Below are 141,761 nucleotides of genomic sequence, written 5' to 3' on the forward strand. Positions count from 1 at the left end.
GGCCTGGTACCTTTTCTAGGCTCCAGGCGCTTCTCCAACTCACAAAGCACAACAGTAGCAGAAACCTGCAGGTGAAAGGTACAACAGAGGGCCATTCTTTGTTTATTTCATTTTGTTTTGTTTTCCTGTAAGGAAACTATTTCTTGGAGAAAAAACTGGGTTATTTGATTGCTTCCTCCGAAAACAAATTGTAAAACCACCCATTCTTCATATTGCTCCCTCTGGGTCATTCTGTACTCCCCAGTTCCGTCTAAAGAAAACAAGATTTAAAAATAGAAAGAAAAATTGTCCAAAACTTAAGTAGAAAAAATGACAAAAGATCTTTGTTTTATACACTCTGCACATTTATACCAACATGAAAGGTATACATACTTTAAACATTTTTAATTTTGTTTTTATTGCATAAATAAGACAATCACATGTTTAAAAAAGGAGAAACTAAAAATAGATACATTGGAAAGTTTCACTTCCATTCTTATCCTCCACCAGCCCTCTTTTCTCCATCACTTCGCATAGGTAAAGTCTGTCCTTAATTTTTCGTTTATCCTTATTGGTTTTCTTTATGCATATACAAGTAAACATGTATATTGATTGTTATTTTTTCTTGTTTTTCCACACGAAAGATAGCATAATTATTTATTCACTGTTTTGCATTTGCATTTTTCTCTTAGTATATATTGGATGTCCCAAATTGCACTTTCAACTTTGTACACTGTCAAATCAGAGTTTATTTTAAAATGAGTTGGTCCTGCCAGCCAGAAGTTGACTGACTCTACAAACTTCTTAACCATTGTACAAAGTGTAGGCTTTTCCAACCCAAGGAAGGAGGTGGTGGAGATGATATCCATAATTTTCTCTTATAATGTGAAATAAAGCACTTTCTTAAGCCATATAATGTTCAAAGAGGTTTGAATATGGGCTCCCAAGCTGCTCAATAATCAAATAAAATTAGGTATAATTTCAACAAATATTTATTGATCTCTCTCACTTTTCAGCATGGCAATTATTGTCCTTCATGAAAAGATATGAAGGAAATATAGCTAATCGACAAATTAGAGTACAAAAAACTGTGTGCGCGTGAATATGATCTCTTAAAAAAAATACACTGCAACTAACTCTCAAATGATTCAGGGGGGAAAAAATGAGTACATATGAAGAGAGAACAAAAAACCAAACAAATGTAGAAAATGTGTTAACAATTACTGAAAATGGGTATAGAGTATATAGGAGTTCTTTGTATTATTTTTGCACTTCTTCTGTAAGTCTGACATTTTATATATATATATATATATATATATATATATATATGTATATGACCTTAAAAGTGTAAACTCAACGAGAATGTGTACACACATATATTAAAGGACATTCAACAAATGTGCTGACCAGTAATTCCCTCCAGATGGTGGAATTTATGGACCATATTTATTTTTTTCTTTTTGTTTAGCCACACCTTCTAAATTTTCTACAATGAACCTTTATAAATAATTGTATAATATAAAAAGAAAAAAACTTCAGAGTAAAACAAAGAGGGAGAAAAAAAATCAATCAATCTCTAGGGTGTTTGCTGTCAATGTACCTCCTTTCCTTATTGGGGAACCAAGAAGAGAAAGTGAATTACTAAATAATAGAGTAAAATTCCTAGAAGGAATTACCCTGCCATAATAATGCAGTGCACATGGCTGATGCTCAGAGTTCCTTATCTGGGATAGGAGTTTTCAGGTCTATGTTACATATTCAATATTAGTGGTGAGATTAATATTAATTGAAAATTGAACCAATTAATACCCTGGGGTATAAATCAAGATGCTATGAATTTGGTTATTTGAATAGGAGGGTCCTCAGAATATAGTAATCCAGCAACAAAATGATGAACATGATTTTAAGAAGCAGTTTAGTGACTTAGTTAAAAGGAAGTTCTCTAGAGCTAAATGATGAGAATGCTGATTCTAAATTCTGTCATTGGTTATTTGTAAAATGAGCATGGTTATAATACCCACCTCATAAGTTAGTTGTTATGTTTAAATATGTTAATTCATTTAAAACACATAAATAGTGTGTTTTATTTAGACATATGGTACATATGTCTAAATAGTAAATGTTGAAAAACCAGAACTGCAGTATAGCATAGCAATTCTGGGATCAACCTTAAAAAGCAGGTCTATTTTATTCTCACAACACTACATTCATTCCCAAATTCAATGTATATTCTTTTCCACCTGTCCTAAGAATCAGCTGACTTTTCTCACCTCAGATCTAGTTCCTCTTTTGTTCATGCAAAGTTTTGTTCATTACTATTTCCTGGGTTCATTTTAGAGCTTTTTCACGATGAGTTTTTTCCTAGCTCAGCCTCATTATCAAGGTCATATGCATTACATTTCCATTATTTCCTTGTGGAAGGAAGCTTTTAATTTTTGCTCAGGGATGGATGGATGGATTGCTTTAAATTAGTTGTTCTTTAAAAATACTGCTCTTATTCCTTCCAACCACGCATTCTTCTCATTCCCAAAGAGTCTGCAGGTTGGAAGACTCTTTTCCCATCTCTTATCATCCTTTACTGTGGTCTCAAAGATGCAAATACATCAAAGTCCTTACAATCGAATGTTTCAATTTGCCATTTTCATTACAAGTGGTTTTTGTACTTGTTACAAAAGAATTTGCATTGGTTCCAAGAAAGGATGTCCTGAAAGACAAGGTTCATTCTTTACCAACACAGAGCTTTCTTCTTTACTTTCTCTTTTAACGAAAAGTGGGCCCGGTGGAAATACGACTGATGAAATTCCTGTTAACGGTAAAGAAATTCCACGAAGTCAACGCTGTTAAAAATATTAACGAAGAGCCATAATGGGCATGCAGGCCTGTTAGCTCAGCCGGTTAGAGCGTGGTGCTAATAACGCCAAGGTCGTGGGTTCGATCCCCATACGGGCCATGCCTTTGATGCCCCCGCGGCAACCTTGGACAGTTTTCTTTGCTCATGATTCAAAAGGAAATCATAACTTCTTACAATCATGAAAGCTTGATTATGACCATTTAGATCCCTTCCCTACCTCTGAACTGATAATAGCCAGCAAGGGAACGCCTTTGCTCACTGGTTTAAACCTAAATTTGTAAATTAATCGCCTATAAAGGCTCAGGACATAGATATTTATCATAGACTAATCATGAATTGCCCCTGGAACTTAAAAGGGGGGTAGAATCTCCTGAGTTATCCAGTTTATGTGCATGAGTAGTGCATATCTGAACAAAATCAGAATTATATTAAGAAGGAAAAAGGGTGAAATGGATACGAGGTAGCAACTGTGACCAGTAGTATAGACTGGCTTCCTCTACACCTCTGCCACCCCGTTGTAGTGTGCCTTCAATACACTGGGCCTGCAGCACTAAAAGCTACATTTCTCAGACCTCCTTGTCACTAGGATTCCCTGTGTCACGTAGCTTTGGCTGAGCAGACGTACTCGTGCGAGACTTTGGAGAAATGAATATTGTGAGATAAAGCCTGGATAGCTCTTCTGGCATATGTCAGTCTAAATAAAGAGGTAAACTGAGGCAAGTTAAAAGGACCAGAAATTGAGTTTATTTGGGAATAGCAGAGGAATTGCAATTCAAGAAACGCAACATGTAGCAAGCCACGGGTGGGTCTGTTGAGGGCTTGGGGTGGCTGTATTTACGGGCAAGGAGTGTAAAGGGGGGGAAGTCTAGCCAGATTAGCGGCTATCCATGGATCAGGAGATAAGTCTCTGTCTTCTGTAAATCAGGCATTTAGGGGAAATCAGTCCCTCAGTTCTTATCTTCCATTCTTCTGAGGGTGCATGTGTGAGATTCTCTATTTCATATCCTCTGGTTCAATTTTAGATTGAAATCCTTTCACACGTGTGTGGTTGTTGGGATATTTTAGTTTACCTGCAACTACAGTCTAGGATTTTGTGGAACCAGAAGTGGCAGCAGTAAGCTTTCTACCGAAGCATTTTCATGGCTGGGTGCTTCTGACAGTGTAGTATCCACACTTGATTCTGGTCTCCAAGAAACTCTGTAAACTCATAAGAAATCCCTTTTAATTTTACTTAATTAGAGTGGATTCTATTTTCTGAAACTGAGAACACTGATTAGCTATCAACATTGTCTGCTGCAGTTGTGGTAAAGATAAATGGTGGGAAATAAAGGCCAAAAAAATCCAGTTAAAAAAGCTGTGGTCCATATTTGAGGTAAAGTAAAACTTAAAGGAGTTTAGGCAATTGATGGAGTATAAGAGAAGGCCTTGACACTGGGAACACTGTGAATGACTTCTGACTTTTTAGCTGGCTTTTGCACAGTGAGGCTTACCCATTATAGATCAGCCTACAGATCCTACTCCTTCATGGACCTTGATCGTTTTACTCATCTATCTGATTGACAGACACCAGATTTCTCTCTTTTCTTTCCTGTGCTGTCCCACAGCCATGATAATCTTTTCTCTTTACCCATTCCACTGATTATGATCCTTATTTCTCTTTTTATATCTCTATGCTTGTCCAAATTCCTTGATTTTCTTTTTGCCCCACTACTCCATCCTAGTATCATTACCCACCATTACCACTATCTGAGATACCTTCGCATTCCTACCTCTTTCCTACTGTCTTACTCTTTCATTCACATAAACTTCATACTCAGGTATCAGCTTTCCCAAGACAGCTTTCCCAGACCAGGCCTGTTGGAAGTTTGTCGCCAAACCTTTGATGATAACATAATGCTTCAGATGATCTATGTCTATGGAATTGGTAACAAATGGACCTTAGATACTTTTATCTAAGAGATATCTAAGAGATATCTTTTATCTAAGAGATATCTTTTAGCTAAGAGAGTTCTCCCTCAAGCCCCTCCTTGTTACTCACCTGTGACCTCAACAGGTTTCCAATCTGTGCACAAAATAGGCAAAGAGTTTGCTTTTATGGAGCTTTCATTCTAGTGGGAGAGACAAACAAGTAAACAAATGAAGGATCAAGATAATTCTGAGTAGTGGTAGGTGTATTATACTTATGAGAAAATAAGACAGGGTGGTATGATGGAGAAGACTGGGTGGAAAACTATTTTAGATGGGGTGGCCAGGGAAGGGCATTCTGCAGAGGTCACTTTCAAGCTGATAAGGGAATGTGGAAAAAGTCAGCCATGAATGATTTGAGGCAAAGCACTGGAAGAGAAGGCACAGCAACTCCAAAGGCCCTAAAACCAAGTGACCTTGCAATGCTGTAGGGACAGATGGCCAGTGTGGCTGAAGAAAGCTGGTAAGGGAAAGGATCTAGTACTCTAGCTTTCCCTGCTCATATAAGTCTTGGAACAATCTCTAGTGTCAGGTGGTCCAGCTGCAAAGTCTGCTGTTGTGAGGTAGGTTTGCTGATCTGTGGGCTTTGCCATTAGGAAATAGACTGAAGCTGGTGAAGGGTGGAAGAGTGCCCCAAATATGCCATTTTGGCATAAGGATTATTTTGAGCTAAAGGCAGTTGAAAAATAGCAGCTATAAGAAGAACACTCTAATTTTCCTTCTTTTTCTTTAAAGTAGGAGATAAAATTTCCATGTGAAAGATGTCTTCCTTATACTCTGAGAAAAGTAACATTCCTATTATTAAGGATGGAAAGCTGAGGCTGAGGGAAATCTTTACAAATTAACCCTTATATCTCCCTAGTCAGTTCACCTAGCCCAAGTCCCTTTGCCTTGTCATGGTTTCATAATGTTACTACTCTTTTTCTGATTCAGTATATATGCATCAACTCTTAACTGCTTCTTTGGGTCTTCATTTCCTTATGAGGGCTCCCATATCACAAAAACTTAAATACATTTGTATATTTTTCTCCTCTTAATCTGTCTTTTGTTACAGGGGACCTAGCTGAGAATTTCGAAGGGTAGAGGGAAAGATTATTTTCCCTCCCCTACACTGGAGCGAGTGACTTGAGTTTTCTGATGTGTGCATTCTTAAAAGTCCCTGGGAAACAAAATCTCAGGTTTCTTCTACAAACACATGAAAAGGAGAAAGAGAGAAACTATAGTTTCAAAAAACTTGAGATATATATGTCCAATGAATTGTTTGTAAAACACATAGATATGATATATATATCTTGTATATATGTATGATTTTTATAATATATATTATAGAATATATTTACAAAATATATAAAACTGGTGAAATTTGAACAATGATTCGACACTTGATCTTATTTTTGTTATTATTTTTAGATGTGATAAGGATATTGTGATTATGTTTTTCAAAAGCATCCTTATCTTTTAGAGATACTTTAGTTTCAGTATTGTGTCAGTCATATAGGAGCTAAGCAGAAGGAAAAATCAGTAATACTGATTTTCTATTTAACATACTGTACTCATTACGGATTTTTTGCATTAATTTTCATTTAAAAATATTGCTTTAAAATATTATTTGTGTCTATTGCTAAGCTTTTTGGCAGCCTCTTAAATTTTGTGCCCGAGGCAAGTGTCTAACTCGTTTCATCTTAGTCTAGGCTGTGTTAAATTTACCAATGACACGTGTCTGGAGGAATGAGGGTTGGGTTATATGTTAATAAGATTGCCGTGAGTTGATAATTGTTGAAGGTGTGAGATATGAACATCGAATTCATTGTACTATTCTTTTTTTTTTTTTTTTTTTTTTTTTTTTGCTGTTCGCGGGCCTCTCACTGTTGTGGTCTCTCCCGTTGCGGAGCACAGGCTCCGGACGCGCAGGCTCAGCGGCCATGGCTCACGGGCCCAGCCGCTCCGCGGCATGTGGGATCTTCCCGGACCAGGGCACGAACCTATGTCCCCTGCATCGGCAGGCGGACTACTCAACCACTGCGCCACCAGGAAAACCCTGCATATATACTTTTGAAGTTTTTCCCAAATAATTTCTCTGTGAAACCTTCCCAGCACATTTAGAAGGCAAGGCCTAGGACCGAGTTAAAGGCACGTGAAGCTTTAACAGCTAGAAATAACCACAGAGACGCAGAAACCTCCCAGGTTCCTAGAGCGGACCTGGAAATGACGTCAGTGGAGGTAAACCATCCTTTATTCAACCCCCAGGGCGGAAGAGTTCGTCGTTTTGTGTTCCGGTCAGTGGGCCTCTGCGGACTGTGGAGCAAACACCGTGAATCTCGTGCCCAGGCAGCACCGCCTGGTTCTTCCAGGCGGCTTGAGAAGGGCTAGGCTTCGGAGCCTCCAACCTGACAAAGGTGGGACTTGGGCAAATGTCGAGAGGCCTAAGTCTGGGACTAAAGTTGGCCCCCATGGCGCACATTCTTGGTCAGAAGCAGCAGATTTCAAAAATCAGGAGGTGTCGGGGCGGGCGGGGGATGAAGGCAAGTAAGCTCCGGCGCTTCGCCTCCGGACCCCAACACAGCCTCCGCGGATTTGGGAGCGGAACGGAGTCGACGACTCTGCAGAGACGCCTCTGGCCAGAGAGCAGATGGCGCAGGCCTGCACACTCGCCGTCAATACGGTCCATCTGGAAGTGGCCTGGCCTAGCGGATGGTAATAGGTAACGAGTCACTATTTATGGGTGTGGTTATGAGGGACGGACGCATGCAGGGAGGCATTCAGGCTCTTGAGCGACAGGTGCTGGAGAGTCCGCATGCTCTGGGTAATAATACTTGGTGGAAAACTGTTACCCGCAAGGCAGAAATGTTGCGACTGTGTTGAGTGCAGTTTGATGATTCTGGGTATCAAGTAAATATGAGCTGTGTAATGGTAAAGGGGGGGGGTGTTCGTCATCAGACAGTACGTCTCCACAGCCAGCCTGCCTTCACTTTAGAACCATCTAGAGAGCTTTTAAATTTCCTAGGTAGTGCTAGTGTGCAGCGGGTGATAATAACCACTCAGGTGCTGTCAGATTGAAGAAGTGCATCTCACTCTTTACTCTTCTGGGCAGAAACCATTCTTCTGACACTGTCTAGTCGAAGCATTGGGGCCTAACTAGCACTTAATTTGTGTGTAGAGGTTCTCCGAATGAAATTTATCAGCAGGGTCCAACACTTGGATAATACAGAGTAGAAGACTGTTCTCATTTTATGCTGTCTAATCTGAGGCACTCAGCAATATTTTTCTATGTTTAAGCAGATATTTCTTCAACAGAAAGAAAGAAAAGCAAGATCATTGTTTAGTATAAGAATCCGGGATGTTTGAAGATATGGTTGAGGATGTATTTGCCCTCAGGTTTCACCCTTGTGGTGGCATGTGTCAGAATTTCTTTTCTTTTTAAGACTATTATTCTATTGTATGTATATACCACATTTTGTATATCCATTTGTTCACTGATGGGCACTTGGATTGCTTCCACCTTTTGGATTGTGAATAATTCTGCTATTGCACATGGGTGTACAAATATTTCTACGAGACCCTGCTTTCAATTCTTTGGGGTATGTACCCACAAGTGGAATGGCTAGATCATATAATTCTATTTTTAATTTTTTGAGAAACCTTCATACTGTTTTCCATAGCGGCTGCTCCATTTTACAATTCCACCAACAGTATGTAAGGATTCCAGTTTCTTCTCCTCCTTGCCGACACTTGTTATTTTCTGAGTTTTTTGATAGTAGCCATCCTCATGGGTGTGAGGTGGTAGTATCATTGTGGGTTTGATTTGCATATGCGTAATGATTAGCGATGTTAAGCATCTTTTCCTGTGCTTATTGGCCATTTGTATATCTTCCTTGGTGAAATGTTCAAGTTCTTTTTCCATTTTCTAATCAAGTTGTTTTTTTTGTTGTGATTTCTTTTTTTTTTAATTGAAGAACCTCCTTCATCTGCTATTCTTTGCAGGGATGGTAGATAAAAGAGAAGATACGCTCAGAAATAAGTCTTGAATCATGTTCAATTCTTCTGGCTTTTTTTTTTTTTAGTATATGTGTGTAGAGAAGGTAACACTTAAAAAATGAATTCTTGTTTTCCAGATGGGCAAGGTGAAGATAGAATTCCCAGGCAGCAGGATGGTAAACAGTGCAGATCTGAGAAACAGCCTGCTGACCTCTGGTAACGTGTATAGCAACAGCAGGTAAGTCTGGAGAGAAAGAACTTTATAGGAGACTTAGACATGCATCTTGTAGCCCAGTGCTGTCCAGTAGAACTTTGCATAATGGTGGAAATGTCCTACATTGGTGTTGTCCACCATGGTAGTCACTGGCTACCTGTGGCTATTGGATGCTTGAAATGTGGCTAGTACTATTGAATTTATTTTATTGAATGTTTATTAATTTTTTTAGCTCCATATGGCTAGTGGCCACCATATTGGACAGTACAACTCTAGGCAGTGGTTTTAAATGAGAAGTAGCATAACCAGATTTATATCTTAGAAAGATTACTTTATAGTCAGAATGTGGAGAATGTGTTGGACAGGCACAAGACCCCAAGCAGTAAAATCAGTTAAGAGACTCTTGAAATAATCTAGGGAAGTGTGTATAAACTTTAGCCACCTCCTCAGTTAACAGCCCTTTATTCTCTTTTTTTTTCATGTATTTGTTAGATTGTTTATATGATTAGAACCCCAAAGAACAAGTAACAGTGGTTTAAGTAGGATAGAAAATTTATTTATCATGTGAATGTCCTGCTGAAAGGCAAGTCAGAAATTTCTGGAAGCTCTTCTCCAAAAAGTTCTCCAGTGGCCTGTGCTTTTCTTGCTGCTCTGCGATCTCCAGAGTACTATCCTTGTCCACATGGGCAAAACCAAATCACAGCCTATAGGAAAGGGAAGGAAAATATTGTGACCAAGCAACTTCCTTTTAAGCAACATGACAGAATGAAAGTTGCCCACAACACTTTTGCTCACACTCTGTGTTAAGCTAAAACTTGGGATATTCTTTCTGACATCAGAGGGGCCATATATTTAGGAAAGTGTTTGTAAGTATGAAAAGCATGGGCAAATTTTCGGCCACAGCTCAGCCTTTATATAATCGTGTCCTTGCATGGAGAAAGAAGGAAGTGGTCTTTGAATGTGAGGAATAAGAGAAAACTTTTGTACAACATCAGAGAATCCTTGCTGTACTAGTCTGCTAGGGCTGTGGTAACAAAGTACCACACCTGGATGGCTTAACCAACAGAAATATATTGTCTCATAATTCTGGAGTCTGGAAGTCCAAAATCAAAGTGTCAGCAGGGTTGATTCCCTCTGAAGGGCAGTGAGGGAAAGATCTGTTTCAGGCCTTTCTACGCTTGTAGATGGCCATCCTTTCTCTATGTCTCTTCACATTGTCTTCCCTCTGTGTCACTGTGTTCATCTTTCCTCTTTTTATAAAGACACCAGTCATATTAGATTAGGGCCCACCCTAATGACCTCACTTTAACTTTTCCTCATTTTATTTCTTTAAAGACCCTGTCTCCAAATAAGGGTCACATTCTGAGGTACTGAGGGCTAGAACCTAAATGTTTGAATTTGGGGGGAATACAACTCAACCCATAATACCTAATAAATATCCGACCAGAGTTCATATCTCATTTGACACCAGGAATCCATATTCCTTAAGGAAACCATTCATAATAACATTTAACATGGTTTTATGGCAACCCCAAATAAGTTTGTCAACTGCTGCTCTGTTTTGATAGTTAAAGCAGAGGTGCCCGAAGTACAGACTTCAGTGTTTTAAACAGTTAGAAAAGAAATAAATCCAGTCCTGCCTGTCTTCTTTAAATAGTCATCCAGTTTCTTCTGTCAGGGAACCTAAATCTCCAGTTATTAATGCCAGCCTGAAATTCAGGACAGAAGAACTTAATTCTTAAGTTAATGCTCCTTGTTCCGCAACTTTATATAAATGAAACAGGAAGAAAATATACGAGGAAGCCTTTTTTAAAGAAGTATATGATCTATTTGGGAAGTCACATTAAAACACAGGCACACCGCAAGAACCCAAGGCACACCCTGTAGGACTACTTATAAACAGGTATTTAAATAACATAAGCGGCATTTACAAGTTCAGTAGAATCTTTTAAAAAAGGAAGAGAGAGAGCAATTAAGAGGCTTCCATGCTCTCAGGTTTTTCGATTTCATGTGATGGCTGAGAGATGGAGCATGCAGAGGAGTAGACATCCTTTTAAAATATTTGGATGCTTGAGTCAAGAAATTTGGGCTTGAGAGCCATATTTTTTTGATCTTTAAATATCTAATGAAAGCTGTGGACTGACTCCTCAAAAAAATACACATACATTTGATATTTTGCATGAGTTTCTGTGTGTTCGTGGATACCCTTTAGGCAGATGCTGTATATTATTTATCCTAAACTCCTTTCTCCTTTGATTTCCTCCACCATGGTAGCTAGAAAGCCAAAATCCTTCCCTTTCTTGTCTCTTGTAGTTGGGGTGGGATGTGAGCTGGGTCTGACCACTGAGATTCAAGTGAAAGTCGCTCGTGGGGGACTTCTGGAAACATTTTTAAAATGCAAGTGACTTCTCTAAAAAATAAAGGGAGGGGCTGTGACTTGGCTGGCGTGCTCCATCAACTCTTTACCCTGTATCCTTTGCTCTTCTCTCTCCCTGTCTGGAATTCAGACAAGATTCCTGGAGGAACAGCAACTATTATAAGTGTGATGATAAAAGCCACAGAACAAAGACAATTGAGCAAAGAAGATAGAGGGAGCCTCGGAACTTCATGACATTCTTGAACAGTGGCGCCAGCCCTGGACGACTGACCTCAGGACCTCTTGCTAAATGACATATACTAACTCCTTTCTGTTTAACCCACTGGAGTAGAATTTTCGTTTGCAGTGAATCCAATCCTGACTGATAGGCTAATATGTATTAGCACCTGTTGTGGGCCAGTGGAGTTCTAAGAATGTTTATGTACTAACGTTTTTAATCCTCACAATGAATGACTTTATGAGATAGACCAAAGGTTCTCAAAGTGTGGTCCCTGAGCCAGCAGCATTAGCATCACCTGGAAACTTGTTAGAAATGCAGATTTGGGGGCCTGACCCCAGACCTCCTGAAGCAGAATCTCTGGGAGTGGGGCCCAGCAGTCTGTTTTAGCAAACCCTCCAGGCGATTCTGATGTATGCTGAAGTTTGACAACTTTATCTCTGTAGATAGGGTATTGTTATTGTCCCCATTTTACAGATAAGTAGACTGAGCTGAATTTAAGTCACTTGCCCAATGTCACACAACCAGCAAGACTTGACTCCTAAGTCTGTTTGTGGCCACTGTGTTACACATGTTAAGAACTCCTGCTCTAAAGTAGTAGTCTTCAAACTTTGAAAGCATGCTCCTCTGAAAAATTATGTACCCCCCTGTACAATTTTAGATCAACATCTAAAAATTTCACATAAGTTCAGACAGTTGTAAAGAATCTGATTTCCAGTACATTGTAAATTGTGCCATTTCAAAATGTGTTCCATCACTCTTCTAAATGAATCTAAATACCATAGTGATTATTTTTTAAATGGACTATCATCTATTTAAAAAAATAAATTTTCTCTAACATTTGAAATTCTACATCTTCTCTTTTGTATTTGAATTCGTATTTTCATTCCCCTACCCCACAAAAATACATTCTATTGTAACATGGCTGTTTTTGATCTACTCTGTTGTGCTCTACCCCAGGCTAACTGGTTCATATGTCAGTTCATCTCAATTTGTTCTCAATTCTTTACCAGGAGCTTGAAATGACAAACTGAAACATTATTTAAATCTCCAACCTCCTGCTCTTTATCTTCTTATTCCCCTGCAGCTGAAAATGTCAAATAGCCTAGGGGAAGAATGCTCTATGGGCAGTAAAATGTATTAAAAGAAAATCTAATCAGAAGATCCTAGCACTGTCATAAGTATATACATAGAGGGAAACAGATAAATTTAAAAATGGATACAAGGATATGTAGAAATTAGTAAATGACAAAGTTGATACTTCAATTTAGTAGGTAGGCAAAATTGATTTTAAAATAATTGTGACGCTATAACTAACTTTGCCTATTGGAGAAAACAAAGATGGACATTTACCTCTCAGCCAGTAATAAATCAAGTTCCAGATAGATTAGTGACTTAAATACAAAATATAAAATAATAAAACATGTAGTTGCAAATAATAAAAGAACTCAGAAGAAAAATATTTACTTGGAAACTATTGCATAGGAAAAGTTTGAGCAACAAAGGCTTAATAAAAATATGCTTTGATGAAAGCCTACAAAATCATAATAAGCTATCTTAAATCAGATGTACACAAATGGGAAATTCACAGAAGAAAAAAATCCACCTGAAAATTAGAAATGAATGAGTCTGAGAATGAGATGATGGTGAGGGGGCTGCTTTGGTCTATCACTTCATTGTTTTAACCAAGGACAGTGTCTTCATGCTATCTTAATTCCTTAGTCTATGAATTGCCAAATATTTTGATGCTCTTACACACTGCTTTCCAGTGGTCTTCTAAAATGTTTCTTAATAAATTTAAATCATTCTAAAGAATGTAATTGCCAGTATATGGTAAGATTTGAACATTAAAAGAGTCCAATCCATCATTGATTTTTTTCCATTGGAACCTAAGAGCAATTTGATATACCCTAGCATCCTTTAAAAATGTACTTGGTATACTTTTATCTAACAGTCGAAAAATGTTCATGAGTTATTTTTCTCTTTCAAAGGCATTTCTGTTCTATAGCTGTCATGGAATTTTATCCCCATATATTGCATTTTTTATGCTTAAAGGCTGTGACTGATTATTATACTACTCCGAAACAGAAAAATATATTAAAAATGAGATATGATATTTAGTTATTTCCAATGAGTGTCTTCGAATTTTAAGAATCTCCCCCCGCCTCGCCCCCAGTTTGAGTTGTTTTCAAGTTTAATAGTAACATGTGATCAATAAAAAGTATCTCAAAGTATTTTTGAGAAGTATTTAGTATATGAAGAGTAAAATTGTATTTGAACCTAATGAAAGGGACAGGACTTTTTCCCCCAAGTTAGCTCATGTGTCTGCGGATGAAAATTTCTAGGAGCTGGAATGGGAAAGCTTCCGTAGAAATAGCAGAATTATCAGAAATTTGCAGAGAGATGGATAACCAGGTAAACCTCAGGTCCACAGCGAGATTTGAACTTGGATCGCTGGATTTAGAGTCCAGAGTGCTAACCATTACACCGTGGGGCCTGTTTTCACTTAGTGTTTGCTAAATTCTTTGATGATATAGTTCTTCCTCCCTAAGTCCCTTTATCTGGTTATCTGAAAGGTATAAGCACATTTTGCTTTTCTTCCTCTAGGATTAATTCATGGACGCTTACCTGTCACATGCCTGCATCCATCCCACAGAGTGCTCGGTTTTGTGACTGTACTATTACTTCACCCAAGGCTCACAATCGCCCTGTGAGATGGGAGGCATTATCGCTTTACAGGTGAAGAAACTGAGGCAGAGACCTGGTGTCTTTCACCCTACTTTATTGGATCCTGTTGCTTTTACGAAAATTCGTCTTTTTTTAGGATGATAATCTTTTACGGACGCGTTATGGAAAGATTTACCAAAGTAGCAGAGGAGACATTGGTGTTTAAGAAAAAACTGAAATAAACATGCTTGGAAGACGCGGCTGGAGGAGGGATCCCTGCAGTCCTGGGAACACAACTCAGAGTTGGGGGGCGATGCGGGGGAAGCAGAAAGGAGAAGCGCTCGGGAGTTTTCCTAGGACCGAGTCCAGCCCCACGGCCCTCCTGCTCCCCTTCCACCAACGGGAAATATGAGCAGAGGAGACTCCCAAAAGGGCACAAAGAAAATTCCCGCCCCGCCTGTCACATCTATTTCCCGCACACACATAGGCGCCCACACTTTGTGAAAACCCACAAGACAAATCAGTTTCTGTGATGGGTCTTGGTGAATGTTCTGAGTCGCATCCTAATCCAGTATCTTCACAAGTTTCCTGCGCTGGCTTTTCGCTGGCTCAGAGCGCGACGATATCCTGCGCAAGTTTAGGAGTGAGTGCCTAGCAAATTCTTTAGTGGTGTAGGGGAGTCCAGTTTTGCTCCAAATATATTTCCAGGATTTCAGATTTTAAGCGAAGATACGCTGGAGGCGGGCTTCGAGGACGGCGCGCCCTCTTGTGGACACAGACTATAAAGCGCAAGCCCTCCCTCCCCGCCCCAAACAAAACCCCACCAAATACCCCAAACAAACCAACAAAAAACTCCACAACCCTGTAAGTATCCCTGTAAACACCAGGCTTCTTGCAGGATTCCCTTGCAGAAGGATTTTTTCAGGGTGGCTTTTACTGGAAAAATCTTAAATTGGTTCTTTTCTGGAAAGCTGGGTTGGAGTTTTCCTCAAGCTTAGAAGAGGTGGAGAATGGCCAAGGACGGTTCATTTTTTGCATAGAGTGGGTAGGAAACCCTCAGGAGAGAGGGTAAACATCCTCCACTGGAGATTCTAAACTGTCGAAACCTGGCAGATTCAAGAAAAATGACCTTACAAAGGAGATGCTTTTAAACCTGTGCGGGGAAAGCAGTAGATTCCTCTTTCCTCGACATAACCGGTCAGCGACGAATACACCAGTTCAATTACATTTTCCAACGCCACAGGGAAGAATAGTCCCAATGGCCTTGACCCTGCGCGGTTCCCGATATGTTAACAAAAGTGCACCACGTGCAGGAAGGTGCCTGTGACTTGTGCAGCAGTGGCTCCCCGTCTAGCAGAGAAAAGCATCTGTGCTTCTCCAGGGCCACATCCTACAGCTTTCCCAGACTCTTGCCCCCAGGCAAACTGTGATGAGAGCAGCAAGTGAAACCCTTCTGAGTAGGGGACAAACCCTTCTGAGTAGGGGACAAACAAGTGCAGCGTTCAGAGGTTAAGGTCTGTCTCTTTCCTGCACCCTCAGAAACCTCAGAACACCTTCAGCCTAAATCCTAGCTTTCGGTGCAGCGCTCAAAAATCTTCAGCTGAAGGACAAATGTGTAATTAGTGCTTTCCAGAGGCTAAGCCCATGGCAGGCACTGGCCTCCCTACAGCCAATAGGTAACCGAAACTAGGCACATACAGACTTCAGGAAGACAGGGCACGAATGTAGTCAAAGGAGACTTTCTTTTCAAACTCTCATTCAAAAGTGCAAAATTCAGTGCTCAAATTACACATCCCCCCACCCAACTTTAGCTACCGCTGTGGTCTCATTAAGACAGAGTCATGGTTGACATTCACCTTCAGGGAGGCTTCTGCTCCAGTCTTGGGCAAAGACTTGTTCTTAGAGTCACTGTAGACTTGGGATCATTGAAGGAAAAGAGTGAGAAGAAATCTGGGAAGAAGTGGAGCAGACAGATTTGGAACCAAGCGTGGACATGAACTGTCCTGGGTTCTGGGATGATCAAACCAGATTAGGTAAAAACTTTATGCACTCAGCAACTTGTTTTTTGTTTGTTTGTTTTGTTTTGTTGGCCATGCATCTTGTGGGATCTCAGTTCCCCGAACAGGGAAAGCCCGGAATCCTAACCACTAGGAACCAGAGAACTCCCTGCACTCAGCAAGTATTTTTGAACTCCTAACAGGAAACAGGGACTGTGGGACTGAGAACTGAAAGGTGAACAAGGCCACAGTACTGGTCTCTCCCCTAGGAGACCTTGCTGTCTAGAGCAGGAGGGAGGGCTTATCAAACAAGCAATTAAAACGTGAGGTGGTAGGAGAAGGGGACATTCCGGTGCTGAGGAAACAGATGGGGCACGAAAGCCTAGAGGAAGGGAGTCAATGAAGTCCTCAGTAAGAAGGGCTGAAAGGACTAAGTTAATATTTGAGGAATGAGTAGAGAATCAGACCTCATAACATGAGGGGAAATGGGAGGGCAAAAAAGTTTTGCTGGTAGAAAATGTGGAGAGGAAAAAAAAAGGAAGAATAGAAATAATTTTATCGTGGCTTGTGGCTAGAAGCTAATTTGGAGGTAAGTGTGTGACAGGAACGGTGACAAATGAGGTTGGAGATGTGGGCAGGTTAGGTCAGCAATCATTAAAATGTGGAAAACTGCCCGAGCAAAGTGAAAAGAACTTGTCCTGTCTTAGGATTCTCAAAGGTGACAACAAGGGCTGCTCATTCATGGGTTGCTACCTGCAGTTTGAAGAACTGTACCACACGGATCAACGTAATCGAAGTGCAGAAGTATTACTAACATAAGTCTAAGAAAGAATCTAAGGAATTTGCAGCTAAGATGGGTCGAGGTGGCGTGAAAGTGGTTAAGGCCCGGGACTGCTAATGCATCGTGCTCTGCCTGTGTGGGCTCGGATGCCACCCTCTGAGAAAGCTCAGTGAAGAGCAAAGCCGCGAGGGAAAGCAGCTGCTAATCAGATATTTATCACGTCTCGGTTTAGACTTCCTTTTCCAGTTTTAGGGTAATGTGGCCATTCTTTTAAAAACAGAAAGTCCGTTTGCATGCGTACATAGATTCCTTTCTAGGAATAAAGCGAGGGGAGACAGTCGAGAGACAGCCCCTCCGCGCCCGGACCTGGGCACAGGTAACAGGATTGGCGGCTGCTCCCCGCGGCGCTGGTTTCTGCATACAGCTTCGCTCCAGCAGCCGGTGGGCTCCGATTTCCGAAGCTTGACCAAGATACTATTGCTCATTATAACTGACGTGTGGTGGGCTGGATTACAGGGGGAAATGCTGGTTTTAAGGGACGAGATTGCAAAAATAAAAATGAAAACGAGAACATTCAGTAAGGTCCCACCGAGATTTGAACTCGGATCGCTGGATTCAAAGTCCAGAGTGCTAACCATTACACCATGGGGCCCACAAGGAATAATTTTGGAAAGGTATCTCTTGTGACAAATATCCATCTTTTAGGCACCGGATCCCAACTAGTAAATTTTAAACAACGTGTTCCCCCCACCCCACCAACAAAACTGTACCGCCTCCTGGAGGGGCATTTTGAAAACGTGTGGGTGTTTTGGTTGTCTCAATGGCTCAGGGCACAACTGGCGTTGACAGAACAGGGCCAGAGATGCTGGAAGTCCAGCTGTGCTCAGGACAGTCCTATACCCAAGAATTATCGTTAGGACTCCTCAACTTTTGTAAAAAAAAAACATTTTCATCTGGGTTTTCAGGGACCTTTTCTAAGGGTGAAATCCCTGCTTCCAGCTTTGTACCTCCCACTTAATCATCTTATATACAACTGACAATGCTGTGTGGGACCTGGTTAGGATTTTGACTTTTATCCTAAGATGGGAAGTCACAGCTTCTGGTTAAGTGTCCTGGGAGACTCACTTCTGGAATATATGAGAAGTCTGAACATTCTGGGCCACCACACAGTTAGGAAGCCAGACCACATAAAAGTGCTCTCGCAGACAGTCCCAGCCCACAGCCAGTGTCAGTTGCCAGACATGTGGGTGAAGATGCTTCCAGACGATTCCAGCCCTCAGCGGCTGTCCCAAGAATCACAAGTCAGTGACCCTCCACCTGGAGCCCCGGACATTTTGGAGCAGACAGCCATTCCTGCTGTGCTCTGCCCTAATTCCTGATCACAGAATCCATGCACATAATACAATGTTTTGTGCCACCGAGCTTGGGCTGCTTACTATGCAGTAACAGTAACCTGAACAACTCTAGAAACAGGAATTTTCCTGATCTACTCCCTTAGTTTTACTCAGTAGGAGTGTCCCCGATTTTTTGCCACTATAAGTAATGCTTTAGTGAACGTCAGTGTCTTCTTATGGGGCTATTTAAGTTTGTCATATGTTTTCAAAAATGATGATTGTTTACAAAATTGTTGGGCTTGTGTGGAGTTTTGTGAGAGTGGGATGATTAGAGATAAGAAAACTCCCCTAAAGACACCATCTAAGTGCTATGTATGGTTATTATATTAAGCTGTAAAAAAACATTTGTTGGGGTGTCATTCACTGAGTCTACATTCCAGGCTCTGCACTTGGTGCTGGGGTATGGCTGAGAACAAGACTCCTTTGTTGGAATTCACCTCTTTCGGTATGGTTTTGCAATAATACTGTTTGCTTTCCTGGATCTAGAGCCTTGCAGAGGTGGCACCATCTCGTCTTGCTTTGCAGGGCATTTTTTTCAGCAGCTATTTAGAGAACATGCAGGCTGCCAAGGCTCTGTGCAGAAATTAAGTTGGACTAGGAGAAAAAGACACAAGAAGCTCAAAACTGCTCACCCCATAGCTCCCTTTCCCCAGCCACAACGGCCTCTTGCAGTTCCCAGAACACACTAAGTACCTGACTTGGTTACTTGTTCCTTTTGCCTGGAACAGATTTCCCCAGGTAGTGACTCAGCACTTTATGCCAATGACTCCTCCACGACGCCTTGTCTGCATACCCTCCTTAAAATTGAGATCCCCAACTTCCTATCCCCTTTCCTGCTTTAGTTTTATCCAAATCACTTACTAAGGAGCTGATATATTAAGAATTTTATTAATTTATTTTTTTATTGCCTAGCTTACCCCTCCCCTCAAAGTGTCACATGAGCAGGAACTTTCACAGGCTTTTTTTTTCCCCTTTCACAGGCTTTTTTTTCCCAAGAAACTTTCACAGGCTTTTTTTCACTGTGTATCCTCCATACTAGCATAGTGCTTGTCACATAATCATAGGTGCTTAACAAATACTTGACAATGAAATAAATTAATTTACCTTTTGCTGGCTGATTGGGTCACATAAAATCATTGGCTCTACAATGATATGCCTGATTTATAACTGGAATTGGCAATACTTTCTATATAATTCTTCTTCCCTTATTGTATGATGCTTAATTATTTCCCTGATACATATATTGTTTTATTCGATCCAAACAACTTTTTGATGAAACTGGGCTGGCTTTCTACCCCTGTTTTGCGGATAAGGAAACTGGTACGAGCTTCACTGACTTGTCTGTGATCCGCACAGTGACCAGAATGGCATTTGCCTCTTTGTGGTAGTGAAGTCACCCCTCGGTGACCTCAGATCATCCATTTTCTGGTATTTTGTTTTGTTTTGTCTTGTTTTGCCAAGGAAACATGGTCTTGGTATCTAAGAGTTCTAACTCCTACCTTCATTGCATGGAGAGGGAGAGGAATACCTGGGGGCCACTAAATGAGAGGTTGGTTGGACCTCTGCTTGGTTAAGCTTGCAGGTCTCCTTCTCACCCCCCTTTCCCTTTCTTCCTGCAGCACAGTTTTATAAATGACAAAGTTTTGTTTTAAAATTCTAAGTCTGTAATCTTTTTTTGTACACACAGATATTGAGTTTCTAAATCAACACATTTGAGAGCCTGAAGGGTGCTAACCTCTCCCATATGTAAGTGCATCTTTGGGGGCTCTCATCTGGGAATTCAGTTTTATAAACCCTACGTGGGGTTCTTTCCCAGAAGTTGAAGAAAGGGTACAGAAATAGAACCTGGTCATAACAGGAGCAGGAATAGATGGATGAGGTTCTTTGAAAGCACTTCCAAATCTCTAATGTTTCTCAGATATTAAGAAATCATGCAGTCAAATGTAAAATGATATAAAAGTGAAACTCCAACAATTTAATGACAGATATGTGCACGGGAGTTGAGATGGAATGCTAGGATCTGAGCAAAGGAAAGGTGAGGTGTGAGGATTGTTGGTGACCTCTACCTCAAAATCCTCCAGGGAGACAATCAATTCATGCTAAATTGCAAGTGTGACTGTTTAAGATACAATTATACCAAGAATAAAGAGAGAGAAGTTATAGTACTGTTAAAGATTTATGAAAATGTTCCTTAGGAATCAGGCTACTTCATTTACTTTCTTGACTTACTCAAGCAATTTGTGACCAATAAATTGGTCAGTCAGGCCAGGCATACTTCTCATTACAACTAATATAGTGAATTCTAGTTTGATGAGCATCTCTTGTGAGTTTTGTTATCGTGAATATATTCCTCAGATGTAAGAATCCTAATAAAGTCCCAGCTTGAAGCATTGCATTGTTACTTCCAGTTTATAACAACTAAGGCTCATAGAAACACTGGAAAGGAAAGCAGGCCCTCCTTACGCTCTATGGATTCTCGCATCTCTGTTACAACTTCTGTCTTATAAACCTGCTGAGACAGACTAAATAGTAGGTTCTCATAGAAGAATATGAGGTTATAGAAAACAAATTTATTAAAAAACTTGCACGAACGAAGGTGAGGAATGTACCTACTAAACATATGAAAATAACAAAAAACAAAGAATACCCTTATTATTGACAATAAGCCAATCTGTACAGTAGAGAGGACTTCCTGGATGGTGGAAGATAAAGCCCTTTTGAAGGATAAAATCCTCTGCAGTCTTTTTTCTGTTTTTCATGTAAAATATGAACTCAGGCCTGCTCTTTCTTATAATATTAACTACTTAAATTTCAGAACCTAACCTTAAAAATGAAAGTCTATAATCAATGATTCTCAAAAAAGTAAGATGTTCCTCTACCCTGAAATTACAGTTCCAATCCTCCTTCATAAAAGTAGTCAAAAGAATGTGATCTAAAGAGTTGTCAGATTCTCTTTCTCCTGCCTAATATGGAATTCTCTGCCGGTGTTCAAAACTACTACCGAGTTGTCTGTTCTCAGTTAATAAAAATGTGGGAGTCTCATTTGATTTGTAAGAGATCTCCTAGGAAGTCCAAACATTAGACATTGTTGCATATTCCTTAGATATAGATCTATGCAGCCTTGAGTACACCTTTTTTCCACTGTTGTCTTTAGAGTTTCGATTTATCTGTACTCTCAACATGGCAAGGCCACGGCAAGGCGGGGAGGGGCTAGGGTTAATGGTGGTGCTAAGAGCCACGGTAAGGTCCTGTGTGCCAACATCCAGGGTATCACCAGGCCCGCCATCCGGCGCCCGGCCTGCCGCGGTGGAGTCAAGTGCATCTCCGGTCTCATCTACAGACACGCGGTGTGCTGAAGGTCTTACTATGAAATGTGACCATGACGCCATAACCAGCGTGCCAAGCGCAAGACGGTCACCGCTGTAGACTTTGTTCTCTCAAGCTCCAGGGACACACCCACTATGGCTTTGGCGGCTGATTGCAGTATTGCTGTTTTCAATTGTAAAAGCTTTTTTCAGGGGTACCTATCTTTTCTTTTAAGGAGTTATCTGTTCAGATCACGTATTGCAGCTGAAGTCTTGTTCCTTTGTTCCTGCACTAGTGTACGGCATCGTGGTCTGCTGCAAAGTGATACGAGAAAAAAGGCTATGCAGTGAATGGGTGTGGAGTTCCTGTACACGTAAAAATGGCTTCCATTCACAATGCTTACAGGCTCCCAGGCGCACTTATAGAATGGGCTAAACTGCAAACATTTTAACCTGGGGCTTCCTAACTGTGAAATTAAACTAGTATCTAAAGGGAACCAGTCCAGTGACTTCCTGGATTTCCCTGGCGTTGTCATTGTTGTTCTCGAGGTTTTCAGGTATTGTCTGTCCAGTCAAAACCTGGGGAGACGGGCTAGATGAATCAAAGAACATAGTGTTGACACCAGAAGTGCTCGCCAAAATGCACTTCCTTGTCTGAACATTTGTCAGATTAACACCAAATTTGGGTTAAACGTCACCTCTTCAAATATTACCCAAATCCAGCAAAGACACCTCCTCCTTCTCTCTCCCCGCCACCTTCCCCCACCCCCCGCACGGAAATGACAGGCAAGGCGCCCCAGCTTTCTTGAGAAGTGTTAAGTAGCTCTGAAAAGAGCCTTTGGGTTTGGTAACGCCTATAAACACATTTACTTGGAGCTGGTATACTTGGTGACAGCCTTGGTGCCCTCAGACACTGCATGCTTGGCCAGCTTTCCAGGCAGCAGCAGGCGAACGGCCGTCTGGATCTCCCTGGATGTAATGGTCGAGCGCAATGCGCCAGGCGCGACGCCTCGCCCGCGATGCGCTCGAAGATGTCGTTAACGAACGAATTCATGATGCCCATGTCCTTGGACGAGATGCCATTGTCCGGATGGACCTGCTTCAGCACCTTGTACACGTACACGGAGTAGCTGTCCTTGCGGCTGCGTTTGCGCTTCTTGCCATCCTTCTGCGCCTTAGTCACCGCCTTCTTGGAGCCCTTCTTTGGGGCAGGAGTGGACGTCGCAGGCTAAGGCATGCTAAAGTACTGCGATCGAAATGAAACAAAGGACCAGGAAAGTAAAAGGCGCTTCTTTAACAACAAGGGTTTATGCAAATGAGGTGGGATAAAGGTGGCTGGTGATTGGTGATTTTCTCCAGTGACGTCATAGCTCAATTTTTGCCCAGTCAAGGTAGGCATCCTGCATAGTGGCGTTTCCATTGGCCTAAATGAAAGTAAAATGTTAGCCAATCGTACCGCTTCCTTTTCGCGCCTAGCAGGGCCTATAAAATATGCGTTTTTAAGTTTTTGCTTCTTATCTTTGATAGCCGTTGTTGATCCCGAGCCATGTCCGGACGAGGCAAACAAGGGGGCAAGGCTCGCGCCAAGGCTAAGACTCGCTCTTCGCGGGCCGGGCTCCAGTTTCCCGTGGGCCGAGTGCACCGCCTGCTCCGTAAGGGCAACTACGCCGAGCGGGTCGGGGCCGGCGCGCCGGTGTACCTGGCGGCGGTGCTGGAGTACCTGACGGCCGAGATCCTGGAGCTGGCGGGTAACGCGGCCCGCGACAACAAGAAGACGCGCATCATCCCGCGCCACCTGCAGCTGGCCATCCGCAACGACGAGGAGCTCAACAAGCTGCTAGGCAAAGTCACCATCGCGCAGGGTGGGGTCCTGCCCAACATCCAGGCCGTGCTGCTGCCCAAGAAGACTGAGAGCCACCACAAGGCCAAAGGCAAATAGAAGTCTGGATTAGTTTAATGCAGCTCAAGTTTCGCAATCAAACCAAAGGCTCTTTTCAGAGCCACCTACAGTTTTCTGGGAAGAACTGAGCACTAGGTTTATAAAGCTTATACTCTAGATAATACTTAGGACCATTATAGGTGAATTATACCAACCTCAAAACTTGTGTTAGGAAGTGATTTCCACTCCATGTTAAAGTGTGTGAAATAACCTACAAACTTTGATTCAACACCATTGGCAGATTTGAGGGGTTATGTGGAGTGAGTCATTCTTAAGTATTGTCACCTTCACCTCTACGCATCATGAACCTCTGGAAAGCACAAACTTCTGGTGGAAGGTCAATGTGCCTTTTTGTGGCAGTTTTAAGACATCTTTGTTTTCTGGGTTCTAGACATCCTGAATGTTCAGGGATCAAACCAAACCTGTATCTTAGGTCAAAGGCCATTTTTGGAGCCGTAAGATATCTGAGAAAGACCTAATTTCACATCAGTGTACATTACCTTTTATATTGCTGATTAAGGAATATTTAAATACTCAGGCTTCTTATTGGAAAAGTTAGCTGAGGTGCCTGACAATTATACTCATTGTTTATTATTGGGTTCTCAAGTATTTTCCAAGCTCCCTCGCACCCATCCATACAAACAGATGTCTATATAAGTCGATGATCATTCGTTTCAGGATAAAAATGCTAAGTTCTAGTTTAAAATACCGTTTTCTTAGTCTTTTTATTGTTAAAAGACCTTGTACTGATGGGATTAGATCATTTTTTCCTTAAAAAAAAAAAGCTTGCCTTGGTAATTTCTAGGCCCTGGGGGGAGGGGGAGGATCAGATGTATCAGATGCCAGGCAAGGAGGCGCTCCTAAGGTTCTGCCAGTTGCTAAGGAACTATTGGATGTAGATGCAAACCCAAGGGGTGTGTAGCTTGCGGTAAACATAGGTTACTGGTGGGGAATTAGATTCTTTGAAAACAAAGGAATTACATTCCTAAAATAGAAAAATAAATTGTGCTGCAATGGAATTGTTTTATATTAACTAACAATGAAAAGAAGTTCATGTAAGGATGAGTTTCCCTATGAAGTTATTAACCCTTTAATTCCTCACATGCAAATCAGATTGTACTTACTGAAAAAAATTTTTAAGTTCTTAAAATTCGTGTTTGAAGGAAAGCTGAGGGGTGATGGTACAGTGCTACTATTAACCAATTGTGGCCACTGATCACTGGATATGTGGCTCGTTTGAACAAAGCAGTAGACATGTAATATACACACTGGATTTCAAACTGCAAAATAAAAAAAATTAATGTGAAATATCTAACAATTATATTGATTACATGTTGAAATGAATATTTTAGATATATGAGGTTAAACAGAATACTATTAAAAACAATTTCTTCTGTTTTTATTTTGTTCTAATGTTGCTAGAAAAGTTTCTGTTTCTTATGTAGCTTGTATTTATTTCTACTGGAAATTGCTGTTACAGAGCAAACAACTTTACAGGAAAAATGAAAAAAAATTGAGGTCACAGATAACTGACACTGTCGGAGGATTGGGGGAACAACAAATAAAATTTTCGAGTCCTAACCAGTCCGGTTACCGGTTGGATAGTCCTGGTCTCCTTTTGTCCAATCAGCTTGTGACTCTCGCTATAAATAGGTGGCTAGGGCGCGCCTTTATGCTAGCTGAACCATCTAGTCATGGCTCGCACTAAGCAGACCGCTCGCAAGTCCACCGGCGGCAAGGCGCCACGTAAGCAGCTGGCCACCAAGGCGGCCCGCAAGAGCGCGCCGGCCACGGGCGGCGTGAAGAAGCCGCACCGCTACCGGCCCGGCACGGTGGCCCTGCGCGAGATCCGCCGCTACCAGAAGTCCACGGAGCTGCTGATCCGCAAGCTGCCGTTCCAGCGCCTGGTGCGCGAGATCGCGCAGGACTTCAAGACCGACCTGCGCTTCCAGAGTTCTGCCGTGATGGCGCTGCAGGAGGCGTGCGAGGCCTATCTGGTGGGACTCTTCGAGGACACCAACCTGTGTGCCATCCACGCCAAGCGCGTCACCATCATGCCTAAGGACATCCAGCTTGCCCGCCGCATCCGCGGGGAGAGGGCGTGAGCGTGAAGGTCTCCCATCCACCCCAAAAGGCTCTTTTCAGAGCCGCCTACATGCACACTGAAAAAGGACTGTTTCCCTGCTAATTACTGCTACTAGCTTTGCTTGTGGGAGACAGGTGAACTTTATACATTGTGATTTTCTAAGTACCAGGTGTATGTATTATTTCCGTCTCCCAATGTAGTAAAACAAGTGGTTAGATCTTTCTTACATTCCTAATTTCTCTTTTAGTTAGAAAACACTACTGCTACGATTAGACTGGCAGATGTAATCATGCCCATTCCTTTTCTGAGGGGGCTTGTGAAATGTAGGACCTATGATTTCCACATGGGATTTAGGGTGATGCTAATATTTTACCAAGTTAAAATGATCTAATGCTTTCTACTTGGATTAACACCTTAAGCAAAAAATAGAGTGTCCCCTCCCAGGAATCAGCCTTCCTATGGGAAAAAAGATTTCATGGGAAGCAGTCGTCCCCCACCCCCTCCCCGGGCACATCTAAGGCCAATTTCTAATCAGATTGGTATTCTTGAGTGTGTAAACAGGGCCTTCTAGCTTGGGGAACTGAGATATTAAGTCAAGAGGGGCCCACAACAGAGATGGCCCTTTCTGCTGGCTGGGTAGGGCACCCTCCCCTGAATATATGCAGTCAGTATATTGCTTCCCCAAGTAATCTTTCAGTCCTCATTATTTGAAGATTTATTCAGGGGAAATGAGCAGTCCTAGTTATGTGTACATTTCTAATTATGTGGATACAAATATTCCATGTCTCTAAACTAAGTGCTGAACTCCGGTAGTGTTATCCTTCTACCTAAGCTTTTCTGGAATTTCAACATAATTTCATCATTCCATACAAGGAACTTGGATTTTTGCTATAGTAATGGCTCACAAAAATGAATACTCAAGACGCCAGACCATTTTGGCTCATGCTAATGGGTAGATGGTGATGCCAAGTACTAAGATAAGATTCACTGGGAAAGTAGTGATGATGTTCAGTCTGGGATATACATTTTGAATTCGCCGGAGATCTACAAGAATATCAGAAAGTAGATGTATGTGTATGTCTGAACTTGAGATAAGTCTGGGATGGACATAAGATTTGGAAGTCATTAGTATATATAAAGCATTGAAACCAAAGGACTGGCCTAGAAATCCCTCTGGCTCTTCCTCTCTTGCGATCACTCTGCCTTATTTGCCAGTATCGAACTTTTTCTCATTTGCCTGCACACACCACAAGCCATGAATTTGGTGACGCTCATTTTCTGCTGGAATCCCTACACTTTCCTCTATTTCCCGACTTCCTTTCATCCTCAGACCAAGTGTTACCTCTCACAGATCTTATTCCTCTATGCTCCCCTTATATTCTGAGCTTACTTATCTTGCTAAATTGTTCTTTATTTACTTTTGTTTCTCCCCATTAGACTTTCTTTAGGACCGGCGGCGTCTCGTTAACATTGTATCCTTAATGCCTGGTATCCAAGCGTGTGATATTTGTTGAAAATAAGCCTAAGTAACGACTGCGTATCGTGTTTTAAAACAACTCTCTAAAAGCAAATTTTAAGATGCAGGATTTACTATCTGACACCCCAAATGAGTTTGTGTATCATTCACAAAAAAACCACCTCAGGGCCCCTCCAACAGATACTTTGGCTTCATAAAAACTCACTTATGCCACTTGCCTAACTCCCACATGTGGACCTAGATAGATATGAGCCAATAACCTTGTAGCTTCAGTGACTTTGAAATTAGTCTAACACAAATGTCAATTTTGTTGACTTCTAAATAACAACTGTGAAATATGAACAGGAAAGATGAGGATATCCTAGGACTGAAGCCTAATTAGAGAGTATCAGTACTGTACTTCACAGAACAAATTAAAAATGTACCAAGTCGTGTCACCTTTTTTATGATGATAGAAGTGGCTCTGAAAAGAGCCTTTTGTTGCTTCCAAACTTGATCCCTACTTGGCCTTGTGGTGGCTCTCGGTCTTCTTGGGCAGCAGCACGGCCTGGATGTTGGGCAGGACGCCGCCCTGAGCGATAGTGACTTTACCCAACAGCTTGTTAAGCTCCTCGTCGTTGCGGATAGCCAGCTGTAGGTGACGCGGGATGATACGCGTCTTCTTGTTGTCGCGGGCCGCGTTACCCGCCAGCTCCAGGATCTCGGCCGTCAGGTACTCCAGCACCGCCGCCAAGTACACCGGAGCGCCAGCCCCGACCCGCTCAGCGTAATTGCCTTTGCGGAGCAGACGGTGCACTCGGCCCACGGGGAACTGAAGCCCAGCCCGCGAAGACCGGGTCTTAGCCTTGGCACGAGCCTTGCCGCCTTGTTTGCCTCGCCCAGACATAACTCGACACCAACCGACGCTTCCAAAGATAACTGACGCAAAAGCTTTAAAGCGCACCTTTTATAGCCCCTGCTGGGCGCGAAAAGGAAGCTATACGATTGGCTAACATTTTACTTTCACTTAGACCAATGGAAACGCGACTATGCAGAATGCTTACCTTGATTGGGCAAAACTGAGCTATGACTTCACTGGAGAAGAATCACCAATCACTAGAAACCTTTACTGCACCTCATTTGCATAAAGCCTTGTTGTTAAAGAGGTACCTGTTGGTGTCCTGATCTTCGTTTATCCCTTGTATCGCAGTTTTTCGCCATGCCTGAGTTTGCCAAGTCCACTCCTGCCCCGAAGTAAGGGTTCCAAGAAGGCGGTGACCAAGGCCCAGAAAAAAGATGGTAAGAAGCGCAAGCGCAGCCGCAAGGAAAGTTACTCGGTGTACGTCTACAAGGTGCTGAAGCAGGTCCACCCGGACACCGGTATCTCGTCTAAAGCCATGGGCATCATGAATTCGTTCGTTAACGACATTTTCGAGCGCATCGCGGGCGAGGCGTCGCGCTTGGCGCATTACAACAAGCGCTCGACCATCACCTCCAGGGAGATCCAGACGGCCGTGCGCCTGCTGCTGCCCGGCGAGCTGGCCAAGCACGCCGTGTCTGAGGGCACCAAGGCTGTCACCAAGTACACCAGCTCCAAGTGAGTCACTGATTGCAGAGCGATTGATCAGACTTTCTCACACCCAATGGCTCTTTTCAGAGCCACCTACACTTTCCGAAAAAGAGCTTGTCCGTTGTTAGGTCTGTTTTGAAATGTTTCATGTTTTCTTGAATGTGTAAGTATAGCTTTAGATTAAAAGTTTGTACGTTTTTTGGGGAGCCTTGATTCTCATGCATTTTTGCATGTTCGTTACAGTTACCTTTCACTATTATAAGTAGATTTCGTGTACTTAGTGAAGAACTAATAATGCATGTATCCTTCAGTTTGCAGAAGTATTTGAAGATAACTCATTGCACTGCAAGTAGCCAGAGCATCGCAATACTCCTGGGGTTTTCTTTATCCTATCCTAGGTTTTCTGGATCCTATCCCGATAAGCTACCTAGTTTCTGGGTCCTATCCAATAAGCTACTTAGCTACTTACTGCCTATGAAATTGAAGTAAGGAATTACTTACTCCTGGAGGATTCAGAAGTCGAAGGTATTAGTTGACAAGGAGGCCGAATTCGCAGCCACTGTGTCTGAGTGCTTCCTCCCTAAGCTGCAACGGGCCCACAACCTTATGCATTATTAAAATCTCAACCTTAATAGTTGGAAGCTGGGGTAATTTTAAGATCGAGTGCTGACAGGACTTGATGACTTAAGAGTTACGAGACAGCATAATGTAGATTGTTTCATTTTCTAGTTTCTCACCTAGTTCCCTCTCCTTTCAATGTACCCCACCTTGCTCCACCACCTCCCATACGTAACTGTAAAATGATAAGCATTGCTAAAGGGATTAGATGGCTTTTAGTCATGGAGTAAACAAGAGCAGTTTGAAATATAAACCTGAGTCCTTTCTCTTGTAAGAGAAAAGTTTGGAAATTTAAAATTTTTTCCTTCACCTCTTCAGTTCTCTTTGAAATTATACCTTTCCTATGTTGGTAGGAAAGCCTGGTGCCTCTGAAAAACCCAAAGGCGTTTTCTTTTTTTCTTGAAACAAGTTACAATGTTTAAAACATTTTAATGGAAACACAATAGGAAGAACTAGTGTCCCCAGTACATTACAGAAATTAAAAAGGGTACTTTATCACTGGCAAATAAATCCATAAATCTTGCTTGCTGACCACTTGATCAACCAGACCAAAAAAAAATCATCTATCCCCAAATTAATTCTGAATGTAACAAATAGATTTGGGAAACCATAGTATATAGAACAGAATAGAATTTTAGTAATAGCTCCAAGTATGATGTTAAAGGCATTTCATTGGTGGAGAAAATAATTATTTTAAAAATCTGGCTGATTAAGGAATTGCTAGGGAATTGTTTAAAACTGTGCTATGGAGAATTAATGGGAAGGAATAATAAGCAGACATTAATAACTTGTTATTAAAAACTCAAGGGAAATTGAGTTAAATACACCAGTGTAAAGAGGTTTTAAAAGGGCATATGCAGCATTGCATACATTTTCTTTGAAAGAATATGTGCTTTTATCTATTCAACAAAATACCAAATTAGCTACCAGCAGTGATCTCTGTGTGGTGAGATAACGAGTTTTGCCCTTTTCCACAACACTAATGTTTTGCGTGCGCATTCAAAAGCAATTGTTAAAGCCTTAAAACATGGTAACAAAATAAGTTACCACAGCGTGAAACAGTACAAAGGAACAGAGAAGGCCTCTTTTTCTTTTTTTTTTTTTTTTTGGTCAAATTCCCCTCCCCCGCTTAGGGAGGGACTTCCCGCCTTCAGGTTCTCAGTTCGGTCCGCTACCGGACGTATAAAAGCTTGCATCCGCCATCCGTGGAAGCAAAGGTTTAGTTGAGCTTCAGTAAGTGTTCGTTATGTCGGGTCGTGGGAAGGGCGGGAAGGGTCTCGGAAAGGGGGGTGCCAAGCGCCACCGCAAGGTGCTGCGCGATAATATTCAGGGCATCACTAAGCCCGCTATTCGGCGTTTGGCTAGGCGTGGTGGCGTCAAGCGCATCTCTGGCCTCATCTACGAGGAGACTCGCGGGGTGCTGAAGGTGTTCCTGGAGAACGTGATTCGGGACGCTGTCACTTACACTGAGCACGCCAAGCGCAAGACCGTCACCGCCATGGACGTGGTCTACGCGCTCAAGCGCCAGGGACGCACCCTTTACGGCTTTGGCGGCTAGAGTGTTCAGTTTTGTGTCTGTTCTGTTAACAAAAGGCCCTTTTCAGGGCTTCCTACTTTTCGCTTGTAAGGAGCTGTGATTCTCTAATTTTTTCATTGCTTGCAGATGTTAAAAAGAGTATTTAATTATTGTACTTTAGCTTGCGAAATTTTGTGCTCATTCTGGGACGCGTGTGTTCCCAATCCCGCCTAGGTACAGCAGGGGTCGTTAGGATCGCTGTCCAGTCAATTCTTTACCTAAGGATATATCCACGCTGAGTTGGTATGGAATCTTTAGTTGTGTAATTTGCTAAAGGAGTTAGTGGGGAAAGTCCTTGCAGATGCCTACGTTCGCTACTATGTAACTTTTTCTTTTACAAAGTAACTTATAGTTGAACCACCTATTAAAAGTGGGGTAACTTTGTATCAGTTAATACACTGTACCACTGGCAAGAAGTCACACACAATCTGGAGTCTGGCAGTGTTACTTGGAAAAAGTGTATTCAGATCCCAAAGTGGGAAAGTTTTATAGAAAAAGAATTCGTCTTTAAGATTAGTTAGTGACATCTCTGCCTCTCTAAAGGTAATAACTATCTTGTCAAATCAAGCTCGCAGGCATGTTCTATGTCCCTGGAGGGATAGTCAGTAGCCTATTACTGGTCTGGATCACTTATTTACCACAAAGGATAGGGAGAACATTTTAAACTTAAATTAGTCCATTCATAGAGTCAAGTGAGTAAAGGGTTTTTTGGTTGATTTTAAAAGGCGAGGCTCATAATTAGCGCTCATTAAGTCTTAATTTATGTATTTGGTGAAGTGAATGTCACTGGTGACAAGAACTGGGGAGGGACAGTTATAGTAATGGATTCAGATAAAGCAAAAGTACAAAATTCCTGGTCCACGTATGGAGAGGACATATGTTTTCTTTAGAATATTTTTCTTAATTTTTTGTCATTAATGTAAGCATGTTAATGAAAAATGTACTTGTTTTCTACTTGTGAAAAATCGTCCGACTTGGCACCGCTAAGCAGACCCACATATATTTTGGACATAAAAAATAATCTCTCTGTTTAGGATGTAAAAGATAAAAATAAATATTTTAGGAGATGTAAATGTCCTGTTTTGTGACTTCACTACCAAAGGAATGCAAGATGGTGAAACGTTTAAGCATAATCATTAGAAGCAGATGGCTTGGGATTAAACCTATACCACCATTCTCTTGTGGTGAGAACGGGTTAAGTTACACATCTTTTCTGGGCCTTAGTTTCTCCATTTATACAACTGTGTGATAATGATATTGATACCTCGCTCAAAGGATTGTTTTGAGGATTCATGAGTTGATAAATGAAAAGTGCTTAAGTACCAGTGCCTGATAAATAGTAAGTGCAAAGTGTAGCCGTTATTACTCATCTATGCCTCATCCCTAATTGCATCACAACCACATTCCAGCTGAGATTCTCTAGTCTGTTATGGGGCCATGGGAAATACCCTAAAGTCAATATGTTTTTTGAACCAGTTTTTGCACTTGGAGATATTATCTTGATTATTCCTAAGTGTCACACCTGTTCGTTTGTACTCACATTCTGGGTGGTAAATAAAAGGCAGGAGGAGCCTTCCTTAGCCTTCTGAGGACGGTCACAGCATAACTGGGTAGGTTTGCTGTGATTTTTGTCTTTCTCTTTCTCACTTTCTATCAACCTCATCTCATTTTTTCTGAATAGCCATAGAATTTAACTTCCAAAGAGAAACCCAGACATCATGTGGACAAAAGATCTGTCTCTCATGTGAAGGCACATAAGAATTACTATGAAAAAGTTGTTTGTTTAAATAATAACTGGTCTTTCCCTAGACCAGTTAATCAGAATCTGTAGGATTGGGTCACCTCAAATACAACTCATTAGCACTTCCCACTTCTACTGGTCCCACAGGCCTTTTCAAATCTAAGGGGAAATCTCGGTGTTTTAATACCATCTTTTCATCAATTTCAACTTTAAGAGAATGCTCTCAAAGGCTGTGGAACTCTCAGACCCAAAGCTCAGACCCAAATTAATGGACAAAGGATCAATCATTCTTTCTTGCAATGAGAGGGCCTGTCCAGGAGTTCAAGTCCTTACCTTTCTCCCAAGAGAGGATTTAGTTCAAAATTCATGGGTTTATTTTATCTGTGGTTAATGGATTAAAGTTTGTTGCATAAAAAGTTCTTGCTATAAACATCTGCTAGGTTCAGTGGTTATAGAATCGAGACATCAGAAACCAAGGACAACTTCTTGGCTTTCCTTTCCAGCTGTACTGGGGAAATTACCCTTAAAAAAGAAACCGTAGGAGTTCCCTGGTGGCGCAGTAGTTGGTGATCTGCCTGCCAATGCAGCGGACATGCGTTCCATCCCTGGCCAGGGAGGATCCCACATACTGCAGAGCGGCTAAGCCCGTGTGCCACAGCTGCTGACCCTGCACTCTGGAGCCCGAGAGCCACAACCGCTGAGCCTGTGCACCACAACTACTGAAGCCCACACGCTCTAGGGCCCACGTGCTGCAACTACTGAACCCGCATGCTGCAACTACTGAGGCCCATGCTCCTGGAACCCATACTCCACAACAGGAGGTGCCGCAATGGGAGGCCCACTTACTGCAACAGAGAGTAGCCCCCGCTCCCCTGCTTGCCACAACTGAAGAAACCCCACGCGCAGCAACAAAGACCCAATGCAGACAAAACAAAAAACAAAAAACACAACATAGTCTACACTAAAACCTTAACAAATAGAAAAAAGTATCGTGACTAAATACCCTGAGAATCAGCATGTATTACTTAACACAGTTTCATTGCTTGTTCAGGACTCTAACCTAGTGAGTATACAGGAAAGCTCTCAGTCGATAGCATCAGGAATGTTAGTTCATTAATTCATTTATTCATTAATATTACTGAATGACTGCTGTGCTTCAGGCATTGTACTTGGCACTAGTGATACAGCAAGGAAAACAAAGTCTCTTTTTACTAGGGAAAGACAGAAAATAAACTAATATACAATCATTTTTCTACATCCAATGACCAATTATTAGTCTTCATTTTTTTTTGACCTATTGGAAACACTGACATAATTGACCCTACAATTTCTCTTTGATATACTTTCTTCACTTGGTTCTCTCTTACCAGAGGCTCTGTATCTATTGTTAGCTCATCTCTTCTCCCCAGACCCTTAATGTTGGGGGATACAGGGCTAAGTTTTTACTACTTCTTTTTCTGTACTCGCTTGAAGATCTCACCAAGTTCAGACTTTCAATGCCATCTGTACATTAATGACCTCCAATTTTATATTGCCAACCCAGGCTTCTCTCCTAAACTCCAGACAGACATACACCCAATTTCTTTCTCTTTTTCTTTTCTTTTCTTTTCTTTTTTTTTTTTTTTTTTTGCGTGGAGGTTGGGGGCGAGTGGATTGCAGTACCTTAGTTCCCCCACTAGGGATTGAACCCACGCCTCAGCAGTGAAAGCACCGAGTCTGAACAACTGGACAGCCAGAGAATTCCCCACGGTTCCCTATATTTTTTCTTCACGTGGATGTTTGACATCTTAAAGTTAACATGTCCAAAATAGAATCCTTAGTATTCCCCCCTCCCAATCTTTCATTAAAACACTCCCCCATTTAGTTGATAATTACTTCATTCTTGTCCATTCAATTCTTCTAGAAATTCTCTTGATTTTGCCTTCAAAATATATATGGAAACATCAATTCTCTGTACCACTATGCTACCACCCTGGCTTGAGGACCGTCTTCTCTCCCCTAGGTTACTGGCTTCAGTTTCCTTAATATTTTTCCTACTTCCACATCTGACTCCCCACTGTCCTGTGGGAAGGTACCTTGATGCCCTGGTAGCCTCCAAACACACTACCAGGCAAGGTCTCCCATGGCATAAAAAGACTCAAATTAAATCAAAATGTCGGGGATGCATGATTTTTTAAATTAATTTAAACACATAACCTGAGACAAGGGGAAAGATTGAGGTAAGTTAAGACTTAAAATAAGGTTTCAAGGAGATGGGCCACAGTAGCTGAATCATGGGTTACACAATGTTCAGATATCTTTCTGCTGCATCAAACTTCCTTACTGATGGTTTGGTTATGAAGCCCAGAGTCCAGGTTTGGGCAAGAAGGTCCACAGATAGACCCTGGCCAGTACCTATCAAAGAGAGATTATTACCCCTGACCACATCTGTTGCTTGCTCACCAATTTGCCTGCCAAATAGCCATGGGTTTTATTTGTGTTATCTTGGGCAAAGGACGCTTGGGGGCCAGAATGGATAACCCATATCCCAAATATATTTAGTGTATCAGGAATATTTTGTGCCTCATGTATCCCAGGCATATTTAGTGTCCAGGTGTATCAGGTATAACTAGTGCCTCAAGGATCGTGCAGATCTCCTGGTCCTTTCTCCTTATACTTAACACACATGTGCTCTACTTTCTAACTACTTATCTATACAGTACTTAATACATCTTATGAGTTTCATCCATCACTTTGTTTCTCTGTAGCAGAATTAAATCTCTGCAAATAGTATAAGAAATACATATTTCATAATATTTAGGAAGCCAAGAATTTGATTAAGTATGCTCAGACCTTTAGATAGGTATTTTATAATAGAGTATTTAAATTTTTATCTTTTGTTTAACTTGGTCTGTTTTTTACTAATATGACATAGTTGTGAAAAAGGGATGAAGGCTTACTTGTTTAAGAGGAGTGGTTAGTTCTAAGCCTATATTAATAACCACATTCCTATGAAAAAGGATTCTGTATAAAATCCAATCACTCTTCTGTATTGTTTTGTAGACAGGGCCAATCAATCTATATTTTATATTTTCAAAAGTCATTGTTAAGTATTACTGTTTATCAAAAGTTCTTTTAATGGAATATTTTTCTAAAATTTGAGGAGTCAGTTTGAAAAATATAGCAACTGAAAGTATAAAAAGGTTTTAGTAAAGGACCTTTAGCCACAATCAAATCAGTTCATTCAGTCCAAAGTGATTAATTCTTGGGAATTCCCTGGCGGTCCAGTGGTTAGGGCTCCGCACTTCCACTGAAGGAGACACAGGTTCGATCCCTGGTGGGGGAACTAAAATTCCCTCATGCCACGTGGCCAAAAAAAAAAGAAAAGTGATTAATCATTGCTTTGTTGATCTTGGGTTAAGCAGCCTGCTTCTAATATGGCTTGCAAAATCTTAGATCAGACCTGTGGTAGAGCCTGACAGTATCAGGTACAGTTATTTATTAAAGTTCTTTTGATGTTTCTTCTGGAAAACTCAATTTCAGATCTGTTTTGTAGCAGGGGCCTTTAGAGATAACTGTATGGAAAACCAGCAACTATCTGTTGATGATAAAAGAGAAAACGTCTGGTCAATGTATTATATTAATCAACGTTATCAGTATGGAGTAGGATAGAATCCCCGATTTAGATATGTATTATGAATAGTGAGGACACTGACATACCTCCGAGTGCCCTTTGATATATGTCATAAAGTATTTGCTATTATTGTCACCAAATGAGAAGGTATTTATACCTAGGAACAAAATCTGTTGGCAGTTTCTTGTGTCTTTTATATGCATATAATTATGGTCTACCCAACTTAAAAAGTATAACCGTTAAACATTTATATCAATAGCATTTTATCTGGTTAACTTAGGGATGTATAGTTTCCTCTTTTGATTTGCCCTCTTTTTTCAAATATTGCACAATATATAGAGAATAATTCTCACAACTGTATATGCTTCATTACAAATATAAATGAGAGAACAAACCTTACCTGTGGTCTAGTGGTCACAACTACAAAAATAACTTAGATATAAATAGATAATACCTTAATGGCTTCATTATTCAAAATTTGGGGGTCTGGATTTAGAAAAAGTAATATCAAAAAGAAATCAGGCTATGAATGTAATAAGAGATTTCTACAGCCAAATACTAAAATATTGGGTATAAGATAGCATTTAAACTATACACAGAATGCTTAGGGATTTTTTTTGACTGTTGGGTTTTTTTTTCTTTTTCAAAGAACTGAGAGACTTTTGTCAAAATTATTCGAGAAATCAGTGGAAAGCCACAAATAGTAATAGACGCTCAGAAAATGTTGGGGAAATATAATTAAAAGCAAAATCTCCCAATTCAGAAAAGCTCTCCAAAAAGGGAGTAGGAACAGAAAAGTTTTACTATTGCATAAGCATTAAACCAGAACGTGAAGCACATCACAGGCAATTTGCCAAAGGGATTGCAAAGCAGAGAGAAATCTCTTTTATACAGCTAAATGGGTACAACCCATTCAAACATTATGTAGGCTTAGCAGTTTGGAATCTTGTGATAAGGGAAGTTAGGCCTCTTTCCGGAACAGATGTGTTATCTTCCTTGATTGTATTTCAAAGAGGAAACATTCCTGAGTTGGGAGACTGGCTAGATGAGTATTTAGCACTTGACATTATGAAGATTTACTGGTGAGGCAAGGGAATTTTTAACTTCAGCTATAAAATATGTAAATCTGGTCATTGTTTTCTCATTTTTTGTACATGTGGGCAATTGTCCTTTAGTCTGTGTCTCTGCATTAGTCAAGCTTTCACCTTTGGCTTTGGGTTTTTTCCTATAGCTTCTAAGACCTGTGGGAAGATACTAAGGCCTCCTTTGAGATTAGGCCTGGATTTCCTAATCTGTTAGGAAAAACTCTACCAAGGATCTTATTTTAATTAGTTCTCCTAGCTTAGAGGGCTGCCTGTATTTTTTCACCGTAGAGAACATTTCTGTAATGCGACCTTGTTTCTTTTATAATTTAGTTGAAATGTCTTTTAATCACATCCCACCCTCACCAACTATTCTGAGATTTTACAGTGAGCCTGTCCTTTATCAGCCTTCCATACTGGAGTGTTAAAGCCTATTTAACAGCCACGGGTTTGTTTCTTGAGCAGAGGACACATGGAGCTAGAATAGGTTATTGTGATCGAATCATTTATGTATACTAAATATGCTACGAATTAGTGAGGAGCCAGGTGCACTTCTTTTCCATCCCTTTCTAAACAATCGCTTGCACTCCATCTACAAAGAGAAATGCCACTCTGGTAAAACTCTCAAGTCATATGTATTTGGGTGGCCCGTTTGCTTCCAGCTTATGACCATCTAAGCTTTCTGTGCTCGAGCAAAGAAACTTTCACAGTAAAGGATGTAAGTAGTGCTTCTAAACAGTTAAGGGTAAAGAGCAAAGCTAAGAGCTTAAGGGTGTAGAGAATGTGAAGCGTGAAAAAGCAAGCTCAAAACAAACCAGCATCACGGCTCCTCAGATGAAAAGATGGGGGCCCTGAAAAGGGCCTTTTGTTGAACAAAGAGCGCGAACACTCAGCCGCCGAAGCCGTAGAGAGTGCGTCCCTGGCGCTTGAGCGCGTAGACCACGTCCATGGCGGTAACAGTCTTGCGCTTGGCGTGCTCTGTGTAGGTGACTGCGTCCCGGATTACGTTTTCCAGAAACACCTTCAGCACCCCGCGCGTCTCCTCGTAGATGAGACCAGAAATGCGCTTCACACCTCCACGCCGGGCCAGACGGCGAATAGCGGGCTTCGTGATGCCCTGGATGTTATCGCGCAGAACTTTGCGATGACGCTTAGCGCCCCCTTTTCCAAGGCCCTTACCACCTTTGCCGCGACCAGACATACCGAAAACCTGGAAGATTAACAAAGGTTAACTTCCAGGCCTCCCAGATGCAGGCCTTTATACGTCCGTTGGCGGACCAAACTGAGAACCTGAAGAAAGGTAGCGGGAAGTCCCGCCCCGGGAGGGGGGAGGGGAATTTGACCAAAAAAAAAAAAAAAAAGCCTTTTTTGTTCCTTTGTACTGTGTTTCATACGGTGGTAACTATTTTGTTACCGTGTTTAGGGCTTTAACAATTGCTTTTGAATGCGAACGCAAAACATAAATATTGTGGAAAAGGGTAAAACTCGTTATCTCACCACACATAGATCATTGCTGGTAGCTAATTTCGTATCAATATTTTGGTGAACAGATAAAAGCACATAGTCTTTCAAAGAAAATGTATGCAATGCCGCAAATGGCATTTTGGAACCTCTTTGATTACATTTTAACCAATTTCCCTTATTTAAAGAGAAAATACATTTTTTATGTCTGCTTGTTATTCTTATGAATGCTCTTTAATACAGTTTTAACCAACTCCCTAGCAGCCCGATTTTTTTTTAATAAATCATTTTTTTTTTTCCATTTAAGAAAAATTTACTTCTTCACTCTACTTGGGTATATACTATACTGACATTTCTAATGAAGGATAGCAGAATACGCCACTCCCAAATATCTTTAGCATAAGTATTATTTTGAGCGGATTGTTTCTGAGAAAAAGCAGATACAGAAGCTCTAAAAACAGAATAGAATTTACTCCTTTTTAAGGGAAATTTACATTTATATGAGAAATCTCCATTTGTAAGGGTATCTCACTCAATGTGCCAGGAAGAGAAAGATAACTCACAAGAAACTTACCAATGGAGAAGGTGCAGGATTTAATCGGCCTCCCTTTGTTTACTGTGCTCTTCTGGGTCACCTCCAACAGCCCCCCCCCACACACACACACACAGCCATGTCTTTTGTCTTTAGCTGAAGATGATATTTAAAGTGGCGGTTCGGGCCACTTCTGGGAGTTTTACTCAGTTCCTCTCTGTTTATTCCATGTATACATGAGACGTACACAGTATTACAATTTGTTTTTCTCTTGTTAGTCTGGTTTTGTTTTGTTTTGTTTTTAATTACAGCAGGGTGTCAGCCACAGAACCAGTGAAACTAATGTTTTCGTATAAACAATTGAAATAGTAAGCATAGATAAAGGTCTGGAAGAGGAGAAATTTATAAAAGCCACAAAAAACAACCTTAGGGGAAAGGCATTGTTTGGGAGCCTCACAGATTCGTATTGTTGAAGGCTCCCTAATTCTCTGTACTTACTGTCTGCCCCTTGTCCAGAGTCCCTGCCTTCTTCCAAGTTACTGGTCCCCAAAATCATTCAGTGTCTTCATTATTCCACCAGGTAATTAATATTCATTAACATCAGTAGCATTTATTTAAATGTGAGACTGTTGCTAGACTGGAGAAGGAAGTAGGAGGTACACCAAATTAATAAGGTCATGCAGATCAATTTTTTTACAGATAAATTAATATCATGAAGTGAAAAGGCAGTGTAACTCTTTACAACTGGTCTTTGCTCGTTGGACCCCTCTGATCTTTAGGCTCCTTCCTCCAGTTTAGCTACTTTGAAGTTATTCATTTGAAAATCCCTACATTTTCCTCCATGTGATCTCATCCTTGTTTAACTTTCAACTTCTTTTTTGCCTTTATTTATATCACTTATTTAGTTTATAAGGATTTTTATTATTATAGAATTAACAGAATTTTTGGACTATATTTTATGAGCTTGTCATTGAAATAGGGTCTGGGGATATGCAAATATGAATAAAACCCAGTCTCCACTCTAAAGGAATTTGTACACTAATGGATAAGATACCAAAAGTGTTCAGAATGAGCTCCCCAAAATGTGCCACATTTGCACATTGATTATTTTGAGGTAAAGGCAATTGAGATCCTGCAATCTCAAGATAAACTTCTGCCCCTCCCTTAACTACTTAGAAGGATTTGAATTGGGGGTCTTTCCCACTATGAGAATTATTACCGGAGAAAAATTTTATCTGAGTGAGCCAGCTGCATGGCAGGGCAAACTAATTACCCAATATTTAATTTTCCTCTTATTGTCCATGTGAATTATCCTCTTGTGCTTGGAAGCCACTAAGCCATTCCTTAGCTCAGGAAGGCATATTTACCTTTCTGTTTTTGAACTTCTCATGTATGTGGGGTTTCCGTATGTATGAAATTAAACTTGACTTTCTCCTGTTAATCTATCTCATGTCAATTTGATGATTAGACCAGCTAAAAGAACCTTAGAAGGGTAGAGGAAAATCCTTGCTCCCCGACAATATAAAACAAATCTAATATGGGAAGATACTGTTAGGTTCTTTCATGGTAGTCCAGAGTCTGCAGAAAGGGAAATTAATGGGAAGACCAACTCCGGGAATAAAGTTTAAATAATACTTTCATAAATCTTGTGCTACTAAAATTGAACTGTACCTCTTATGAAAACAACTTTACAGTATAAACTATGGAGTCCTAAAAAGTTCTTCAGGATCTAATTGAAATTAGAAATATCTAAATTATTTTGGCAAGATTTTTTGAAAGTTTTGTTATCTCCATTTTTAAATACAAGTTTTACTTTTTTTCTGATTATGTAGATAGTAAAGAACAGTAAGTGCTTTATCCAATGAAATTGGGTTAATACTCCATTAATTTAAAAAACTCAGTTAACACGTGGAATTATAAGCAATGACATATCACACTTGAATATTTTATTTTATTTAAAACAAAAATTTATAGTCATTTATCAACTATTTGATTATAGGTTCATTGATTTTATCAATCAAAAACCACATCAATAATTGTAAAGGCGTTATTTTAACAATGTGGTGGTTCTTGCCATGGGGAATAGAATGATGCAATAAGCAAGTGTTAGTAATTGCATGATCAATATCAATAACGATAACAACAGCATATTTTATTATTAAAAATTGAAAGAACTCATAGGCCTTCCTTGGAGCTGTATCACTTACTCTACTTGACCGTTCTACTTCTGAGATATAGTTGTTTAAAATATACAAGCTCAAGTAATGCAGATGACTTTCTTTTCTTAATTTATTTTTATTTTTTGGCTGCGTCGGGTCTTAGTTGCGGTGCTCGGGATCTTTCGTTGCGGCGCGTGGGCTTCTCTCTAGTTGTGGCGTGCCGGTTTTCTCTCTCTAGTTGCAGAGCGCGGGCTTAGTTGTCCAGCAGCATGTGGCATGTAGGATCTTATTTCCCTGACCAGGGATCGAACCCGCGTCCCCTGAATCGGAAGGCGGATTGTTTACAACTGGACCACCTGGGAAGTCCCGCAGATGAGTTTTTAAGAGGGAAAAATTGAATAATTAGATTCACTGAAATCAGGATTCGGGTCTTCCAACATCAAATAATGAAGCCAAAAAGAAAAGGGAAAAAAGGTAACATTTACATCCTGTTTGTGATTGCTGAGGTCCCTTTTATTCCAATGAATATTATTTACATGTGACTGAGGTTCAGATTTAAATATAGGATATACTGGGAATTCCCCGGCAGTCCAGTGGTTAGAACTAGGCGCTTCCACTGCAGAGGGCCTGTGTGTGTGTGTGTGTGTGTGTGTGTGTGTGTGTGTGTACAAGACAAATATTTCAGGAGACTCAGAAAACCTATTCTAATGGACTAGGAATGCCATAAATTCATTTTCATTAAAATGTATTCATAAGAAATTGTATGTATTCATAAGAAAATGTATTCATAAGAAATTCATTTTCATTAAAATGTATTCAAAATGTATTCATGAGCTGATGTGGAGAGGAATTGAAGGCCCTCTCTAGCTAGGGTGACTTGGTGATCTGAGAGAAGGTGAGAGGGATGATGGTGGGGTAAAGGGGAAGCAAAAATCATTGACAGCACTAGGACTATAAGAACCTGATAAGTGATTTACAATGTCGACCTTTCCTATTTGTTAACACACACTCTTCCTAATGCAGTTCCAAACCGCCTTTACTTCACCATCATTGATGTAAACAGTCCATTATGAAATGTGTCCTCTGCCTGAAGTTACTTTTAAACAAGTAGTTTACCTGTCTGGATTACTACCCCATTCCCATTTAGCAGGGTGTGTGGTGCGCAGTAAGACTGAATTGAATTAGAAGGGAAGGTAGGCCAAAGTCGGATGGTGCTAAGTTTTATCTCAGATAGATGGACACTTGCCCCTGTAGAGGAATCACAGGGATGTTAATTTTGCTCATAAATTTAACCTAAATTATGTAAGCAGATGTTTTGCTTTTTGGAAGGCATTTAAGGTTATTAAGGAAAATAACCTAGATGCAAATGACTTAGCCAAACTTTGTTCTAGGATTAATTTCCAACAGCATCTTGCTTTCCAAAACAATGCGACTTTGAAAGCACAGCTCCTTTTGTTGATAAGGTGGGTGGCTCTGAAAAGAGCCTTTTGGTTTGGAAAGATTTGAGTTGCAAAGAACGACGTACTTCTACTTGCCCTTGGCCTTGTGGTGGCTCTCGGTCTTTTTGGGCAGCAGCACCGCCTGGATGTTGGGCAGAACGCCGCCCTGAGCAATAGTGACTTTACCCAGCAACTTGTTGAGCTCCTCGTCGTTGCGGATGGCCAGCTGCAGGTGGCGCGGGATGATGCGCGTCTTCTTGTTGTCGCGGGCCGCGTTACCCGCCAGCTCCAGGATCTCGGCCGTCAGGTACTCCAGCACCGCCGCAAGGTACACCGGCGCGCCGGCCCCGACCCGCTCGGAGTAGTTGCCCTTGCGGAGCAAGCGGTGCACTCGGCCCACGGGGAACTGGAGCCCGGCCCGCGAGGAGCGAGTCTTGGCCTTGGCGCGAGCTTTGCCTCCTTGCTTGCCACGTCCAGACATACTGAAAGTAGAAACCCACCAGTATGAGTTAGGTCTGAATAGATACAGAGAGAGCTACTCTACTTATAGTTTTCACTGGGCGCGAAAATGAAGGTGTACCATTGGCTAAAACTAGTTTTATTTAACCCAATGAAATCGGATTTTGAAATACACTTATTTTGATTGGACAAAACTGTTACGTGCTGTTTCCAGGATTCACCACCAATCAGACGCTCGACTTTACTCACTGCCTCCTTTGTTTAAGAAGCTGTGAAGGAAGAGGGCTCAGCCTGGTTCTTGTTCTTCCTGTTATTTTTGAACTGCTTGGCAGTTAACTCCGCGCCATGCCTGAACCGTCCAAGTCTGCTCCGGCCCCGAAGAAAGGCTCCAAGAAGGCGGTGACCAAGGCTCAGAAGAAGGACGGCAAGAAGCGCAAGCGCAGCCGCAAGGAGAGCTACTCCGTGTACGTGTACAAGGTGCTAAAGCAGGTCCACCCGGACACCGGCATCTCGTCCAAGGCCATGGGCATCATGAACTCGTTCGTTAACGACATCTTCGAGCGCATCGCGGGCGAGGCGTCGCGCCTGGCGCATTACAACAAGCGCTCGACTATCACCTCCAGGGAGATCCAGACGGCCGTGCGCTTGCTGCTGCCCGGCGAACTGGCCAAGCACGCCGTGTCCGAGGGCACCAAGGCCGTCACCAAGTACACCAGCTCCAAATGAGCCAGGCCGCAGCGGAGCGAGCGGTAAGGCTAGGCCCACACCCCAAAGGCTCTTTTCAGAGCCACTCAATCTTCTGAAGAGAAGTGGCACTCACTTTATGCAGCAGGTGTTTGTTATTTGGTTCAAAGTATAACAAGTTCCGCGATTCCTTTTTTTTTTTTTTGGTCTTTAAACAGATTTATTTTCTCGCAGTTCTGCAAGCTAGAGGGCCAAGATTTGCTGTCAGCAGGGGTGGTTTATTCTGAGGCTTCTCTCTTTGGTTTGCAGATGGTCATCTTTTCTGTCTTCATTTGGTCTTCCTTCTGTTCGCGTTTCCTCATTTTCATCTTGTTAGAAATTACTTCCACTACAATGTAGGTGGTGCTGCAGCAATACTCGAGATATTTTTATATGTTTTATGTCGAGAAGGGGGAGGTTCATTATCAGACACACACGTAGTGAAGAAGGCAAAATGCACTTTGTCCCAAAGGAAAATCCGCTCGCCTTTAAGTTTGAACCCGGCAGAAGTTTTTGCTAACAATGGCTTGAGCGCTCCATCCTTAACTTTATTTATTTATTTATTTATTTAGTGGTACGCGGGCCTCTCACTGTTGCGGCCTCTCCCGTTGCGGAGCACAGGCTCCGGACGCGCAGGCTCAGCGGCCATGGCTCACGGACTCAGCCGCTCCGCGTCATGTGGGATCTTCCCGGACCGGGGCACGAACCCGTGTCCCCTGCGTCGGCAGGCGGACTCTCAACCACTGCGTCACCAGGGAAGTCTTCCATCCTTAATTTTAACGTGTACATACCTGGCTAATGAATTGCTTGGCACACAGTAAGAAAGGTACCAATCGTTTTATTCACTTATGTTTTCTTTGGGGAGAGGTGCTGGCTCTCCTCCCCTTTCCCTGGGTTTGGGTTTGCCAAATATTAAGTTAGAAAGGCAGAAGAAAAACAAACGGAAGTGAGAATCCAATTCAAATTATCGCACACATCAACCAGGTGCCACGTTTATCGATAGCCAATCCAGACGCTGCGCGCGCAGTTTGAAGTTTACCAACGGTGTCCCTCATGAGTCTATCCTAATTGGGAGATTTCTGGGCCACGCGGCTTTGTTGGAAGAACTCTGCCATTTTCTCCACTCCCTAATTTCTCTGAGTGAAATTTCTCTGTATGGGAGGGATTAGGTCCTACTCCTGCCTTTACTGTGAGGATCCTCTCCATGTTTTCTTTCTTTCTGCATGTCACTTGCATTTACTGTTTCTCTATTAATCGGAATAAATTTTTTTTAAATAGAGAAGGGCTGTTTCCCTATCCTCAGTTCGGGAAACCAAAATCCATCTCTTCATTTTAGGCCCTTAGGAATGAATGGCATATTTAAAACTATTTTAGTCTTTACAGGGAATCAGCATGGAAATGCTTCCCCAAAAAAGTATGTTATTCTACAAAATGACCACTTGATGCAAAAATTACCATTTGTTCATATTGCATATGAAAATACATAAGTGACCTAATATGTTTAATTTGCAGTATGCCAAGACAAATGAGTGACTAGCCATGAAAAGTCTCTTAAGGACTAAAGTCTTACGATGGAGAAACTACTTTGAATCTTTGCTTAAGGGCTTACATTCAGAATTAATAAGTATGACCTACATCTTTGCAAAGTGTATTATATTATTTTTTCTAGGTGATTTATAATTTCAAATTTCTGACTTTTTATATTAGGCATATTAAAAAGAATAATTTTAATGTAGGTTATAATAAAGCATAGAGACAAAATATTTCCCAGAGGATTTCCTCATGTGCTTAGAATAAAGAAAAATATCCATTAATAAATTAAGGGTTTTTTTAAATATGTTGTAATTCTTTAAAAAATGACTTTTTATATCGTGTCTGCTTTAATTTCTAACGTCCTTGCACATGTCCAAGAAAAAAGAAAAGAAAACTATAAAGTTACACCTCATTTAATACTAGGAATATGTATATGTGATGTGACTCTGGAGTTGCACCTAAAATATAGCTCAAATATATCAGTGTCTTTTACTAGTTGGTTCTTATGGAACAGTGTTTTGAGAATATGAACTGTATAAAAATATCCCACTCAAATTTGGTACGTGACATTGTATAAATGTAACACTGGACTTTTAAAAAATAATTTTTTTAAAGAAATGTGCATAACATTGCTAAGTTTATTTTATTTTTTGCCTTATTTTCCTCATGTGTGGAATGAGACCAACAAATACTACCTCAGATGCTCATTGTATTTATTTATTTTTGGCTCTTTTGGGTCTTTGTTGCTGCGCGTGGTCTTTCTCTAGATGCGGCCAGAGGGGGCCACTCCTTGCTGCGGTGCACCGTCCTATCACTGCGGTGGCCTCTTCTGCGGAGCATGGGCTCTAGGCGCGCGGGCTTCAGTAGTTGTGGTACGCGGGCTCAGTAGTTGTGGCTCGCAGGCTCTAGAGCGCAGGCTCAGTAGTAGTGGTGCATGGGATTAGTTGCTCCGCAGCGTGTGGGATCTTCCCGCACCAGGGCTGGACCCCCTGTGCCCTGCACTGGCAGGCGGATAATCACTGCGCCACCAGGGAAGCCCCTAAAAAATAATTATTGATATTAATTTGATTGTATTAATTTGATTGTAGCTTCGTTTTAATTTACTCTTTCTTCCCCAACATTTTAAACTGATATCTTGAAAATAAACTAGTGAAATATTAAGATAACTCTGTATGTTTTAATGTATTTGTATTTGGCCAAATAGCTGTATTTGACCAAAAATCTTAAGAAATTGAAATTCAGTGCTGCCTGCAATTAAAATAATTATACCATAATATGAGTGTGTGCATGTATGTATATGTACATATATTTATGCATATACATATAATATACACATAAAATATGTTTTATTTATACACACATTACTAAAATATGTTATATTTTAATTTTTCCAACACTCTTACTCCAAGAGGATGACAAAAAATATAAAAGCATTGACTGTCTAGTGTCTGATTATTTTAGGCTCTTGGTACAGAACAGCAGTGAGATGGAGAGTATAGAGCCAAACCTTTGAGATTTTTAGCTATACCATTCCATTAGCCAGGATACACTTTATACATGCATACATATATATTAAGTTTTAATTTCTATTATACTTTAATTATATTTAATGCAATTAATAGAATAATCAGAAAGTGGAAAGTGTTGGAAAAATTAAAATTTCATTTTCTTTTAAAATAACTGGTGTACAGATGATAATGACTGGGAGAATCATTTGGGACAATGCATTGCAAAAAGAAAACATAGTAAGAGCATCCTCATGTTTATGAGCTGTGGACTATATTAATTCTTCCAAAAGCTCAAAGTGAAATATTAAAATTACTAATGTATTATGTGTATCTTAGAAATATATATCTGGATAAAAGTCCATTGTATGTTTTATAAAATTTTTAATAATACTGTTTTATAAACACATTGTTTAGATAAGCAGCCCAAACTCTAGTAAATTAACCTTGGTGAGGTGACGTTTTATATGGCAGAGAAGAGTGAAGCTGTCAGCTCAAGAAGAAAAGTGAGTTTGATTGAAAAAAAAATTTATTTGGGGACAAGATAAAGCGCTTTCTGTGAAAAGAGTAACAAGCACTTAGCCTTTAAAAACAGGGTTTTTAATCTGTCATCATAGTGTTCTCAAAGTCATCTGATGCAGCCAGGTGCATGACGCAAAACCCTGGTATGGAGATTTCCACCTCTATTCAAGAAACTAAATTCCTTGAAGAGGAACTGATTACAAGTTTTGAGACAAGGGAAATTCTGATGGGTCTAGAACACCATGCTCACTGAAAGCAAGGATGATCTCCCATGTTTGAAGTAACAATAAAGAGAGTTAAGATGAGAGTGGCAAGAAAGCCTGAAAGAATCCCCACGGTGTAAGTAGTGCTAACTTGAGAATTAAAACTAAACAAACAGAACAGTTGTAGTTTACTGGAATAGCTTCAGCATGTAAAAACCATGAATCCATAATAAGCAATTGGAACAAATACTATGATGAGCTGAATAAGAAGTTTACCTGGTGCGTCTCACTATTCATCTTTTCCAAAGTCTTTGTGCCCTATGTCACTGAGATGAGCATCTTCTTCTCCAGAAAGTGCCTGGCTTTACAGTCTTAAGGTTCTGTTGTACTTATATTAGGGGGAAACTCCACCTCCTGCAATGCTATAGGATCAAGTCTCAAAAAAGAGCTCCCTGAGAAACTCGCTGATGCTTTGTTCAATAAAATTTCAGGAGAGCAAATTGCATTTTAATGATTGCCATTGTTAGAAATCAATCCAAACGCTAATAACCAAGGCATTCTGAAATTGTCCTGTGTACCAGCTTCTGCCACAGCCATCCCCAACACTACGACCAACAATGTGGTTACTAAATAAATAAATAAAATGTTAGCTTTCTCTTTGTCCTAAAGGCAGTGATTCTCAAAATGTGGTCTGGGGACCCCTGGGGGTCCCTGAGATCCTTTTAATGGGTCTATGAAGCTAAAATTATTTTCACAATTATCCTGAAACTTATTTAAAAGATACTTGCAAAATATAGAACAGTGCTAATCTTCTTACTATTTTTTAATTTTGAAAAATATAGCTATCTTCATAAAATATGTATGTTGAAAAGGGTTTATTGTAATTTTTAAATGAATTAATAAAACAAATATTCTTTCAGTTTTAACTTCTAGTAAGGTAAATATCAATAGTAGTAACCTACAGAAACACAAATTCTTCAGATCCTCAATACTTTTAAAACGTGCATGGGTCGAAAACTTTGAGAACTGCTGCCTTAATAAATTATGTCACACTAGAACTGTTTGATTTACTGTTTTTCAAATTATTTGGAAATAATTTCCTGTGTGCTTATGCTACTATCTGAATACACAGATCCATTTGCTTCATTTTGCTGTTATGTTTAGGGATTTGGCTTTTTAAAATTTAACCTTATCCTTACATAAAATATTTTTACATAGTTCCAAGGTCAACTCAAGCTATGTTCAAAGAGGTCTTTCTCTTTTAGCCTATAGCCTCTCTCATAAGTAACAATTTTTAATGTTGTGATTTAACTTCCAATTATTTGTTTGTTAATTATAAGCATGCATTTGTGTATTCTTAGTTCCCCTCTATTATATTTTTTAATATTTATTTTATATTTATTTTATATTTATTTATTTATTTGGCCGCCTCCAGTTTTAGTTGTGGCATGCGGGATCGTCGTTGAGGCATGCGGGATCTTTCATTGTGGCGTGCAGGCTTCTATCTAGTTGTGGCGTGCGGGTTTTCTCTCTCTAGTTGTGGCGCACAGGCTCCAGGGTGCGTGGGCTCTGTAGTTGTGGTGCGGGTTCCAGAGTGCGTGGGCTCTGTAGTTTGCGGCACGCAGGCTCTCTAGTTGAAGCGTGCGAGCTCAGTAGTTGTGGCGTGCCAGCTTAGTTGCCCCTTGGCATGTGGGATCTTTAGTTCCTTGACCAGGGACGGAACCAGCTTCCTCTGCATTAGAAGGCAGATTCTTTACCACTAGAACACCAGGGAAGTCCCAGTACCCCTCTACTAGATAAACAGTAACATCTTACACATAATTTTCTCTACCTTGGGTTTGTTTTTGTTTTTTTCCTTTAAAATATATATCCTGAAGATCATTCCACAATAGTATATGGAGATTTTCTTCCTTTCTTATTTTCTAGCTGCCTAGTACTCTGGGCTTTCTTCTTTTTCTGATTCTTGGCTCTGTAATTCATTTTCTTGCTAGCTGCCTGACCCTTCAATCAGATGTTTTCTAGTTGTTCTAAGCATCAGGGTTTATCTGAGTTGCCTAGTCTACTATTACTGGACATAGGATCAAGGTATAGTATTTGTTAAAATGTTTTTTTAAATGTCAACCCATAAATTACTCTAGGACTTCCAATCCTTAAAATCTTTAAAATGCAGTTGTGTAAAATTGATATGGGTCACTGCAGGCATACACTCTGGTCCAGCGATAACTCAAGTTCTTGCTAACGATGCTCAAGTTAGCACATCAGTTGCCATAGTGGGTTAGTTGTTCATGATCAAAGAAGTGAGATGGTAAATTGAATGTAAATAAATACTAGTCACAGGACTAGAGGAAGAGACTAAACACTGTATTGTTGGTTCAAGAAATCAGGTTTATAAATTTGAAGAAATCAATAACTTTTATGAAGTGTCTGTGAAGCCCAAAATTTAAACACACAGAGATTAACTGCAATACCTTATCAGTAAATGGTAATAGGATATACCTTAAAAAATATAGGTTATATTTGAGTCAAATCTCTTGAAGTTTAGACATTTCATTCTGGCTCCATTTTTTTGCAGTGTCCATACCAAAGAGCTTAACATTCAAACACCTTCACCTCACTGTCAAGGACATTTTTATCAAAGCTACCATCTCTTCAGTCACATCTTTTTTTCCTTGAACTTTCGCTTATGCCTTGTTTTCCAGAGCTACATCCATCACTTCGTGCTTGAGAAGGGATCCTTCTGAAGTCATCAGAACAATTAACCTCATCAGAGCGCTCAGAATGACATCTACTATGGATTCTCCGCTTCTGCCATCCTGACAATCCTCTGATATATTTTTGTTGGAACCAAAATCTTGGTGGAGGGAAATCCCTGAACAACATCCTGACTTCTTAAGGTGGGATGCTTATCTCCTTAGGCTACATCAGACTGTAGTTGTTGCTTACTTCAAGCCTAGCGTTAAATTTTCACAGTGGCCACACCATGGAACATAGACCTCTACAAACCACAAACCATGACTTTCAATAATTTTTCAGTTGTAATTTGATGGAGTTAAGAAATATAGAAGAATATATACCATTAATCTGCACCGTGCCCTGCTGCTCCAGTGTCCCGGACCTCAGTCCTTCCTATGTAGGAAGATGATAGCCTGCAATAGAACTTTAAGGCCACTCTCATTCCATACCTATTTGCTAGATGAACAAACTGATGCACAGAGAAGGGGAGTATTTTGTCTAAATAGCTAGAGGATCAATGACAGAATCAGTTTATAAGCCTCGTGGTAGTGGCCATCAGTATACAAATGATAGATTTTGTGGTCTTTTGTTATCATCAAACTAAATTCTTTCAAAACAAATGGAGATGACTCATTCATATTTGTTTTAATAGTGAAAAAGATGCCATTCTTTATTTGAAAAAAAAAAAGATTCTCCCTCTTGTTCCCAAGAACAGGAAAGAAAAAAAATGTCATTTTTTTTTTTTTTTTCTTGGAGAATACTGGTCAGATTCTCTTTGGAGGGTCCTATAGCTCTACCCTATCATCATCGTACAATTAATAACTTTTGCCTTTCCTGTGGGAAACAAGCATGTATAGCAAAGTCTGCCTGTTGATTATAGTACTGAAATTAAGAAGAACTAAGCTCTGTCTGTAACTTTTCCAGAAGACAGTGTTTGAAAATTGCAACTTATACTCACAATGCTTGCAGACACCCTGTATTTCAATTGTTGGAAATATGTACCACCAAGGAGCAGAGAGAAACCTGCCCCCTGAAATCGCACCACGTGAGACATGGACTTGTTGTTATATCTCTTATCTGACCATTATTTCTGCCTTGAAAGCAGTAATGAAATAGACAAGAAGAGGCCTCTCCCTGAAGCAGCAGCCCCCCCTGGGAAGACCCTTTATACTCATTCTCCCAGAGGGTCAGCAATCCAGGTTTGCCCAAGTAAAAGGCAAGTATCACTGTGGATGAGACCTGAATGCTGCTTAATTATTTGCAATAGATACAATGTAGTTATTTTTAAAGTAGACATTTAAACATTAACCTATCCTTATTCTTAGTTTCTTTTGTCCTCCTCATTCCAAAGAACCAAAACTAGGCCTAGTCCGGGGAAGGTAGTCATACACCCCTGATTTCTATTGGCTGTTCTATTTAAAGTAAGGCAGCTATTAATGGGGAGAATTTTATCTGCCTCCCCCCGCCTCGCTAAACCCTCAGAATGTAACCATATTTAGGGATAGAGTCTTTAAAGAGGTAATTAAATTAAAATGAGGTCCTTGGAAAGTGGTTAGGTCCTACTCCAATATGACTAGTGTCCTTTTAAGAAGAGGAAATTTGGACATAGGCAAGTACAGAGGGAACACATGTGAAGATAGAGGGGGAAAGATGGCCGTCTACAAGCTAAGGAGAGAGGCCTAGAACCCATCCTTCTCTCACAGCCCTCAGAAGTAAACAGCCCTGCTGGCACCTTGATCTCAGACTTCTAGACTCCAGAACAGTGAGAAAACAAATTTCTGTTTTTTCAGCCACTCAGACTGAGGTACCTTATTATGACAGCTTTAGCAAACTAATAAAGCAGCCAATATGTTACGATGTTACAATCCCAATCCTCTATCTCTTTAGCTGTAGACCAAAGATACCACTAGCACTTACCTCATTAGATTGGAAAAATAAATTAGATAATGCACAGTATCCAAAGATAGTACACACTTAATAAATGACAGCCAATAACTACTGGGATTTTTTCCCCATATGCCAAAAGCAAGATGTAAGTGCCATACAGTTTACTGCTTAAGGGCAGATCCTTGAGTGAAGAGCCATGACGTAAACTCTGACATTCAATAATCCCTCAAATGACAAAATATTAGAGCAAACGAAATGAAGAACTTCCAGATGTACTGGAGATAAGCAAGAGAAATACATGAACGGGAATAAAATGCTGAAAATAGCAAAACCAAATAGAGCACCAAAGGAAGGTCATTCTGATAATCTGAATTAATAAAGAACCTACTCTAAAGCAGCCTAAACAGGTGGAAGGAACATAGGCCCTGGAAAACCTTTTGTGACTGAAGTTCTGCCCAATGCTTGTTAGCTGGTTATCTTGGATACTACTTCAGTGAGCCTGTGTGTATGATCAGGCCACACAAGATGGCTGTTCTCTTGCTCTCTGTACATCCCCTGATCGAACAGTCCCTGCTTCACCTCACCCTACTCACAGGACTGACCTTTCCTCTTAATCATAGAGCTTATCAGTATCTGCTTAAGTGCTTGCCCCTGCTCCAACCACAAATTTTTCTGATTCTTAGAACAGAACAGCTCCAGCATGCTGGGTTATTAAAGGGAAATATCTGCCCCCTTGATGGCTGTTAACCAAAGGGACGGTGAGGGATGTCCTCCTCTGCTGGTTTCCCCGGTTAATGATGAGCCCACCTGACATCAGTTCCCCCTATAATTGGTACACTGGTACACCCCCCACCCAACCCCCACCATGAAGACTGCTGCCATGTCCTGTCTGCTGTTGGTACGGAGTGGGGAGTCACTCTAGAACTTTGCTTCAGACGTGTAAGATCCCCTGTTCAATAAACCATTGATGTCTCTGTTGCTGTCTCCAGGCATTTTTTTTGGTCTCAAGGCTGGGCAATTACAGGACTTGCAGGCCTACAGGGTGCAGCCTAACACTGATTCTTCTGATTACCTGTAAAATGGAGATAATAATAAGGCCCCAGTTTTCTTAGAAGGATTTTATGAGATGATGTACCCTGCTTCCAAGTGTGTTCTTGAGACCCAGGTGAGGTGCACAAATAAAAGTTACTATGAAAAAGACATTACATAGATTTTTTTTCTTTCAACAAAATAATGATTAAATAATATGAGAAACAAAAATAAGTATAACTTAATAAATGTTCCACCACAAAGTGAGCTTCCCTGGGTCATATAACTTTATATTTCCTGAGTTAGACATATAATAGTGGCTCAATTAAATAGTACATTAATTAACCAGTATTTTCTCAGATCTGTACTAAGTATTACTGGGGGCATGGAAAATTATCATAAGTAGTATGTGGACTTTGGTGTTTAAAATGTTGAAACAGAGAGTGAAAATATCATTCTCTTTTCTTCTCTCTCTAAATCTTTCTGATTAAGTAACTGGGAAAGCATTAATTTGGTGCTAGCAGATCTTTAAGGCCTTGCAAACACTTGTTAGTCCTTGCCCCCTTCCCCAGTCTTTCAACTTTATAACAAAGAACAAGTTTCAGACTCAAAGTAGTAGACAGCAAATAGCATATAAATGAAATTGAATAATATATACATATATTTACATATTTACATATTGTTTTATAGTTGTATTCTGTTCATGGTCAGAGGCAGGAATTTTCCACTATGGTTGTCTTTTAAAATACATAGATTTCATTTTTTTTTTTTTTCTTTTTAGGCTGAGCAGCCCTGCTTGCAGGATCTTAGTTCCCCGACCTGGGATCGAACCTGGGCCCACAGCAGTGAAAGTGCAGAGTCCTAACCACTGGACTGCCAGGGAATTCCCCTAAAGAATATATATTTTTTAAATATTAAGTAAACAATAGTATAGATTGCACCCTGATACAGAAAAAATCATAAAAGTGGAACTCAAATAACTAACTGAAGTTTGAACAATACTGAATAAAATAAGCAATGTCATAAACCAGTAAATGGCAAAATGGCACTATTGTTATATTTTATACTTCTATATAAATTATAGATCTATATATGTTATATAAATATATAAATTATATATTGTAGCATTAATATAACACTACTTATATATAATTGTATATATAAAATGTAATATAATTAATATTTATTATTATTACATCAAACTGTATTTAATATTAACTGCTGTAGGAATTTGGAGGGAGTAATATTATTCTGGAATGTGGCAATCTGGGAAAGTTTCTTGGAAGAGGTATAACAAGATTTGACCTTGAAAAAAAGGATCGCTAAGGTTTCAGTTGGTATATTATCAACTAAATATGTTGGGTAACACATTGTTCCAAAATTGAACAGCTTAAAACAGCAAACATTTATTACCTCATAGATTTTCTTAGGGTCAGGAACCTGGGAGCAGCTTAGGTGGTAGTCCGATTCAAGATCTCTCACAAAGCTGCAGTCAGGTCATCTAAACTTTAGATTCTAAAGACTTGACTGGGACTGGAGCTTCTAAAGTCCAAGAAAAAGCTTGTTTATAATGCTGTTGGCTGGAGGCCTCAGTACGTCACCATGTGGATATCTCTATAAGGTTACTCATGACAAGGGCTGGCTTCCTTCCTCTGGAACAAGTGATCCAAGAGAGTGGGAGTTATCAAGATGGAAGTCTCTTATCGAATCTTGAAAGTGACATACCATTACTTCTGTCATATCCTGTTGACCATAATGCTGGAGCAATGTGGGAAGGGCACAAGTATTAGAAGGTAGGGGTCACTGGGTGCCATCTTAGGGGCTACTTCCCACAGTGGGCACGGAAGAGTGTGCCTCTCAATCCTCACAGCCATCAGCATTAGCTGGGGAATTTCAAATACCCCAGATGTCCAGGCCCCCCCTCTGATAAATTGAATCAGAATCTCTAGGGGCAAAGCTCTGCAGTAATATATTTTTTCAAAGTTCTACCAGCAAGTTTGATGCATGATTAAAATTGGGAACCACTGGACACAAGAGGAGTGAGAAACTAGGAACGTAAAAGTGAGAGTGGCCCTTTGATTATTACCTAGTTACATGGATAATGTACCATGAGAAGAAATATGCGAGATTTCGCTCTCGTGGCTTGAGACAAGGGTGGAAATAAGGCCAGAAAAAACAAAAGAAGTTGGAGAAAGGTTAAGATTCAGGAGTGGACACATGTATTAAAAGGTGGGTATGGGTTTGATGTTTGAAAGAACATTATTTGTCAGTGGCTCTTGTTTGTGTGGTCCCTGGTGACCCCCAACTGGAAACAGATTCAAAATCAGTGATTCTTCCACAGGAATTTGCTCAGTTCAGGAGGCTTTGGAGAAGAGGACTATTCTGGAACAAAAAGTAACTGTTGGCAGTAAAAGGCCTGGAGTTCCTATATCTGTAAGGAAGGGCCTGATGCCCTGACTTGGCCTGGTAGTCCTTCTCTCTGACCTCTCTGAGAGGTTTCAGCAAAGAAGTAAAATGACACTTCCACACAGAGCACCATGCCCGTTGTCCTTTTGAAGTCCAGGATCAGGGGTCAAAATGAGTCACAGCTGGGCTTCCCTGGTGGCGCAGTGGTTGAGAGTCCGCCTGCCGATGCAGGGGACACGGGTTCGTGCCCCGGTCTGGGAAGATCCCACATGCCGCGGAGCGGCTGGGCCCGTGAGCCATGGCCGCTGAGCCTGTGCGTCCGGAGCCTGTGCTCCGCAACGGGAGAGGCCACAACAGTGAGAGGCCCGCGTACCGCAAAAAAAAAAAAAAAAAAAAGAGTCACAGCTGATCACCCAAAACCTACAGCTTTCTGCAGCTACTAAGAATTTGAAACATATAAGAATGAAACCAAAGCCATTGTACTGTCATATAAGGTCCTACACATTCTGGAAGGCCCCATTCCCGGCACCGTTTCCCACCTCCAGCTATTTTGCCACTTCAGTCCCAGTCACATTGGCCACCTGCTGTCCCTTGTCTAACACCAGGTATTTCCCCCTTACCCCACATATACGTTCGGGGTCTCTTGTTCCTGCTTCCTTCTGCCTAGAAGAATCTTCCCCAGTGGCCCACTCCCTCGTCTCTTCATCTTTGTTAAAATTTCACCTTCTTGATCAGCATTCTGTGATTATGTTATTTAAAATGGAAGATAACAAAACCATTCTTTATCTTCCTTTTCTGCTTTGTTTTCCTCCCAAATGTTTAATGTTCATTATCTTCTGACACTCTTTTTTTGTTGTTGTTTTTGTTATGTGCGTGTCTGTTCCCACATTAGAAAATAAACTGTATCTGTGCGTGACTTCCTTTCTGTTTAGTTCATTGATACATTTCTGGCACCTAGAAGAGTTTATGGGACATAATATGTGCTCAACAAATATTTATTGAAAGAAAAAATGAACTAGAAAACACTGTACGGGCTGAACTTTGAGATTCAGTTTGATAAATGAAGATGACCTTAAGCCTTTCAAATGCCAAATACATGTATAAGATTCCTTTTTAATATATACAAAATATGTGCATAATAATTCTTAGACATTCACAAAGCAGTCTCACTGATCTTCACAATAGTCATGTGACTAGGAATTGCTGTTATGCCCAGTTTACAGATAGGGAAACTGTGTTTCAGAGAAGCCAAAATCTTGGCCTCTTAAAGTAAGTGGCAAACGTTTTAGGAATTGGTCTCCTAATTTCAAGTGTAGGTCCCATAGGCCAATCATAACAGTGGACACAGGTAATGTTGATTAAAAATGAATTATAAGGGAATTCTCTGGTGGTCCAGTGGTTAAGACTCTGTGCTTCCAATGCAGTGGTCGGATATCTAGATCCCACAGGCCATGGCACGCACCGCCCCAAAAAAATTGTAAAATAAAATGCTAAATACCTAGAGAATACTCTAGAAATAAATCACACTTCCTAGGTCTAATGGAGATAAAGGCATAAAGATATAGGAAAGACTGGGAGGTCCTGGTTTGCATATAGACAGGGTGTATGTGTGTTGGAGAGGTTGAAATAAAAAGGAAAAAAACTGGAGAAACTTCAAGAAGGTAAAACAATGCAAGTTGGAATAATCAGAGAGGCGATTAGATTTGAAATTGGCTTTGCAGGACAGACAGGATTTAGATGGTAGAGGAACTGGGGCTTAACAGAAACAGAATGGAGAACGGCTATATGGTACCTTTCAGGAAATAACTATCTTTCTAGGCCTGATATTAGTCATGTCTTCACTACATCAATAACAATTCTAATTTCATATTCACTGTTAATTGATGTAGTAAAGAAATGAACTAATATTAAACTCCATAAATATTCTGCATATTTCTAGTGACCTTTTTGAGGCTACAGGGAAGGCAATCACTGGTTTTTGTCTACAGTTTTGGCTTAACTCTCCTTTGTTCCTGAGCTCATAAGTTCAGCCCCAATTTTGTGCTTTCTATCCCAGAAGCCCAAGGCCTCCTGTCCTTTAATGGGAAAAGATTGAATAATATCTAGAAAAACAGTAAAGATGTTGGGTTTTACCATCTTAATATCTGATAGTCTGTAGCATGCTTGGGACTTACATTTCCACACTGATTTTTGAGAATGCCTAATTAGCTCTGAAATATGGGCCTAAACACCGGGAGATTGCGCTTCCCCCTTGGAGAAAAATGCCATCCTTCAGGTCTCAAAGATTGCCTTTTCATTTAGAGTTTCTCCCTTATTACAAGGGGAAAAAAGGTAAAGAGGAAACAGAGTGAGATGAAATGTGGAACTGACTCAGTAAAGAAACTGATACTCTAAATTCTTTTTCCCAATTAAAAAATTTGACCATGTAAAAATAATAATGAACAGAAATGCCATTCCCCAAAACTTAAGAATGCAGCAGGATCAAATTACATGAAAAATCTAAAGGGGACACTACCTGCTTGTTTTCCTTTAATCCATTTTTTGGGGTGATATTTATAAAGCATGGTGAGGGTCAGGGCATGGAATGGCAAGTGTACAACTGCTGAAAAATGACGTAAGATAAGTAAACGTTCAGTTAAAGAGCATTTGAAATTTGCTAGCCACTAGCTTAAAGATTGATCCTCAGAGTAAAGCTGAGCTGGACAGTAAGTGAAATAAGCACAATAAAATTCGTTTTGGGTGATGGCTGTAACATGTACAACTTGTTATCAAGATCATCTTATTTGAAATGCCACAAACCCAAAATCTAATTTGTTGCACAAATTAAGCAGCATTTACTAAAGGCTTCAGATTAATATTGCTTTTGTCTACCTCTAAAGCTGTTTAAACTAAGTGCCAGTTCTCTTTGGAAAGCGTGGATGGCTCTGAAAAGAGCCTTTGGATATGACGGAACCTGATCAACTGCTTTGCAGCCAGTGGCTCACTTGGAGCTGGTGTACTTGGTGACAGCCTTGGTGCCCTCAGACACGGCGTGCTTGGCCAGCTCGCCGGGCAGCAGCAAGCGCACGGCCGTCTGGATCTCCCTGGAGGTGATAGTCGAGCGCTTGTTGTAATGCGCCAGGCGCGACGCCTCGCCCGCGATGCGCTCGAAGATGTCGTTAACGAACGAGTTCATGATGCCCATGGCCTTGGACGAGATGCCGGTGTCCGGGTGGACCTGCTTCAGCACTTTGTACACGTATACGGAGTAGCTCTCCTTGCGGCTGCGCTTGCGCTTCTTGCCGTCTTTCTTCTGAGCCTTGGTCACCGCCTTCTTGGAGCCTTTCTTCGGGGCAGGAGCGGACTTGGCAAGCTCAGGCATGGTGAAGTGGCGTTAACAAAAATCCTCGAGAAACAAAGAGTGAGCAATGGGCGAGGCGAGTCCGTTTCACTTACAACTGCATATTCAAATGACACTTAGTAAAGTTCTATGTCTGATTGGCGAACACTGCTAATGACGTCATTATCAACTTTGTCCAATCAGAACGCGCATTTAAAGGACCGACACGTCTCTTTTAAAACGGAATTACTACTTTACCCAATGGAATAGCTTCTTTTTCGCGCCCAGCTGCAGCTATAAAATGTGCGATTTTCTTCTTTCACCTTAGTTGCTTCTGGTGTAGGCTTTAAAATACTGCATTATGTCTGGACGTGGCAAGCAAGGCGGCAAAGTTCGCGCCAAGGCCAAGACTCGCTCTTCTCGCGCCGGTCTCCAGTTTCCCGTGGGCCGAGTGCACCGCCTGCTCCGCAAGGGCAACTACGCTGAGCGTGTCGGGGCCGGCGCACCGGTGTACTTGGCGGCGGTGTTGGAGTACCTGACGGCCGAGATCCTGGAGCTGGCGGGCAATGCGGCCCGCGACAACAAGAAGACTCGCATCATCCCGCGCCACCTGCAGCTGGCCATCCGCAACGACGAGGAGCTCAACAAGCTGCTAGGCAAAGTCACCATCGCTCAGGGCGGCGTCCTGCCCAACATCCAGGCGGTGCTGCTACCCAAGAAGACCGAGAGCCACCACAAGGCCAAGGGCAAGTAAGGCCTCAAGAGCAACGCCTTCGAAACCAAAGGCTCTTTTCAGAGCCACCTACTTTTTCTGCGGAGGAGCTGGGACAGTAGTTTCATTTAATTCCATTGTCATTATTGCCTGGGGAAAAGAAATTACTTCATGTAATTAATTTGGCAAGCAGTTTGAGCCACTTTTCGGACTCCTAGTCATGTCTTCGGAATGTCAGGAAGGTATCAAGAGCTTTGGTAAGGAATTGAGTGCAGTGTCAAGACGCAAAATCAAAGTATCTTTAAGGGCCCCCGAGGACAATCAAAACACTTTCTCGGCTTATTTGCGGTATAACTCGACCTCTGCCAGTGCTAAAGTTATGCTCTGTGCCTTGATTCCTGCAATAACAAAAATAGATGTGTGCAGTGAATTAGGTGGTGCATAAACCGGAATAAAAACGTCTACCATTTGAACAGAAACAGTTGACCTATCTGAACGTGACGCGGGCTTTTTAACTTTAAAAAGTTCTTTGTAGCTAAACACCCAGGAACCAAAATGTCTTAAAATGGTCAACTCACATTTAACATGTTTGTGGACAATTTTGCAGGTTCCTGGATGCAGGTCAAATTTTCTAACTTTGTTGTGTTTTAAAAAGAGTATGTTTTTCGCTTTGAGTTCCAAGCAGGAGGAAAGGTGAAAACGTTTAGTGGAAGTAGAGGGCAAGCAACTTTTTCTTGGCGGGCGGCTGAGAATTGTTACTCAGTGCACAGCTGTTTTCAGAGATCTCTGGGTGGCTCTGAAAAGAGCCTTTGGGGTTTGCGTCTTAAGCGCCAACTTCCTACTTCTTTTTGGGAGCCGCCTTCTTTGCCTTTGCAGCTTTGGGTTTTGCTGCCTTAGGCTTGGCAGCTTTGGGTTTCGCCGCTTTTGGCTTCACTGCCTTAGGCTTAGCGGGGCTTTTGGCAGCCTTCTTCGGCTTTGCCGCGGCTTTGGTTTTCTTGGGACTCTTGGCCACCTTTTTGACGCCAGCGGCTGCGGGCTTCTTCGCCTTCTTGGGAGTCTTCTTCACTGCTTTCTTTGCTCCCGCAGCCTTCTTGGGCTTCTTAGGGGTGGCCCCTGCGGGTTTTTTCGCTTTAGCAGCCCCCGCCTTCTTGGCCTTCGGCTTGGCTTCCCCAGTGGGCGCCTTCCTATTGAGCTTAAAGGAGCCGGAAGCACCCGTGCCCTTGGTCTGCACAAGGGTACCCTTGCTCACCAGGCTCTTGAGACCCAGCTTGATTCGACTGTTGTTCTTCTCCACGTCGTAGCCGCCAGCTGCCAGGGTCTTCTTGAGCGCTGCCAAAGAAAGGCCATTGCGCTCTTTGGAGGCGGCCACAGCCTTAGTGATCAGCTCAGAAACTGGGGGCCCGGTCGCCTTGCGCTTAGCCGCGCCACCGCTCGCGGACTTCTTAGTAGACTTCTTCTTGGCAGGAGATTTCTCCACCGGCGCCGGGGCAGCCGTCTCAGCAGGAGCGGTTTCCGACATGGCGACGGAAGAAACTGCTAGAAGAAGAGAGATTCAAAACCCAAAGAGCAAGTTTTGCAATGCTACCTTGCTCGGGCCCGGGGCTTATATAAGCCGGTGCTGCCCTGTGATTGGTGGAGCGTCCGATCCACCGCCCTCAGGCAGCCGGCTCTCGTGGTTGGACTCCCAAATTGTGTTTGTTAGTCCCAAAATTTGATTAAATGCTAAAAACAGTGGTACAGAATTTGACTCTTTGAAGCTCCAAAGGAGGAAAACAGCCTCCATGTTCACATACTTGTTTGTGTTTTTATGAATCACGCGCAATTAATGAAAGATATTTTTAAAAATCCCTTCAGCTTTTCATATGTGTCCATCAGGCGTAAGGCATCGAGCTAGTTAGTTGCATTGTTGCAATAAATTTTTACTAAGTACCAAGTGAACGTTTTTTAAAAGGTTTTGTCCCTAAGTTCGGCCTTTGATTTTTGCAAGAGGAAAGACACTAGGTTCCGTGGTTTTGCCATAAACTTTGTTTCAAACTGCGGCAAGTAACACAGGCGCAGGACAGCTGGTTGCCTACAGCCCCAAATTAACCATATAGATCTTACTTTAAAAACCGGTTCTGCCTCCCAAGGAGTTTCCACGTGCCATTGTCTTTAGAGAATGGGATTTTGCCGCTAGGAAAAGTTCTGTTGCCAAAGGGACTTCTTCCAGGAGGAATAGAAATTGCTTTGGCTACAGGATCCAATGACCTTCATTCAAACAAATTTGGTTTGTTTTTGATTGAGATGCTTTCTCTCTTTAATTCCTAAGCGAATCCAATAAAATAAGAACAAAGAAAAATGCTTAACCCCAATAATGTATTTTAGAAAAAACCCTGAAACCTGCTAAAAATTATTCAAGGGCTTCCAGTAGCCCTCGAAAGCGCAAACTGTTTAGATGGCATGGGACTTTGTCCCTCTTTCACGGTGCTTTTCCCAATGCTCTCAAACTCCTTACTTCCAACAACATTTAACAAATTACACGGTCAAAACACCCTCTTTTGTAGGACATCAGTGTGGATATTTTTGTGTGTTTAAGTGAAGATAGACCTGTATCTTCCAGTGAAATAATTGGCCACTGACTGTAAGTGTGGACTGGCTCTTAAGGGACTGGAGGTTATAGAAGTTTAAGAGAATTCAGGAAAACATTAACATCCAAGGGAACTGAGGCAATGACCAGGAAGTGGAATGGAGGATGAAGTTTGCTATTTATTGGGAGGTGGGAGGGGGAGGCATGGACAGGATTTTGTGCCTGGATGGGGTGATGATTAGGATCTCTCATGCAATCAACAGTTCTCCCCTGTGAAAAACGGTAGGCCAATACACTTCATCTCTTCAGGAGCTCCTGGAGTTGAAACTATAGCCTACTATGGCCAAATCTAGACAGTGGCCTATTTTTGAATGGTCGTCGAGCTGAGTTTTTCTATTTTTAAATTGTATTTTTAAAAAACTGTGACAGACTATATGTTGCCTGCAAAACCTAAAATATTTACTATTTGGCTCTTTTGCTGTTTTGTATTCCTTCTCACAGACACAGTTCATGGTGTGTTGCTACAGGCCTGCCTTTCAGAACTATGCAAATCGAGACCTAAAAAGGAGATCTTAACAAGAAAATGTTCCAACCAAGTATTTCCCACTTTTTCAATCACAAAACTTTCAGAAAATTTGGGAAGAGGTTGGGGGAAGTCATGCTTTACAGGAGAGAAGCATAATAAAGAGAGCTAACATTCATTGAGCATGTAACTGCCAGGAACGAATCTAAGCATGCCGTACAAACCAATTCGTCTGCTACATTTTACAGCTGTTCTAGGTGAGTCCCAGAGAGATGAGTAATTTGGCAGATTATACAGCTAGTAGTAAATGGCAGCTGTGAGGCTTGAACCTCGACCAGTATTTCTTTCTGCAACAGGAAGGCAAGAGGCACATTTTCTGAAGTCAAGGAGCTAGGGTACTGGGCAAAAACAAACAAAAAAACCCTTCATTTGCCATTTACACAATTATCCACAGAAACCAATAAACTTTCGCAAGGTATGGGCCAGTTTTCCTTCAGTCCCTTCGTGTAGCCAAAGGCTTAATGGTTGTATCACTTTAAGTATGCTTCCCCAGAAACAGCTCAATAGGCTAAGATCACAGAATACAGTAACCTCCGTCTGCAGCTTAATCTCCAAATATGCAGCACTGAAGTGACACAGCAACAATTGAGCCCACAACAGCTATTTCATCAAAACTCTCCTGTCATTTTTCTTTTGGGGATAACGTGTATCCTCTAGAATGAACAGTTCCTTTTTGGTGACAGTTGAGGGGCTCTGAAAAGAGCCTTTTCAGATGAGGTATATATAATAGGAGGCGGTGTAAGATTTAAGCCCTTTCCCCGCGGATGCGACGGGCGAGCTGGATGTCCTTGGGCATGATGGTGACGCGCTTGGCGTGGATGGCACACAAGTTGGTGTCCTCGAAGAGACCCACCAGGTAGGCCTCGCACGCCTCCTGCAGCGCCATCACGGCCGAGCTCTGGAAGCGCAGGTCGGTCTTGAAGTCCTGCGCGATCTCGCGCACCAGGCGCTGGAACGGTAGCTTACGGATCAGCAGCTCCGTGGACTTCTGATAGCGGCGGATCTCGCGCAGGGCCACCGTGCCGGGCCGGTAGCGGTGCGGCTTCTTCACGCCGCCCGTGGCCGGCGCGCTCTTGCGAGCCGCCTTAGTGGCCAGCTGCTTGCGCGGCGCCTTGCCGCCTGTGGACTTGCGAGCGGTCTGCTTTGTGCGAGCCATGCACAAGCAGCGCCAATTACTTTAACGGTAGTAAGAGGACCCAGTCGTCCCAATATATATAGGGACCCTCGCGTCTTGATTGGACAATAGACTGCTGCCTCCCTCGCCTGCCCCGCCCTTCCCCGCCCACAGAATTGGTTCTAGGCTTATTTCTCAAAGAAAAGGAAGCGTTTTCCCGCTTCTACTTCGGTCATTAGGATAATGTACAGAGGAGGTATCTTATTGGCTTTAAAAGACTGCGAGATGGGCTTCCCTGATGGCGCGGTGGTTGGGGGTCCGCCTGCCGATGCGGGGGGCGCGGGTTCGTGCCCCGGTCCGGGAGGGTCCCGCGGGCCGTGGCCGCTGGGCCTGCGCTTCCTGAGCCTGTGCTCCGCGGTGGGAGAGGCCGCGGCGTTGAGAGGCCCGCTGTACCGCCAAAAAAAAAAAAAAAAAAAGATTGCAGGATGCATCAAAATTCTTAAGGTGCTATCTAGAGAATCTCAAAGTGCCTTGCACTATTTTAAATACAGTACAAGATGTCATGATTGGGTTCTTGACAAAAATAGTTTACTGAATAACATAAAAGGGAACCAACCAGCTTATGATAAACGGAGGCATTGAAAGTCGAAATCCAGCCATGTTCTATGTCAGTGGTCTCAAACTTCAGCGTGCTTAAGAACCTCTCAGCTTATTAAAACGAGGGTCGGCCAACTTTTTCTGCAAAAAAGGTATGATAGTATTTTAGGCATTACTCGCTATACTGTATTATTACTTTGCCCTTGACGTGGGAGTGCGAGCGCAGTCGACATAGGTTAGATGAGCCCGAGCTTACACTAAACCTCTGTAAAAACTGGCAACGCAGCTGAGTTTTCAGAGAATTTGCCACTGTAGGTGGAAAGGCTGACGAGGGCTTGGGGACTGCGACAACGCGCAACTTAAGCTCAACTTCAAATTTTTAGCCCCCCCAACCCAACTACTCCCAAATACTTAGAGTGCACATTAATGCCTACAGCTCTTTAACAGATTTCGTGGGTGGCCCTAAAAAGGGCCTTTAAGCGACGTTATGATGCCTTTGGAACTCTAACCGCCAAAGCCGTACAGAGTGCGTCCCTGGCGCTTGAGCGCGTAGACCACGTCCATAGCAGTGACAGTCTTGCGCTTGGCGTGCTCAGTGTACGTAACAGCATCCCGGATCACATTCTCCAGAAACACCTTTAGCACCCCACGGGTCTCCTCATAGATGAGGCCGGAGATGCGCTTCACCCCGCCACGCCGAGCTAGGCGTCGGATAGCCGGCTTGGTAATGCCCTGGATGTTATCACGCAGAACCTTGCGGTGGCGCTTAGCACCTCCTTTCCCGAGGCCCTTCCCACCCTTACCGCGACCAGACATCTCACCAATTCTAATCAAACACGATGCTCCAATTCGCAAAGGCGGTGTTTTATATAGTGGTATATCGGACCTGGTTGGGAACCGCTCAAGCCAGCTGCGTCTCTTCAGGGAGGTTCCAGACCCGAAGCCCCGCCCACGTTTTCAGCAAACTGGAAAGGGCGGTGCTTAAACTACTTGGTTAGAACCGGCGCCTAATGAAAATCCCTCAGCCTAATTTCTACATTGTGTTGCGCTCGCCCGCCCCTGGAAGACCTTTCTTTTGGTTTGGTCAGGGCTTGCTGTCCGTTTTGTTTTGTTTTGTTTTGTTTTCTGCCATCTCTTAGCGACTTGTGGCTGCTGGAATGAATGGCGCATCTCAAGAGCGATGATTGTAGGCATTTGGGAGCTTTTGTGAAACCTCGTGGCTGGCCGCCTGATTATAGATAGCGTCCAGGTGGGGTTTTTTGTCGTTCTCAGCGTCGGTGCTCTCCCCTTTTCCTTACTCATCCTATCACCTTACTTTCCCTTCCCTCACTGGCTGCCACATTTTGCGGGGTAGTACTGGCTTTTTCAAATTTTCTTCATCTCACTTAGAAACACTTCAGGAAGCTGTTTGAGGAAGGTAATCTTTTACCTGTAGTTTCCTTTGATGAGTCCATGAACAAGTAAAAATGCCTCTCAGGGATTACCGCCCTGCCCCCTCCCCCCCTCGCTTCTCTCCTTTGTTGAACTGAGAAATCAAGTGCACCCAAAAACTCCATGCCTTTAATTGACAAATACAGTTGCCTTGCCAATGCTTTGCCCTGGAAATATTTATATTCACATCTATGTGTCCCAAAGGTGTGATTCTCTTTGTTAAAATAATTTGTTAAGTCTCTTCTCCGACCTTCATGGAGGAAACAAACTGCAGATTTCTCAGCTTAAAAAGTTTGAGTCTTTTAATAACCTATAATGGAAAAGAATCTGAAAAAGATAGATATCTGTATGTACATAGATATATAGGTATATTTGAATCACCTTGTTGTACACCTGAAACTTACATAAAATTGTAAATCAAATATAATTCAATTAAAAAATAGAGTTTGAGAATGTTATTTAAATTAAGTACTGTTCAAATGCTTCCTTTTTGTCTTTCTCAGCAAATAATAATGATATTGCCTGATAAATTCTTGTTGAATAATTGGGATAAATATTTAGGAGTTGTTTGTTTGTTTCTCACATTAGGAGAGCTATTCTTTTCTGAGAGAAATGTTGGCAATGCTTTACAGTCCATAGAATTCCTTTCCCCTTCAATCAGATGAATAAATGAGGTAGGTATACTTGCCTTTCCAATGTTCTGAGGGTTGCTACTGATTCACACTTGTCTGGTTGACAATTCTTAATGTTCTTAGTTCCAAGTGTTGGGCTCAATCCTTTTCATTATTACTGTATTTTCAATTTGATGTGCCACACGTTTATTTTCTTGACACTTGATTTTGTTTTCTCTGTTTTGATTAAACCTTTGGAATTAGCTGGTAGATTGTGTTTATATCTCTTACTTTTCTTTTTGTTTTTAATTTTTTTCTCTTTTATTGTTCTTTAGTTGTTCTTCGTTCAAAATTAGTTTACTGACTAGTAACTAGTACCTTTCCTAATTCTCATTTCTCCTGTCCCCAAACACACACACACACTAATCCAAAACACCACTAGCCATTTGGAGTCTTTTCAACTCCATGAACTTAACCTCTCAAATCTTTCCTTCCATTCCATACAGTCTTATTTCTCCACATAGATTGGCCTTTTACCAAGTCAGAACCTTAATTTGCAAAAACCTTTAAGAAACCCCTTACTTTCTCCTGAAACTCTCTCAAAACCTAAATGTATTCTCTAATATACACAGCTTTTCATGCCTAACACTCCCTCCTTGTTTTGTATAATGTCCCACCTTGTTTCCAAAATTTTATAATACCATGGTCTTTATAGTTCCTTCTAAGTGTCTCCTAATGTAGCTAGTTATCATGCCTGAAATATATCAGACAATAGCTGCCAGAAACTCTGATTCCCTTTCATTCACTTCAACTTACTAGCATCTGCAGGGTTGGATACTGAGAAGACAAGAATCAAAATGAAGGTGTGGGTCCTTTGGGGTAGGGGTCCTCTACTGCCTCGCCCTCTTGGGTTTACAACAGGGACAGAAGCTAAGAACACAGTTCCTAAGCTTCTAATCTTTAAAAACAGACTGGTTTCAATAGACTGAATGTTTCTGTTCCCCCAGAATTCATATATTGAAACCTAATCTCTAATGTGAGGGTATTGGGTATTTGGAGGTAGGGTTATTGGGAGGTGCTTAGGTCATAAGTGGAGGGCCCTCATGAATGCGATTAGTGCCTCTATAAAAGAGACCCCATTGTCTCTTCCACACTGAGAAAATAGCCATCTATGAATTAGGAAGTAGGCTCTTACCAGACACTGAATCTGACAGTACCTTGATCTTGGACTTCCCAGTCTCCGGAACTGTGAGAAATACATTTCTATTGTTTATAAGACACCTAGTCTATGGTATTCTGTTACAGCAGCCTGAGCAGACTAAGACACTGGTACTCTGCAAGTCATGCTTTAAAATAGTACTCAGATTTTTTGCCTTTGGTTTTGGTGGTTATTCTGGATTTGCTTGTTTGTTTGTTGTTGTTGTTGTTTGTTTTTTAAAATAAAGCTAGAAAATGCTGTTGGAGATCCTGGCACAGGTGTGCCCAGGTATGGACTGATTCTTGGGTTCAGCTTTTATTTTTGCCATTTATTTGTTTCTTGATCTCAGAAGAAAGAGAGAATTTCTTTTTATGTGCCCACTATATTTTATTTATTCCCTTGTATTAGACCAGTGAAGTCTGTCAGATAACTCCTAACTCTTCTTGTTTTTTCCCTTGCATCTGTTATTTATTATTGTGTAGTGAATTACCAGAAAAGTTAGTAGCTTAAAACAACAAATGTATTATCTCACACAGTTTCTGAAGGTCAGGAATCAGAGAGTAGTTTAGTTGGGTGGTTCAGGTTCAGGGTCTCCCAAGAAGTGAAAAATCAAGCTGTCAGCAGAGGCTGCAGTTACATGAGGTTTGACTGGGCCTGAGATGGCTCACTCACACGGCTGTTGGTAGTTGCCCACTGACTGTTGGAGAATGCATCAGCTTCTTATCGTGCCGGCGTCTCCACAGGGCTGCCTGAATATCTTCTCAACATGGCGGCTGGGGCTCCCCCACCCCATCCCCAGCAAGTGACCTGAGAGAGAGCAAGCAGGAAACAAGCACCTTTTATGACTTAGTCTCCAAAGTACTTATTGTCACTTTGGCTTTATGCCACACCAGTCTCTAAATCCAGCTCACATTCAAGGGGAGAAGAATTAGATGCCTTTTTTTTTTTTCTTGGCCGCGCTGGGCGGCTTGCGGGATCTTATTTCCCCAACCAGGGATCGAACCCACACCCTCATCAGTGAAAGTGTGGACTCCTAATCGCTGGACCGCCAGGGAATTCCCTAGTTTCCATTTTTTGAAGGGAAGATTATCAAAGAATTTTTGGATATTTCCTAAAACCACCTTTTCTACAATCAAATTTAGGCGTCAAATAGAACATGTCCTCATTGACCCATAGTACACTTCTGAGATCTTAAGTTCAGATCTCAAAAGACTCCCAAATCCCAGCAGATGTCCTTGCTGAGGAGAACTTCTGCTTTTCCACTTAAAAGAAATCAGGCTTTTCTGCCCAGTTCTTTCTTTCTTTTTTTTTTTTTAAACGATTTCTCCTCCTTTATTTTCCTAGTCATTGGAGGCTTACCCAGATCTCATCCCCTTTCAGGGTTTGTTGAAAGAATCCCAAACAGATTTCCTGGCTTTGTCCTCCCAATACTTGGCTACCTTTAGAAAAGACAGACTTTTCTAGAGCTAGTGAAGGATTAATATGTGCCTCATCTAAACCTGGGGAGCTATTACCAAGTTCACATATGAAAAGACATGTGAAAATACTTTGGAAACTATAAAGCTTTATATAATTGTTGTCATCAGTATTATATCTACTCCCCATAGAATTCAAAAAGAATCTGTGATGAAATGTGTAATGCAGAAGGTGGGAAGCACTCAGCGACTGAGGCTATCTTGTGTCTACAAGGTTGCTTATCAGCAATACATTCATTCAACTAGAGTTTAATGAGCACCTGCCCGTGTCAGGCTTTTTCTATTCTGGAGAAACAACAGTGAACACGAAAAAATCTTTGGCCTTATATGTATATGGTGAGAAAAAAGGGGCAAAATTCGACTTTTAAAACAGGTTCACACAGAGTTGGGAGACTACGCTCCTGGAGCTAGTATTTCATACTTGTAAGTGTGACCTCATTTAAGGGATAAGGAGACACGGGGAAGTCCACACGTGGTGTGGGGGGTATTACTGTCCCAAACGGGCTCACTGTGGCTTCTGCCTCAGGGAAGTCACCAGATGTTGATGGCATGCACGGTACCTGTGGATTGCTCCTCGTGCACATCTGCATTAGGAGGCTCCTGAAAGCTATCAAATAAAAAAGTTAATTTGTTAATTTTACAGTATCAAATCTTGGAATGGGTGTGAAGGAGAGTAAACAGTTCAGAGCTTTATCCCGTAGGGTTACCAGGTGGTACTACTAAACAGCTAGAAATGCAATTCTCATGAGAACAAAAATGCTTAGTTTGAACACCCTGTAGCTTCAGCCAGATTCATTCTTTCCTTTTGGAGTTGTATAAAAGAAACTAAATTAGCACATTAGAAGTCTGCCCCCTATTGTTAGATCCCGGGCAAACCACCAACATTGTCTGGCTTAATCGAGGTGTACTCTGCCCCTCCTGGGACCCTGAATAGTTCAAATCAATAATTGATTAGGGCATGCAAAGTGCTTGTCCTTCCATGCACTGCCAATACATCACAGAACAGTCAGCCAGAACTCCGCACCCCGACTATATCCGAAGTGGGGGAGGGACTGGCTAGTATTTATGCTCTGAATCCCAGTTTACTTGGTTGAGTTCTTTTGTTGACTGATTCCTTCTAGTGAAATCTTTTTTTACTCAGGGTCCAGGTGACCTTATTGCTGGAGACACTGTTGCCCTTATAAGCTGCTGTTCAGCAAGTCCTTTTAGATAGCTAACAAAACGAACACGGCATGTGTAGCCTTGCCAAGTATTCTGTATACCCATTTTGCATGACAAGCATGTAGTTCCTGAAAGAAACCCTTCTCCCCCATTTTCTAAATACCCACCCTAGTATAACAGCTACTCTCAATGAGAACAGAAGTGGCTCTTAAAAGAGCCTTTGGAAAAAAAGCAAATGCGCCCAGGGCGGATTAGAAAGGACCGTTTATGCCCTCTCCCCACGGATGCGGCGCGCAAGCTGGATGTCCTTGGGCATAATAGTGACACGCTTAGCATGGATAGCACACAAGTTGGTGTCCTCGAAGAGACCCACCAGGTAGGCCTCGCACGCCTCCTGCAGCGCCATCACAGCCGAGCTCTGGAAGCGCAGGTCAGTCTTGAAGTCCTGCGCGATCTCGCGCACCAGGCGCTGGAACGGCAGCTTGCGGATCAGCAGCTCCGTGGACTTCTGGTAGCGGCGGATCTCGCGCAGGGCCACCGTGCCGGGCCGGTAGCGGTGCGGCTTCTTCACGCCGCCCGTGGCCGGCGCGCTCTTGCGGGCCGCCTTGGTAGCCAGCTGCTTACGTGGCGCCTTGCCGCCGGTGGACTTGCGAGCTGTCTGCTTGGTCCTAGCCATGCTTCTGTCCTAATGCCGCGAGAGAAGCAACTGAGCGCTTCCAGGACCAGACTTTATACAGATGATCCGATCCTGATTGGCCAGAACTTTGCGGGAGTAACCTGATTGGCTTTTAATTCAATCCTCATTTGGTTTTTACCGCCTCTGAAAAGTTTTGTTGTCCATACTATTTTGTGATTTCTATTTTCGCAGGAAAGAATTATGGTCGTACTCCATCCTGAGTTTATGGTTTTCGACCAAAATGTTAAGACTCCAGTAAAAAAGGAGTCTGGTTCAGAATTTGTGGAAGTCAGCGCCTAAACTGTCCTAAAAGAAATGCATTTTTTCATTGGAGACTTTTTTCCTTTTCAGATAATGTAGGGAGAAATTACAGCAAAATAATGTATTTGTTAGTCTCTCTAAATAGTAGTTACATTTCATAATTGCATCAGGATCTATTTTTAATGAGTGTACCAAGACCTAAAATAAAGTTTCAGAATAGACTCTGGCACACCGGCCTCCTGAACACAGAACTTTGCCTAGCGTGGTGTGGGGAAGGGGGAGCTTGATGTGTGCTTGACTAAATACTAGTAAATGACTGTGACTTCATTAATTGATTTTGATGCAATCAAATGGCTGATTGGACTTTAATATGTAAACTGTGTACTTAAGCAGGCCTGGAGTAATGATACATTTACATTGATCAGTGATTAGGTGTTTTCCTGTAAATAGGGGTAGCTCTGAAAGGAGCTTTCGAGTAGGGGCAGTTTTAGTTAACTAATGGACCATCGGGTTTTAACGATAAAGACCCAGAAACAAGACAAAATTGGTTTAATATTTAACATTTGCTGGAACAAATAATCACCGGAAATGTGTTCCTGGGGAGGGGACAATAAATGCGGCCGCTTTCATGGTTTTACAAGAGTAAACTGTAAACTAGTTTTTACCAGATGAGTTAACGCATGCTCGGTCAAATCAATAGGACTACATATTTCAACGTACAGTACTGTCAACTTAGCCAGGGATTCGTGATAGGTTTCAGGACAGTGTTCAGTTCTTCCACATAAGTTGTGGGTGGCTCTGAAAAGAGCCTTTGTTCTTAGAGATTGGAGTATTAATTCAGATCTTACTTGCCCTTGGCCTTGTGGTGGCTCTCAGTCTTCTTGGGCAGCAGCACGGCCTGGATATTGGGCAGGACGCCGCCCTGAGCGATGGTGACTTTGCCCAGCAGCTTGTTGAGCTCCTCGTCGTTACGGATGGCCAGCTGCAGGTGGCGCGGGATGATGCGCGTCTTCTTATTGTCGCGGGCCGCGTTGCCCGCCAGCTCCAGGATCTCGGCCGTCAGGTACTCCAGCACCGCGGCCAGATACACCGGCGCGCCGGCCCCGACCCGCTCGGCGTAGTTGCCTTTGCGGAGCAGGCGGTGCACTCGGCCTACGGGAAACTGGAGCCCGGCCCGCGAGGAGCGAGTCTTGGCCTTGGCGCGAGCTTTGCCGCCTTGCTTGCCACGTCCAGACATAGTGCAAAGCTTATGCACCTACACCAAAAAAGACTAAAGAGAAAGAAAAACCCACAACTTATAACCGCAGCTGCGCGCGAAAAAGAAGCTATTCCATTGGCCAGAGTTGCTGTCCCATTTTAAACAAGACAAATGCAGTTCCTAATAATGCGTGTTCTGATTGGACAATATTGAAATCACGTCATCACTAATATTCGCCAATCCGACGAAGAACTTTACTAAACCTTATTTGCATATGGATTTGTAAATAAAAAGGACTCGCCCGATTCACTATTCTCTCTTTACTTCTCGGGAATCTTGTCATTTTTTTCATCATGCCTGAGTCGGCTAAATCCGCCCCGGCTCCGAAGAAGGGGTCCAAGAAAGCGGTGACCAAGGCCCAGAAGAAAGATGGCAAGAAGCGCAAGCGCAGCCGCAAGGAGAGCTACTCTATCTACGTGTACAAAGTGCTGAAGCAGGTCCACCCGGACACCGGCATCTCGTCCAAGGCCATGGGCATCATGAACTCGTTTGTCAACGACATTTTCGAGCGCATCGCGGGTGAGTCGTCGCGCCTGGCGCATTACAACAAGCGTTCGACTATCACCTCCAGGGAGATCCAGACGGCCGTGCGCCTGCTGCTGCCCGGCGAGCTGGCCAAGCACGCCGTGTCCGAGGGCACTAAGGCCGTCACCAAGTACACCAGCTCCAAGTGAGCCAGCCCGCTGCCACACATGACCCAAAGGCTCTTTTCAGAGCCACCTACACTTTCAGAGAAATAGCTGGTGCACTTGCCTGTAGTCTAGTTTCTCTCGGGAGAGTAGGGGGTTGGTTTGGGAGCGGAAAACGGGGTAAAAACTTAAAAAGCCCTCCGTAAACATTCTAGTATACGCATTTATGCAGTGTCATGCAAATTTAGTGTGGATTCTTTGGCGTCCTTTGAAAAAGATTTTCAGTTTTGCCCTCAGCTGCAATAGCCAAAATTTCGCTTTTGTTTACACTTTTTCAACGCAAGGAACGCTCCCCGTCTCTGATTGGGCAGAAGCACTATTTGAAAAGCCCGCCGTGGGCTGCAATTGGCCAAATAGTCTGCCATCAGGGTTGTGCGTTTTGAAGAGATTTTCTCCAAAGTAAAAGGATGACTTGCTTTATCTGCGGAAATGCACCGGGCTCTGGAGCCAAGAGCCATAAAGCTGACAATTAACGGTACTGTGTTCTGCAGTCGGATCCTGGGCGAAATTAACCTCTCGGTGTCTATCTCTCATCCACTACAGAATGGGTACGGTAACATTAGACCTGCCTATCCTACGGAGATCTTAGGGTGAGTTGAAGTGATTTATGTGAAAGTGCAACGGGAATATTAAAGGTCAGGGACGTTCCTTAAGGAGAAAAGTTTGAACAAGGAACCCAGCAATTCGGGAAAGCCGCGTTCTTCCAATGTTTAATCGATGTGCCGGAAGGAGATATGCCAGGACTCGCTAGGCTGGGGGAGTAGTTATCTGGCAGTGACTTTAGAGTCCGCGATTTAAAATCCCGCGATAGAAGTCAGAGAACTCAGTATTTAAGAGAAGGGCGTACTTACTTAACGCATGGGCTAACTAGGAATATTAGGGAATGGAGTCTCAAGGCATGATCGAAAGTCCTTCAATTCCCCCCTCCCCTGCACCTTTCAACAATGCCTAAATTCTTTTTTTTTGCAGTTGGAAGCATTAACATTTTCCTCTACCCTGTCATCCCCTCTCACCAGTAAATGACTGCTATTGTAAATCTTTTTTTCCCCCATTAACAGCAAAATAAGCCCCTACTACCACATCCCCCCTCCAGGCTGTAACATTTCCTCTCTTTCCCTATTGTCACTTTCCTTAAAGTTGTAGGTATAGATCCTATGTCAGACGAACAGTCTTGTCCCTGTCACAGACAACAAGCCTCCAGCAATTCATGCCGACAGGTCAATGGGTCTGCAAAATATACGGGTTTGTCATTCACTCCTCTAAGATGAGATTCTTTTTCCAGTCCCTGCGCCCCTGTCATTAGGTCTTGGGAGTTGGCGACAAAACCCACCGACAAGCTACCCTACTTGGTGGAGAGCAGTCCCCTAATTTCATCCTGAACTCATCAGCATCATATTCATCCCCTCTTTCTATTATTTGCTTTTTCCGAGATTTTTTTCTTCCACTGTTAAGAGATCAGAGGGATAATTACCTTCAGAGTGGGTGAAATAAGAAGTATTGCCCTCTTCTGCCATCTTGTGGCAAGAAAACAGAAGGACCGATCCAAGGCGTCGTGTTTTCCAGATCCAGCTGAAATGCTTCCTAACTTCAACTTTTTACTAACAGTGAGTTAGGATGAGTAGAGTGATCATTTCTGTCTCCCTTTAACCGCCGGATTTGTTAGTCACTTCAAGAGTCACTTGTGCGCATGTGAGAGAGGGAGAGAGGTATTGTTTTGTGCTCTGGTCAGAGCTGTGGAAATAAAAAGGAATAAAATTTTAAAAAAGAAATCAAAATATTATGCACCCTAAAATAAATAAAAAATAATAGGGTCCTGCTCACCCTAGTTCTGGTCCTCAAAGTAATAAATACTTGAATGTTTTCTGTAAACCTAAACACCTGACAGAACAATGATACCCTGATTTTTGCTAGACTGCTCTTTGAAGATGTGTCAGGACTTGTCAGGATAATAATTACCATGTGAGTTGCAATTTTTCCACCATGAACAGGCCAACGTGCACGTGGTTACCTCAGTCATTTTGCAGCTCCCCCCTCCAACACACACCATTTTAAATACTTGTGTGTGTGTGTGTTTTCCTCAAAGTCTGACTCTTGACCTCTTTGCAGGTAGACTTTTTTTTTCCTTTCCAAACGTTTCTGTCTCTTAGTCCTGCTTTGACAGTTTCTACTGCCTAAGTCCAAACAAACATCCTATTAAAATGCTTGTATTAGTTTGCTAGCACTGCCACAACAAAATACCACACACTGGGTGTCTTAAACAACAAAAATTTATTTTCTCACAGTTCTAGAGGCTAGAAGTCCAAGGTTAAGGTGTCGGCAGGACTGGTTTCCCTCCTTGGCTTGCAGCTGGCTGTCTTGCTGTGTCCTCACATACTCTTTTTTCTGTGTGTCTGCACCCCTGGAGTCTTTTCCTTTTCTTATAAAGATACCAGGGCTTTCGGATTAGGACCCTACCCTAATGATCTCATTTAACTTTAATTACCTCTTTAAAGGCCCTATCTCCAAATATAGTTACTTTGGGGTTAGGGCTCAAAACAAAGGAATTTTGAGGGAACACGATTGAGTCCATTTTGGCATTTAGGCCATTTTTTCCATGCTTTGATCCCAACTTTCTATTCCAAATTGTCTTTCATAAAATGTTTACATTTAGCTTTAACTGCAGCTAAAGAGACAGTTGTGATATACCCTAAACCAGAGGTTAAAAGTCAAATGCTCATGGGGGCCTAGCAGATAAAAGCAAAACTGGCTACAAGGTGCTCTTTGCTATTTTTCTTGAAGTACAAAGACTTCTGACACTGTATTTCACCTTCCCAGTTTTAGTAGCATATTTCACTGTTCTCTTAATACTACCCTACGAACAACCACAGCACAAGGATGTTGATAAATGCCAACTCACACTTGGAAACTAAGGGGACCAGTGGGAACTGCAGAAAACTGAAGGCTGCAGAGCCTATACACTATGATTTCACTTGACTGTTGCCTCGTGGGGCTGCAGGCTCAGGGTCAGTGAGTCTTTCAATTTTTTCAAGAGGATTTGCATTTTAATAAGGAATACTTCAAATTTTCCAAATTGGCAATTGTCAACAAAAAAATTAATCGGTCAATCTAAGAAAGAAATGGAAACTTTTATTCAAGCCAAATTGCGGCTGATAACCCAGGAACAGTCTCTCAGAAAGTTCTGAGAGACTGTTCCACCCGTTAAAGATCAAAGCACAGTTAAGTTTTTGAGACTGAGACCTGTACATACAATGACGTGTTATTGACAGTTTACACAATCCAGATCTATGCCTACAAATCAAGTAGTGGGTCAGGGCCATCATGGCCCCTTATGAGATTACGACGGAAGGTTATCTCCTAAGGAATAGTGACCCTGATGAGATTAATAAGGAATGTTATCTCCTAGCGAGATCTGGTTAATACAGATGTACAACACACACTAAAGGGGAGGGAGGAGGCCCAAATAGGCAAAGAAAAATTTTATGTTTAAAATTTTCTTGTCTTGCCATAAAATATGAATTTTATTTCATCACAACTAATAAAAAATGTATAATAGTGTGGACTAAACAAAAAATACCTGAAAGCTTCCTGAAAACCTTAATCCCACAGCTGGAGAACTCTGGACATTAACAGAGATTTCTGTGTCCATGTCAAGCTGTCCAGAATACTGTCCATACCACCAAAACCCAGATCAAATGCCTGGATCTCCCTATCCTCCTAAATCCTCAACTGAAAAGAATCTGTTTCGCACCTGGCAGCTCTAGACAGAGCAGGTCACACACACAGCAGGCATTCAACAGCTTTTTTTTTTTTTTTTTTTGGCAATTTAAGTAAATGGATAAAAAAGTGAACTAAACAAATAATAAAAAATTTTCAGCTCCCTACCAACAATGAGGTAAAAGTGGTGAAAGTTGTTTGGAGTAGTTTATTGTAGACTAAATAGTTAATAAATAAACTTATTCTTTTCTAATTATGTTATATTTGTCTTACTGTGATGTATTCTCCTCTACCTACTTTTCTTTGTTCCTTTCAAATTTTTCTCCTTTTTTTAATTTTTTTATTTTTTTTAGTAACTGTTCTTATTTCTCCTGTCTTACAATGAATAAAATGAAAGGGGAAGGTAGAGGCGGTAAGGATCTTAACGGAAGCTCCACCTCTTCCCTTCCTGGTTCCACTGCCTTCTGCAAATGGCCCACCCTTGTTCCCTGAACCCAGCTTGCCCCTCTCTCTCCTTTAGCTCCTTGTTTCCTCTATTTACATGAGGCACAGACTCAAATTCTGTTGAAATCAGCTCTCTAGTGAATCACTGATTTCTTTTAATATTTTTTTACTTTATTTCCACGCATATGGGAGAAGTAGGAAAAACCAATTGTCTTCTTCTGATTAACAAATATCACAAAGATAAAGATCTTGAGGAAAAAAGGAGCTGCCAATTAGCAGCTTATTACTAGGGCAAGACATTTTCTTTGCGAAAGACAATCACTTACAGACTTACAATTTAAATGTTACTTCGTAGTAACATGGGTCATAGTAACAATCTCTGAGGTCAATGTCTTTGAACATCATCAGAAATAGCCATTTTAGGAAGCCCTACAGGATCTGTTCCTCTCTCCAGCACTAAAAACTGTCTGTGTTTTAAAGGCTAGATCCTGGAATTCCACTGGTCAGTATAGCAATAAAAGCAGGCCTGAGAATGAAAACTTGGCATCGGAGAAGTAAAAGGGGAAAGGAAGATTATTAACAGAATGTGTATGAGTTGTCAGAATAAGTTACCAAACTTGGAAGTGTGTGAATGGGATCTGTGGACAAAAATTGTCACCTGCCATATCAGTAAACGAAGGATTTTACCGCAGCCATCAAGCCATCAGCCACTGCCACGCACTGACTGTGCACCCTGAGGGGCTTCAGGATGGAGAAAAGCAGGATACTGGCCCTAGGTAGTTAAGATACATATCAAAGGAACGATTTCAATGAGCCCAGACTCTTGCATCTTCCCACACATAAAAACGCGCTAAATTCATTAACTTGTGATGTCTGGTTTTCTTTAATTAGCAGTGATATTTTGATGCTAGACCACCCGTGTTTGTTTGAACTCCTATATATCTTGGCTACTCCCTTACCTGTTCACAGCAGTCCCTCAAAGCTATCTGAGAGGCTGCAACCTGGGCTTAAGTCCTCAGCAGGTCCACGGAATAAAACATAATTCTCAACGTTTAGGTTGTGCATTTTTTTTCAGTCGACAGCTCCCAGGGAGTCCTTTCAGTGGTGCCCGGTGGGGTGGGGCCACGTGGCTGAGCCTCCAGGATTATATGATCTATGGAGGTGTGCATCTTTGATTGCCTTTGAGTGATTAGGCTATTTTACAACTCAGAGATAGAATGTAAGTTGTAGATAATTAATAAAATGCAAATGATTCCAGGTATGGGTGTGGACAGGAAGGAGGGGGACAAAGGTAAACTGGTCCCAGTCCCATTTTCTTCCTCCAAACCTTACTGAATAGACACTCAACTCTCAGCCAGCAGATTATTGCCTCACACAAGCAGTTTCTAGGCCTCTCTAGGAAATTCTGAGATTTGGAAATCTCTATAGTCGGCATCCAAAGCTATGAAGTGAAGACTGTAATTGAAGAATAACACTTTGTGGAATCAGAAGGCTTGGGTTTTATCCACCACCCAGCCCTGCTGCCACTGCTATCACATTCTGTGTAATTTACTGGACGGTCTCATCTTCCTGGTCTGTTCCTGAACTAAAAGTGATCTCTGAAGTCTCTCTTCCAGCAGAAATAATCTGTTTCTAAAAATAAGTCTCCTTCTTCCAGGTCACTTGAAGCTACTGCTAACAAATGTAACAGATGACAAACTTTGTTTCAATCACGCAAAATGCTTTTTGTGGGAGATGTGCTATACACAGAGAGTGTGCTTGGAGGCCCGGCCCCACAATAAAATGACTATTGTGAAATAAAATTCACGTTTTATGTCAAGACAAGAAAAATTTAAACATAAAAAATTTTCTCTGCCGTTTGGGCTACGCTCCCCGCACCCCCGCCCCCACCTCCCTCCCCCTCCCCCTCCCCCCTCCACTGTGCATTGTGTGTCTGCATGATGCATCCACCAAACCACTCCCATCAGCAGAAATACTGGCCTCAACCGTAAAGAACAACATTCTTCTATCACCAACAAGACAACTCCTTAAAAGAAAACCTTCCTTCTTGATCTTGTAAGGAGCCATGATAACCCACAACTTTGTACTTGCAGATCTGAATTGTGTAAACTGTCAATAATACGTCGTTTGATGTACAGCCCTCTGTCTCAAAAAACTTATATAACTGTGTTTTGACTTCTAATGGGCGGAACAGTTCTTGGAGGTTTCTGAGAGGCTGTTCCCTGGTTATAAGCCTCAATTTGGCTTGAAGAAAGTTTTCCATTTCTTTCTGAGATCGGCTGATTTAATTTTTCGTCGACACTATCATAATAGAGCTCTTCTCTTTTCATTTTTATGCATGTCAATAAGAAATTCTAGGTAAGCATGAATTTGCCACTGTGAGAAGATGCTCAGTCTATGGTTACAATATCCAAGAACCGACTGAAAATTTATTTCTTAAATAGAACCCAGAAGAAAATAGTGAATAATGTTTCATCTTTCTGGGCAATTTTTTCCTTTTGATTAATCACATGTTCCTCTGGTGATCTGTGAGATTAGAAAGCTTGTTACTGAAACACCTCAGATGGAAATTGTGTCTGCCATGGGCATCCATGTAAGCAAGACTGAAAATGAAATGAGATCTCGCCTGGTACCTAAAGTGATTCTTTACTGTGATAGGATTTTCATGTGGAAAAAACTTTAAATACAAAAAAAAAAAAAAATTAAATATAGTTGATAAAAAAACTTTAATGACTGGATTTCTAAAACCTCTATCGCCAGGTTCATAAAGACGTTGCCTTCACTTTAGAACCAACTGAAAATCAAATATGGCCCTTTGGCCTCTCAGTCCAGACATTCATGTAGACATTAGGTATACTCATATGTTTAGTTATAGATTATTACATAGAAATAGACTTACTGTCAATGGTATCATAAAGGAAAGCCTTTTATGTGGGCACTTTGTCAATGCTTTTGAAAATAAGCATTGTGTTATTTAAATGAAAACTGTAATATGAGTTGTTCTCAGGCTCCTTGCAAATAAAAATTATTCATTAAAAAAAAAAAAGGAATGGGAGATATGCACATCGAATTCATAGTAGAGTTGCCCTGAGAAAGGGGATATTAGGACTGGGTTTGCAGCTGAAGAGTACTTCAATTTTATGTTGTTGTTGTTTTCCTTAAATATAAAAGAAATTTGTAGTTTATATACCATAATGTTAAGTAGTAGATAGATTCTGTGTGGTAATTTTTGTACTCTTTTGTACTTTTTTAGAAGGTGAAAGAAGAAGGTGAAGAATAACGAAGAATAGTCATCTTTGGTGTATTAGAAATCGTAGCTTTTAACGTATTTAACAAACGAGCAACGCCCAAGATGTGACAGGCCATGTTGTAGATACTACAGGAACCACAGGGGGACTAAATACTGAATGAATAAATAAAATATACTATATATTACATAGTGATAAGTGCTAAGGAGGAAAACAGAGTAGGGGGGAGAGATTGTTGAAAACTGTCATTTTAAATAAACCCCAGCTCCCTTTAACCAAATCTCTGAAACTGAAATCAGCTATATATGGTTCTTTTTAACTCTAAATTTAAATTCTCTTTTACAATACAGTAGTAGGTAAAGATGGGCACCTTTCAGCGGATGGATGAATATTAATTCTCTGCTCCCTGAGATGGGGCACCTGACATTAGAGACTTTCTGATTTGTGAATTATTTTCGTCACAAAATTTTCTTGGGATAAAAATCTACCCCTGAATTACCCACATTTTCATGAGGTACAGAAAGAAGGGAAACAGGGTTGCTAAGACTACGGTACCTCGTTCCCCCCCCCCCCAACCCCGAAAAAAAAAAAAGAAGCACCTAGCAGAGGATGGTTTCGATCCATCGACCTCTGGGTTATGGGCCCAGCACGCTTCCGCTGCGCCACTCTGCTGGACGCGGCGGCTACGGTTCGCAGTAATTCCTTTATTATATTTTTATTTAAAGAGAGCTGTTTTTATAAGTTGGAAAAAGTTTTCTTTCCATCAGAGCCCATTCGCTGGCTTTACTCATGCTTCAAACAGAAGAATGAATCCAGAGCAGATTGACTCCATATATTCTGAACACAGAAAATTGGATGTTTCTTTTAGGAAAACAGCCCGTCTCCAGCCAGCCTGCCCCTTTCACCTTGCAGAAGTGACTCCGGGTCTTATGGTCACAAAATATACGAGTAGGTCAAAATTCGAATGTATAAAGTATCCGAGTTCAAAACGAGAGCATTTTGAAAATTGGAAGGATTTTTTGAAAACAAAAGGCTCTCTGCATTGGCCGGGAATCGAACCCGGGCCTCCCGCGTGGCAGGCGAGAATTCTACCACTGAACCACCAATGCCTACACGCCAGCTTCCTGCACACTTTCCACATGGCTTTTACCTGTTATTTTTACTGCTACATTGAAACAACCCGAATTTTCTTGCCGAAAAAAATGTTTAGTTTTTTGCTCTTACTGACTAGAAACTTGTAATGTTCCTTCTTTTCAGGAAACCCTCCCTTCCACTGCAAGCTCAGAGCGTCCCCCTGCGACACCGGAGGCTGGCCCGGGTGTGGGCGGCCCGGTCTCGGGCGCGTCTCAGCGGCCGGTAGCCGCCCCCGCCACGATTCTAGCCCCTGGGTCGCGGGCGTGGGGAGCAAAAGGAGGAAGAAGGGGAGGAACGAGAGGGAAGGGGAAGGAGCCTAGTGCTGTTCCCCTCTGGTCACCCCAAAGGGTAGGCTGTGGGAGATTTAGGAATTCTGTGGGTTTGTTTGCCTTATGCTTCGGTTGCCATGGTTATGGAGGTGGCACTAGAAACTCCTTCCAGTCGAATAAAGAACAAAGGTCTTATTAAAGGGTAATTTTCCCCAAAAATATACAATCGTGACTCTCATACAAGTATAAAAATGAACCCCTTTGAAAAGATTTTATTTAACTCACTAACGAGGTAACTGGTGAGGTGTTACTACAATTCAAAGGAGAATTCGAAGAATGGAGGCCATTTATAGATCAGGAATATTGAAATTAAAGTGTAAATAGGGCCCAAACTGGCTTTTACACGGTTAGGGATTGGTGGGGAGGGTGGACTAGGGAGGGAGAAAATGTCCCACCAGTAGACAATTAATTTGCCTGTCTATAGACAGGAGTTATTTTCTATTGCTATCATATCTACAATCTACAGAATTGTAAAATAGCTCTCACAGAATCAGATGACACAAAAGGGTGTGCTATAATTTTCCTTTGAAGCACAAATTTCCCTGACAGTCCCTTTCTTTCTCAGGAAAATTCTGCAGACTCAGCACTGACAGAAGGGCTAAACTCACAAATTAAACACCGTTTAAAAGCTCACCATAGCTCAAAGCCAAGGGCGCTGGTCTGCTGTTTCTGACCATCTCCCCTTAAAGTCTAGGGTGGGGGATTCTTAACAGGTGGGTTCACAGATCCTTGTAAGAACGGATGAAAGATCTGGATAAACTCCTTAGAAACCTGTACACATACACACATTTGCATTCGAGTTCAGGTTTGGGGCCTAGGATAACAGTTCGTGATCCAGTAGTTCCAGGGTCTCTGCTCTCCCTCTTTTAACCTGGAAAGTGGCCTTCATTAAGTACCATCCTCTCCATACTTCTCATTCATTCATTCCTGCCATCACCCACTTCAGGAACTGCAGCCTCTCTTTTATGAAGGCCCCACTCGGGGGCTCAGCGTAGTTTAGGGGTGGGATGGATGGGAGCTAATGTATAACTAGGTGTAGATTAACCTACATTCCTTAAAATCATGCCCAATGCCCTACATGCCTGCCTTACCCCCACCTACACACACGTTGTAAGATTAGGCCACCCAAGATGGCTGTTCTCTTGCTCTCTGTACCTTCATCCCCTGCTCGACCAGTGCCTGCTTCCCTACACCCTACTCACCTGACTGACCTTCCCTCTTAATCATACATCCTAATCAGTAAATACCTATGTACTTGCCCCGGCCCCATCTAGTGACTGTTCTAATCTTTAGATCGGAACTATCTCCACTATGATAGCTTATCAAAGGAGCGGTGAGGGGCACGGCCCTCTGGTTTCCCTGGCAACCGATGAGCCAATCGGATGTCAATTCCCCCCATAACCTGTAACCTCCCTCTTCCCCTGGGAGCGAAGACTATTGGCCTGTCCTGCCTGCCATCTGCCGCTGGCGTGTCGCACCAGGACCTTGCTTCAGATATGTAAATTGTGGGAAGAAAATACACGGGGAAATTAATAGAACACAAGGGTTATTTTAGTGAAGTATCTTTGTGCAGACTCATCTTGGTGCTGACTTTCCATCTTCTTCATGGCCATAAAATTCCCCTGGAGAAGGAATTTATGGCAGTCCTCATTTCTCAGAATTTTCTGCTTTACTACTTGCAGCAAGTCCGGAGAACACCAGGGCTCTTTCTCAAAGCAGTGTCTCCCAGAGCAGCAAAACTGGGGAAATTTTAAGCTAAGAGTACATGCATATTCATGAAGGGGCTTGAACAGAGGAGAATTCAGCATAGAATTGGGGCAAAGGTCAGCAGGGTTCAAGCTTTAGTCAAAGTCACAAGGGTCATAAAGGGTCAACATTATCATCCCTTAGGCTCCGGTTGATCTGGTGGTTGAGCACTTGGATTTAAATTCTGCAAGCCAGCTGGAGAATGTGCTTCAGGCTAATCTTTACCACAGAAACAGAACTGGGAGTCTTTCCCACTGATTTACTATCTTTGCTATTGTTACTTCTCTTGCCTGATAACAGTCCTTTGTTCCTGCATTCTTTTGTTCCCTTTAGATCATTAATTACTGAGACCTGTTCAAGGACAAGGATCGTGACCAGGTTTAGATCAGTTATGGGCCGTTTTCAGGCAAAGCAGGGTAAACCAGGGTATGGTTGTTATGAATATTTAAGTCAGGGCCTTCTCCACTGATAAGTTTCTAGAGATTTGATTATCTTGCTATTCCTGATACAGAGAGGGAGACACCCTTGCAAATAGAGGTTTCCCTTATAAATATAAATGTCTCTTACAAAAGCGGAACTTTGACTCAGTTTTCAGAGCTTCTCCTGTGTCTGCAGTTTGGTACTATTTGATAAACAAATATTTGCTAGGTCATATACATTAATATGTATAAAATAGATAACTAATAAGAACCTGCTGTATAAGAAATAAATTTAATTAAAAAAATATTTGCTAGGTCACGCAGAGACAGTGGTCTCTGATCTGTAACACCTGCCGAGTTTCCACTCCACACCTAGCCCATATTTGTTGCAGTGTAGGGGAGCAGAATTTGCCACCCTAAAATATGTCTTTGGCATATGAATTGTTTTAAGCCGGTTATTTTCTGAGAAACAGCAGACAAGGGATGTAATCGAGCAGGACCCCATGGAGCCTTCCCAGGACAGGCCTTCCTCCATATCCTCTGCTTTAGTTCCTCTCTGAAGTACCTAGATAATAGCATTTCATGCACATTTCCTGGGTTGTTTTGCAGATGTAAAAAACCTCCCCCTGTCAAACAAATGGAAGATGTTAACCACTTGAGGACCATAAACACATAGCCCCAGGCCTCCTGGAGCCTAAGGACTGATAAAGTGAACCCCTGTGACACCACCCTGCTACCTCACCATCAGCCAATCAGAGAACTGTGCACAAGCTGGTCACAGACCCTGCAAACCCTTCCCCCCTCTCCCCCCCCCCACTTCCTTCAGGGAGCTTGGGGCTTTTTAGGGCATGAGCCACCTGTCTCCTTGCATGGCCTTGCAATAAACCTTTCTCTGCTCAAACTCCGACGTTTCAGTTTGTTTGGCCTCACCGTGCATCGGGCACACGAACTTGTGTTAACAGAGAAGGGCTCTGAAAATCAAGTAGAAGCTGCCCTTTCATATGGAACATTTACATTTTTAAGGGAAATCTTTATTTGTAAGTGTGTCTCCCTGCCTGTACCTGAAAAAGGAGAATGACCAAATCTCTAGAAACTTTTATCAATGGAGAAGACAATGACAAATCTCTATCACAATCACCTTTGTTTACTCTGCTTTTCCTGGTAATCTCCCATAACAGACTCTCCTCACCCTCAACATCCTCTTTTATCTTTAGCTGAAGACGGTATTTAAGGTGGGAACTTTGGCCATTTTCGCAAGTTACTCAATTTTCCTGGGTTCTTCCATGTATACATGTTATTAAACTTTGATTGTCTCCTTTTTGTTACCGAGTCCAAGCTCGCTCTGCTCACTGCAAGACAGGGCAATAAATCGGGAGACGAGGTGTTGAGGTAAGGAATAGCAACTTTACTCGGAAAGCTGGGCGTCTGAGAAGATGGCAGACTAATGTCCTAGAGAACCATCTCATTGGGGTCTGGATGCTAGTTTCTTTTATAGAAGGGGGTGGGGAGGCGGAGGTTAGGAAATAAAGTTAAAAGGTCATAAGTCTTGCAAAATATCCCCTGGTTTGACCATCCTCGGGTAGGGGATGTGTTAATTTCTTCTTTCTTGCAGCCATTCACAGGTGAGCAGAGTCAGAATGTTTCCCTGTGAGCTGAACAAAAGCTGTGGCAAAGCAAGAGAGGCATGGACATATATACACTAACAAACGTAAAATAGATAGGTAGTGGGAAGCAGCCGCATAGCACAGGGATATCAGCTCCGTGCTTTGTGACCGCCTGGAGGGGTGGGATGGGGAGGGTGGGAGGGAGGGAGACGCAAGAGGGAAGAGATATGGTAACATATGTATATGTATAACTGATTCACTTTGTTATAAAGCAGAAACTAACACACCATTGTAAAGCAATTATACCCCAATAAAGATGTTAAAAAAAGTTTACTGCGGTAATCCAAAAGAGAGATAATAGTGTTATCAACCCATCTTAGGAGAAAGGATGAACACAATGCTATATTCACAAATGGAATATTATACAGTAATGAAAATGAATTTTAACTCGACAATATGGGTATATCTTAACTTATTGAGTGAAAAGAAGCAAATTCAGATTACCTATGACATGATGCCTTTCAGACAAAAACAACTAAAATTAAAAGCCTATATTGTTTGGCCATGTGTATGTATCAAGCAGAACTATCTTTTCAATAAGTAAGGGGACACAAAATACAGAGGGAGACAAGAGAAAGAGTTGTAGTAAAGGTTAGGTTATTGTCAACGTTCTGGTTCTTATAGATTTGGTAATGGATTAAAGAATGTTCACAATTTAGGGTAACGCAAAGTCTTAAACCAGGCGTTATGATTAACCCCGTTTTGCATATCTGCGGTCCACCCGGGTTAGGGACAAACCAAGGATTTGGGAAAAGTTTCCCATAAGTCCAAAGGTGAAGTTTGAGCCGCGTCCCTGCTGCGTGGGCTTCCATTTCATGGCCCCATACTGAAATGGGATGAAGTCAAGGATGAGGACCGCATGGGAGCTATAGAGGCAAGCTTATTACTACAAAGAGAAGAAAAGACGCCTTCTCCTTCAAAGTCTGAGGACTTCAAGACCGTAGCGAAGACGCCTGGGAAATGGAGTCCCGGCTCCTGAGGAGATCCGAAGGCTTCTGGGAAGCGCAGTCCAAAGCCGGCCTGTCTCCTTCTGCGCAGCCTCAAAAGTCTCTGTGGAAGGACGCCTGGAGGCGTATTGCAGCTCCGTCCTTCCACCGGAAGTGTCCGATCGGAACCAGCCCTGTGGGAGAGGTGAGTCCGGCTCTGGGGCCTCAGATGTCCGGCCCTTTGTCCCCTTTAAACACCCAGTCCCTATCATGTTACCTTCGGGATTGCAGCAGCCCTGTGGCGCTCTGGACCGGGACCTCAGAGGAATCCCGAGGAAAGGTGGAACTAGGTTTGGCGTTGGGAGAGCGTTCGCGCCCTCCTATTTCGGGAAAGAATATGGGTTTCCATAGTTACCTCCGCCGCGCGTGACGTCATCGTTGAGGGCTAAGAGGGCGTGGTTGGGGGGGGCTCGGGCATTCCTGCTTGCGGAGATTACAGGGTCACTGGTAAGAGGAGTGGCCTGACCCAGTCGGGCAAGGCGAGGAAGGGTGGCATCTGTCTTGGATCGGCTGCGTTCTGCCAGAAGAAGACTGCCCCACGGTCCGCCCCTGACTCCTGCTTCTCATGGGAGGAGTAATCTGCCTTTTCGCAGGAAAAGTGGGGACATCCCGGCATCCTCATGAAATTTACTCACGCAGTAAATATTTAGTGTTTCCTGTGTAGCGGGGAGGCCGCGAAGCCAATATTGAAACCAATATCTCGTTCTAGAATGAGAGAGAAGACAGCAAGTCAGGCAGTTGTAAGACTGTAAAGTGCCTCAATTTGAGAAACACAAGGTGCTGTGAGAGCTGTGAATCCCCTGCTCTCTGGATTTCCCCTAACTGCCATCCCTCCGCCAACAAAACTACCCCCCCACCCCCGTCCTCGTCCTACCCCAACATACACACCCAGAGCCTACCCATTCACCAGGAACCTACTCATCCAACAGGAAGCCTGCACTTTACGAAACTTCCACCTTTCCCAACGTAACTAATTACTCCCTACTCTCTGTCCTAATGGCATTTGTTTACATATCTGCTTAGCTATTTTTGTAACTCTGCTCCAACACAATGATTGTAAAGCACTAGATGCTCAATAAATGTTTATTAGCTTGAGATTAGTAAGACATTTGAAACCCAGCTTTACGGGGTATATATCAAATCCTTGAGAACTAGATGATTTTATCTAGAGTTGTGGACTGTTTTAAGTGGATGAGAAGTGAGTAAACATCTGAAGACAGAACTTTCAGCTATGTGAGGAGATAACATATGTTGTAGAATCAGCTGCTTAGCATGATAATTTAAGTTTAAGCTAGGAATTGTGGATTCTGTAGGCCTACTTTACTGTTCATCTTCCTACGCTAAATGAGATAATGCCCATAAAGATTTAAGACACTACCTGGTAAACATTTAACACGTCTAGAAAACATAACAAGAAGTGAACTTAGGTCTCTATATCAAAAGAATGTCCCAATAAATTATGAAAGATTGAGACTGATATATATACCATAGCTCTAACCCCCCATTTTCCTCCTCTATCATTGCTAAATTTTGTTCTTACTTTCACCCCCTCAAACTCTGTTTTCCAAGGTTCAATCTGAGCCTGTGATCTTCATTTCATACTCTTAGACAATTATCCGCAATATTTATCTTTAACTGCCCTTTCCATGGATCTTATCTAAATCTGTATTTCCATTCCTAACTCCTTTCCATTAAAATCTCTTAATATCTGTTGGAAATGTTTTTCTAAGTGGACGTCTCATCATCTAAAATACAGAATATCCAAAAGACAAAGCAATTAGGAAACTCAAATTTCCTAATTTACATTTTTATCTAATAAATCAACAAATGTGGGAACTTAAGAATAAATATTAATAAATATTAATAATGCTCCTTAACCTCATGGAGCTCCAGTCAATTGTTGAAAAAAAAAGAAAAAGAAAACAGCCAAACAACTAAAAATAATACAGGTTAATATGTGTTGCATCCACAGATGTTGTTTTAGGAACTGCAGGAACTCAGTAGAGTTGGTGAATTCCTTATAAGAGGTAGTGCAATTCTTAGTCACTCCAATTACACCCTGCAAGCTGGTCTCATTATCAATCTGCTGTTCTTTTCCCACTTCCTCAACTCTTTGCTCTCCCTTCCTTTTTGCCTTTCTGGATCTTTCTCATCCTTTATTGTCCAGTTTAAGCCCCACCACCTGTAGGAAATATTTGCACACATACACACACATTCCTTCCTTACCTCAGAGCTCTTAAGATATTCAGTGTCTCTACCATGCAATTTGTTTAGTACTTCGGCTTTCAACATTTATCAAACATTTTCAATGTGTGTGTCACGTGAAACTTGTTTTGTTATTTAAATGTTTTGTATCCATGTGTGTTTTATGTCATTTCTTTCCAACTATTTTGCAAAGTCAAATACTATTTTTTAAATTCCTTATATCTGTACATCAGAATAGAGAATATCTAGGCATACCCCATACTAACCAGGTCAGCATATCCAGGGGCAGGGCCAAGGAATCTGTTTCTAACAAAGTTCCCACATGACAGTTAGGCAGTGAGCTCAGCTCTGAATTCAGACTTTCTTGGAAACCACTGCCATATAACTTCTAGCCCAATGCTTTGCTGTGTTAAGATTCTTAATAACATACATGTCTGTGCAAGAGTCAGTAGTCAGCTTGGTGAAATGTTGAGTAGAAGAACATGAAAGATTGGTACTTGTATTTTGCTATTGTACTCTGGGGCTTCACCTCTCAATTCCTTTATTCAGTTTTTCAGTCCAGACACCAGACTGACCATTCCAAAGTGCTGATAAGACTTGAGGAACTCATATCTTACAAAAAGACTAACAAAAGACTGATAAGCAAGTCTTGGCGCTGGTTTATTATAATTTACTGGTGATACGATAGGCCTCAATGTCCAGGACATAGACTGAGCCATGAAACCAGAAAGGCAGAGAAGGAATTGTTGGGACAAAAGGAAACCTACCTGAGACTTTTGGGGAAGAAGCTAGTTACACTGACTGAAATTGTTAACCTCTGGCTGTCAAGAAAAGTTGCCCTATTTTATTATTTAAGAGATTTATAAGTAATCCTAGTTCCACATTCTGAATAGATAATTATAACATTCTAAGCTTGTATTTCCCCCACACTTTTATGAGTATAGTAGCCTCTTTATGTTTCTATCTTTTCATATTGGTCCATCCTAGAAATAAACAATATATCTCCACAAACAGTATTTGTCAGGCCATTCTGCTCAGAAGCTTTTGTTGGCTCCCCAGTGCCTAAAAGATAAACTCTGAATTCATGAACTTGACATTTGAAACTTTCTTCAATAGGGCCTTTGTCTCTATAATTTCCTTATACAAACCTACTGACATTTGCTTTCCCACTTCTGTGTTCCTACCATTAACCAGTTGTTCAAGCTGTTCCTTGCTTGTAATTTCCTATTTCTTTCTCCCACATCCTAGTCAAATCCTATCCATTCATCAGAAGGTAGTTTTTTAATTAAGCTTCTGACCATTGTAACCTACTGTGCTCTTTTCCATCTCCAACTTTATGAAGCACTTCTGTCATTTTTCTGTTGTGATGGTTATTTTCTTTATGACTAATAAATAATTTAATTGCATGTGACAAGTTACCATTCAATATTGCCTTATATTTATATTGTCTTATATTTAATATTTGTAATTTAAATTATCTTATTTTTAAAATAAAAATTTAAGCTGCTTTTAGGTAGAAATTATGCAACAGTTGTATTCCACAAAACAGGTATTTTAGTGCTTTTAAGTGTATAATGAAGAATAACTATTTCTATGATGTGATATTTTGTCTTCCTAGACAGTAATAACAATTTTTTTATCCCTCAGGAGAGCTCTTTAAACTAAAAAAGGCCTTTCACAGAGCAGAAGTGGGATTCTGATCATACATTTTATCTCAGGATGACAACAGAATCAAAGAAAGCTGCAGCTCAGAACCTTCAAGAGGATGAAGAACTTCTGATAGTGAAGATTGAAGAGGAAGATTTTGTCTGGAAGCAGGACACTTGCTTACAGAGAAGTGATACCCTCAGGCAGGAGCTCTGCCGGCAGCTGTTCAGGCAGTTCTGCTACCAGGATTCCCCAGGACCCCGCGAGGCACTGAGCCGGCTGCGAGAGCTCTGCTGTCAGTGGCTGAAGCCAGAAACCCACACCAAGGAGCAGATCCTGGAGCTACTGGTACTAGAGCAGTTCCTGACCATCCTGCCAGGGGATCTACAGGCTTGGGTGCATGAACGTTACCCAGAGACTGGAGAGGAGGCAGTGACCATACTGGAAGATTTAGAGAGAGGCACTGATGAAGCAGTACTCCAGGTACAAAGGGGATGGGAGATCTAAGACCTCCAGGATGGGTGGAGTCCCACAAAGGGAGAAAAGGGCCTGAGATTGATATCTAGTGAGCTTTGTAGGAACTCGTAGTTCAGTATGCAGTTATGTCTCCTTCCATCTCTGGTACCATACTACCTTTTATAATTGAGTCAGACTTAATTCTTCCTTCCCCAGTTTTATATTATTGAGTTGGCCAAAAAGTTTGTTCAATCCAAACGAACTTTTTGGCCAACCCAATACTACAGGAGGTTCTCTTTGGTTTTGGAAGATGTTTAATTCCAACAGGGATTCTCTCGTAAGCTCAAAGGTACTTTGTTTTTCTCAGATTCCAGTCTGTGGACATGGACAAGAACTAATCAGGAGAAAAGTGGCACCCCCTGGACCACCACTTAGTGTCCAGTTCCAGCCAGTGAACACCAAGGTCCTTCATGGTGCTTCAGAACCCCAACTCCTACTGGACCGTGGTAAGGGACAATACTCTCTGTGGTGCACGTCCCTGAAGAACTGGGACAGTGAACCTCCCTTCTCATGTTAGTCTTCATAACCGTAGATGGTCCTTTCCTTTATTACTTCATGAGAAATGGAGAACTTTTTTCTTGTGTGTCATTGGCCAACCAGAAAAAGAGAGAGAAAAATTTGTTTCTTATCCAAAATGTCTCCTTTTTTTCATTTGTTCTTTATCCATAATATTTCCAAAACATGAGATGTTTTCATGTTATGAGCAAGTTAAAGGAAAGAAAATGAATGAGTTGAGATGTCAGGGAATGAGAAAAGAAGCAAAAGGGAAAGAAACACATTCACAGAAACAAAACATGTTCATAGAGAAGCACATACAATGATAGAGAAAAAGAGAGGCAAATATGTGATGATATACTCAGAAATAGAATATAATTCACAGATACATAGAACAAGATCCATATTGTTGCCTTTGTTTATTTTACTTTTGGTTTTACAAAGCTCTTTTATGTTTTTATAGAAAGTTGGCCATACTTGCACTGACTACCTCCACAGAATCCTCATTGCTATTCAAAAACTCATTGTTTAAAAAGTTCATGGACTTAATATCACTTTAGGTGATATTAAGGTGATGCCCAAAAATAAACCCAAGAGTAAATTACAGTAATTTTTTTTAAATTACCCAAATTCTGCTTTCAAGTTTGCTCTGGAAACATTTCCGTTCAGCCCACCTAAAATTGTAAATTTTCCCACCCTAAGACCAGCACTGCCTAACCCCCTTTACTGGCTAGCTTATTCTACACAAAGGACACCCTATAACAAAGAGGGGCTGCTTGATTCCAGCATAATATAGAGTCATGAGCACAGTATATGGTTGATGAGCTAGAAGGTAGGAATTTTGAGGACTAGATCATAGTCCTGGAAACCAGTGTGAAGAGCTCAGGTGTGTCGTAGAAGAGATTAAGGGTTTCTGAGTAGGGTGTAAGAGGATGACAGGGTTTGTTGTTATTGTTGTTTTATTTTTGGCTGCATTGGGTCTTTGTTGCTGTGCGCGGGCTTTCTCTAGTTGCAGCGAGCTGGGGCTACTCTTCGTTGCGGTGCATGGGCTTCTCATTGCGGTGGCTTCTCTTGTTGCGGAGCATGGACTCTAGGTGCGTGGGCTTCAATAGCTGTGGCACATGGGCTCAGTAGTTGTGGCTCACGGGCTCTAGAGCACAGGCTCAGTAGTTGTGGTGCACAGGCTTCAGTAGCTGTGGCACATGGGCTCAGTAGTTGTGGCTCGTGGGCTCTAGAGCACAGGCTCAGTAGTTGTGGTGCACGGACAGTTGCTCCGCAGCATGTGGGATCTTCCCGGACCAGGGCTGGAACCCATGTCCCCTGCATTGGCAGGCAGATTTTTAACCACTGCACCACTAGGGAAGTCCCAGGATGACTGGGTTTAATGACAATCAGTCTGGTAAGGGTATTTAGGATGACTGGGAAGAAGAATAGCTCAGAGTCAGAACAGCAAGGAGGCTGTTACAGTTATCTAAACAGGAAGCGGTGAGGTTCTATAGTAACAGAAATGTAAAGAAAGGGAGGTATATAGGGGACATTTAGCAGAAGTGACAGAATTTGATTATCCATGAATGATGAAGAAGAAATGGAAGGGTGGATTGGATGGATAGATGGATGGAGGTTTCTCCCACCACATACATACCTCAGAGTCATTATAACTTTACTTTTCTCAATGCATCTATGTCCTCATCTGCTCTCTTTGAGATTGTGCCTCCCTTTCATCCTCTAAGCCTAACACTAGAAATATCATAGACCCAAAGTTCCTCAAGAGCCCTCTCATTCACATTGCGTAGTTCTTTCTCCTTACTTTGTTCCCCACCCCCATTCTTGCTAGTGGTGATCCTCTTCCTAATCTTTTCTGTTGTATCTGCTCATCCTCGGATGTCTGTTTCCTCTCTCTGCCAACCACTGCATAAATAACTTGCTTTTACCAATTTTTCTTTCTTTTGTATCCTCATCCATCTGTCCTCTAATTACAAAGGCCACACATTTTTAGAGTGGCCAAATGAAGTACCAATAGGTAACCATCTTGCGTGTACCTCAAAGTTTTATTTTCTATCAGCTCAGCAAACAGGTATTTACCCCTTTATTTTTTCATCATTATTTTAGATAATGAGAGTGAAAACAGTGGATCCATGCCAAAGCTGGAAATTTATGAGAGAATGGAATCGCAGAGAATTATATCAGGAAGAATTTCAGGATTTGTGTCAGAAGGATCTGCTGAGCCTCAAGACATCTGTAAGTCTACAGGCAGGTTAAAGAGACAACAGGAAATAGAATCAGGGGAGTCTCAAAAACCATCATCAGCTCAGGATGGAGGTTTTAGTAAAATCCTCACCCACAAAAATACACTTACAGGTGAAATAATAAGCCATGATTGTTGTGAGAGAAGCTTAAATCTGAACTCAAATGAATTTTCACACCAGAAATCTTGTAAACACAGTACCTATGACCAAAGTTTCAAATGGAATTCAGATTTTATTAAGCATCAAAGAATTTATGCTGGAGAAAAAATTCACCAATATGGAAAATCTCTCAAGAGCCCAAACCTTATTAAACATGCAGCAATTTTCAGTGGAGAGAAAACCCATCAGTGTAATGAATGTGGGAAAGCTTTCAGACACAGCTCAAAGCTTATTAGGCATCAGAGAATCCACACTGGAGAGAGACCTTATGAATGTAATGAGTGTGGGAAAGGCTTTGGGGGGAGCTCAGATCTTATTAGACACCAGAGGATTCACACTGGGGAAAGACCCTTTGAATGCAAAGAATGTGGGAGAGCATTCAGCCTGAACTCACATCTTATCCTGCATCAGAGAATTCACACCAGAGAGAAACCCTATGAATGTAGTGAATGTGGGAAAACCTTCAGAGTGAGCTCACACCTTATTCGACACCTGAGAATCCACACTGGAGAGAAACCCTATGAATGCAGTGAGTGTGGGAGAGCCTTCAGTCAGAGCTCACACCTTAGTCAACATCAGAGAATTCACAAGAGGGAAAACCTATTAATGTAAAGAACTTAAATTCATAAGGAAATAGAAAAACGTGAAAAACATTGAATAAAAGATAAATACTGGGTGAGATGAATGACTGTAAGACCAATGTCTCTTTATTCTCTCTCTCATTCTCAGTTTTCTGTTCTGCATATGATCTTCACCTCTGTGTGTCTGCTTTCTGTGAGACAGTGGATGTACCTCTTCCGTTGACTGCTAAAATCAAACCAAAATAGCAGAATTTGGGGGAGGCTAATAAATGGGTTAGTCTATGGCAATGAAAATAAAAAAGAGGACGCTCTTGGGAAATAACCATGATTACAGTGTGGGGGGAAGAAGATTCAGGTAAAGAGACTGATCATCAACTCTAGTTAATGATTCTCCACAAGAGGAGGTAGGCTAAGCCCAGGAGTGGAATAGCTTGAGCAACGTACTGCAGAACAGTTCTTTTGGAAGATTCCTTTAAAGAATGAAGACACAGCACAACTAAATTAGACAGTCATGTCAAACAAGAGGACATATGCAGTGGTGGCATTCCAATATGTAAGCCAAAATCTGTGTTCAGAGGTCATGCCAGGAAGTGAACAACTGGAAGAGCATTTAAAGCAAGAGACCATAATCCAGAGATTCAAATAAGACAGGAGGGGAATAGAAGCAAATTAGGCAACAGCTAGGGTTAGAGGTAAGGAAAGGTGTTCAAATTGAACTAAACCTTAGAATTTGGAGGAGATACACAGTAGTATAACTGGGATTTTACTGCCACGTACGCTGTGGGGTTTTTGGCACCTTCCTGGGTAGGTGGATAGGGAGTGTAGTTCTGGGGAGCTCTCTTGACAGAAATAGGGTTCTCTGGCTACTGACAATTGTGGAAGAGGGCTGAAGGAATTAGTACTAAAAATATAGGTCCCGAAACTTTATTTCATTGCTGCTGGCTGCTATTCTCTCCAAAAAAGACCTAGAGGAGAGTGTAGAAAGGGTAGGTATCTGAGAGAAGAGTGGAGAGGAATCTGCAACAAGTTGGAACTCTACCAATGATTTCAGGATATAAAGGTGAATCCTGCTCTACTTGTTTTACCTTTTAGATGAGGCACATTTGAACTAATGTGAGAAATAAAAACATATTTAAGGCCTAAATATTCTATAGTATATAATGCTTTTATATGAAAACTCTGGCTAGAAACAGAACTCCCATATGAGAAGTATAATCTAATGAACAAAATTTTCCACTAAGAGGCTTTATAAAAAAAAGTCTTAGCATTTATTTTTCAATGACCTTGAACTAGAAATGTCCTGATAGGATCTAAATAACCCAATATTTGTTTTAAGGTAATGTTGAACCCATAGTTTCTTTTTACAGGCACTGTGCTGATAAAACCTGTCTCATGATTGTACAAATGCTGTTATTTTTACCATTTTATTTTATTTTATTTCCCATTTTATAGTTGAGAAAACTGAGCTGTAAAGTATCTGGCACAAGACACATAGTAAATGGTGGAAGCGGGATATAAACACACATACTATTCCAGTGCCCTAGTTCTTAACCTTAACCTTGACTATGTCACTGACAGTATGACAACGGGATATAAAATTAGAAAAGACAGTACTGGGGAATTCCCTGGTGGCCCAGTGGTTAGGACTTGGCACTTTCACTGCAGGGGGGCCGGGATTCAATCCCTGGTCCGGGAAACAAGATCCCGCAACACAATTTTAAAGTTAGGGGGAAGGGGTTTGTATATCACCCTTTTAGAACACTAATTCACCATACATTTTAAAATCAAGGCGGCAGCAGGGACCTGGTAGGCTAGGCAGCGACTTTGCCCTGAAGGCCCCGAGAGACTACCACGAAGACTACCACCCGCCTGGTTAGCGGGCATTTGGGCTTGTGTGGCCGGGGGGCTGTTGCCCAGGGTTTCAGAGCTTCTGTTGAGGTTCAGGAACAGGATTCCAGAGGTGAAGGCGGCAGCTACAGGAAGGGGCTGCGACTTCAGATTGCCCCCCCTCACACCACACCACACACATGCACACTCACACACCTGTCTATGTTGCTAGTGAACGTCTGCACACCATTTGATCATTTACTGATCATGATCAGAAGTCTTATCTGTAGATTTATTTGTAGTAGAAAACACCAGCATGCTTGGTTTGGTATTTCTGATTTCATCCCTTTGTGGCCAAGCTTCACGTTGTTTCCAAATTATAAATTGTATTGTTTGTCTTGCCAAGTTTGTGCTTTCTGTCACATGTGACAAAATTCACCAGAATTGTCAGTTTTCCTTTTGAATTAATATTTTAGTGGTTCATTCAATGAGTTTCAAGATGACTAGTCTTCTTTTAACCTCAGTTAAAGATTTCAGTAACCCTTGGCATTTCTCTATGTTAGTAATGATTTATTTTGCCTTAGGAATGACCCCAACAAATCAGCCCCAGGGACAACCCCCTTGAAGCAGAGACTGCCATATACTCCCAACCCTTGGAGTAAGAGTTTACTCAAACTGTCATAGGCCATACTGGCTGCAGCTTTGGCTATTAAATATCAAAAGGAACAGAATAGTCTCCTGACAGTAAAAGAGGAGGACAACACTACTGTGGGAGCAAGGCTGCAAACCTTCAGTCTCTACTCACCCTGACTAGATATATTAGTCTCCGTGTTTCTACTACCTCTTGAGGATGGAATAAGACTGTGCACATTCTTTGTCTATTGTACGCCCTGAGAACTGTTCCCTAAGATGTCTTTCTAAGGTATTAACTCTTGTTCATTCATTGAGTCTTTCACACCCCAACCATATCTTGTTTCCAGGCTGTAGCCAGTGCCTGTGGAATGGGAGTGCATTCCGAATTTCATCATCAAGCGACACAGAAGCCACCAACTATTCCTTTCCAGACTATGAAAAAGACAGCTTAAATGAGAATTCCAGGCCATTCACGAGCAAGGTGAACATCAGAATCCACCTTGAGAAGAAGGGAGTGGTTGAAAGCTCTGACAGTTATCCAGGTTGAACAGCAACAGGAACACTTTAGACATAGGAAACACCATGCTGAATCAGACTGAATATCCATCCTCTCAGGTACTGCATTCCAGCTTGGGTTGCATCAACAAAGGACATGATGCAGAATAACATAGTGCTGTCCTCCCTATTATCAGCATCAGCAGGAAGCTATGCACCAGCTTTCCTAACTTCATTTAAAAACCTATTTCTGGGGCTTCTCTGGTGGCACAGTGGTTGAGAGTCCGCCTGCCGATGCAGGGGATACGGGTTTGTGCCTCGGTCCGGGAGGATCCCATATGCCACAGAGGAGCTGGGCCCATGAGCCATGGCCACTGAGCCTGCGCGTCCGGAGCCTGTGCTCCGCAGTGGGAGAGGCCACAACAGTAAGAGGCCCGCGTACCACAAAAAAGAAAAAAAGAACCTATTCCTGACTGATCTCATAAAATAAAAATTATCTTTATTTAAACCTATTTGTATTTTCATCATGTGTAATTTCATAGTCTAACCTCTACTGTACATTTAGTGCTTGCTCTGTAAAGTAAACGTACTCTTTTGTCTTAAAATTACCTTTTCTGACTCCCCTGGATCACCTAACGCCATTTTGTACCCTCTTTCCTATTCCCTTATAATAGAAGCCACATCATCTACCTGATCTTTCCGGCTCACCTAAGCCTTGTTTGTTTGGGTTTTTTCCTTTAGTCCCTATAGTCTTAAAGGGTCAGAAATGATTCTAAAATATCTCCTAGATCTGTCCTCTTCAGTATTACCTCCTCAACTGAAGAAGGGCCCTTCTTCAATTTACCAGTTACTTGGAAGTCCTGCCATTTACAACAATATGGATGGACCTTGAGGGCATTATGCTAAGCGAGGTATATCAGACAGAGAAAGAAAAACACTGCATGACATCATTTATAGTTGGAATCTAAAAAAACTGAACTCATAGAAACGTAGTAGAATGGTTGTTACCAGGGGCTGCAGGTGGGGGAACTGGGGAGATGTTTGTCAAAGGGTACAAACTTGTAGTTAGAAGGTTAATAAGTTCTAGGGATCTAATGCACAGCATTGCGATTATAGTTAGCAATACTGTATTATATACCTGAAAGTTGCTAAGAGGCTAGATCTTAAATGTGCTCATCACAAAAAAAGATAATTATGTGAAGTGATGGAGGTATTAGCTAACACTAAGGTAGTAATCACATTGCAATATATGTGTATCAAATCCAAATGTATGCCTTAAACTCACACAATGTTGTCAATTATATCTGAATTTTTAAAAAGACAAACACAAAAGTATTTTTTAAATGTCAGTATCTTGAAATGGATTCACTCTGACATGAAACCATGTTTTCCCAAATCCCACTATTCATATGTCATGACTATTAGCTTTTAGATTAATAATAAATAAATGAAATTTTATTTTATTTATTTATTTTTTGGTTGCACCATGCAGCTTCTGGGATCTTAGTTCCGCTACCAGGGATCAAACCCAGGCCCACTGCAGTGAAAGCGCTGAGTCCTAACCACTGGACTGCCAGAGAATTCCCATAAATGAAATTTTAAATTCATGCTATACCAAAAAATTGGATTTAAAAATGACTCTTCCTTTATTCTTTTCATTTGAAACCAAAATTTCTCAGTCTCAAACGTAACTTCTTCTTATAGACCCAAGTTTTGTTTTGTTTCCTGAAATTTAAAAAAAGTCTTAAAATATTAGAGCCCATCTTTCCCATCTGAAGGCACTGCTCTCCATATTTTTTAAAGAACGAATATTTGGTTGGAAAGACAGCAACCTTTATGTCTTCTGAATGTGAAATTTTTATAAAGGCATAATAACAAATGCTCTGCAATATATACCTTAGGAAAAAATTTTGGTTTATATTCTGGAAACACAATTGTAACCTGTTTCTTAAGTGGTATTTGTAAGGGTTTTTTTTAAAATATTTATTTATTTATTTGGATGTGCCGGGTCTTAGTTGCGGCCTGCGGGATCTTCATTGTCACATGCAGGATCTTTAGTTGTGGCATGTGAGATCTGGTTCCCTGACCAGGGATGGAACCCGGGCCCCCTGCACTGGGAGCAGAGTCTTAACCACTGGACCACCAGGGAGGTCCCTGTAAGGTTTTAATATATATTTTATTTTTGTTTATTTCTTTAATATGTCATACTTTTTCTGTTCGTCCATTTTGCTTTGGCAGAGCCAATACTCACCTGTACTACAACATTCTTAGACCAGCACAGGAATGCATGTATTCAAGATACCTTCCACATAATACCTTCTTTTATCCTCATAATATCCTTACTCACCACAGTTACAAGGTTTTTTCTCCAGTATGGTTTCTCCTGTGCTTGATAAGATTTGAATTCCAGCTGAAAATTTTCCCACATTTATCACCTGTTTGTTTGAAGGCTTCTCCACAGTTGCCTCCCTTGTAAGGTTCCCCACTGAGTCTGCTAGATGGGTAGTGCTAGCTTCAAATATGTGTGACTTACGCAGTCACACAGTGCCTTAGCACTCAGAAGTGTCCTGCTTTCAGAAGGTCAAGAGCTTGGTTTAATGCCCTGTTGTCACAGTCCTGAAATTCTTAACTTTATCGTTCAAACTGTGTTTTGTAAGTGAAGTAAAACAGGACAATAGAGCATGTGCCTGAACAGAGGATATGCCCCCGTTCACGTGTAGCATTTGTAATCCCTCATGAGCACAAAATTCCAGTGGACCCACAATTCATGAAGAGTTCAGCAAGATGCAAAGTGAGTATGAAGTGGAGCAGAATAGGCTACCCAAAAATGTGCCACTTTGGAATGTGGATTATTTTGAGTTGAAAACTACCAGGACCCAGCAGACTCAGGAAAACTTTCACCTCTCCCTTAACTACCGGAAATAATTTAGACTGGGGGCCTGTGCTGGAAAATGAGCTATTAACAGAGATAATTTTTTTCATTTAAAAGACGTATCTGCATGGCAGGGCAAACATCTAATTACCAAACATCTGCTCTTCTTATCATCCTGTTAATTACCCTCCTCCCCTTTGAAGCCCCAGACCCCTATCCCATTCATTAGCTCAGGATGGCATGTAAGCCTTTCTTATCTTCAGGGCTCCTAGACATAAAAAATTAAATTTGTTTTTCTTCTGATAATCTGTTTTATGTCAATTTAATTATAAGACCAACCAAAGAACCTAGAAAGGTAGAAGGAAAATTTTTCTTCCCCAACACCTGCTTCCCACTCCACTTACCAACTTAAAAAGCCTACAGAGTAGAAGTGTCCTTTACAAGCTACAGACCATCAGTTGTTAAATTTTTCCAGTAGACTCTATTCTCTACCTGGGGTTCTAATTTTCCTAAAGAAAACTTTTATAGTGTCCGAGCCCTGCAGCAGTCTCACATTTTAATGTCAATACACACGATAAGCCTGGAAATTGTCATTTTACCTTGAGCAGTGGTGGTCTCTCTCACTGTGGCCACGCTGTAGGGATCCCAGGGCAGGTCTTGGTCACACATGCGTGGGGTGCATCCTGTCCCTGGGCTGTGCAAACTTGGGCAGGTCACTTAAGCTTTTTGCGTGTTTCCGGGTTGTAAGTAGAACACACAGCACCGCACCCATCATAGCGTGCCTTAAGCCTCCTCCTTTCCCTTCCTCTCTTTGCGAGGCATTTATGATCCAGACGGAGTGACTGTACTGATGGGAACACTGCGGACACATTCTGGTTGCGCGATGTGCCTGCCTGGTAAATACATTCAGGTTGACGGGGGTCGGGATGGAGTGGGGGATGCTGTCCAGGGAGGCAGGTTGGCAGGGAGGGGAAAAGGACTCGGGGTCGGTGAACTGGAATTAGACAAATGATGCTCGGAGGGGAAGCGCGCCTAGGAAAGTCCCCGCCCGCTGCCCCGCGCGGGGGAGGGCGGAGGGACTCAACGACGCGGAGCTGGCGCTCGGACCCTCTTTTTAAGATGAGGCGAGTCACAAATCAAAACCCCACAGGCCTAGGCATCCTGATGTGTAGACCTCGCTGCAGGCACGGGGCGCTCGGCCAAGCCAAACGGCTCGGACCTTCCCGAAGCCGGCGGAAGCGCAGGCGCAGGGCTGGGCCGGGTTCGCGGACGCACTTCCGTCGCCTGTAGGTCTGGGGCTCCGAGAGGCTGGGTAGGTCTGGGTGGCCGCCTTCCCCGGGCGCTGGTAAGACTGGCGGGAAGACGGCCCCCCGTCGGGGCCCGGGACCCCGAGGTCGGCTGGGCGCGGGTGGGAGGAGCCACCTCCTTGGTTAGTCGGCGCTGGAAGTGCCCCCGGAGACCCCGCAGCCGCCGGCGTTTCTAAGACTCGCACTCCTGGGTTACTGGCGCTAACACGAGTAGTTCTATTCTGACCACCCGTTTGTCCAACGTGGCCGCCTACTCCCGGAAGCCTTTTGTGGTCTGCCAGGTCCTTGTGGCTTGAAGGACACAGACAGCCGACACCTCCTGAGCCTTGGGCTAGTGGTTGGTCACAATGATGTGCCAGTGCGGTAAATGAGAACGGGGTTTGTAGTCTAGACGGTTAACTCACTATATTGTCTTACTCTTTCGAAGATCCAAACCAGTGGAAGACATGTATAAGCGGCTCCATGTCCTTTATCTTGAATGATTCCTAAAACAATCTTTCTCCAAGCCCAGTCTAGAATCCCCTAAATTAACCTTTAGGGCCGGGAAGGTGAAGGTGTTTTGGAAAGTTGCCCATTGAGTAACAGATGCCAGGCACAGAGAAGGCACTAGAGGGCCTCCTTGCATCGTCCTATATTCTGTCCCCGGAAACCTAGAAGTGTACCTGAGCTCGAGGCGTGATCCCTGGAGCCAGCACCTGGATGACCAATTCACAGTGGTAACTGCATCCCTCTAACTGAGGTCTTACTAAGTGCCAGGCACTGAATTTAATTGATTCTCAAAATAACACTATGTAATAAGGTCTGCCGTTTAGTTAATCGCACTGTAACATTATTTTCCTGGTTTTGTAATTGTGCTGTGGTTATATAAGATGTTAACTAGGGGAAGCTGGGTGAAGGTTATAGGGATTGTTCTGTACCTTTTTTCTGGCAATTTTCTATAAGTTTAAAATTATTTCAAAATAAGACGTTTAAAAATCTCTACGATATTTTTAGAGAGGGGAAAACAGAAGTTTAGAGATGTTAAGCCACCACACATAAGAAAAGAGGATTCAAGCCCAGGTCTTTTGGAATCCACAGCCCGTGCCCTTAACCACTGCCTGCCATGCTAATTAGTTGGTAATCCACATTTCTGCAAACCCATAGGCCCTGCTTAAGTCTGTTGCTACATGGAAAACTGAAACCACCTACCCCCACACAGCCTACTACCTACACTAACATAATTTGACTGTTCAACTGTCTTCCCTAAATGTAACTCCACTATTCCACTTCTTTAGCAACATACCTTTACCATTCCAGGAAATTCTTGCCCTAGAAAGTAAAAGTTGCCGATAATTATATTTGTTTCAAGAACTTGCCCCTCAATCCATTTATGTGAACATCAAACTGTTCAACTTTCAATGGATAGGATCTAGACATTTTGTAACCGTCAACTCAAATTCTGCACCTTGCTGTGCCCATCAATCCTAAACTATTGTATCATGATCCTTGCCCAATCCTTATCCTGCTTTGAAAGATCTGCCTTAAGCCCCCAAAACCTCATAAATATCCTGACTTTGCCTTCTTCCCTGGGAGACACTACTAAGACTCTGTCAAGTAGTACTCTCTAAGAATAAACTTGGGCTGGCCTTATCAACTGATTGTTTTGGTGTTATTTGGAGGAAGCAAGCATCCAACAATATTCCCAGTATTGTCAAAAATGCAGTCTCCTGACAAACTTCCCTTCTCCTACTTGGAAAAAGGTTTGAATTGCCTTAAACTTATTTTTTTTTAATTTTCTTTATTGAATTCTCTTTAATTTGGGATTGAGCCTCCTTTTTCTTCTAAAACAGAAAGATTAGACTTAGTGTGTGAGCTCAAATATTGAAGCAGCCTGCATATACATATCTTTTTAACTATGGTTTCTGTAACCTTAGGAGTGTGCCCTAAAGGATAACACGTATCAGCAATCCTCCTCTTGGCCCATTGGAGTGGGAATAGCTGCTGTTTTCCTTCCAGATGTTCCTGAAGAGCCAAAAGGGCTCTTCGAAGTAACTAATAAAAAAGGGCCTGCTCGGCTTCCCTGGTGGCGCAGTGGTTGAGGATCCGCCTGCCGATGCGGGAGACACGGGTTTGTGCCCCCGTCCGGGAGGATCCCACATGCCGCGGAGCAGCTGGGCCCGTGGGCCATGGCCGCTGAGCCTGCGCGTCCGGAGCCTGTGCTCCGCAACGGGAGAGGCCACAACAGTGAGAGGCCCGTGTACCTCAAGAAAAAAAAAAGAAAAGGCTTGCTGTGAGTCAGAGATCTGGCACAAAAGGGAGCAGCCAAAACAACCAGGAGTTATTCTGCCAGCTCTTCCAACATTTCTGCTACAAGGAGACTCCTGGGCCCCATGAGGCCTTGAGCCAGCTCTGGGTGTTCTGCTGTGAGTGGTTAAGGCCTGAGATGCACACCAAGGAGCAGATGTTGGACTTGCTGGTGCTGGAGCAGTTCCTGACCATCCTGCCTGAGGAGCTCCAGGACTGGGTACAGGAGCCTCAACCAGAGAGTGGGGAGGAGGCAGTAGCTATGCTGGAAGATCTGGAGAGGGAGCTGGATGAATCAGGCCAACAGGTAGGAAAGGGCCCTATGCTCAGCAGAGAGATAGTTGGGAGTGAGCTTCCAGGCTGGTCCTTTGTGGGGTCTCTGGGTATCATTTACTCTGTTGGCCCTTCAGATGCCTAAATGAGCTTGCTTGTCCTCAGGTTTCAACCCAGGCCTGTGCACAGGAAGTTCTTTCTGAGACATCAGTACCTCTGGACCCAGCTAAGAAAGCAACATATCTCCAGCCTCAACCCATGGAGATCCAGCTTAAGGGTGAATCTCAGGACGCTCTACAGCAACAGGATTGTGGTTAGTATTGACACTTAGGTCATATGGCTCGCCTGGAGACCTTAGAATCATTCATCATTCAGCAGATGTATATTGAGTACTTATTATATGCCAGGCACTGTGAAAGGCACTAGGTGTAGTAAGCAAAGTGGACATGATCTTTGTTTTCATGGAGCTTATAATAATCTGATGACAGAGGCATTAAACAAACAACTAAACAAATAAATGTGCCATGATAGATTGTACATGGGGGGAGAGGGATGACAGAGAAGGTGTCTTTGAGGAAATAACATGGTAACTGAATCCTAAAAGTAGAGTAGGAATTAACCAAGTGAATAATAGAGGGGAAAGCATTCCATGCCAAAAGAGCATGTGCAAAAACAAGTGTGAAAGAAATTGGTGGGTTTGAAAGATGGCCAGTGTGACTGGAACGTGGAGAGACAGGCAGAGTAGCAGAGAGAAGATGGTCAGGAACCAGAAAATGGGGGCTTTGTGGGTCCTGTTAAGAAGTCAGTAAATCTTTACCTTTCACTGTGTGTAAGCCTAGCTCTGGGTTCTCTGAGGATCCCTGCCCTAAAGGGGTTGAGTATCCATAAAACGATAGCTGTTGATTTGAGACAGTGAATGATTATGTGCCAAATTGGAGATCAGGTTCTTAGGAGAAGAAATCTACTTCTTCAGGCCCTGGTGGTAGCAGAATGGCTGGGATTTGAACTGGGTCATAAAAAAAACGGGTAGCATTTCATTGGGCAGAGAACATCAGGAAGGCTGTTGCTCATACTTCCTCCTCTTCTAGCTCTCTCTGTCCTGCTACCCTGTTCTTCAGTTCTTCAGTGGAGATTTCTAGTTATTTAGCCCATTTTTTTCCTCCCAGTGCTTCTTTCCTTCCCTGTCCTATCAGGCCCATGACATATTTGGGTTTTGCTAATATGCTCAACATTCTCCCAGCCACCCTCACTGCACCGCCACACACATCACCACCCTGTTGGATTCATAAAACACCACCTGTGACCATACCTTCTCCACTTGCCTGCCAAACCGACTCAGAGCTATTCTTCGAGACTCACCTCAGCTGTCGCCTCCTTCAGGAAGGCTTTCTTGATACTTTCCTACATGTTTGAGTTATGTGATACCTCTTGTGCATACCTGTCACAGCAGTTAGCATATTGTATTTCCACTTCACTTGTCTGAAGCTCCTTCCATTGATTACAGTTGGTCATTCTTAGGAACCAGTTTCTTTTTTAAATGTGAAATGGACATTTTCTTTAATACTAAGATGTTAGTTAAGTTTTCTGACATGTTTTATCAATTTCTGAGGCACGATTCTTACATGTCAGCACCTTTCCTCTGGATTCACTCTTGTTGAAGTTCATCCTTTAATAATCATTTTATTGAGTCATTTGTTGAGACGTGGATGGATCTAGAGACTGTCATACAGAGTGAAGTAAGTCAGAAAGAGAAAAACAAATATTGTATATTAACGCATGTATGTGGAACTTAGAAAAATGGTACAGATGAACCGGTTTGCAGGGCAAAAATAGAGACGCAGATGTAGAGAACAAATGTATGGATACCAAAGGGGGAAAGCCGTGGTGGGGGTGTGTGTGTGTGATGAATTGGGAGATTGGGATTGACATGTATACACTGATGTGTATAAAATGGATGACTAATAAGAACCTGCTGTATAAAAAATAAAATAAAATAAAATTCAAAAATTAAAATAATAATAATTTTAGCAAGATTCTTTGGGTAGTAGACTTAGCCTTTGCATGTCGGAAAATACCCTTATTTTGCCCTCCTTCCTTTTTAATCATGGTTTAGCTAGTGTAAAATTCTAATTGACAATTTTTTTTCCTCAGCATTTTGAAGATACTACTTCACTGTCTTCTAGCTTCTATTTGCTATTAAAAGGTTACTATCAGTCTTACTGCCTTTTAAATTTTTTTAGGGATTCCATCTTTATCCATTAGTGGCTTTTAGATTTACTCTTAACCTTTATGATCTGAATTTTCATTAAAAAGTGTGTCCTGATAGGGTTTTATTTTTGTTTGTCTTGCTTCATCTGAAAATGCTCTTTTGCTCTAAGATCTCATGTTTTTCTTCAATTCTCGGAAAATTCTCAGCTACTAATTCTTTAAATTGTGCTGCTTTTAAAATTCCTTATATTATTTTCTTCTGGAACTCCCAGAATACACTGATTAGAACCTACTTATCAATCTATTCATTTAGCCACTTTTTCACATATTTTATGTCTTTGTCTCTCTGTGGTACATCCTAGTGGATTCCTCTTCTGTTATCTTTGAGTTTATTCTGTCTCTAGTTTATCCACTTCTAAAATTTCTATTTAGTTTTTATACCACATATCTTTGTTTCATTTTTGCTTATTTTATTTCATAATTCCATGCTTATTTGCCATGGATGGTATGTCATCATTTAGCTCTTTTAGGTATCTTTATTCTACTAATTTTTCAGGATTTTTGATGAAAATAACTTCATCTGGATTGAATTCATGTTCCAATTGACTTTGTGAACCATCTTTCTTAGTGTTCCATTCATTCTGAAATTTTCTTATCTAGGCTCACTTTGAGTTCTTTCTGATCTGTTTAACATCGTCTGCTTCCATGTTTAGCTATTCTGTTGTTACTGTTACCTGGCCCCCTGGAAGCAGGTTTTAGGGCTCCTGTTTCATGTCATACACAAATATCACCAGTGTAGTCACAGGCTTCCAGGTGGCTTGACATGGTTCTTGGTCAGAGTTGTATCTTTCTCTGTATGTGTCTGTGTGCTTGTGTATGTGTGTACCTGCGTGTCCCACCCAGCCTCTGGCATCAAGCAGTGAGCTGGTGCTACTCCTTTCAGGAAGTAATTTTAGGTCCCCATTTTCCTCTGGGACTAAGATTTCAGTCACTCTCTGGGGCCCAGCAGACCCACAGCTTCAACTGTAGCCACCGTGTGTATTTTTGTTTCCATTCTGGTCTGCAGAGATGTTTATCTTACTTTTTAGCACAGATGGGTTTTTAGATTTATTTTTATTTTTTACTCAGTGTATTTAGAGCTGAAGTGTGAACTCATGGCGCCATCCTGCCTAGAAGTATACCATTTTCCCCAACCTTTTTAAAATTTATTTATTTATTTATTTTAGGCTGTCTTGGGTCTTCGTTTCTGTGCGAGGGCTTTCTCCAGTTGCGGCGAGCGGGGGCCACTCTTCATCGCGGTGCGCGGGCCTCTCACTGTCGCGGCCTCTCTTGTTGAGGAGCACAGGCTCCAGACGCGCAGGCTCAGTAGTTGTGGCTCACGGGCCTAGTTGCTCCGCGGCATGTGGGATCTTCCCAGACCAGGGCTCGAACCCGTGTCCCCTGCATTAGCAGGCAGATTCTCAACCACTGCGCCACCAGGGAAGCCCCCAACCTTTTTTAGACAGTTAGAAATTGAGTTTCTGTGCTGTACTTTATTATATTAATCCATAAATTTTTTTCTCATGCTGATACGGATTTTAGTTCTATTATATGTGCAATGCTGCTTTGTAACCCATCTGCAGTAGCCATTTTTTATTTGCTAATGGCTCTAAAAGACTATGTTCTTGCATAAATGCATCTCTTTGTGTAATTTGCCTTTAACTTCTACACAGATATATCTAATGTAACTGTAACATAAATTAAAGTTTTAAAGCACCTAAGTACTTTAAGATAACCTTATATAAACCACTAACAATGAGGGTTTTTTACCATAGTGGCAAGCTGGTTTGGTGAGGAAATTATTGCAGGTTCCTGTCCTAAAAGGAAACCCCGAGGAAAGGCTTCTCTCACTCTTGGCAACATTCTTTCTCAGCTCTGCCTTATCTCTGGGTTTCTGCCCTTCACAGAATGGGAGCTCCAGGACCCAGAAGTGGCTGTCACTTTTCTCAGGCAGACTGCCAGTGAGCTTCTTCCCTCATCCACACTCTCAGAGGTCTGGAATGTGCTGTTTGACCATGGCTCCTTCTCACCCCTCATCCCAGAGTCTCTTTGGGCAACACATTTTGGCACAGTCAGCCCAGTGCTTCTGCTTAGAGTTAGGTCTGACTTGTACTACATCCTAGATCTTCAACTGGCTCCATAGTAGTCTTTCCCTTTTTTCTCCCATTTAATATCTTTTATAACACAAAGCAAACCACTTTTCCCTGCATTATTTCTACATGGTTATAAATTCTGCCCTTTACTCTGGGTCCTAAAAATGTGATTACTTCAGGGAGAACATGGTTTGAATGGGACAATCTCACTTTTTCTCAGAAACTGTTGATCATTGAGGAAGTGGCCACATCTCCCACCCTGGAAGAGTGGGGAGTGTCGGGACTCTGCTCAAAGGAACCTTTGTAGGAAAGAAAGGCAGAGGAATTATGGAATCATGCTTTCCTTGGATGAGGTCAGATGGGAGTCTAGGGTCTGCTAAAGAACCTTCTCTGTGCTAGTACTGGTTTCCTGGGAAATCTCGAATGACCCACAGAATGTAGCTTCAGGTTTGACAGATTTCCAGTGTTCTGCAAGAAGAGTAGTAATGTCTCTGGGAGCTAAAGCAATTTCTGTCTGTCCCCACATGAGAACATCCTCTTTTACCCCCTGTGTCCAGACTCTAATCTCTTTGTCCTGCCTGTTTACAAATGTGATACTTCTCTGTGGCTGATCCCAGAGGCCTTCAGAGCAACCTGCACAGAACTGTTTCATGACTCCAACTTGGTACCTGCCACTGTCAGCTTCCTCTTTCATTTTGTTCCTCCCACAGTTTCTGTTCTTTCATCCCTCTCTACTCAACTTTTGGCCTTCCTGGTGAACCCATTCTTATCTTAGGTCTTCTTCTGTTGTTTATGATGCTTGTTCATTGGACCATTCTTAATCCTCCCTGATGTTTCTCCACTCTTTTCTTGAATCACCCCCTCCCAGTCCAGCCACTGTTAGTCCTCTCTTCCTTTGCCATCTCCCAATTTCCTCCTCAAACGTTGTAAAACCATTTTGTTGGTATATTGAAGCTGTGTACTTCTAGTATAAGTGTTTCATTTTATTTCCTGTATATTTCAGTGACATTTGAATACTGTATTTTTTATTTTGGATGATGTGATATGAATTGAGAAAGAATTGGTTCAAAAGCAGGAGCTTACTGTAGATATGGAATCCCAAGAAAAGTTATCAGACCAAATCAATGGAGAGGCTCTTGAATGTGGAGAAACCCAAGAACATGAAGGATGGACAGAAAGGTATCAGAGAAACTCTTCAAATGACAGAAGATATAAATGTGATGAATGTGGAAAAAGATTCACTCAAAACTCAAGCCTCATTAGACATAAAAGAATCCACACTGGAGAGAGACCCTGTTCATGTAATGTATGTGGCAAAACTTTTATTCAGAGCTCACAACTTACTGACCATCAGAGAATACATAGCCAATTAAAACCATATCAGTGTGATGAGTGTGGAAAAGCCTTTTATTACAGTTTACACCTTGTTCAGCATCAAAGGACCCACACTGGAGAAAAAACTTTCCAATGTAATGAGTGTGAAAGCTTTTCATTACAGCTCAGGCCTTATTCAACACCAAAGGACCCACACAGGAGAGAAACCATACCAGTGTAATGACTGCGGGAAAGCTTTCTCTCTGAGCTCACATCTGATACAACATCAGAGAGTCCATACTGGAGAGAAGCCATACCAGTGTAGTGAGTGTGGGAAAAGCTTCAGTCAGAGTTCAGGCCTCTTCCATCACCAGAGAATCCACAGTGGGGAGAAACCATATGAATGTGATGAGTGTGGAAAGACTTTCAGTCATAGTTCAGCTCTTGTTGGGCACCAGTGAATACACAGTGAAGAGAGGCCCTATGAGTGTGATGTGTGTGGGAAAGCTTTCAGCTATAGCTCACATCTTCTGGGACACCAAAGAATCCACACTGGAGAGAAGGCCTATGAATGTGATGTGTGTGGAAAAGCTTTCTGGCAGAGCTCACACTTCATTGTACATCAGCGAATCCACACTGGAGAGAAGCCCTGGCGATGTCAAGAGTGATGTAGAATTTTCTGTCTATGCTCATTCCTGTGGGACATCATCAGAAAAGCACAGCTAGATGTAGGGAACTCTGTGATCCTATTGCAATTTCAGCTGTCATTTGAAAATACTTACAGAGGCTGAAATAGGCAGACACCTGACAGCTTACCAAGCAAGACATTGTGATGTTCTGCCACTAAGCACATCATGTGATGAACTGGGACTTTGGAAGGGCTCATTCCATATTCTCAAACTTTTCTTCTCTGAAGCAAGTGGCTCAGGCAATCTAAATGGTCTGTTAGACAAATAACAAGATTTTAGAGATTACTACTGTTTCTTTTCCCTTTCCCTTTTTATTTTCCCGTTTTCTTTGGAGTTGGAATAATAATCTTGTCTAAAGTGTAAATTTAGAATTAACATCTGATCTGCATTTTTTTTAAAACCATGAATTTTTGGTTAACTTGATTAAATACATTAACCAATCAATTACATACACTAAAACATTGTGCAATACAAAAGCCATTTTGTAATATTGGAATGAACTATGATTTGCACGGGTAGGATGGGTTAGTGGCAGTAGAGCAAGAAGATTTACCGTGCAATTTCCCAGTGACCTTTCACATCTTAAACCAGAGAGGGCAAACAGGCCAATGGGCTGTAGTTGGCCTGCACATGCATTTTTCTCACAAAGTTTTTTTGGTGATATAAAATTATTGCAACTACTTAAGTTCACATAAAGTCTGACTTTCCAGATTCTCTTACAAAAATGCATGATGTGGCAACCCTGGGCACCACATTCCCATGTGGGAACAACTGACTGGAGCTGATTATCACTGTTGTCTAGTTGGACATGATCCCCACTGCCACACAGACTCCTACTGTCTTATATCCCCCCCTTAATTCATTTTGTCTGTGTGAACCCTGCCCCTGCCCTAAGGGTTTCTCAGAGAGGCTTCAGGGCTCTAGGTCCCTCACCACTGAAACAGCTTCATTTTAATTCGTTTTAAGTATTGGCCTCTAAATAAGATTTCTCTGAAGAAAGGGTTTTCTGCTAGCAACAGTTTGAGGATTTAGATTAAATAATAAATTCTAAAATGTAACCTTTGAGCACCTGAAGGTAGAGGAAAGCCACTTTAAAATTTTCTTTAGATAGAATTTATAGGTAATCTATTGAAAGTCAATTATAATAGCTTCTAACCAAATTCTTAGAGACCAGTTAATCAGGTGAGATGAAAAACATAAAAACGCATGAAGGGAGTCAACATTAAGTGAAAAATTGAAAAAACACAAGGCCAAAAGCAGAGACCATTTGGGAAAGAGAACCGTTGAAATGTGAAACATTCAGTAATAGGAGCAGTTGTGGGAAAGCAGTAGGATGAGGCCTTAATGGGAGAGTAGGCAGAAGTGAAAAGAAAAAGCAGCTAAGAAATGGAAAGATGGGGATAAACTGTACGAGAGGAAGAAAGCGAAGAGAAGTTAGGGAGAAAAGGGAAAGACCAGAGATGCCAGAAAAACAAACTTCAAAGAGGAAATGGAAGCAAAATTAGTGAAAACATAATAAATGAAAAAGCAACCTTTAAAGAAACATGAAGGGGAGGTTGAGGGTTTGTAGAGGCTAGAGCCCATGTTTTGATCGTTAACCTCCCAGTGACTTCAGAGTAATAATCAACCCTTTATTTCTATGCCATGTAGGCCAAATCCCTCATATGAAAGATCCTAACCCAAACCTGAGTTCACTACTCTATGTACCACTCAGGATCCTGGTCCTGCACGGGTCTCTGAGTGTTGAGACACAGGACACCCCTCTTTACCACTCTAAGCCCCAACTTGTTGAACTCTGCTCAGCCTGAACTCTGCCTTCTTAGCAAAACCAAACAAGCAGAAGGATTCTCCTGAGGAGCAATAATATATTCTTGGCCTCTCTCTGCAAGGCATGTGGCTTGCCTGTTCCACTAAAGAGGAAAAAGCATGATGTTGTGAGATAGTAATATCCATTATAAATTAAATAATGATATATGCAAAAGGAAAAGCCCTTTGCAGAGTATAACAGTAATAGCTACCGTCTGTTGAACCCGTGTCCCACACACTATACCAAGCACCTTATTATCAATATATATCTCATGTAAACTTTCCACCTCTTCTATAAGCACTATTTATTATATCTCAATGTCTATATATAATTTATTCTTATGAAAAGCTTGTAATAAAATGAAAAGTTTTTATTATATTAAAATGTTAAATAGCCTGTTAAAGTGCTTTTAGAATAAAATCACACAACTATGTAAAACAGATTAAAAATATCAAAAATTGGAAGGGAATGACAACAAAATGTCAATAGTGGCTGTATTTAGGTGATGAAAATGGAACGATTCTCTTCTTTTCTTTCTACTTGTCTTATATTCCAAATGGAAAATTTAGAATTTATCCTACACATGTAATAAATACTTTTAAAAAATTAAAATGCTACAGAATTTTCTGAGCCTTTCTGGAGATGATTCTTTGATAGTTTTTTCAATTATTTCCTTTAGGATTGGTTTTTTTAGATTTTTCTACTTCTTGAATGAATTTTGGAACTAATGGTTTTTTCCCAGAAAACGATCAATTTCATTAAGATTTTTAAAAATTTTGGTAGCATACTTACCTCATCTGCTATTATTTGTCATTGATAACTTAATTTTCTTCTCTCACTTGGATTTACCATAGGTTTGTTGTTTTTATGGGCTCATTTACAAAGATTTCATTCTTGGATTTATTTATTAACATGACTTTTTCTATTTTTAATTCATTTACTTTTATTTTTCTTTTCTAACCTTTTCCTTGGGAATTTCTCATTCTTTTTCTGATTTCTTGAGTTGAATTCTTAGTTCATTTATTTTCTCTCTGTTGAAATAATGAAAGCAAGTGAGTATATACATCTACCAAGTGCTGATATTTTTTTTAATTGTCCACTAGTGTTTTTTCTGGGTTTTTGTTTTGCTTTGCTTTGTTTCTTGGTAGTTTTGGAAGATATAACTAGAGGGGGAGAAGGGAGGACTCTCCTTGTCATACATAGACTGTCTGCTTATGCCTTAGTAAAGAGGTCAGAGAGGCTTTATCCAAGTAGAGGAAGGACATACCTAAGCCAAGGGCAGAGACAGGATTTTAACAGGATCTGTGACAGTGGTTGGAAGCCTCATTTTGTCTGGTGTTCAACCACTCAAGTTACCACAGCTGGTGCTCCAAGGCGCTGGTGTGTTGATTCTCTGAAGTTGACGAGTGACTGAAGCCAGGGGTACCTGAAGAATACTCTGGGCTACTCAGTATGTTCACGGCCTCTAGCAAGGTTTGTGTTTGAAAACCTGATAAGAGAATTTGATACAACAAGGCACTAAATAAGGAGGGAGAAACATGCTAATAGTGCACCGTGCACTAAAGGGGGAACAGGAAATAGTTAAGCATTTTCTAGATGTTTTACTTGCTCAGTTGGCTATGAAGGACATATTATGCCAGTCAAGGGAAAGGGCTTTGGCTTTCCATCATGTAATTCTAGTGAAAGAAGAACAGGGGTTATCCTTCGTCTAAATGTTTCTCCCCAGAGAGGAGAGTTTTCTAAAGCTTACATGAAAGTCACTCATTTCTACGCTTTCTAAATGTTCCACCCATGTTTACTTGATCACTTATATTTGCCTGAAGCACAGGGAAGTTAGATCTGATTTTCATCTTAAAGGAGTTATACTCTTTTACAGGATGACTTGTCAGGCAAAGAATTTCAGAGAGAGAAAAGAGATATTGATTGCATTCTCCAAACAGGAAAATTGTTTGTAAGTTGTGAAGAATAAATAGGGTTTAAAAGCAATTATCTTTTTCTATTTACACCAGTATTAAGTTTTTATAAAAATTAAACCTTAACAGAAATATATAATGTATAAAATGCAAGTTCTCTGTAAGTTTACCCCAAGTGATAATCACTGAGAACACATTCAAGATGGTTATTTTACAAAAATGATCATATCATACTGTTTTGTAACTTACTTTTTTTACTCAGTATGTCTTTGGCATCTTATAGTTTTTAGTTTTAAAAATGATGAGGGTATAAGGGCTTCCCTGCTGGCACAGTGGTTAAGAATCTGCCTGCCAATGCAGAAGACATGGGTTCGAGCCCTGGTCCAGGAAAATCCCACAGGCCGTGAGACAACTAAACCCGTGTGCCACAACTACTGAGCCTGCGCTCTAGAGCCCATGAGCCACAACTACTGAAGTCCACATGCCTAGAGCCTGTGCTCCCAACAAGAGAATCCACCACAGTGAGAAGCCTGCACACCAAAACGAAGAGTAGCCCCAGCTCACCGCAAGCAGAGAAAAGCCCACGTGCAGCAATGAAGACCCAACGCAGCCAAATAAATAAAATAAAATTTTTAAATAAGTGATTGGGTATATAGAAATTTAAATTCCCAAATGCTGGATATTCAAGTTTCCCCATTTAAATAAAAAATGTCTCTTTGTACACATTTTCAAACATTTGTATAAGTATTTTATATGGATAATTCAAAGAAGCTAAGTTGCTGGATCAAGGAGTACAGACATATTAATTTTAAGATGTCTTCCAAAAATATACAACTAACAGTGCCTCTATTTCCACACACTTTCTAATATTGAATATTATCGATTTTTTGTCTTTAGTAATGGAAAAGATTTTTTAGATCTCATTATTGTTTTAATGTAAATTCTTTAAGTAGTAAATTTGAATACTTTTTAACAGTCATTTTTGTCTATCAATATTTGTGTTCTATAAATGCCAACTTAGGTCCTTTGCCAATTTTTCTACTGGCCTGTTCACGTTTTTCTTTTCTTTTTTTTTTTCAAGAGATCTTTGCTTATTAGGAAAATCAGCTCTGTGTCTTTGAGATGTGTGGTATATTTTACTCTGAGCTTATATTTTAGGTGGTTTTTTTTTTCATTCAAAAATCCTAAACTTTTCCATCACCAGTTCCGTTTATCTTTCTCTTCATGGCTTTTCAGTTATGTCTTTAGGGTTTTTTATGTCACACTTAGAAAGTCCCTCCCCACTCCAAGGTAGCAATAGCTTCACATTTACAAGTCTATTGTTAACACAGCAGCCAGAAAAATCTTTTCAATGCCTAAGTCTGATTAAGCTACTCCTCTGCTCAGAAATTCTGAACGGCTTTTCATCTTGGAGTACAAAACAATATCCTCGCACTCACGCAAGACCCTCATCTCTCTCTCTCTCTACTCCCAACACCCTTTTGCTCCTTCAGCTCCAGACACATAAGTCTCCTTCCTGTTCTTTGATTATTTAAAATACTCTCCATTCCAAGCCTCTGCATTTTCTATCCCTCTCCCAGAAATCCCTTTACCCCTAAGGGCCCACTCACTCATCTCCCTCAATCTTTGCTCAAGTCAATGTACTAGTGAGGTCCTCAATGACCACCCTATTAAAAGTGCATTACTCCTGGGCTTCTCTGGTGGCGCGGTGGTTGAGAGTCCGCCTGCCGATGCAGGAGACACGGATTCTGTGCCCCGGTCCGGGAAGATCCCGCATGCCGCGGAGTGGCTGGGCCCGTGAGCCATGGCCGCTGAGCCTGTGCGTCTGGAGCCTGTGCCCCGCAATGGGAGAGGCCACAGCAGTGAGAGGCCCGCGTACCGCAAAAAAAAAAAAAAAAAAAAAAAATTGCATTACTCCTTCATTGTCATCCCAAACTCCATATTTTCTTTATTTTCTCCTGAGCACTAACAACCACCATCTGATACACTATATATTTTTCTTGTTTGTTTATTGCCTGCCTCCCTACCCCCACCCTCCACACACACACACACTTAGAAGTTTTATGAAGGCACGGGCATTGTTCTACTTTAAACTAGTTCCAGCTTCTAGAACAGTGCCTGGCACAGTAGGTGAATAATCAATATTTGTGAAAGAAAGAGAAAGGAGAAAAAAAACCTAAGCTTTTCTTACCCGTCAGCTTGGCAAAGATCAAAATATTTCATAACATTTCGTTGGCAAGTATAGGTAAACATCGCAGATGCGTTCTATGATTAGTAATTTGGCACTAAGAAAAGTACAAATGCCCCTACTCTGTGCTCTAGTAAATCTTTTTCTAGGAATATATACTATGGGTATATCCTTACACACAAGAAATTATGATGTTCAGAGTAATTTATTGCAGCATTGATTGAAAAATAAAAGAATGGAAACAACCTACTTGGCCATCAATAGTGTAATTATTAATAAATTATGGCATAACTGAATACTATGTGATTATTCTTTTTAAAAAAGAGCAAGATGGAAGAAGCCCTTTATGTACAATCTCCAAAATCAATTAGTAGGAGGGAAAAAAAAATCAAGTTGCAGAACTGTTACCATTTGTGTATGGGTGTGTGTATTTGGGGGTGAGGGTGAGGGAATCTAAACCTGCGTAATATACCTATGGAATGATATAGCATATGTCACGAAAAATGGTTACCAAATCTAGATGCGGGGGCCAGTTATCCTTTTCTTTTCTAATCTTTTTTATTGAAGTTTACTTAATTTACAGTGTTGTGTTAGTTTTGAGTGTACAGCAGAGTGATTCAGTTATACCTATATTCTTTTTAGATTTTTTTCCACTATAGTTTATAATTCTTTTTAAACACTGAACCATGTGAATGCATTACATACCCATATTACTTATTTAATAATTAAGTGGGGGAAGAAAATCTTGAGAGGGAAAAAGGTTTTTTTTAAGAGCAAAAAAAAACAGCTTGCGGGCGCCTAAGTCCCATCAGTCCAATGTACAGGAACCGGGCCCTCCGCGGGTTAGAGCTGAGGGTGGGCAGCCCGGCGGACGCCACCGAGGCGAGGCTTCCTAGAGCGGCCCGGAAGTGCCCAGCTGACGGCGACCCAGCGCCGATTGGTCGGTTTGAGTCTGACCTTTGTTCGGGCCGCCCAAAAGACGCTAGCTGTCGCACCTGTACCTCTCGGCGCGAGGTGAGTCTCTCCCGGCTCCTGGGTGGAGGAGGGGGCAGGGCATAGTCGTGGTCTGCAGCAACTGTCTCCCCACACTTCCCCCTCACAGGCTGTCCCCTCCCTCCAGACATAGCTACGAGAGAGGACTTGTGCCGACATCCCGGGAGAACGGAGCGAAAGGGAACACTGGTTACGAGTTGCTCTGCGAGGGCATTCATCCTAACCCCCTTCCTGAGTTGGCGCATGTACCCCACAACCACTGCATTCTAGGGACCCGTACATCTCAGGTTGTGGAATGAAAGAGGCTTTTGACAACGCTGTTAACACTTAGCGTTTATTTAGTGCTTGCTCTCAGGCCAAGGACTTCGCATACTTATTTAATCTACACGTCGACCCTATGAGAAACATGAGAATTTTTACAGATGAGGAGCTAGTAACTTGCTCTAAATTACACAACAGCCCAGATTCAAATGCATGCTCCTGCTTCAGTGTTCTTATTTACAGCCTCCTGTCAGACTGTTTTCTCTACTCAGTTCTGGTTGCTTCCCTTTATCAGTGTTTATGTTCACAGCAGCTTTTGTCATTTCTCTATGGTAACAGATTTTTCTCTGAGACAAGATTCTAAGAGATTCTCCTTGAATCAGTTCCAGATAGAGGATTAATCTCCTGAAAAACAGCCCAGAATGGCCACATCCCTGGAACCTGAGGAACAAAAAGGACTTTTAATAGTTAAGGCAGACCATTATGGGGGACAGGACTCCATCTCACAAAAGTACAGTCCTCACAGAAGGGAACTCTTCAGGCAGCACTTCAGGAAGCTCTGCTATCAGGATGCACCTGGACCCCGTGAAGCTCTTACCCAGCTCTGGGAGCTTTGCCACCAGTGGCTGAGGCCAGAATGCCACACAAAGGAGCAGATTTTAGACCTGCTGGTGCTTGAACAGTTCCTGAGCATTCTCCCTAGGGACCTGCAAGCATGGGTGCAGGCACACCATCCAGAGACTGGAGAGGAGGCGGTGACTGTGCTGGAGGATCTGGAGAGAGAGCTTGATGAACCTCGAAAGCAGGTGGGAAGGGGGCGGTCATTTGGCTGTGAGAGAGCAGGGTTTAGACCAAGCCAAAGCAAAAAGCATATGAAAGAATACCTGAAGGTATTTAATATGTTACCCTAGAGAAGAACAAGGCTTAGGGACTGACTGCCAGTGTCAAATAACTTAAGTGTGACTGATTAAAAAGAGACACTAGACTGATTCTATGTCAGTTTGGAAGGCTAGGATCAGTGAGAAGCTGTAGGAAGGCAAAAAGGTATCAGGAAAACAGTTTTCTAACATTCATGGTTACCTATACGTAACATAGGCTACCTTGTAATAAAAAACTCCCCTTCAAGGTTTGGTTCAAGTAGATAATAAGGATAATACAGAACAGCATGGTCTAATTGTGACCCATTCACATTTAATACATGTAATTAAATATACATTTAATATATGGTAATTAAATATAATGTGAGCCCTATATGTGGTTTAAATTTTTAGTAGCCACATTTGTGAAATTAAATACATTTCATTTAACCAAAAATATGTAATCATGTAATCAATATTAAACATGAGGTATTTTACATTTTTTAATTTCAGTTTTCAATATTTGAATGTATTTTACACTTCACATATCTCAATTTGTATTAGCCACATTTCAAGTGCTCAGTAACCACATCTGGCTAGTGGCTATCATATTGGACCACATGGCTATAGAAGAAATGCCCCCATTTGGTGGAAGTTGGGTTCGATGATCTTTAAGGTACCTTTCAAGTTCCCAGACTCTGATTCTGGACCTCTGCAGATCACTATTAGAGGCACCGAATTTTCTTCTCCAGTGTCCTGAACTGTACAGATTAGACTGCGTCTCTTGGTTTTTAGTCATTATTGCCATTTGCAATTGCATCAGAATTTGTCCTCTTTTCCATGGCCTTGGTCCCTGGCACATGCTTCTTTTGATCTTTCTCTGAAGTTCTTTCAGTTCTTTCACAAAATCTACCTTGCAAGCCCAATCATACTTCATTGTTCCCAGGTCCCAGCCAATTCAGAAAGACAGGACACACTTTTGGACACGTTGGCCCCCTTGAGAAGGCCACATGAGTCACTGACTATCCAGCTCCATCCCAAGAAGACCCAGCAGGAGCAGGAATCTGGGGAGCCCCAAAGGAATGGTAAGGAGCAGGAGTCTGTGTTTATGAGGGAAGAGCTGGTTCCTTAGGTTACAGAGGAGCTTTCTCACTTTCATCTTCTCCCTTTTAAGTTTTCCTGCTTGTCCTTCACCTCACTGTGGAAGATCTTATTTCCCTTCCTACCCTTGCCCTATCATGGAAAGAACTGTATTTCAGTTTTTCATTACACTTAAAAGCTGCTATTTGGCCCAAGGGGTAGGGGAGGAGTTCACCAGATGTAATCAATGCTACTAATAGAACACAAGATGAGGACTGATAAGAGTCCTTTGAGTTTGGTATTTAGAAGTTAATGAGTCTTACCAAGAGTATCAGGAGGCAGAAGCTGAAAGAGTCAGACTATTTTAATAAGCTTTAGTAAGCTTAACTCTGTGGAATCCTCACCTCTTTTCTGTGAGAAGCCATATAAGTTTCTCTCCTCACCTTTCAGAGAAGATAGGACATGCACTTATAAAATAGGTCGCAATAATAATTTAACGTGTCTATTGTGCTAAATTGTATTGCAGAGAACACGGAGAATTATTATGACTAATGGCTTATCTATGCAAAACTTTAAATTCTAGATATCTTTCCTTCTGTTTTTTTTTTTTAATACTTCTGGACCAGTTTCACTCTGCTTCCCGTTAATGGAAGTCCAGAAAATTACACACTTCCTATACCTAAAATTATAGAGGTTTACACATGTGCTGCTACCAAAATAACCTTTCAAGGGAATACTATACAGTTAAAATGTGAATTGTATTTTCTTAATCTAATCTACCAAAAGATACCTCATGAAATCTAGCTATCCTTGAGGCCTATGACTTCTTAGGGAAGTCTACTTTGTCTGCATTGAACAGTATTAATATGACTTTTTTCTAAGGTACAGCCCTGGCAATCTTACACAATTTTTATCTGTGTTCCCACTACCACTATACTCCCCGCCAAAAAACAGACAAACAAAAAACAAAACCACCAAAGCAAAACCAAAGGAAAAAAAGAAAAAAACCCTGCAGAAATCACAACAAATACTTTGAAGAAATGCCTCTCAACTTTATTAAAAGAATGTAATATCTGGTCCAAATCCTCATTTTACAATTAAACAGATATACCCACAGTGATTGTGACTTTTCCAAGTTTCCATAAGGAGTTAGAGGGAAAGCTGGGGCTCCTGTCTACTAGTAGAACAATTTTTTAAAACCATCATGATAATATACCAAAAAGCCAGTGTCTTTTAAAATAAATGTATTGTTAAATAGAGAGACTTTTTTATGCAATATCTCATTTTAAAATTTTCATTGTATCCATTTCAGCAAGATTATTAGTATTAGCCGTTGGCTAGGGTAATGGGACTCGTCTCTGTAAACATACCTGGAAATTATAATAGTGGTCACTTAATACAGAATTATCTTCACATATGAGAGAACTTGGAGAACTGAGTGTTTTGCAGTTCTTTGTAGCACATTGTCAGGTATTTCAAAGGGAATTTTTGGATGTTCTGTTAACCCACAACTCTGACTCTGTGGTAGCAGTAAGTGATTGTCTACTTAACTCTGTTCCAGTTTCACTTCAGTCAGCATTTAACCTTGTTCTTTCCCTCTAGACTTTCAAGCAAGTTGTACATATGGTAATCAAATGGTCTTTATGGACATAGCCTCATCTCAGTGACGAGCAGGACTGGGCTTACCTGGAATGTAACTGATAGGGACTCTTGGATATGCCAAAATAAAATTGGAAGAATGGCCCTGGCAGAAGATGCTAAAATGAAATACTCCTAATTTCGTCAGTTCTGAAACAAGATCTCCTAGAATCCTATTAGCCTGGGAATAGCTGGCACTTGGAAGAGATACATAAAGCCCTGAAACTCCAGTTGGCCAAGTAGACTGCAGGTCCCTGAGATGAGAAAAGTTCCCATTTGACAGTTTCCATACAATTTTCTTTATGTTGTTCAATTGCAGATGTAAGGGAGAGGGTTGTAATTTGAATCTCTGAACAAGGAAAACTGACCCTGTATTTAAAAACAAAAAAATATTTTCAAGTCCTGGTGAGGGATTTTTCTCCAGACTTCTCCTGAAGTTGTAGGAGAGAGACTCATCCTAAGGACTGGTAGATTCCCCTGAAGGTGGTAAACTGACCATAAGTGCCAACTCTTTGTATCCTTTTTTAAAAGATATTCATCTTCATCAGTAAGCCACCGAAAACCAACCATCAGTGACTCCAGTATGTAAAAGAAGCTGTTGAGCCAATATGTTGATGTTTGAAAACACTTTTCTTAATGGTATGGGGGTGTCTCTGATTTCTGTGATTTGCTTAATGATCATTAACCTACTAACTTAGCAGTACTTCTGCCACACGCTATACTTTTACACATGCTTTATTATACATTTCGTCATCTGATCAAACTATAGGAAAGGAGGAGGGCACAGAGGTGATAAGGAAACCAAAATGGTTATAATCTGCCAACATTTAAACAATTTTCAGCAAAGCCAGGACTGATATCTGGACTTTCTGGCTCTTATCCAGTCCTTGTAATTTCTAGCCTGAGATAATATGGTATTTAGATTCCAAAACAATATCATTTTAGAGCAAATAACCAAACTTTAAGAAATTTATTGCCTGATTAAAAAAAATATATTGTAAGGAGGATGGTAAGATTTGAGGAAGATTTGGTAGGATGGGGACACTGTGATGACAATGAAGAATGGGGTTCATGGCGCTCAGTCCAGAGCCAGTGTTTTCCATACCCAGCCCAGGAACTGAAATGTTCTAGTAGCTCTTGCTGCTTCTTCCATCATACCGAGTGAACCACTGAAAACTATATGTGATTAAATGATTGTTCTACAGTTGGGATTCCTAGGCCTGTTGAGATGGAGGTTTCATCATAACCAAATAGGTGACACCCAGCATTAAGACCAAATAGGTTTATTCCCTCCAAATCATCAAAACACCTACTTTCTTATAGAATTCAACTCAACAAATATTTATTGAGTACTTGCTATGTGCCAAGTTCTATGCTTAGCTTGGGGTTGAGGATATGGGGATCAGAAAGAGGGAGAGAGCACATCCGATTTAGGAGGTTAGGGAAGACTTCCTGGAGGAGACAGCATTTGAGATGGACCTTGAATAATAGCTAGGCCAGTGGCTCTCAAAGTGCAGTCCCTGAACCAGCAGTGTCTGTCATACCAAGACGAGCAAATTTCAGGGTTCTACTCCAGCCTTATCAAATCAGAAGCTCTGGGGGTAGGTAGCACAGCAATGTTTTGATAAGCCATCCAGATGGTTCTGATGCACAATAAAGTTTGAGAACCACCAAGCTAGGGTTTAGACAGGAGGAGATGATAGTGAGGACGTCAGTTTCAGAAAAAGGATTCCACCCAGCACATACACCAGACCATTCACTGTCACTTCCTGCTTAGCTTCCTCCATTTATCCTGACCTGCATGCTCTCTCTGCTTTTAGCTAACTATTATTTATACATACTTCTCTCCTTTAATGGTTCCAACTCACTATATTCCTCTCAGACCCCTGATCCCATTACCTTCTCCAGTCACTTTTACTTGGTTTTACTCCCACTTACTACCTAGGTTTCAGACCCCTCATGTTTCTCCCAAAATTTTACCTCCCTCCCCATCTGTTTTCTAATCTCCCTGTTTATCCCTCTTAGTTATCCTTGGCATGTGTGTAGTTCCTATTTACCACTCTGCATTTGCACAGGATTGCCAGGTAACCCCTCATCCACATTTTTGCCTTTTCCTCTCTTCATAATCTATTCACAAATAATGTATCCTGCTATCTTCCTTACTGGCCTCTTCTTTAATTTCTTCCCTATATTGTCAATATATGTTTTGATGGTGCCAGATATCTAATTTTTGCATTGCATGTGACTTTTCATTTTTATAACACATTTTTAACATTTACATGTTCTTTATTCCATAGGCTTTTTGCTTCTTAATCCTAGAATAGGACCTGTTTGTATACTGTTCATTTGTTACAGGTGATAAAACCAAGACTAAGAATGAAGAGTTGTCCCAGAAGGAAGATATACCCAAAGACATGGAATTCCTTGGGAAAATAAACAACAGACTTACCAAAGCTATTCCTCAGTATCCTGAATCCAAAGATGCTATTGAAAGTGAAGGCAGATTCGAGTGGCAACAGAGAGAAAGAAGACGCTATAAATGTGATGACTGTGGAAAAAGTTTCAGTCATAGCTCAGACCTTAGTAAACACAGGAGAACTCACACTGGAGAGAAGCCCTATAAATGTGACGAATGTGGAAAAGCCTTCATTCAACACTCACATCTCATTGGACATCATAGAGTACACACTGGAGTGAAACCCTATAAATGTAAAGAATGTGGGAAAGATTTCAGCGGGCGCACAGGTCTCATTCAGCATCAGAGAATCCACACAGGTGAAAAACCCTATGAATGTGATGAGTGTGGGAGGCCTTTCCGTGTAAGTTCAGCCCTTATTAGACATCAAAGAATTCATACAGCAAATAAGCTCTACTAATATGGTGGAAATAACAAAAGTTCTTTAGACACTCAGGCCTAATTAGTTATCAGAGAAATCTGCCTTGGAGACCTTGAGTATCCTGATGTAGGCAAAGCTTCAATCATCATTAAAAATTTCTCTGGTACCAGAGAATTTACCTGAGTAAAATTTCCTTTTATTTCTGAAGTAGTTCAGTTTCTTGGAAGGAACTAAGAGTTATTTCAGAAAGCCTTGTCCACTGCCAGCATTGCTCACTTGCAGCCCCAAATAACCATGTTTCCTGGTCCTGGTTGAAAGATGTGAATTCTACCTCTCAACTCTGGCTCCTTTTTCCTTGGCCACTCAGTGTATGACTTTAGGCAAGACATTCATATTTTCTTTGCCTTCATTTTCCCATTCTGCAAAGTGCAGATGATATAATAGAAGCCCACCGGGTATGCTGTATTAAGTTAAAATAGATGAAAACTGCTTTTGAAATTAAGAACTAAAACCATACTGTTTTTCCCCATCATTAGTGATATAATGGCCTAAATATCCCTTATCTTAAAGTGGGGAATATAATAATTTTGTGGAATATTTTGCTTTGCCAGTGATAAAAAAATGAGGAAACCACCAGACAGATAGCAGGCTAAGAAAAACATTAAAATGGAGAGGAAAGCTATAAGTCATCAGTGGGAGCTGCTGGGAAGGGGGATGATGGAGTGTGTTAGGGATCTGTAACTTTGGATAAGTCACTTCTCTTCTGAATCTCAGGTCATTTAAACTGAGGGAGATCGGGAGAGGTTGGTCTAGAACTGCACTGTCAAATATGGCAGCCAGTACCCACATATGGCTATATACATTTAAACTTAACTGAAATAAAGTGGAAAATTTAGTTCCTTGGTGACATTAGCCACATTTCTGCTCAATAGCCACGTGTGGCTGGTAGCTACAATAATGGACAGCACAGATCCAGACCATTTTTTATCACTGCAGAAACTTCTCAAGGACATTGCTGTTCAATCATTGGTAAGGTAACTTCCAGCTTTGGTATGTGATTCTGAGTTCAGGAAGGTAGCAAAAGAGATAGCTGAAGAGGCTGTAATAGCAATAGGAGATAAAATACAAACACCTTAAAACAAAGTAATTTAGTAAAAATAACTCTGTGGTACTTTTTCAGCCTTAGAAAGAGAGTGTATTGTAATTGGAGAAAGATGACTATTAAGTAAATACAATAACCTAATAATCAAAATTGAAAGCTTAACTTACTACCTTATCTCTATAAAAAGAGTGTAATTACCTTTACAAGGTAACATCCCCTGTCAGTTACCCTATACTAATGAGAAACTGGGACTCTCAGGACACTAATACTTTAAGACACAGTGAACAATTTAGTTTTTCTTTTTCTTTTTGGCTTCGGAATGTATTAGCATTTCATGAACGTATTTGCGACAGTTTTACATCACTAGTTTGAGAATTTTATAGCATGACAGGAATTGTGACCAAAGGCCAACACGTTCAAATTTACAACACCATCAAACTGCCACGAACCACTAATTCTAGGAATAGCCATCACCAAAATGATCAGGAAGTGATCTAATCTCTTACTGAAGACATTAATTACACATACTTGCTTTGAGAGTAGGAAAAGCACCAGAATCATTTTGTGTCTACTACTATTGGAAGGTGACTCTTAAATCATTCTTCATAACACCATAAAGATAAACTGAGTTTTTATATCTTTTGAACATAATGCTCCTTATAAAAAAATAAAAGTAAGTTTACTTTGAATGTATACATCAACTGATACAAATATTTTAAGGCATCAAGTTTCACACTCATACTTGTTTTTTCATTTATCTGAGCACTATTTCAAAACATTTGAAACAAAGGATTTTTTAATGATCATGAAAAGTAAAGTATTAAATCTTTAGTATTAGAAACATCGTTTTCTAAAAAATAAAGTTAGATGCTTAATGAATGATAGCTTTTCCCCCTTTACCTTCAGTCTTGCTAAAAAACTGTCATGTGTAGAAGCTGTTCACAGTCTTTAAAGGGGAAACTCATGTTTCTGATCTTATCCTTGAATTTAGAGACTTCTGCAATGGTAAGAAAGATGATCTTGGCTACCACAACATTAAGTTTACTTAAATGGGTAAAAACGATGACAGACTGATTTTCCTCTAACGTACTCTGTATGATTGAACATTCTATTCAGGTAGTAGTTTTGAATACCTGTTGTGTATAAAGAACTGTTCTAGTCTTAGAGTTGTACACCCTCAAAGTCTGAGTGAAGAGTAGTTTGGAGCACTGAGACTATGCTACCCTTTTTAGTCTGGTGTTGATTCCAAATTGCCACCACAGTGTCCACCATCTGATCTTGACCAGAGGGGCAAGGATAAGAGTCAGGAAGGTACAGAAAGATTTGGGGCCAGAGACAGCCTGGAGTGATAGTGGCAAGAGAAGAAAGTCCAGTGGGACCTGGGATAACTGCTGGCATAAGGCAAAGGGGGCATGAGGTTGAAGGAGATCTAAGTAGTTGTTAGTATTATGAAGGATTAGGCAGTGTCCTAGTAAGTCTGTAGAAACGCACAAAAAAATTGGTGAGGATGCAAGCAGTTAGAAAGAGGAGCTCTGAGTTCAATCACAGCCACAGTTATTCGAAAAGAAGGTGTAATATGTTAGACGCCGTAACGAGAACCACTGAGTTCTAGCAGAGAGCCATCCTGGAATGATGGCACCTGCTCGAAAAGAACCCTAAACATGGAAGGCAGTTTCTTAAATAGTTGTGTCAAAAACATATGCATCACTCCTCCCAAATTTTTTGGAGGGTTTTTCTTTTTTTTGGAGGGAGGCAAGAACTTGTAGTTTGTAGTTTTCATGAACAGACAGTGATTTTAAGAGGCATCTAAAGGGAGTACGGGGGCAGTTCTTTCAGATACAGTTGGGGAATGGTGGTTAAACTGGTGATTTTGAATGAGGAGCCAACAGCTATAAAGGGAGGAAACAGATGAGAGTTGGGGTAGGAGAGGATGTCGGAGGTATGCACGGGCCTTGGTGAACAGGGGGGAAACAAGATAGAGGAGAAGGGGATGGAACAAAAAGAGAGTGATAAAAAAGGAGCAAGGGTATAGGGAAAGGAACAAAGATAAAATAAGAGATGGTGATAGAGAAAGAAAAGAGTGACAAGTAATTCCAATATTGACATCAATTATAATTGAGACAGTGGGTCATATGCCACAGCCATACGAAGGTGAACAGATCAGCTTATCCCAAGGTCGTTGAGTCTTACATGCACAGCACATATTATTTATGTTATCTTTATTGAATGTGTCTACAATCTCATTCTGAGCATGAAATTATTTCTTTATAGTCTAATCAAAAAGTCCATCAACAGTGAAACTGCTAGAAACTTTGAAATGCTTCAAAACAACCTGTTCTCCCCTTAGTAATATCACAAGGCAATTAGACTAAGGTTCTAAAAGAATAGATCTCTCAGTCTTTCTTACTCAAATCCTCTAGAGCACAGTTTCTCAACCTTGGTTTTACTGACATTTTCAGCCAAACAATTTCTTGCTGTGGGGGGCTGTCCTCTGCAGTGTGGGATGTTTAGCAGCATTCCTGGCCTCTACCCTCTAGATACCAGCAGCCCCAACTTGTGGCAAGCAAAAATTTCTTAAGAGATACAAATGTTCCCTGAGGGACAAAATCTCTCCCCCGCCCTGCCAGCCCAGTTGAGAACCACTGCTCTATAGGAAAATAATCTGATTTCCATGACCGTTCCACATCATATACAATAAGATTCAACTTAGAAATGTTATATATGGCCAGCACTGTTAGACCCTTTTACTACCCCACAAAATGATTTTCTAGACCTTCTTCTCTCTATACCGTACTTCTGCTGCTACCCTCTCCTTTGCCCCTTGACCCAACCACAAATAGACACTTTATCCTTGATCTGCACTGTCCAATACATTAGCCACTAGATACATGTGGCTATCGAGCACTTGAAATGTGGCTACGCAACTGAGGAACTAAATTTTTTCACTTTAATTTAAATTTAAAAACTGATACTCAATTCAGTTATTGGAAAACCTTTAAGTATGTTCGGAGTATTTCGGGTATAGGAATCTATTTTTTCCATTCAAAATTTTATGTAATCTCAATACAGATCAAGTACTTCCAATGAAAATTTAATAACTGAATTGAGATGTGTAGTAAGTATAAACACACTGGATTACAAAGACTTAGTATGAAAAAGGAATGTAAAATATTTCATTAATAAGATTATTTTAAAATAATATTTTGGATATACTGGTTTAAATAAAATACATTAAGAATTAATTTCACCTGTCTTTTTACATTTTTAATGTGGCTACTGGAAAACTTACATCCACATAGGTGGATCACATTACATTCCTATTAATTGGACAATGATCAAGATCTTCTCACTCTCAGGGTAGGTCCCATTCACTATGTTCCAAACCACCTCAATTCTGTGAGGCTAAGTTCTGTGCTGCCAAGGACTCTTTACCTTTTTCTTCTTATTCATTAATCCAACAGGTATTTACTGAGTGCATGCTATGTGCCACGCCTCTATTTTAGGTATTGGGGATAGAGCAGGATATAACAAGATATTTCCATGTAAGACTGTGAGAAAAATAGTGAATGTTAAAATTAAAGGTATAATGCTGTCCTTTCAGATGGAAGACTATTAGGAAAAAAAAGGCAGGGCATTTCAGGTTAGGTGTGGGGAGGAAGGAAAGAAAAGGGGGAAAAATAGATTGTTACTTTGGGATTACAATTTCATTTCAATTTAATAAGATTTTAAGTTTGGTTTGTTTGGCAAGTCCAATAGCACAGCAATAGGGACTAAAGGTCTTTGGATATGCCATTGCATGAGAGGACTTATTAATGGTTAGACCTGCTTTACGCATTATTTTTAATACACACTTCATAGTATTTACTGCAGAAGTCTCTGGGGAAATTAGCAATGGAACAATTTCTATGTGTAAGAACCATAAGTTCCCATGTATGTTGAATTACCCTATTATATATCACCGTAATACTGGGTACAAGGAAGGAAATTTCATTAATCCAGTTATTGTGCCTTTTTGTTTTTCTCTACTCCACTCAGTAGATAGTCTTGGAAAACTCTCCTATAGCCTTAACTTTATCTCAAAGACGTGAAAATGATTACGTGCTTTTGATGTTTTTTGTTTAAAAATAACTTACCTATGAAGAACAATCAACAGTTAGATAATTATAAACAAATTCTATTTTACTATCTATATAAAAATACAAACTTGAATATGAGGACATCTAAAAATGCAGAAATAGTTATATATTCCATGTATCAATGTATAAAAACATAGCTGGAAGGAAATCCTTTTTCAGAATCAGGAAATAGTGCCTTATCTACTAGGTTAAAATCCTAAACCCTCCAGCAAATGTATAATTCCATATTTTGAACAATTTTAGTATTTCATTGTCACATAAAATATGTAAATAGCTATTCACATTATTGTGGTGATTTGCATATACAATAGGAGTCAGATGGGAAAGAAAATACCATTCTTATTTGTAAAGCAATGACAACACAATAAATCTGGAATCTTTGAAATAATTTTAAGTTAAAACATTTCTTCACCTACTGCATATATTTATAAGTTACGTTAATGTCTAACTCTTACACAAGTTGAGTTTTTTGCATAAACACTTAATGCTACTTTCTAGGCACTCTGTTACTCAAGGGTTGACCTTAAATTCATTTTTCCCCTTGGATCAGTATTCTTGACACCTATGGAAAAGAACATCCTGGCTCCTCCAGAAAGTAGATAAAGCTAAGTCAGAAATAAAGAAGAGATAAACATGACACTCCAATTGGAAAAGTATAAAACCATCACAGTCAGTTTGGCTTCAAATGAAGAGTAAGTACATCAATACCTCCTAGAAAAATCTATGCCATTTCTTACATAAAACCCAAACTACTACCAGGACTTTGAGTTAGTTCAGTGTAGACATTCTACCAGACATAATGTATTTGATAAAGCTTCTAGCTTTTTATCTTCAGACTGGTTTGCTATATTAATTCAAGAGTCTCAGGAATATGAGAAACAATGACAATAATTCAAAATTTTTCATTATCTGTTCTTGGATGTGTCTTCATTTGTCACAACTGTTGGGCTATAATAAAGGAGCTGCTTCTGTCTTTTCATTAAAAAAAAGAAATCCCCGCTTTTATAAGCCTGTATTACAGTGAAGGAATACAAGACAAATATTGAATAGGAGTAGTGGTATATGGAATATAAATAATGAAATGAAACAGAGTGGCTGAATGACTACTACAAGTAGTCAGAAAAGGCTTTTCTGGAGAGCTGACATTCTAACTGAAATATAAATGTCCAGCCTTGGGAAGTTCTGAAGAAGACCCTGTCAGGCAAAGGGAATTGCTTATGCAGTCTCTACGGTAGGAATGAATCTGATGTGTTTACAGGAAATGAAAGAAAGTCATTGGGTCTAAAGCAGTGGATTAAGGGGAATGTGGTAATAAAATTAGGCTAGAGAGGTGAGCAGGGGCCAGGATATGTATTCTAAGCATGGTGGGACACCATTGGAAGGGAAGGACATGATCTGATTTTTGTTTTTAAAATATTCTGGTCCCTTAAGGAAGCAAGAGTGAGAAAAAAGCAGAAGCAAGGAGACCCGTCAAGAGGCTACTGCAGTAATCCAGATGAGAGAAGGTGGTGGCACCAACCACAGGTCCAAAGTGGACATGAAGAGAAATAAAAGGATTCAAGGTATACTTTGGAGACAAAGCCAAAACAATTTGCTAAAAGATTGTTGTAGACTCCTAAATTCTCACACAAAAAGATGTTTAAATACTGGGTTAAACATATGAAGTTGCCATTTCTGTGTGTCAGAAGCAGTGAAATATCAGCAATTTCAAATGATTTAACCTAGTGGAAACAAAATAAGAACAGAGAAAAAGCTAGAGAGAAATGGAACAGGAGAAGGGACTTTGAAATTGTGTGGGGGCCTAATTAATTTGTTAAATGAAAATTTGTATTCTTTTCTCCTTAAAACTTTCTGTGGAAGGCACCCTTTGTTAAGCCCTTTGTCTAAAGGGAAATTGCCAACAAACCTGATGAGATTCAGAACACCACTATAATAACATGTCTCTGTACAAACTTCCTTCTGGATAGCACGTTTCCTAAACAGATAAAGTCAAGGTTATCAATGAAAGGCAGTAGAGCAGAGGTTAAAAGCAGAATGCATGGGTATGAATCCTTACTCTGCCTGTTACTAGTTATATGACCTTGGCTTACTTTCTGTGCCTCAGGTCTCCCATCTGTAAAACGGTGGTAAAATGGTTATCTACCTCATAAGGTAGGAATTACATAAGTGACCAAATGTAATGGGTTTAGAACAGTGCCTGACACATAGTAAGTGCTATGTTAGCCTCTGCCAATAGCGCAGTTAAGTCTTCTTGTTTATCAAAATGCATCATGTTCAGCATTTTCTTCCCCCCAGACTGCTTAAATTAGTTAACTGGCATTTGATCTTCATGAATTCACTGCATTTGTTGCTGTTGTGTGTGTTTTAAAATAATTCCTGTAATGTTAACAATTACCCTAATTCTGAACTGCTCCCTGCTCCCTAAATACCTAACCCCAAACCCAGCCCGGACGGGCCCACCCGTACACCGGCGGAGAACACCACCCCGGTGACCCTCACTGGGGCACCCACCCGCCAGCTCTTGTCTCCTGGCGGTTTCCAACCCCCGGCGCCGGGTCCAGCTCACAGCGCCGTTTACCGGGCCGCAAATCCCTGCCCGGGGAGCTCTGGAACCTTTAGCTACCGGAAGTGGCTGGGAGTCGCGAGAGCGCTGAAAAAGGGGGCCGGTCTTTCCCGGGTTCAGAAACACTGAGGTTGCCTTGCGCACTAAGGGAGAGGAAAACTGGCCTCTGTTTAAACTTCTCTGATCCTTAGGGGAAATGAGGGCCCAGGATGAAATGGGTGAAGAGTACCGCCGCTAGTATTCTTTAAACCTGGATTCAAATTCCCGCTCCACCACTTTCCTGTTAGGATCAAGGGCAATGTTTTTAACCTCTCTAAGCCTCGGTTTCCTTGTTTGTGTAAATCAGAATAATATAGTGCCTGTTTCATAGGATGGTTGTGACGACTGTGAGAGTGCACGTAAAAAACCTAGTCTTTAGACGTTTCCCTCCCCTCCCCTATCACTCATCCATGTCAGACAAATAGGACTAATTAACCAACTGTCACTTTTGCTTTTCTGGAGCTCGTGTGAAGAAAAGTAAAGTGCAAGACTTGAGTAAGGGAGAAACCAAGAAGAATACAAAAGATTGACAGTCATTGTGAGCTTCACATAGTTGCCCATCCCAGCATTTTCACCTCACTTGGCTCCTGACACATGGTAGGTTCTTGATAAGTACTTACTTGGATGAATGAGGACAGATCTAGGGAAAAGGAATTAAAGAACAGAAGGGAGAAAGTGAATCAGACTGACTAAATTTAGCTAGTTGACAAAACAAGCGAAACCACTTTTCTCGTCAGAAATGTATGGTAGTCACTAGGCTCCTGTGTCAGACAAAGGACTTTACTTAATGACACAAGCATCATGAGCTTCATGCTCCCCTTGTCCTCAAAGCCAGAGGAGTGCCGAGGAGGGGCCCCAGTGGGTACTGCTCACACAATGGGTTTGCATCCTAGCAGAGGAACCCCAAGCATAGGAAAAGCCGGTCTTTGCCCAGCCTTGCCCCAGAGTGAGGCAATATCTTTATTATCCTGGTCAGGAAACAAATCTGCTCCACAAAGAGATACAAACATCTTTGAAAAGATAATCTGAAAGAAAATCTGTCAGAACCCTTGGAGAAATGTGAGAGATCCTTGGAGAATTGTTTCCCAGCACTCTAGGTAATAGCATCTGGGGTTAGAGGAGATGTCAGCCTTTTTTTTTTAAACTTTATATACATCAAGATTCTAGTTTTTATCATATTTTGTTATTTTAATTTTTAAAAATATAATAAAAATAAAAGGCAAACAGAAGTTTACATTTGTTTTAGTAAGGGATAAGGAGCCACTCAGGGTCTGTGACTGGGGAAATTATAATGATGTTTAAGGAACATGAATCTAGTAAACATATCTGGAGTGGACTAAAGTTATGAAGATTATCTCAAGGCTGCAGTCATGTAGGTATGAGGTAATTAAAGGAAGGTGGCTATAATAGAGAAGAGCAACATTTCAAAGGAGAAATCTGCTGCCTCCCACCCTAGAATTGATTTAAAGCAACTTTCACCCGGCCCACAGGGCCCCCCATCAAAACCAGTTCTCACAGTGAAAATTTAAAGTCACCACTCTGCAGTAATAATGAGGATATGGCAACACCAGTCACAAATCAAGTAGGTGGCCTGGCTCAGCTCCTAGCTGAGAAGCTGTACCTGTGCCTTGTGGCCTCCCCTAGCTCAGCAGGCCTATCCACCAAGCTTGCAACTTCTGCCCTGCTCACTGTTTTGCATTTTTATTCTGTTTCTGATCAGTAGAGATTCAAAGAATGTTTCAACCTAAATGTTTCTTTTTTCCACTTTTTTATATTAACCCATTTCTATGTTTAAAGCAGCGTGGATTAAATACTTAACATACTCATTTACCTAGAAGACATCTGCCAACTTGGTCTTCAGCATTCATTCCCCAACTGATTTATTTAAAGTTTCCTTCTGTTCTCTGGATTGTCTCTTTCTGTTCTCTGGATTGTCTCTTTCTTTTGGGGGGGTCAGATCTCTGTTACTCTTGTCCCGCCTTTCATGCTCTGCACCTGATTTTCATTAAATGTCCTCTGGATTGGATGCTTATATTTAGGAATGGGGTCCTGTGCTGGTTAATTTAGGTAGTATGAGTTTCCGCTACAGTTGTAGGAGGCTGCTTGTGCAGCTCGTATTATCCCAATGGAAATTCTCAGTCCGGGTTGTATGTAAGTAGGCAGGCCTTCCTTTAGAGTGAGTGGGAGCAAGCAGACAGGCTGGGAGCCTACACAGTTACCAAAATGAGAACCTCTTTCTCCTCCTCCTTGTTCCATTGTAGAGGTCCAGAGTCATTTCAAATTTTGCTATGCTTCTTTCTGAGGCCTCAGTTTTCTTATTAAGAGCCCTCCCGATCATTTTAGAAAACAGGTATCAAGCTAGAGGGCAGAAGCCCCAGCTTCCAGTTAAAAAAGGGAGATATCCAACTGTCCCAAATGCAGTTCTTAAATGAATAGCCCATTCTTGCCATTTGCACCTCTTGGTCCTGAGGTTTGAACTTCTCCAGGATTCTTTTGCAGATGCATACCTGGCCCTGGTGTCTTACAGGGCAAATTCCTCTGCTTCTTCAACAATCTGATCCCAATTGCTGATTCTTTTCCAGAAATTCCTCAAAATTTCTGCTCCACTCTTTATTTTCTAGCACTGTTATTTATTTATTTTGTTTTAAATTTTTTCAGTCATTTAAGTGTGTTCTTGGGAGGGAAAGGAAGTAGATATATGTCACCCTTCCAACTTGAACTTAAAACAAGCCATGTTCTTCTATACCACCTCTCTCTCACTTTCTCATTTTTACACACCTCATTTTTGGATTCTTAGAGAAGGCTTTCTGATTAAAGTGAAATCTGAGCCAGACCTCGAAGGATGGATAGAGTTTAGGTAAGTGGAGAGTAGTAGGAAGTACACTTCTAGCAGAGGGGTCAGTATGAGCAAAAGTGTGATACTGAATGAAGTAGCAGGTATGAGAACCAAGTCACCTCCTATTAAGCCAGGCATTAAAAAGATTTGCAAAATGTGAAATGATTCCACTCCTTTTACTTTTTTTGAAAATATAGTTAAATTTCATAAAATATTAAAGTAACAAAATATGTTACTTAAGTTAACATGTAATGGGTATGTTATTGTTAAAGAATAAATATTTTTAATTCCTGTTTTAATTTCAAACAAAGCAAATCTTCATGGATATGACCCATATAAACATAAGCTCTTTGGAGTCCTCAGTAGTTTTTAAGAGTATAAAAGGAGTCATGAGACCAAAATATTTGAGAATTAATATGCTAGTCCATACACTATATGAAGTGATGCTTCTGAAACTAAAATGTAGAGCAACTACGGAAAATGTGGGAACACCCTGTGGCCCTAGGTGTGGAAAATATTTGGAGTCTTATTAAAAACTTGTCACCTGCTTATACAAATAAGGAAAGTATGAGTAACGAGGGTCTAACTTTTTTTGTGCTTTGGTGGGGCTGTCATGGTTGTTGGACCTAGCGACTCAGGCAGTTTAAAATATGTTCTAAACCCTGGTGTGGCTAATTATAGTAGTGATTTAAAAGGGTTAAATGCTTACTTCCCATAGCAGGAAGTCAATAGATAATATATCTATACCTGAAAAATCAAGAAATGGCAGTGTTAGCATGTTATTTATAAATATGGAGGTTAATATCAAGAGTAAAAGGAAAGAGTTAAAGTGGTTGTCTCTGGGGAATAGATATTGATAACGGAAGGGAAGAGTGAGGCCTGGTGTTTTTCACACCATAAACCTGAGAGTTCTATTCAATTTTATTTACTTTTTTTTTTTTTTTAGGCTGCATTGGGTCTGTTGCTGCCTGCGGGCTTTCTCTAGTTGTGGTGAGGCGGGGCTACTCTTTGTTGCGATGTGTGGCCTTCTCTTGTTGCAGAGCACAGACTCCAGGCATGCGGGCTTCAGTAGTTGCAGCACATGGGCTCAGTAGTTGTGGCTCGCAGGCTCTAGAGCACAGGCTCAGTAGTTGTGGCGCACAGGCTTGGTTGCTCTGCAGCATGTGGGATCTTCCCAGACCAGGGATCGAACCCACGTCCCCTGCATTGGCAGGTGGATTCTTATCCACTGCGCCACCAGGGGAGTCCGTACTTTTTTAAAATGTATTTTTATTAGTAAAATGCACAAATCAGGTGTGCAACTCAATGAATTTTTACATATGTATGCAACCATGTTAACTACAACTCCAATCAGTGGTAAACATTTTTTTGTCTTCTGTCACCAGAGATTAATTTTACTTGTTCATACAAGGCTACTTTTATTCAACATAATATTTTTTAGATTCATCTACATTGTTCATCTATCAGTAGCTCCTTTTAATTTCTGAGTAGTATTCCACTGTATGAACATAACACTATTTGATTCTCTGTTATCCTGTTGATGAGCATTTGGGTTTTTCCAGTTTGGGCCTACTATGAATAAAGCTGCTATGGACTTATGTTTTCATATCTCTTAGGTAAATACTTAAGGGTGAGATTACTGGGTCATAATGTAGGCATTATTTAACTTCATTAAAAATTGCCATTTTTCAAACTAGTACCATTTTACACTCCCATTAGGAGTGTATAAGAGTTCCAGTTGCTTCATATCCTCATTAGCACTTGGTATTGTCAGTCATTTTAATTTTAGCCATTCTAATGGATGTGTAGTAGCTTTAGTTTTATATTTCCTTGATGAATATGACCTTGAGTACCTTTTAATGTACTTAATGATAATTCATATATATTCTTTGGTAAAGTGTGTGTCCATAGCTTTTGCCTATTTATGTTTGTCTTCTTATGATTGAGTTGTAAGAGTTCTTTATATATTCTGGATACCGGCTATCAGAAATATGTATTGAAAATACAGAACTATGAGATATGAGGCAAGAACTATGAGATAAAAAGTAGAAATAAGTGTTTTGAAAGAGCTGAAGCACTGTAACTTCTCAATGTTTATTGTTATTTGTTTCATTGTGATGATTAGATGACAAAACTCTTAAAAACAAATCAAAGCTACTGGGGGTAGACAAAATATTTTTAGGTTAAGGTTGGGGACTGGATAGAAACATCGGTGGTGGCTATCAGCAGGAACAGATAAGGAGGGGAAATTAAGATGAAGACTGGAGGGACTTCCCTGGTGGTTAAGAATCGGCCTGCTAATGCTAGGAGACACGGGTTCAAGCCCTGGTCCCACATGCCACGCAGTAACTAAGCGCGGGCGCCACAACTACTGAGCCTGCGCTCTAGAGCCCGTGCTCTGCAACAAGAGAAGCCACCACAATGAGAAGCACTCACACCGCAACGAAGAGTAGCCCCCGCTCACCGCAACTAAAGGAAGCCTTTGTGCAGCAACGAAGACCCTACGCAGCCAAAAATAAATAAATAAATATATTTTAAAAAAAGTGAAGACTGGAGGGGAACCTGAAAACCCAAAATAAATGGGTAGTTAGAAAAAGTGTTAAAGGAATAAAAATGGGGGACCAAAGTAAAACAGTTTTCATGTGAAAATAAATTAAGGAAAAACCTCATTTAAATTGGAGTCAGGAAGCCCTGAAGGAGAGCTCTCACGCATGTACCACTGTTACAGCCTGCATAACCAGCAGGAATAAGGAAGATACAAATGATTTTAACGAGGTCAGCTTATACAGAATTCTTTGTATAAATTTTTCTCTGTCACAACTTCTTATCCATGATAATAAAAACGTTACTTCTCTTCTGGTACAAGGGAGGACATTTTTCACATGGGAACTGCATCACCTGCTTTTAAGAAGATCACTTCTTGTCCTAGCAACAAGGCACTGACCACTGCTTGCAGCTAATAAGAAACCGCCATAACAACTAACTCTTGTTCTTCTCCAATGAACTTTTATTCAAGACAACCCTCCCCAGTCTCCTCCTAAAACCTAGTAAAAGCTGACCTTCCCTTTGTCTCTTGCACTTGCCTATGATTCACTACAGCTTGCCTGACCGAAATTGCAATTTTCTGCTTTTCCTGCATAAACCCATTTTGCTGTTTAAAAAATTGTGTTTTATTTCTAAGGTTAACATCCACAACCTCCACCCCAAAATCCTACGTAGTCTGAAAAGTTAAAATTGTAAGGGTGTATAAAGAATGAACATAGATTTGAACTTAGGTTTTTCGAAATTTGTGGTATTAGATCTAGGGTCTACTACTGAAGCTTAAGGCACAGATTACGTCATGATGCTAAGCTTAACTCAGCACTAAAAATAAACTACAAAGCAGGTTTGGTAAGAGACTGCAATTCATTAAGATTGGAAAAGGTGGAACATATGTACAGACTCGAAAAGAATTTACATTTAATTATAATTATTTTTCGAATACTTAATAGTATATTGTATACTATTACTAGGTGCCGTAGGGGATTCGAAAAGCTATGAACCATGATTAACAAAATTCCTCAAGAGATCTGCAGTCTATGTGAGAGGACTGGACATATTTATGAAGCGAGAACAGTAAAGTACAGGGGTAACTAACCCGGCCAAACGCGAGTCTAGTTAATTAGCATCATAAGGATCTTTAAGGCGCATCCTCCTCCACCGATACCCCAGCTTCCGCCTGCTCTCATCGCTGGCCCCCGCACGCCCTCGGATCAGCCCGCCGGGGGACGGTTACCTCCCCAGCGACCGTGCCGAGCGGACTGGGTGAGCCAGGTGCGCGGGGCAGAGGTGACACCACAGTCCGTTATTCCCCACGACTTTCCCGATGCCCTAAAGCCGCGCAACCCTGCGACGCGTAGACGCAAGAGGAACGCTAGGCCCAGAGTACTGGTGAGAGGGGCGCGGTGCCCCCGTCCGCTTAGTCGGCCGACCATAGAGCTTTCAGACCTCCAGGATTCCTAGAGAGCTCCCGGAAGTGGCTTGGGGCAAGATGCTTGCTGGCCGGTGCTGTGCCTCCGCACGTTTGGAAGTTAGGGGCTGGAGGGGCCTGGTCCGGTTACAGCTTTCGCCCCTTTTTCTACCAGCCCTCCCCCCAGGTCTGTCCACACTTTGCAGCCTCACTTCCCCACCCGGGCCGCCGCTGGAACTCACGGTGAGTACGGTTCGGGCTCCGGGCCGGAGGAAGGGGAGGGCTTTGTGGCCAGACCAGGCCTCAGGTGAGAACAAGCGTGAGGGGTCTTGAGAGGGGACCTGAGCCGAAGTCGGCGCCCCGGTGATTCGGTGGATCAAGGGTCGCTTTGGTTGCCAGCGCAGGCCGAGTCCGCGTGCCTAAACTTTTTGCGAGGGAACCTTTAGTAGAGATTCGCTGTCTTCATCGCTAATCGTTTTGTGGCGTTATTTGCAGTCGATTTTGTCTTAAAATAGGAAACTGTTCCCGGGTTATCTTTTTTTTTCCCCCGTGTTATCGTTCATCCTCCTCTTTCCACGATCTGAATTGTTTTTACTTAGCAATTTTGCATTTCCGTCACAATTCTCTCTTTTTTTATTTTTAAGATATATTTTGCTTTTGGAAACCCCAGTTATCCTTGGAAGCCAATTTTTCCTGCTAAGTTATTTTGCTCTTTGTGGTGTATTCAGAATGTGGTGGTGTGTTGACTGCATAAATATACAAAAGAAACATTTTTTGACAACTTTGTGGTGATGTAAAATTCAGACTTATTCAGAATACTTAGTTTATTAAAGCTAATTGAAGCAGATGCCTGGGAACTCTTTCGGAGGGGCCCCATTTCCAAAACTCAAGTGACTCATGAGTAATTTTTGTCAGGCAACATTAAGACTGCCACTACCACCTCTAAAAAATAATCCCTATATCTATTTGATTAGTTCAGTTAAGTATACTTATGCAGTAATCATTGTTGTAGCAAATGCATACATATTTTGAATTTCTGCTGTGGTTAAGTGTAAAATGTGGTAGATGTTAAAACTTAACACAGTTTGAGATACCTATAAAGCACAGTGTTTGCTTCACCTTTATCTTTAAAGCCTGGAAAATATCTTTGTTTTGTTTTATTTTCAGCTCTCAAACATCCCAAATTAGACTTAATAGTCTAAAGGAAGAAAACATTCTTTCTTCATCTGTTGAAATGCTGTTAAAATGGGTTGTGCTTTCAGTAGTTCACAGGATTATAGCGTTTGAGATGAGAAGAAGCTTTAAAGATTGATTATTTTAGCTTCCTAAATCAAGAAACTTGATGAGGTATTCTTAAAAGAGAATGTAAGACGCAGTCTTGATCCACAAGGTGCTTACCAACCTAAATACAGGTGTATATACTTTGAGAGGAGGGTACATAGTAGACTAATTTTGTAGTACGTATCTTTGTACTTGTTTAGTTATAGGCTGTAATTTTCAAAAACTGTCTCATGGGAGAGGGAAGAGGCTAAAAATGGAAAGTTAGCTACTAAAAAGAATAATCAAATGGATAATGGATAAGATTTGTTGGTTGATTTGGTTTAAAATATGAACAAATCTGATAATTAGATGACTCCCATCAGTTTCACTACTTAGATTTTAATGTCATTTAGTATTATATTACTGTTTTAACATATCAACAACATAAAGTTCTTGCGTGATGCACACTTAACATTGAAACCTTTTAAAGCTAGTATTGACGAGCATTGATTATAAGATGGAAGGTGGCCAGTAGTTCAGTACTTAAAGATGAACCTTGACTTTAGGAAATTCATAGGAAAACATAGTAAAACTATGACTATTCAGAATCACATTCAAAACAATTAGAGTTCAGAATTCATGTCCCATAGTAATGACCTTCTAAGTTTTTAAACTGTAAGTATCTAGTTTAAGAATTTATTAAATTTTCCTTGATTTTTTAAATGAATTATTTTAAAACCATGGATGTTAACCCTGTCTGTTCAAAACAAAATTGTTTACCCCTTGTCTCAAACCCTCCACAAAATCTCAGCCTCTTGTCCAAATTCACTCTTCCCTCAAATCTCTGTATTCCAGGAAATTCCCTCACTTCTCTGTAAAGTTATCATCTATGAATTAAACCCTCTGTTGTCAGTTACCATATTTAACGTTATCTCTTGCTCCTTGATTTCTCCTATCTGTAGTTTACTCCCAAAACTACTGTCACCAGTCTTGTCTGATTTTAAAGATAACTTTTCAAATTCTCTTCCTTTTCTGTCCACTCTCTCTATGTAGGGGTTCTTAACCTTCCTGGAGTCCTTAGGTGGGCGTTT

At 41.2% G+C, this 141,761-nt stretch overlaps 18 protein-coding genes, 1 long non-coding RNA gene and 2 pseudogenes across 25 annotated transcripts in view; 11 read left to right on the top strand and 10 right to left on the bottom strand.

The window, feature by feature from the left end:
* Window positions 1-7,051: 7,051 nt before the first annotated feature.
* Window positions 7,052-12,393, top strand: LOC309828917. 2 transcript variants are annotated; one of them, XR_014297367.1, is made up of 3 exons: window positions 7,052-7,191; window positions 8,908-9,008; window positions 11,492-12,393. It is a non-coding gene; the product is annotated as an uncharacterized lncRNA (long non-coding RNA). The 2 variants fall into 2 exon arrangements; XR_014297368.1 differs by having other exon boundaries at window positions 7,062-7,496.
* A 10,195-nt stretch (window positions 12,394-22,588) lies between these two features.
* Window positions 22,589-23,128, bottom strand: LOC309829110 (histone H2B type 1-C/E/F/G/I-like; annotated as a pseudogene). The gene is made up of 2 exons: window positions 23,105-23,128; window positions 22,589-22,950 (listed from the first exon to the last, which is right to left on the bottom strand). The product of its transcript is annotated as a histone H2B type 1-C/E/F/G/I-like (transcript).
* A 140-nt stretch (window positions 23,129-23,268) lies between these two features.
* LOC309828312 (histone H2A type 1) lies at window positions 23,269-23,661 on the top strand (the record flags this gene model as incomplete). The annotated part of the gene is made up of 1 exon (XM_082663562.1): window positions 23,269-23,661. The coding sequence occupies one exon, from the start codon at window positions 23,269-23,271 to the stop codon at window positions 23,659-23,661; it is 393 nt and encodes a 130-aa protein (XP_082519688.1).
* Window positions 23,662-25,355: 1,694 nt separating this feature from the next.
* Window positions 25,356-25,766, top strand: H3C10 (H3 clustered histone 10; the record flags this gene model as incomplete). Its single annotated transcript, XM_082663630.1, has 1 exon — window positions 25,356-25,766. One exon carries the CDS (start codon window positions 25,356-25,358, stop codon window positions 25,764-25,766), a length of 411 nt encoding a protein of 136 aa, XP_082519756.1.
* A 1,957-nt stretch (window positions 25,767-27,723) lies between these two features.
* Window positions 27,724-28,110, bottom strand: LOC309828431 (histone H2A type 1-H; the record flags this gene model as incomplete). Its single annotated transcript, XM_082663745.1, has 1 exon — window positions 27,724-28,110. One exon carries the CDS (start codon window positions 28,108-28,110, stop codon window positions 27,724-27,726), a length of 387 nt encoding a protein of 128 aa, XP_082519871.1.
* A 312-nt stretch (window positions 28,111-28,422) lies between these two features.
* LOC309828483 (histone H2B type 1-L-like) lies at window positions 28,423-28,804 on the top strand (annotated as a pseudogene). Its single transcript has one exon. The product of its transcript is annotated as a histone H2B type 1-L-like (transcript).
* A 1,769-nt stretch (window positions 28,805-30,573) lies between these two features.
* H4C11 (H4 clustered histone 11) lies at window positions 30,574-30,949 on the top strand (the record flags this gene model as incomplete). Its single annotated transcript, XM_082663949.1, has 1 exon — window positions 30,574-30,949. Exon 1 carries the CDS (start codon window positions 30,638-30,640, stop codon window positions 30,947-30,949), a length of 312 nt encoding a protein of 103 aa, XP_082520075.1. The 5' UTR covers window positions 30,574-30,637.
* A 7,343-nt stretch (window positions 30,950-38,292) lies between these two features.
* Window positions 38,293-38,604, bottom strand: LOC309828592 (histone H4; the record flags this gene model as incomplete). Its single annotated transcript, XM_082664034.1, has 1 exon — window positions 38,293-38,604. One exon carries the CDS (start codon window positions 38,602-38,604, stop codon window positions 38,293-38,295), a length of 312 nt encoding a protein of 103 aa, XP_082520160.1.
* A 4,478-nt stretch (window positions 38,605-43,082) lies between these two features.
* On the bottom strand, window positions 43,083-43,475 carry LOC309828620 (histone H2A type 1-D; the record flags this gene model as incomplete). The annotated part of the gene is made up of 1 exon (XM_082664068.1): window positions 43,083-43,475. One exon carries the CDS (start codon window positions 43,473-43,475, stop codon window positions 43,083-43,085), a length of 393 nt encoding a protein of 130 aa, XP_082520194.1.
* Window positions 43,476-43,714: 239 nt separating this feature from the next.
* Window positions 43,715-53,529, top strand: LOC309828029 (histone H2B type 1-N). Its single transcript, XM_082663071.1, has 2 exons — window positions 43,715-44,202; window positions 50,639-53,529. The coding sequence occupies exon 1, from the start codon at window positions 43,799-43,801 to the stop codon at window positions 44,177-44,179; it is 381 nt and encodes a 126-aa protein (XP_082519197.1). The 5' UTR covers window positions 43,715-43,798; the 3' UTR covers window positions 44,180-44,202; window positions 50,639-53,529.
* Window positions 53,530-58,974: 5,445 nt separating this feature from the next.
* Window positions 58,975-59,355, bottom strand: LOC309828824 (histone H2B type 1-L; the record flags this gene model as incomplete). The annotated part of the gene is made up of 1 exon (XM_082664392.1): window positions 58,975-59,355. The coding sequence occupies one exon, from the start codon at window positions 59,353-59,355 to the stop codon at window positions 58,975-58,977; it is 381 nt and encodes a 126-aa protein (XP_082520518.1).
* Window positions 59,356-59,674: 319 nt separating this feature from the next.
* On the top strand, window positions 59,675-60,067 carry LOC309828937 (histone H2A type 1-like; the record flags this gene model as incomplete). Its single annotated transcript, XM_082664607.1, has 1 exon — window positions 59,675-60,067. The coding sequence occupies one exon, from the start codon at window positions 59,675-59,677 to the stop codon at window positions 60,065-60,067; it is 393 nt and encodes a 130-aa protein (XP_082520733.1).
* A 796-nt stretch (window positions 60,068-60,863) lies between these two features.
* Window positions 60,864-61,544, bottom strand: H1-5 (H1.5 linker histone, cluster member; the record flags this gene model as incomplete). Its single annotated transcript, XM_082664689.1, has 1 exon — window positions 60,864-61,544. One exon carries the CDS (start codon window positions 61,542-61,544, stop codon window positions 60,864-60,866), a length of 681 nt encoding a protein of 226 aa, XP_082520815.1.
* A 2,375-nt stretch (window positions 61,545-63,919) lies between these two features.
* Window positions 63,920-64,330, bottom strand: LOC309828918 (histone H3.1; the record flags this gene model as incomplete). The annotated part of the gene is made up of 1 exon (XM_082664570.1): window positions 63,920-64,330. One exon carries the CDS (start codon window positions 64,328-64,330, stop codon window positions 63,920-63,922), a length of 411 nt encoding a protein of 136 aa, XP_082520696.1.
* Window positions 64,331-65,389: 1,059 nt separating this feature from the next.
* Window positions 65,390-65,701, bottom strand: H4C13 (H4 clustered histone 13; the record flags this gene model as incomplete). Its single annotated transcript, XM_082664228.1, has 1 exon — window positions 65,390-65,701. One exon carries the CDS (start codon window positions 65,699-65,701, stop codon window positions 65,390-65,392), a length of 312 nt encoding a protein of 103 aa, XP_082520354.1.
* Window positions 65,702-71,026: 5,325 nt separating this feature from the next.
* Window positions 71,027-71,437, bottom strand: LOC309827846 (histone H3.1; the record flags this gene model as incomplete). The annotated part of the gene is made up of 1 exon (XM_082662726.1): window positions 71,027-71,437. The coding sequence occupies one exon, from the start codon at window positions 71,435-71,437 to the stop codon at window positions 71,027-71,029; it is 411 nt and encodes a 136-aa protein (XP_082518852.1).
* A 1,105-nt stretch (window positions 71,438-72,542) lies between these two features.
* On the bottom strand, window positions 72,543-72,935 carry LOC309828097 (histone H2A type 1; the record flags this gene model as incomplete). Its single annotated transcript, XM_082663179.1, has 1 exon — window positions 72,543-72,935. The coding sequence occupies one exon, from the start codon at window positions 72,933-72,935 to the stop codon at window positions 72,543-72,545; it is 393 nt and encodes a 130-aa protein (XP_082519305.1).
* Window positions 72,936-73,249: 314 nt separating this feature from the next.
* Window positions 73,250-73,630, top strand: H2BC17 (H2B clustered histone 17; the record flags this gene model as incomplete). The annotated part of the gene is made up of 1 exon (XM_082663563.1): window positions 73,250-73,630. One exon carries the CDS (start codon window positions 73,250-73,252, stop codon window positions 73,628-73,630), a length of 381 nt encoding a protein of 126 aa, XP_082519689.1.
* Window positions 73,631-87,453: 13,823 nt separating this feature from the next.
* Window positions 87,454-95,209, top strand: ZNF165 (zinc finger protein 165; the record flags this gene model as incomplete). Its single annotated transcript, XM_082664803.1, has 4 exons — window positions 87,454-87,474; window positions 91,182-91,664; window positions 92,005-92,143; window positions 94,302-95,209. The coding sequence occupies exons 2-4, from the start codon at window positions 91,254-91,256 to the stop codon at window positions 95,207-95,209; spliced, it is 1,458 nt and encodes a 485-aa protein (XP_082520929.1). The 5' UTR covers window positions 87,454-87,474; window positions 91,182-91,253.
* A 22,879-nt stretch (window positions 95,210-118,088) lies between these two features.
* ZSCAN16 (zinc finger and SCAN domain containing 16) lies at window positions 118,089-131,585 on the top strand. 2 transcript variants are annotated; one of them, XM_082662987.1, is made up of 5 exons: window positions 118,089-118,133; window positions 118,713-119,179; window positions 120,177-120,315; window positions 124,304-124,723; window positions 131,455-131,585. In XM_082662987.1, the coding sequence occupies exons 2-5, from the start codon at window positions 118,796-118,798 to the stop codon at window positions 131,511-131,513; spliced, it is 1,002 nt and encodes a 333-aa protein (XP_082519113.1). In that variant the 5' UTR covers window positions 118,089-118,133; window positions 118,713-118,795; the 3' UTR covers window positions 131,514-131,585. The 2 variants fall into 2 exon arrangements, with proteins under 2 accessions (XP_082519113.1, XP_082519112.1); XM_082662986.1 differs by lacking the exon at window positions 131,455-131,585 and having other exon boundaries at window positions 124,304-124,910.
* A 7,935-nt stretch (window positions 131,586-139,520) lies between these two features.
* ZKSCAN8 (zinc finger with KRAB and SCAN domains 8) overlaps window positions 139,521-141,761 on the top strand; it is a 21,472-nt gene continuing 19,231 nt past the window's right edge. For all 3 annotated transcript variants that reach the window (XR_014297283.1, XM_082662984.1, XM_082662985.1), the window contains exon 1: window positions 139,521-139,653. The gene's annotated coding sequence lies outside the window, so the exon portion shown is untranslated. The remainder of the gene's footprint in view (window positions 139,654-141,761) is intronic.

This window comes from Grampus griseus, assembly GCF_964374135.1.
Source record: "Grampus griseus genome assembly, chromosome: 10".
Taxonomy (NCBI): Eukaryota; Metazoa; Chordata; class Mammalia; order Artiodactyla; family Delphinidae; genus Grampus; species Grampus griseus.

Excerpts from the sequence above, each read along its gene's own strand:
- LOC309828029 (XM_082663071.1), top strand. The coding sequence starts at position 43,799 with ATGCCTGAACCGTCCAAGTCTGCTCCGGCCCCGAAGAAAGGCTCCAAG.
- ZSCAN16 (XM_082662986.1), top strand. The coding sequence starts at position 118,796 with ATGGCCACATCCCTGGAACCTGAGGAACAAAAAGGACTTTTAATAGTT. Across the intron at positions 119,180-120,176 it reads TTGATGAACCTCGAAAGCAG|GTCCCAGCCAATTCAGAAAG; the intron begins GTGGGAAGGGGG and ends CATTGTTCCCAG. Across the intron at positions 120,316-124,303 it reads TGGGGAGCCCCAAAGGAATG|GTGATAAAACCAAGACTAAG; the intron begins GTAAGGAGCAGG and ends CATTTGTTACAG.